The sequence below is a fragment of the Melospiza georgiana genome, chromosome 26 (genome assembly GCF_028018845.1).
Source record: "Melospiza georgiana isolate bMelGeo1 chromosome 26, bMelGeo1.pri, whole genome shotgun sequence".
NCBI lineage: Eukaryota > Metazoa > Chordata > Aves > Passeriformes > Passerellidae > Melospiza > Melospiza georgiana.
Window position 1 is genome coordinate 3,842,105 of NC_080455.1, and position 107,972 is coordinate 3,950,076.

The window sequence follows — 107,972 nt, forward strand, 5'->3', positions numbered from 1 at the left end:
CCCCTGCCCATCTGGGGGCACGGATATAAACCCCTCCAGCCAAAATGTTTCCTGTGGGGAGCCAGCTTTGCCTGGAGGGTGCACATGACTCCCGTCACATCCCAGCTCTTTCCCTAGGGACGGACAGAGGGGATTTTCTGGCGGCTGCTGGTGGTGAGCTCACACCGTGGGCATTCCTCCGGAGCTAGAGAGGCAGGGCAGGTTGCTGCTCCAGCTTTGCTGGAAACCTTGGAGCTCCCGGAGCGTGTGGAAGCAGTGCTGGTCCATCCAGGGATCACAGGTAAGGCAGGCTGGGAGGAGACACCAGCAGCCAGAGCTGGGCACTCCATCACTGCTTCCATCTTTCTGCTGCTTGTTCTTGTTCTTGTTCTTGTTCTTGTTCTTGTTCTTGTTCTTGTTCTTGTTCTTCTTCTTCTTATTATTCTTCTTCTTCTTCTTCTTCTTTCTCCTTCTCCTTCTCCTTCTCCTTCTCCTTCTCCTTCTCCTTCTCCTTCTCCTTCTCCTTCTCCTTCTCCTTCTTCTTTTCTCCTTCTCCTTCTCCTTCTCCTTCTCCTTCTCCATCCCTCCACCATCTCTCCACTGACATCTCCTCATCCATGAGCTGGGATTTCCCATCCTGGCTCTGATTGTTTTTCACCTTACGTCGCTGTAGAAGCAATGAGGGATGAGGAGAGAGTCCCTGGGGTGTGAAGGAGCACATGGAAACCCAGGAGGGTGAAGATTCAGCCCTCAAACCCTCCTGCCTGGCACCTCTTTGCCTGGAGTAAGGAGAGGCCGTGGTTGGAGTGCAGCTCACCCTCGGGTCGGTCGGGCTGGTCGGAGCAGGAGCTGCAGCAGAGCTCGTTTGTGCTGCACTCCCGTGTTCCCTCCCTTTGAACTGCTTGGGAAGGGAGGCAGAGGCAGCTGAGGGAGCCTCACCCTGCTGCACACCCAGGGCACTGCTGGACACAGCGGTGGCTCAGCTCGTGCCACGGCAAACGGGGATTTTCTCCTCAAGAACATCATCAACCGATGAGAGGGTTTGAGACAAACCTCCTTCCCCTGCATTAGAGATTTAAAAGTTTTCAAAGAAAAGCTGTTTGCCAGCAGTGTCTCTCAGGAGCTCAGAGATGGCACTGAGGCAGTGTCACCTGCCTGGTGTCACCCCAAAGCTGCTCACTCTGCAGGGCTGGAGCAGCACAGCTGGCTGGGTTAGTCCCACACAGCATCCAGGGACTGAACTGCTCAGCCCCAGGGAATCCCTGTCTCTGTTTTGTACCAAAAATCCAGATACCATGGGTTTGGTGGTGCTTCCAGATGCCTCTAAGGTTGCCACCTGTCTTCAAAAACAGCTCTAAAGTCACAAGGATCTGAAAATATATATATATATAGCAAATAGGAAACTTCTGATCAAAATAAGATCAGAACTGCTTTTTTAAATTAATGAATTTAATTTAACAATGAGGACAGGAAAGTTTTTAACATGGGGGTGTCACTATAGGACACGAAAAACCACAAGCGCACACTGCTGTTCTTAAGGTGAAGGAAAATGGAAGTTTATTTTTTTACTTTAACATTTATAGTTTTTTTATAAGTGACAGTGGGTTGGAGGGTGACAGTGCCACCTCTCCAATGGCACTGGTCAAACTAACAGTTCATTAATTTCTCTTCTTCTATAAAGGAGTGCAAAACAATGCGCTATTTACAGAAAGTGTGTGAGAGAGTTCGCTACAAGAATGTTAACATCAGAAGGCTTAGAAAATCTTAAAAAACCGGGGTGACATGGGGGAATAAAACAGGCAGAAGGTTAGATTTTGTTTGTTTGGAATCCCATTTTGAAGCTGCAGTGCTGCCAGAGGCTGGGTCTGGCGGTTGAGAACCTGCTGGAGGTGTCAAACTCCAACCCCTCTCACGTTAAACCAGTGGTGGACTTTGCCTGGGAGTGCACCCCAATTGAGAGCAAAGAGGCACCTCCCAGTGCTCCCAGTGCTCCCAGTGCCCCAGCACTGCAGCGATGCCCGGGCTCTGCGCTGCTGCTCCAGGCCTGAGCTCCCTCGAGCAGAGTTCCAGCCCTTGGGAAGATGCTGAGGAATGAGAGTGGAGAGCAGAGCCAATGAGCACCAGCCTCTGCAGGGCTGTCCACTCCCCAGAGGTAACTCTCAGAGCACAGGGAAGCCTTCCTGGCACGAAGGTCTGAGTCACAAAGAAAGTGAGGAGAAGGGAGAAGATGAGGTGACCAGCGCTGGGCTGAAATGGGGACGAGTCCTGTGGCAGCAGCAGCACCACCTGATGAGAGATGTTAATGCCATGGATTGGTGACCATCCTCAGAGCCCAAGAGCATTTTCTGGGGCAGTTTGCAGCTCCTGCGAATCGAGGGGAGAGAGGAGCAGTTGAGCAGAAGGATGTGTGTTGGGAAGATGATGAGCCCTTGGTGGCTGGGTAGGGCGCTGTGCTGGGGCCACACATGTGAGGAGCAGGATCGGATCCCTTTGTGTGCGCAGCCCTGCGCTCCCCCGTGCCCAGCACTGACCTGCTGCTCTCCTTCCCCCCAGGGTGCTGAGGATGCCGAGCATTTTCTCCTACCAGAGCGCCGAGGTGGATTGGTGTGAGAGCAACTTCGTGCGCTCGGCGGTGATCGCTGAGTACTACAACACCGTGAGTGCCCCGGGGATACTGGGGTTCCAGGCGCCCAGGAGCTGCTTTTGGGACCCCCACAGCATGGCACATCCCTGCTTTCTGTCCTCCTCCTCGCTCCTTTGAGCTTCCTGGTGATGGAGGGTGCTGGTGTGGGGAGCATTTTCTGAGCTTTAGGTAAATCGGGTGATTTTTGCTGTTTGCCATGGTTGTTCCCCAAAACGTGCTGGGTTCAGGGGTATTTCTCTGTGTGTGTGTGTGGGGGGGGGGGGGGGGGGGGGTTGATTCCCAGTGAGAAAGCTCTGGCAGGGCTCCCTGACAGCCCAGATCTGTGAGATCCTGTTATACCAGTCCTGCAGCTCCGCTGCCAGCCGGGCTCAGCCCCACACAGGGCTCGCACATCCCAGCTGAACGCTCAGGAGCGGCCAAACGAGAGGCAGCACTGCCATGAACCGTGTCAGGCGCGCTGGGAACACGGAACTGGGCTCAGAGCATGAGCCAGTTTCACCTCCTGTGATCCTTCATCACCCAGGCTGCCTCCAGTGCCAGTGCTTTGGCTGCAGCATCCGTATCAGCCTGAGATAAGCAGCCTCTCCAAGCATGTCCTGCTCCCTCACAGCAATTAAAGGCTGCCAGGGGTGTGAGGCATGTGGATTTACAGCCTTCCACAGGCCTTGTTTACAGCTTTTGGCAATTGCTGCCTAATACTAGAAGATCTTGTTCTCATGGAAATGGCTCTTCCTCTTTTTTTTTTAAAGCATTTCCTGTTTTTAATAAATTACCTGTAATGACAATAATTGCCCGGACCGAGTCCTGCAGGCTCCAGGGTCTCAGAGGAGGGGGCTGTGTGTGCTCACTGCTCTTTGGGGCACTCAGCAAAGAAAGATTTGCCTGTCCAGAGCAAACCCTGCTTCCCTGTGGCACCCAGACGGGTGTTTTGTGCTGTTTGCTGCTGCATGGGCTCAGAGCTGCAGAGCAGGGAAATGAGCAAGGAGATGCAGAAATCACTCAACACTCCCATCAGCATCTCAGATGTCAGGGCTTGGAGTGACCTGTGTGAGTGGAACATATCCCTGCCCATGGCAAGGGGTGGAAGGGGATGATCTTGAACATCCTTTCCAATTCAAACCATTGTAAATTCAGCTGGAAGTGCCCAAAGTGTCTGGGTTTGAGTGGCTGCTAACACTGCAGAGGGGCTGATTGCCAGCAAGAGCACAAAGCCTGAAAGTGAAGGGTTTGGTTTTGGTGTGAATTCCTTCCTTCCGGGAGGTAAATTTGCCTCATATCCTGGTTTGAGACATAAAGCAGCATTTTTTAAGCAGGAGCTGAGATACCACTGACACCAGGCTTATAAAGTAGCTCAGAGCTCTTATCACACCAACAGCTATCTCAGTGCAGAGCAGGGAAATGAGCAAGGAGATGCAGAAATCACTCAACACTCCCATCAGCATCTCAGATGTCAGGGCTTGGAGTGACCTGTGTGAGTGGAACATATCCCTGCCCATGGCAAGGGGTGGAAGGAGATGATCTTTAAGGTCCCTCCCAAACCAAACCATTCTAAATGCAGCTGGAAGTGCCCAAAGCCTCTGGGTTTGAGTGGCTGCTAACACTGCAGAGGGGCTGATTGCCTGAAAGTGAAGGGTTTGCTTTTGGTGTGAATTCCTTCCTTCCAGGAGGTAAATTTGCCTCATGTCCTGGTTTGATACACAAGGCAGCATTTTTTAAGCAGGAGCTGAGATACCACTGACACCAGGCTTATAAAGTAGCTCAGAGCTCTTATCACACCAGCAGCTATCTCAGGAGCTCTTCAAAAGCACTTCAGTGCCTGACTCCTGTGCTGGGCACCAGCTGGTGTTGCCAGATGCATGACTAATCCTTGTAGGCCCTGTAATTCCCATAAAAACATTAACTCTCAGCAGCCTGGCTCATTCTGTGGCACAGGTTTCTAAATTCTGAACATCTCGCCCAGGTTCCCAGTCCTGGAGGAGCCACAGCCACCTCCCAGGTTTCCATTCCACACCCCTGGGATGAATTCTCACCGTGTGGGGCTCAGGCACAGTGAGGAAAAGCTCTCCAGTGCATAAAAAGGAAAGTGATAACTGAGGGAGAGAGAGAACTTGAAATTTTGCAACTCAGAGATGCAAGAGCATCGGTGAAGGAGCAGGTAAAAAAAAAAAAAAAAGTGAAGATCTAATGAATTTAACTTCCAACCTGATAAAAAAAAAGTTTAGTGATGTTTGTGTGATGAAGTAGCCCAACAGAGCCAACAGAAATAGGTCTGATTTCAATACCAAGGCAAATATTGACATATAATTAAGAAAAAAAATTGGATCTCTCAATGCTGAATTCCCGGGCAGGATCCATATAATTGTATGTTGCAAGAGGGCAATGTCTGTATTTGTATAACGTAGGGAGGGATATGGACAAGCAAACCCTGCAGGATTTTTCCCCAGCAGTTGGATTTGCCCTTTTCTCCTCTGTGTGACACTGGACACCTCTTCCACAGCACAGAAAGAGCTTTCTATGGTCCCTGCACTGCTGAACTTTGTGCCAGGCTCAGGAGATCAGCAGAGTGCCAGTGCAGGAAGGGAGGGAGACAATTTTGTGTTAGGATGTGATTCCTGAGGAATCCAACCCTGCCATGGCAGCCTCGGGCTGGCTGGTGACCCCTGCCCACACAAGGGGTGGCAGAGCAGCAAACCCTCCTGAAACCTGCCCTTATCTGAGCATTGACAACAGCCCTAAAGCTGTGCTGTGCTCAGGGCGAGGCCTTGCCACCAAAATTGGGCAGGAACATCACTGAGGTGGGCATCAGCCCTTCCTGAGCAGCACAGCCTGGCTGGCACTGAATGGGTCTCTCCTCTGCCCAGAACAACCTGTTTGGCACTGCCTGGGACCCATCCTTGCCTGGCACTGCCTGGCTCCCTTCTTCAGCCTGGCTGGCACTGCCTGGGTCCCTCTTTCACCCAGCACAACCTGTTTGGCACTGCCTACATGCCATCCTTGGCTGGCACTGCCTGGGTCCCTCCTTCACCCAGCACAGCCTGGCTGGCACTGCCTGGGTCACTCTTTCAACCAGCACAGCCTGTTTGGCACTGCCCACATCCCATCCTTGCCTGGCACTGCCTGGCTCCCTTCTTCAGCCTGTTTGGCACTGAATGGGTCCCTCTTTCACCCAGCACAGCCTGTTTGGCACTGCTTGAGTCCCATCCTTGGCTGGCACTGCTTGGGTCCCTCCTTCAGCCTGTTTGGCACTGCCTGGGACCCTCCTTCAGCCAGAACAGCCTGGCTGGCCCTGCCTGGGACCATTCCTGAGCAGCATGGCCTGTTTGCCACTGCCTGGCTCCCTCCTTCAGCCTGTTTGGCACTGCCTGGGACACTTCTTCACCCAGCACAGCCTGTTTGGCACTGCCTACATCCCATCCTTGGCTGGCACTGAATGGGTCCCCCTTTAAGCCAGCACAGCCTGGTTGGCACTGCCTCCATCCCATCCTTGGTTGGTACTGCCTGGGACCCTCCTTCAGCCTGTTTGGCATTGCCCGGGTCCCATCCTTGCCTGGCACTGCCTGGGTTTCAACCCTGCAGCAGCAGCAGCAGCAGCACAGGGATCCCCATTCCTGCTCTGGGATCTCCCCCAGGATCAGGCTCCTTGTGATGTGCCCTAAAGAATCATAGAAATCTAGATTATAGAAAGGATTATAGAAATCTGGGGCTCAGGGCACTGTGACTGTGTTCACAGGGGTCTGGGGATGAGGGAAGAGATGAGGATCTGACTCCATGTTTCAGAAGGCTTGATTTATTATTTTATGGTATATATTTCATTAAAACTATACTAAAAGAATAGAAGAAAGGATTTCATCAGAAGGCTGGCTAAGAATAGAAAAAAAATGAATGATAACAAAGGTTTGTGGCTTGGACTCTCTCTCTGAGCCAGCTGACTGTGATTGGCCATTAATTAGAAACAACCCCATGAGACCAATCCCAGATGCACCTGTTGCATTCCACAGCAGCAGATAATCAATGTTTACATTTTGTTCCTGAGGCCTCTCAGATTCTCAGGAGGAAAAAAACCCCAAATAAAGGATTTTCCATAAAAGATGTCTGTGACAGGACACCATCCTCTGATCCTCCCAGCCTGCATCTTCCCTTCTTCTCCCCCTTCATTTGTTCCCCACATTCAGGTTGCTGCAATTGTTACTGCCCTGAATTAATTACACCAATATTTACCCCATTTTTTCTGGAGTTTTAGGCCAGCTGGGAACCCAGCCAAGCCTCACTAAATCAGCAGGGTTTGCTCACAGAGCTTCCTCTCCAATGTCTTCCTCCCAGCCCTGCCTGGGGCTGGAGCAGAGCTGCTCTGTGCCAAATGTGCTGCTGGGGATTGCTCTGTGCCAGCCACACTCTCTCAGGCCTGCTTGCCTCGGATGCTTTTTATTGGAAACAAGCACCAGGGGTATGAGAAAAGAATGTAAACAGCACCTTGAGGTAGCCAATAACACATGGTGGCTCATGGCTGGATGCAGTTCAGCAGCAGAGCTCCATTTACAGTGACTCAGTGACCCAGACATTTATTGTCTTCTGGCTCAAACCAGCAGCTCCTGCCTCAATCCCCACCAGAGGCTGATCTCACCTGTCACAGGTGCAGGTTCTGTCCCACTGTCTCAGGCTGGAGTCCTTCCCTGAATGAACCCTTGAATCCTTCCCTGCCAGGAAATCTCCTTCCACTGCAGAAAGTGCCTGGCTGGAGCATCCATTCTGTGAATTCTGTAATTTCTGTGCATTCTGTGGATTCTGTCCATTCTGTGCATTCTGTGAATTCTGTGAATTCTGTAAAGTCTGTAAATTCTGTGATTCTATGGATTCTGTGCATTCTGTGAGTGAGGAGCAGCCCCTCCTGCCTCAATCCCCATCAGAGGCCGATCTCACCTGTCACAGGTGAAGGTTCTGTCCCTCTGTCTCAGGCTGGAGCTGCAGAATTTGGGCTCTTCCCAATGATCCTGTTCATGCTCCAGGATTTCAGCTGTGTTGCTGATCCCAGCTTCTCTTCTCTCCTCTCCTGAGCTTAGTTGTTAATTGCTGCCCTGAGATGTGCAGGATGTCTCTGTTTCAGCCCACGTGGCTGAAGAACGAGTCAGAGCTCTTCAGTTTTCGGTCTTGAGGTTGTTTATTAATTCTTATCTGTAAAATTTTCTTTTTGCTCAGCAGGGCAGCCACAGGCACTCTCTGTATTGTCCTTTTATACTACAAACTACATATAACATATTTACACTTAATTCCCAATACCCATCACCTGTGTTAGACAGTGCACTTCTACTCTAAACCAACCCCAAAGTGCCAACATCACTGCTGAAAATGGAGATAGAGAAGAAGAAGAAGAAAGGCTGGACATGCCCAAGTTCCTCCATCCTGTCCCCATAACCCCCATACCAAAAATCCTAAAATCTACATTTTCACCCTGTGATAGTTTTATTATTATACTATTTAAACTTCTGTGACTTTCAGGTGCTCATACAAAGCTGGTAACTTGCTCCAGGGGTCAAAATCAAATCCCCAGGTGTTCTGGGCTGTGTGCCGGGGTCTCTGAGCCCCCTGATGGGGTCCCAGCAACTCTGGACACCCAGAGGGATGCACTGAGTTCTGACACTCTCCTAGGAGAAGAAGCAAATAGTTGGGCTCAGCTGAGGCAGCTGGAGCAATAATTCACATTTATTGGGGAGTGGGAGCTCAGCCAGGGGGGCTCTCACATGTCCTATCACACCAAACCACTCCCTTATCTCCCTTATCTCCTCGGGCAGAGGGAGCAGAGGCTGAAATAGAAGCTGTGTTAGGGGGTCCCAGCCTGAGCAGAAACTCCACAAAAACTTCCAGTGTCTGTCCTGGGAGCAAAACCCTCCCAACCACATCTGAGACAGAGCTTGCCACATCCCAGAGGGAAGACAGAAAGTCAGCATTTACAAACCAGAGTGATGAAAACCTCCTCGTGTTCCCCACGGGGGTGGGAGCTGTTCGCCAAACTCGGAATCCCGTTTATCTCCCTGGCCCTATTGGCACGGTTCCCCCGGTTCTCCCTCCCTCCCTTCTGCTATCTGATCTTGCACATCTCGTCCCGAGTTAATGAAGTGATAACGCAGCTATCATGTAATTAATGGCGCTGTTGCAATGCCCGGTGCTCGGGGATGCGGGGCTCTCCTCTCTCTTCAGTTTCCTCACTGAAATTCGTGCTGGCACTTGCACTCTCCTGCCTTTCCCCCAAAGCGTTTTCCCTCTCCTTGCCTTCCCAAAAGCCTCCTTAATCAATTCAAGGGAAAAGAAGTGTTTGAAGCGCGGCTGTTGTTTGATTTCTCGGTCGTTTCTGAACAATTTGACCTCGGGGGTGCAAGTGGGAGCAGCGCTTCTCATTTCATGGCTGGAATGGGAATTGGCCGGGATTTGGCTCTAAGCACCTGTGGAAAACAAATCCAAAAACAAATCCATTCAGCCCCGAGAGCTGCCGCTAATGGGAGCATCAACTTGTCTCGTGGAAGCCTTAGTGAAAATCAAGATGAATCTGCGGTGTTTAAGGGAATAGAGACCTCGCATTAGGCATGAATTGTGTTTCCCTCTGGAATAGGAGAGGGCGTGTTCCAGAGAAATGACAACATCCCGGTGATTTGCAGCCCTGTTAGCATAAACTGGGGTCCCAGGGGATCCCTGGGATGATTTTGCAGTTTACCTGGTGCTGCTGAGGGGGGAGAATCCAGCTGTGGATGCCAAATTCCAGGGGTGGGGTCTGGGTCAGCACGGAGCTGGAAGATGAAAGGGGAAGGATTGTGAGGCTGAGATAGAAGTCACGCTGGTGCTTTGCCAAATGGCATCTCAGCAGATGGCTCCAGAGCCCCTGAGAGCTGTCTGGCAGGTAAATGCAGCACCACAATCCCAACCTTTCATAAGCAACAACCATTTTCACTGGGGAGGCCGTGCTTCCCACTGGTATCCCTTCCCCGAGCTTGCAAAGTCGGGTGGAAAAGGCAAGGAAGGAACCCACAGAGATAAATTAAATTAGCTCAGATTTCCCTGCCCTGTGCTGCAGGGTGGAGCAGGCCTGGCCCAGCGGACAGGTCCGGGCTTTGGGCCCTCACTGCTCCTCCCCAGCTCCCACATTTTGGCCATTCAATGTGGCATGTCCTCTCCGCAAAGCACTGGCACCTTCAGGCAGTCCAGCAAGAGAATGAGCCCCGGAACCACCCTATCCTCCCCAGCACCATCCTCTTTTCCTCAGGGCCATTCCCTCTATCCCAGCACCATCTCCTGTTCCTCAGCTCCATCTCCTCCTCTCCAGCACCATTCCCTCCTGCCCAGCACCATCTCCTCCTCTACAACACCATCTCCTCTCCAGCACCATCTCTTCCTCCTCAGCACCATCCTCTCCTCCCCAGCACATCCCCTATTCCCCAGCACCATCCCTCCTCCTCGTCACCATCTCCTCCTCCCCAGCACCATTTCCTCTTCCCCAGCACCATCCTCTCCTCCCCAGCACCCTCTCCTCTTCCTCAGCACCATCCTCTTCCTCAGCACCATCCCCTCTTCCCCAGCACCCTCTCCTCTTCCTCAGCACCATCCCTTCCTCCTCAGCACCATCTTCTCCTCTCCAGCACCATTCTTTCCTCCTCAGCACCATCTCCTTTTCCTCAGCACCATTCCCTCTTTCTCAGCACCCACCCCTGCTCCCCAGCACCATCCCATCTTGCTCAGCACTCTCTTCTTCAGCACCATCTCCTCCTCCCCAGCACCATCCCCTCCTCCTCAGCACCATCCCCTCCTCCCCAGACTAATCAAAGTCAGTCAAAGCAGGAATTTTGCAGAGTCGGAAGCCAGAGCAGAACAATTCCTCTGTGTTCATTTGCTAGGTGTGTTTAGAGGAGGTTGATGACCTCATGTAATTAGCAGCATCCAGAACACCTCTCCTCCCCAGGCCAGGTGGCTTCACACCTGACACCACAGGATGTCACCTCAGTGCTGCCTGTCCCCACCTCCTGCTGTCCTGCTCATCCTGCTGCTCCCCACCACACCCACCCCCAGGTCAGGATGTTTTGCTGACCGTGCCTTGCTGTGCTGGCTGAGCTCCTCACACCCTCCCAACCCCTCACAGGGTGTCTGGAATGGTCAGGAGCCATCCAGGCAGCTCCTGGAGGGTCTGGGTTGGCATGAGAGGGAGATGGATGCAAACTGAGGAGCTGTTGGAGATACCAGGCAGCTGAAGATAAACCAGCATCACCCAAAAGGGACACAGAAGCTCAGAGGGAGGGCAGAGGTGTCTGCAGCCACTGCTGGCTGCCACAGCAGGAGCTGCCCTTCCAGTTCCAGCCTGGCTTCTGGAGAAACACCTCTGCCCTCTCCCTGTGCCAAGAACAACCCCTGCTTCCTGCTGGAGATCAGGAGATGCTGAGCCACGGGGTGGGACGGGGCTTGCCCACGAGGTCACAGACATCTTCTATAAAAAATCCTTTCCTTAGGATTTTACCTCCTGAGAAGCTGAGAGGCCTCAGGAACAAAAGATAAACATTGATTATCTGCTGCTGTGGAATGCAACAGGTGCATCTGTGATTGGGCCATCTTGGATGCTTATAATTAATGGCCAATCACAATGAGCTGCCTCAGACAGAGAGTCTGAGACACAAACCTTTGTTATCATTCTTTTCCATTCTATTCTTAGCTAGCTTTCTGGTGAAACCTTTTCTTCTATTCTTTTCGTATACTTTCAATGTAATATATATCATAAAATAACAAATCAGCCCTTCTGAGATATGGAGTCAGATCCTCATCTCTTCCTTCAACATAAACCCCCTGTGAACACGGTCACAGAGGAGCTGAGTGTGTCTCTTGTTTTTCAGATCAGCAATGTGAGCTTCTTTCTGCTGTCCCCTGCGCTGCTGTACCTGAACAGGCAGTACTGCCAGAAGAAGGCTGTGCCCCTCTACTTTGTCTCAGGGCTCCTCATCCTCGTAGGTGGGTGCCAGCACTGTGGGAAAACCAGACAAGTCACCAAACTACCCAACATGAGGTCTGTGCAAGGTCTCAGTGGCCAAAGCACAGGGAAAACTCAGACAGGTTGCCAGAAAACCCAACATGAGACTTTTGGAGGGTCCCAATGGCCAAATCACAGGGAAAACTCAGACAGGTTGCCAGACTATCCAACATGAGACTTTTGGAGGCTCTCAGTGGCCAAAGCACAGATAAAACTCGGACAGGTTGCCAAAAAACCCAACATGAGACTTTTGGAGGGTCCCAATGGCCAAAGCACAGGGAAAACTCAGACAGGTTGCCAGAATACCCAACATGAGACATTTGGAAGGTCTCAGTGGCCAAAGCACAAAGAAAACTCAGACAGGGTGCCAAACTACCCAACATGAGACCTTTGGAGGCTCTCAGTGGCCAAAGCACAGATAAAACTCGGACAGGTTGCCAAAAAACCCAACATGAGACTTTTGGAGGGTCCCAATGGCCAAAGCACAGGGAAAACTCAGACAGGTTGCCAGAATACCCAACATGAGACATTTGGAAGGTCTCAGTGGCCAAAGCACAAAGAAAACTCAGACAGGGTGCCAAACTACCCAACATGAGACCTTTGGAGGCTCTCAGTGGCCAAATCACAGGGAAAACTCAGGTTGCCAGACTACCCAACATGAGACCTTTGGAGGCTCTCAGTGGCCAAAGCACAGATAAAACTCGGACAGGTTGCCAGACTACCCAACATGAGATCTTTGGAAGGTCTCAGTGGCCAAAGCACAGGGAAAACTCAGACAGGTTGCCAGAAAACCCAACATGAGACATTTGGAGGGTCTCAGTGGCCAAAGCACAGGGAAAACTCGGGTGGGCAACCAAACAGGCAGGTGTGTTTGAAGCCTGCAGCCCATGGTTGCTGCCAGCTGGGGATGTGCAGCTTCCAGCCCTGTGATCCACATGGTGTGACTGGGCTGACTCAGTCTGGCCCCCCTTGAACAGCAAAATCCACACCCTGCTCTTCAGGAATGGTGGGTCTTGAGGAATGGTGGATCTTTGGCAATGGTGGATCCTTGGCAATGGTGGGTCTTTGGCAATGGTGGGTCTTCAGGAATGGATCTTGAGGAACGGTGGGTCTTAAAGATTTTGAGGAATCTTGAGGAATGATGGGTCTTGAGGAATGGTGGGTCTTCAGGAATGGTGGATATTCAGGAATGGTGGGCCCTCAGGAATGGTGGATATTCAGGAATGGTGGGTCTTGAGGAATGGTGGGTCTTCAGGAATGGTGGATATTCAGGAATGGTGGGCCCTCAGGAATGGTGGATATTCAGGAATGGTGGGTCTTCAGGAATGGATTTTGAGGAATGGTGGGTCTTGAGGAATGGTGGATCTTCAGGAATGGTGGGTCTTCAGGAATGGTGGGTCTTCAGGAATGGTGGGTCTTCAGGAACAGCCCCCAAGAACCTCCCAGGGCTGGTGGGAGGATGGAGCTTTGTCATCTCAAGGTGCCCTTGCTCCTTGCAGGTCTCTTCTCCATGTACTTCCACATGACCCTGAGCTACGTGGGACAGCTGCTGGATGAGCTCTCCATCCTCTGGACGCTGGCTGTGGCTTATTCCTTCTGGTACCCTCAGGCTTACTTCCCCAAGTGCATCAAGACCAGGTATGACCAGAGGGACACGGTCAGGCTCTGAGGGAGGGATGGGACACTGACACTGGGGTGTAGTGACCCACAGATCCCCCAGTTCCCCTGCAAAGGGTCAGCCCTGAGGTCACTGAAGGGCTTTAGGATCAGATCCTGACAGAGGAGAAGTAAAATTCTCCTCTCAGCTGGAGCTGTTTGTGTTTGTGTCGCTGCAGAGAAAAACTTTGCATGGAGAATTTCAAAATTAATTAGGAAACGAAACGTTCCTGAACATTAACATTCAATTACTCGTGCTGTCAATCTGTTCCAGCATCCTCTGTCATCCACAGAGAGATTTCCCTCAAGGCTGAGGAGGTTTCCCATAGGACAAGGTGGTCACAGCCCTCATTTCAAGGAGGAGCCCAGCAGAAAGGATGGGGCCACTGGGAGGGCATGGACCAGCATGTGACGGTGTTCACAGGGGTCTGAGGATGAGGGAAGAGATGAGGACCTGACTCCATGTTTCAGAAAGCAGATTTATTATTTTATGATTATATATTACATTTATATATATATATATATATATATATATATATATACACATATATATATACATATATATATACATATATATGTAATAAAATAATAAATTTATTATTTTATTATATATTACATTTATTATTTCATTATATATTACATTTTATGATATATATTACATTATCATATATTATTATATATATTACATGTATGTAATATATACGTATTATATATGTATGTATATACATAAAATACATACATATATAATACATATATATTACATACATTATGTAAACTATACTAAAAGAATAGAAGAAAGGATTTCATCAGAAGGCTAGCTAAGAATAGAATAGGAAGGAATGATAACGAAGGTTTGTAGCTTGGACAGAGAGTCTGAGCCAGCTGACTTTGATTGGCCATTAATTAAAAACAACCACATGAGGCCAATCACAGATGCACCTGTTGCATTCCACAGCAGCAGATAATCAATGTTTACATTTTATTCTTGAAACCTCTCAGCTTCTCAGGAGGAAAAATCCTAAGGAAAGGATTTTCCATAAAGGATGTGTGTGACACCAGCAGGAACGGGAACCCAGCAGGGCTTTGCTCAGAGGATGCTCCCTCCTGGCTGGAGCCCCCTGAGCCAGCCCAGCTCCTTGCACAGACCTGCTCCAATCTTCCCATGGCCAACAGGAGGTCACCAGGAGTTCACCGAGGAGACACAGCTGGGGGAGAGAGAGGGACTTGGGAAGGGATTTGCATGTGAAAGGCCCCTCTGAGCCCTATTGTTGCTCGGGGAGCCCAGATCGGTGTTTGCACAGCCCTTCCCTGTGCAGAGCTCCCTGCCTGTGCCTCATCCCTGTGCCTCACCCCTGGCACCCCAGGAAAGTGCAGGAGCAGCCCCTGGGTCTGTCAAACACTCACCGGGGGCTGCTACCTCACCCTCCCTGCAGGACCCCAAAAACACTGAGATCAGCCACATGCAGACAGAAGGGAGGTGCTGGGGAAGCTTTGCCCCTCTCAGGACCTTTCCCATCCTCACTCTCCCCTACACTGACACTCTGTCCCCTTTCCCCTCAGGAGACATTTCTTCTGGCTGACTGGTATCACCACCGTGATCAGCACCCTGATGTCCTTTGTCAAGCCCACCCTCAACGCCTACGCCCTCAACTGCATCGCCTTCCACCTGCTCTACCTGACCTGGAAGGAGCTCAAGAAGTAAGGAGTGGGCTCAGGGGGTACCTGCAGCTCCAGCTGTGCTCCTGCTGGGCAGTGACTCTGTCCTCAACAGGGAATTGAGACCAAGTCTTCACCAGCCACGTGTGCTTGGGAGGGAGCAGGCAGGCAGTGGGGTACAGGAAGGGCACCTGGCACAGGTGGCAGAATGGGGACAACCCATGGGACAGTGGTGCAATCATCATCTCTGGAAAGCTTCAAAAACCCATGGGACAGTGGTGCAATCATTATCTCTGGAAGGTTCCAAAAACCCATGGGACAGTGGTGGAATCATCACCCCTGGAAAGTTTCAAAAACCCATGGGACAGTGGTGCAATCATCATCTCTGGAAGGTTCCAAAAACCCATGGGACAGTGGTGGAATCATCATCTCTGGAAGGTTCCAAAAACCCATGGGACAGTGGTGGAATCATCACCCCTGGAAGGTTTCAAACACAGGGCATTTTGGAAAACATCCCTGGAAGTTTCCAAAAGTGCCCTGTGGATGTGGCATTTGAGAACAGGGTTTGTGCTGAATGTGGTGGTGGTGCTGGTTTAAGAGCTGGCCATGATGATCTTAGAGGTATTTTTTAATATTTATAGTTCTATGAGTCCATGATTTCTCCCCCTTGGGAGTTTTCAAAAACCCATGGGACAGTGGTGGAATCATCATCCCTGGAAAGCTTCAAAAACCCATGGGACAGTGGTGGAATCATCACCCCTGGAAAGTTTCAAAAACCCATGGGACAGTGGTGCAATCATCACCCCTGGAAAGCTTCAAAAACCCATGGGACAGTGGTGGAGTCGTCAACCCTGGAAATTTTCGAACACAGGGCATTTTGGAAAACATCCCTGGAAGTTTTCAAAAATGCCCTGTGAAGTTTTCAGAAATGCCCTGTGGAAGTGGCATTTGAGAACAGGGTTTTGTGCTGAACATGCTGGTGGTGCTGGGTTAAGAGCGGGACATGATGATCTTAGAGGTATTTTCTAATATTTACAGTTGTATGAGTCTGTGATTCTCCCTGTTGGCTGCCATCTCTGCAGCTCCTTCCCTTTTGTGGGGCATTTAGTGTGAGGCTGGGAGAACCCACCAGGGTCTGGAGAGAAAGACAGGAGTGCTTTGACATCTCCCAGCATCATCCTCACCCGCAGAAAGTCAGAAATCCTCTCCCCAGAGCCACACTTCCCCAGCTCCTGTGGGTTACTCTCCAGAAGGAGCTTGCTGGGGTTTGCCCTGCTGCGTGTGCAGGCAGGAACCAGCCCTGTTTACAGCTCCCTTTCCTCCCAACGTGATTTCAGTGCTCCCTGTCCCTCTCTGTGTCCTGCAGGTGCAATGACAAGCGTGTTCACCGCATGGCCGCGGTCATGGTGATGTGGTGGGCCCTGGCCATCACCAGCTGGATCAGTGACCGCTGGCTCTGCTGGCTCTGGCAGGCCATCAACTTCCCCTACTTCCACAGCTTCTGGTAAGGAATCCAGGAACCCCAGCCCTGAAAGGCCCACAGCAGAGGAATAGAAAAATTATTTCCCTACCCTGTCCCCCTTTCCTGTCATTATTGCTGTTTCTCCTCAGTCAGCCCAAGGATTCACTGTTTAATGTCCCTCTCCTCCTTCATACCACCCAAGCACAGTTTTGCAAGTGAAATGGTTCCAGAAGTCCCTCCAGGTGGGCTCTCAAAGGGCTGTGGCTGCTCCCAGGCTGCTGTGTGAAGTACAACGTTCTAGAGGTTCTTTCAGCAGCCAAACTGAAAAGCAGAGCTTTGTTCGGACCTGACATTTCAGTGCCTGCCCAGGTGGGGCTGCAAGTGCTGCACACTCAGATCCATCCCCACAAAGCAGCACTGGGATGGCTGGGACAGACCAGGCAGGAAATGGGGAATGGTTGGAATGAGTCCCTTATGCCACAACAGCCCCACTGCACCAAGAAATGAGGAATGGTTGGGATGAGCCCCCGCTGCACCAGGAATTGATCCCAGCTCACAGAGCTCTGCCAGGGTCTCCCTTTAGGCACAAACCCTGCAGGACACACACTCCCTGCAGACAATGCAGCCAGGAAATGGGGAATGGTTGGGATGAGTCCCCTCTGCCACCCCAGCCCCGCTGTACCAGGAATTGTCCCCATCCCAGCTCTCACAGAGCTCTGCCAGGATCTCCCTCTAGGCAAGTGCTGCACACTCAGAACCATCCCCACAAAGCACAGGGATGGTTGGGACAGACAAGTCAGGAAATAGGGAATTTTTGGAATGAGTCCCCTCTGCCACCGCAGCCCAGCTCTCAGAGTCTGCCAGGATCTCCCTTTAGGCACAAACCCTGCAGGACACACACTCCCTGCAGCCCTCCTGGGACCTTTGGGGGCTGCAGCCTCAGGGTGACCATGCCACGACCCTCTGTCCAACCCACAGTTTTGGTTTCCTTGGCAGGCACGTGCTGATAGCCCTGTCCCTGCTGTACTGCTGCCCCCTGGTCATCTACTTCGACGTCAGCTACGAGATGCCCTCGTTCAAGCCCAAGCTGGAATACTGGCCCAGCGACTCGTGGCCTGTTGTGGTGCCCTATGTCACCCTGGAGGAGCCCCACAAGCAGTGCTAGAGCTCTGGGGTGCCCTCAGGCCTCCCTGGGCACGGGTTGTGTGTGATGCTCACACTCGGTTGTGCTCCTCCTGCCCCTCAGGCAGTGCAAGGGGCAGGGAGCAGCTGAGGCCTCGTGATGCTGGGCATGAAGCAAGGTGGGAGCCCACGGGTGCCTCAGGAGGCTCTGCCCAGACTGGTGTTCAGGGAGCTGGAGGTTTCCTCCAGCAGATCCCCATGAGTGGGGAGGGACACGGTGCTGCTTCTGTGTCCTCTGTGTTAGTGCAGCACCAGCACCCCTCGCTGACAAGGGCACAGCACACATGACTGAAGCCAAACTGGTGACAGCTGGGTTTGTTGGGGCTGCTCTAATTATTATTATTACCTCTATTTATTGATGTATGTGGTTTTACTCAGGACAGCTGTGCATTAAAGCTGTGGACATTGACTTATACTGATGCCTTTTTTTTCCCCTCTGACTGCACCACATCCTCTTGTCTGCCAGTCACAACCACAGATAGGGCGGCCAAAGCTCTCTCTGACCCAGGGACAGCTGTTCATAAAGAGAAATCCTGGGTGAGAGCCCAAAAGAGGCTCTGCTAGCCCAGGCCCTGGAGTGCCCTGCCCCAGGTTCTTCCCTTTCCTCAAACCCCCATGTTCCTCCCCAGCTCTGAGTCTCCAAAGGCCTCAAAGGTAACTTGGAGACTCCTCTGCTTTCTGGAAGAGCTCTCTGGGGGCAGGATGAGGCAAGGAGCCAGGATGGTCAAAGCTGGCTGAAGGAAGGGATTGGGATCGTCCCACTCTGCTCTGCCCTGGGGCAGCCTCACCTCCAGTGCTGGGGGCACTCTGGGCACCACGAGATCAGAAGGACCCAGAGCTGTTGGAGAGTGCCCAGAGGAGGGACACGGAGCTGGGGAAGGGCTGAGGAGCAGCTGAGGGCACTTGGCTCGTTCAGCTGCAGCCCAGGAGACCGAGGGGAGGCTCCTCGGGGGCTGCAGCTCCTCCCCAGGGCAGGCACAGGGGCAGGGGCTGAGCTCTGCTCTGGCCCAGGGACAGGAGCCCAGCAAGGGCTGCAGCTGTGCCAGGCCTTGGTGCTGCCCAGGGACAGTCCCTGCAGGCTGGGCCAGCACCCAGAGCCAGCACAAGGCTCAGCTTGGCACTGTGAGCAGCCAGGTTTGGGGAACAGGAGAGTGCCCCATGGCTGAGGGTGGCTCCCTGAAACGCAGCTGCACCAAGGGAATGTCACCCCTGGGACCATTTCTGGGCCCCGGCCAGTAAAGCAGCAGCAGAATCACTCTGGATTTTATCTCTGGGGAGAAAGTGACGGGCAGTGCCTTCTGCAATGTCCCTCTGCAATGGTCCCCAGGGCCACTAGATGGCAAATTTGGCTCATGAACCCCGAGCGATATTTCTTCCTGCGAGAGAAATGCCTTGCCATGGACTGGACTCCCAGGCCTGGTCCCTCTGTTCTCTGGGGTTAGATGTGGGAATCCACAAAATCAGAGGGTTTTGGGAAAGCTGCTAAAGGCATCTGCTGCCTGAGATGTGAGCTGGTGGCATCTTCTCGTTGTTATAACCACGTAATGAGGCGGATGCTGAAAAATAAAACAGCTCAAGGCACATTCCACAGCAGCCCCGTCCTATGGTCACAGGGGTCTGAGGATGAGGGAAGAGATGAGGATCTGACAGAAGGCTTGATTTATTGTTTTATGATATATATTACATTAAAACTATACTAAAAGAATAGAAGAAAAGGTTTCATCTCAGAAGGCTAGCTAAGCTAAGAATAGAAAAGAAAGAATGATAACAAAGGTTTGTGGCTCAGCTCTCTGTCGGAGTCAGCTGTGCTGTGATTGACCATTAATTACAAACAAGCAGATGAGACCAATCACAGATGCACCTGTTGCATTCCACAGCAGCAGATAACCATTGTTTACATTTTGTTCCTGAAGCCTCTCAGCTTCTCAGGAGGAAAAATCCTAAGGAAAGATTTTTAACGCAAAGATGTCTGGGACACCATCCCGTTTGTGATTTGTACACAGCCCCTGGCCAGCGATAGCCAGACACCTCTCCTGCAGCACAGCCACCCCTCAGACACCTGCACAAGGAGCAGGGCACTGGGAGCTGCCATCTCCAGACTGTGCATGCCCCTGTGTGCCCATCCTGCGCCCATCCCATCCCTTTGCCTCTTTGTCTCCCCTGCATGCCATCACTCCCTTCTCTCCCCTCATCACCCCGTCTCCCTTTCGCTGACCCTCCCTGCCTCTCTCTCCCGCCCCTCCTCACCCTCACCCTTTCCCCGGCCCATCCTCACATTCTTCCCCAGCCTATTAATAACTTCTGGGCAATTGCACCGGGTCCCCGCTGGGCCCGGCCCCGCCGCCGCTGGCCCCGAACGCGCCGGCAGCAAGTTCAAAAGTGCAGCGGGGCTTTCACAGCCCCCGGCCCAGCCAGGGGGTGGAGGAGCCGCTGCCAAAGAAAAGGCGGCGTTGCCAGGGAGCCCCTGGCACAGGAAAAGGGGGTCACCCTCACCTCCGGCAGGAGCCGCGGGGATGGACGGGAAGCAGCAGCCCCGCGGATGGGGGATGAAGGGGATGGAGGGCTGGGGGATGAAGGGATGGAGGGCTGGGGGATGAAGGGGATGAAGGGGATGAAGGGCTGGGGGATGAAGGGCTGGGGGATGAAGAGATGGGGGATGAAGGGGATGGAGGGCTGGGGGATGAAGGGGATGAAGGGGATGGAGGGCTGGGGGATGAAGGGCTGGGGGATGAAGAGATGGGGGATGAAGGGGATGAAGGGCTGGGGGGATGAAGGGCTGGGGGATGAAGGGCTGGGCTGGGGGGGATAAAGGGCTGGGGGGATGAAGGGGATGAAGAGCTGGAGGATGAAGGCTTGGGGAATGAAGGGGGTGAAGGGCCAGGGGGATGAAAGGTTGGGGGAATGAAGGGCTGGGGAATGAAGGGGATGAAGGGCTGGAGGATGAAGAGGATGAAGGGCTGGAGGATGAAGAGGATGAAGGGCTAGGGGATGAAGGGCTGGGGGATGAAGGGGATGAAGGGGTTGAGGGGATGAAGGGCTGGGCTATGAAGGGCTGGGGGGATGAAGGGCTGGAGGATGAAGGGCTGGGGGACACGAAGGGCTGGGCTGGGGGGGATAAATGGCTGGGGATGAAGGGGGTGAAGGGCTGGGGGATGAAGGGCTGGGCTGGGGGGATGAAGCGCTGGGGGGATGAAGGGCTGGGGAATGAAAGACTGGGGGATGAAGGGCTGGGAAATGAAGGGCTGGGGGGATGAAGGGCTGGACAGGGGAGATGCAGGGCTGGGGTGATGAAGAGCGGGGGGATGAAGGGCTGGGCTGGGGGGATGAAGGGCTGGGGCATGAAGGGCTGGGGATGAAGGATTTGGGGATAAAGGGCTGGGGATACAGGGCTGGGAGATGAAGGGCTGGGGGATGAAGAGCAGGGGGATGCAGAGCTGGGCTGTGAAGGGCTGGAGGATGAAGGGCAGGGGGATGAAGAGCAGGGGGATGCAGGGCTGGGCTGGGGGCAAGCAGGGCTAATTGGCCACCTCCAGCCAGCCAGCCCCGGTGGGATGCTCGGCCCCAGCGGCCAAATCCCCCATGCAGTATGGAAATAAGGGAGGTGTCTGCCGGGAGAACAATGTCGCTGCAGTTGAGTGACTGTAACAGGCCCCGATGACAGCCGGGGCCGCGTTAAAAATGCCTATTCAAGCAGATCAAGACATTGAGAGGCCTCGTGGGGATCTGAAACCCTCGGGAATTTCTGGATGAGGCCAGAAGCTGAATCCCCCGCCCTGGGAACCTGCGGGAAGGGAAGAAAAAAAAAAAAGAGAGAGAGAAAAGAAAAGAAACCCACAAAGCAGCTTTAAAAGGGCGGCAGTGCCCGAGGCTGGGCCTCCTGCTCCGAGCAGGGCTGCAGCCTGAGAAAGCAAAGCAGCCCCAAGAGCAGCCTGTGACGGTGGTCTGGGCATCTGCACAGGGTTATCTGAGGCTGGGTTTGCCCCTCCGAAATGCCCCAAAGCTGCTGGGGATGCTCTCGATGCTGCCAGGGAGCCACGGCTGCATCTGTGGGGCAGAGCTGACAAACAGCCCTAAAGCTGGCAGGGGATGAAGGGATGGCCAAACAGGGAGTGGGGAACTCCTCGAGGCTGCAGTGGGCCCTTCTTGGCACCCTGGGGAGCTGTGAGGGCTCCCTGGGCCGTGTGGGTGTGACAGGGGTGACACCAGCTGAGCTCAGGACAGGAGGACCTGCAAAGCCCCATGTGTTGTAGTGTGTTTTTATACTTTGTAATACTTTGTGGTAGTTTTGTTTTGTATCCCCGTATTTTTCCCAAACGGTTTATCCCAGATTGTACCCCCCTCCCTCTACCTGTGTAATCCCTTTCCTTTGCTGAGATCACCCCCAAATCCCCACCCTGGCTCTCTGTCCATCACTCAGCATCCCATCCCCTCCATCCAGAACTTTTGGTCAGGACATCGAGTGATTACCCAGAGGCCAGGGGTCAGCCCCTCAAGTGTTTCTCCATAGGCTGTCCTAAATGTCCATTTCCCAGTATCCATACCTTAATTTATCTTATTGGTCAGTAAATGTTATCTAATTTATGTTTCCACCTCCCTTTAAGTGTAACCTTGGCACATCTTCGGGGCTCTCTCTCAGCAGGAACCCCCTGAGGTGTAGGGGCTCCTTTGGGACTCCTAGAATAAAACCTTGGATTAACTCCTGCTGAGAGTCGGCCCTTTATCTCCTACCCATGTCTCTGGTGTCTGTTCTGCTTAAAACCTCATTTTTGGGTCAGCTGGTTTATTTTCCCAGGTAATGGCTGTGCTTCTCCTTGCCCACATCTCTGTGATCCCTGGTCAGACCCAGCCCTGGCTGGGGGTGCAGATCAGACAGAAGAAGAAAAAAAGAAAAAGAAGAAAATGCAAAAAGAAAAGAATGACAGAGCACCTGCTCGGAGCAGGAGGCACCAGCCCAGGTGCCCTCAGCACCCTCGGGGCACGGGACAGTGTCTCCCAATTTTCTGCAGAGCTGGGGCTGGCTGGGGTTCCTGAGAGGCTCCCAGAGGGACAGAGACACCCATGCACAGGGACACAGGCTGGGACTGGCCTGAAAGAAACCTCTCTTTAATTCTGCCACGTCCCTGCTTTGGTTCTCCACTGAAAAAAAAAGAGAGGCAAGAGAAGGAGTGGGAGTGAGGAAGAGGATGGAGGCTGCTCCTGTCAGCTGATGCCAGATTAAAGAGGTTGGGAAACAACAGCATCAGTTGAGTCTGTTTGGTGCAATCGCGAAACGATTGAAAGAAAAGCGTTGATAAGGCACCAGTCCTGCAGCATCAAGGATTAACATTTACCTGTTCTGCTGCACCAGTTGCCTGCTGCTGTTTCAGATTCCCAGGATTTGGCTGGCAGACTGGAAACTTTTCAAGGCAGGGTGATTTATCTGTAAAAGATATTGCACATTCAAGGACCTGCATAAATAATGCAAAAGTAATTAATAATAACTCAGTCCCTGCTCTTAGCAGTGCCAGGAAAAGAAATTGCTTCACTAGAGTGTCGCTTATGCCTTTTGGAAAAGATCTTTATTTGTAAAGTGTCTCAGAGAGAAAGGACAGGGTAGTTTTGAAACAGGGAGTGGATGTCACAAAGTCCTGGGATTTTAGTGCCAGCCTGGCAATCTTCAGGACTGACTTAGAGTCAGGTGAAACCAACACTGGGTTTATGCTCAGTTTTAATCTCCCACGGCTGCAGCCAAAAGTTTGAAACCGTGAACACAAAGGGCTGAGAAACCCAGGAAGGAAAGAGATAAGCTCCAAGAATTATTACTTTTAAAAGTCTTGTCCTTTCAACTCAGTGTAACTTTGGAGGCTTGACACAGGATTTCCAGCTTGGGGTCTGGCAGTCCTGTCCCTCCCACTTCACACACTCCTTTTTTTTTGTTCCTCATTGTTTTCCCTACGTCCTTGCTGTCCACTTTTCTTAGGAGACAAAATGAACCATAAATGCCAGGATTTCATAGATATTGGTGGCTGTTCTGGGCAGGTGGAAGCTATCAGGGAATATGTCACTATATCAGGGAATATTGTCACTATATTCCAGGGAATGCTCTGTCATTTTTTTCTTTTTGCATTTTCTTTTTTTTCTTTTTTCTTCTTCTGTCTGATCTGCACCCCCAGCCAGGGCTGGGTCTGACCAGGGATCACAGAGATGTGGGCAAGGAGAAGCACAGCCATTACCTGGGAAAATAAACCAGCTGACCCAAAAATGAGGTTTTAATCAAAAGATCAAATAATCTCTTCAGCTGTTTCTATAAACCCCTGTGGTTTGGTTCCACTTGGGAAGACATTCTCACTGCTGCTGGCAGAAGAAAAACAAGCAGCTCCCTTCTGTCTGGCAAAGTGGTTTGAATAACTCCAACTCTCCACTAATGGCTGCTATCAAAATACCTAAAATGGCAGGATTAATTTTTCTGTGCCTTCCCATTACAGCTCAAAACGTGGTTTCAATTAGGGTCAGCCTCCACTTTTTTATTTTTTTTTGGTTCACTTTCTATGAACATTCAGCTGTTTCTCTCCCTATTCCTGCAGAGGTTCTTCACAGATGTGTTCAAACATAAAAAACTGGACTGTCCTGAAATGTCCCACTTTGCTTCTTTGGCACAAATATTTAACAAAAGGTAAAGATTTACCTGAAATGCTGAGAAATTCAACATTAAGTTGTGCATGGGGTTATAAATTTCACAATCTGCTGTAGATGCTGCATTTATTTAGATAGGCCTTCAACAAGAGACCAGCTGTCTCAGCTTCCTGAAATGTTTAAGCATATGTTTAATTTTAAGAATATGAATAATTCCATTGATATCAATGGCACTTACACTTAAGAATATATTTTGCTGAGCTGGAGCAAGGAATAGTGCCATGTAATGCCAATAAAGTGCAAATTTCAATATCTCACTAAGTGCTTTCTGGGACCAATTTAAAAATTAATCAATGAAGATCTGTCGTGTGAAAACACAAGAATTAATATATGTGAGATTTTGCTGTTTGCTATCCTAATATTGCCAAGTATTACCATCCACCAGAGCACTGACAAGTGAAATCAACCCCAAATCTGTGAAACAGAGCAAAAATGGCAACAAGTTGCATGTGTTGTTCATCATGAATCATCCTATCAGGCTTTACGATTTCCCCATTAACATTAAATAACATTTACCATCCTCACAAGTAGACAAAGATATAAATTAATTCCAATTAAGATTTGGAATCAGATGATCATTAATGTCCCTTCCAAGCCAAACCCTCTCAGGGATGAACAGGGTGGGATGTGCAGAATCAGAAGTTGGACTCATGATCATTGTGGGTCTTTTCCAATTTGGGACATTCTGTGATTCTATGAATCTTAATGTTTAAAATATCACAGAGCAAAGGGTGAAAAATACCATTATTTTCCTCTTTCTGCCTCTTACCCACCACAAAACATTTTTACGAGGATCAAATAAAAATTTCCAGGCACAAACCCTTCAGCCATTTGGATTTGCCCTCATAATTTTGCTCCTCACAAGTTCAACGCCCCTGACATTGCCTGTGACCTGCAGAGGGCTGGGCCGTGCCCCTCTTCCCCTGGGGTGGTGTCACCAAATAAATAACTTTATATCCATATGCAAATGATTGCTGTTTTCAAGCTGCTCCCCAGCGACCTCACACCCTGCTCAGACTGTGCAGGAATATGTTTCCCACATATGTCAGATGTTTTGTGACACATTTCACAGGGATTTAAAATAGATCTCCTGGCCTATAAAAATGCCCAGGCACCCAAACCAAGCAGCCTGCACCTGCACTGGTTGCCCTTCCAAAACTGTGTGAAATGTCCCCAAATGGATTGTATCCTTTATCCAGCTTAAATATTGATGGTTTATAACTTTATAAGTGAAGAGGATTCACTCATGGGAGGGAATTACCTGGTTTATTTGATGGCTGAGTAACAAAGGGAAAGAATTTGTTACAGCTTTGCTTCCACAGTGACAGCTCTGAATCCTCCCTGTGTTGGTCAAAACAGTGTTTGTCACATGTGTTTGTCACTTTACATTCCAGCCTGACTCCCTTGAAACTGCCCTGGCCGTGCTTTTGTGCAACAAAATCCAGCTCCAGGGTGTTTGAGATGTGCCATGCTGCTAAAAAATGGCTTTGCTGCAATCAGGGGCACTCCTGTCTCTCACAGGTAGCGATGGCACTGATAAAGCTGCAGTTTCAGTGGGCTGAATTTCAGCATGGCAGTGCCAGCCAAATGCCCTGAGTCACAGCACGTTGGCATAGCCCCCACTGCAGCGTGGGGCACTATCTGAGCTGGCACAGCACCTGAGCCAGGTGGAGCAGGGGACATTTGCATGCATTTGCATATGTGGCAACCCCTCCTGCAGTTACTGTGCAGACAGGTGAAAGCTCTTTTTACACCATTCCAGAAAAAAAAACAGTTTAGTGGAATCTACTATGGGAGCAGCTGACCCAGAGTCCACCAAAAAAAAAAAAAAAATTTCTTAATAATTTTGTTCAATCCCAGAATCAATCCCAATGGCTCAGATCATTGAGTCCAGTCACTAACCCAGCACCACCACCTCCTAAACCATGTCCTGCAGTTGCTGTGCAGACAGGTGAAAGCTCTTTTTGCACCATTCCAGAAAAAAAAAAAAACAGTTTAGTGGAATCTATTATGGGAGCAGCTGACCCAGAATCCACTAAAAAAAAAAAAAAAAAAAGCAGAAATTCTTAATAATTTTATTCAATCCCAGTGGTTCAGATCATTGAGTCCAGCCACTAAGTGCCACCACCACTCAAACCATGTCCCCAGGGGCCACATCCAAAGTTTTTTGAGCACTTCCAGCAATGGTGATTCCACCACTGCCCTGGTGGAATGTAAAGCATTCCAATGCTTTACAACCCTTTCTGTGAGGAAATTTTCACAACATCCAACCTAAATCTCCCCTGGACCAACCTGAGGCTGGATTTTGTCCTGTTCCTTGCTCCCTACATGGCTGCACTCTGCTGTCAGGGAGCTGTGGAGAACCAAAAGGTCCCTCCTGAGCCTCATTTTCTCCAGGCTGAGGTTTGGAATTTTAAAGGTTCTGGAAAAGCAGCTCCAGGAGCTCTGGTTTTGTCTCACAATGTGCTCTGAATGCAGAGAGCATCACACAGCACCAGGCTGGGGATCCACTGCCCTTGGAAAACAGCAGTGGCTCTCAAAGCCCCCCAGGCTGAATTCCTGGGGTTGGAAATGGCAGAAACAGCAGTGCCAAGAGGAGAAGGCTCCACACAAGGTGAGAAGAGCTCAGGATGCTCAGAAGCAGGGCAAGCATGAGGATGCAGCCACTGGGCTGCCACCTTAGAGCCCTAGGAAGCTCCCAGCACTGGGAGGGCCTTGGAGAGCTCCTGTCTCAGTGTATTTGTAGAATCATGGAATGGTTTGGGTTGGAAGGGACTTTAAAGCCCATCCAGGCCACCCCTCCATGGGCAGGGACACTATTCCAGGTATCTCCAAACCCCACCCAACCTGGATTTGGACACTTCCAGGGATGGGGCAGCCACAGCCAATCCCTACTCACTATTGGGCTCTTCAACCCAGAGCACAGCTCAGAACAGGGCTAGACTTTGGTCTGGTTAGACTTTGGTGCTGGTCACACTTCTCCACTGATCTCCTAGTAGTCATGTACTACTTTTCAAGCTATTTTTCACCCCTCATCTGGTATTTTTCAGTAGGCTGAAGTTTACCCTGCTGAAGGTGACAGTCCCCAGTCACAAGGTGGCCTCTCTCTCTCTCAGCACATGGGCACCTCTCAAAGCCTTTGGCAGCCCTGTGCAGAGCAGACATGGATTTCAGCAGTGAATCTCCCTCTCTGCCTTTGTCCCAAATTGTGTTTGCTCCAGTGGCCACATGAGGTGCCTGGGCCCATCCTCGTGCCAGCAGTTTGTGTTCAGCCTGGGGCAAATCCAGCTGGTGAAATTCTCCCCGTGGCAGGTCTGGCCAGGCTCTTACATCACTTGGCCAAAGCTGACCCCTGTGTGCAGAGCACCAGAGGAAATCCCTGTCAGGATCTCTAGCTGCTCACAGTGACCCCAAGAAAAGTTGGAAAGTCTCTTTTCCCAGCCCAGCGCCTGAAGAAGGAGTCAGAGCTCTTCATTTCTTGGTCTCAAGGTTGTTTATTGTATCTTATCTATAAAATTCTTTCTCCTGTCCTGCTCAGCGAGACAGTCCAGGCACTCTGCCTGCCCCCAGGGCAGCGTTATGTCTTCATACTAAAAACTACCTGTACAATGTTTACAATTACTTCCCAATACCTCTCACCTGTGTTAGACAGTGAGCTTCTACTCTAAACCAATCTAAAAGTGCCAACATCACAGCAGAAGATGGAGGCCAACAAGAAGAAGAAGGAGAAAGGCTGGACACATCCAGATCCCTCCATCTTGCCCCCTGAATCCCCATTCTAAAAACCCAAAAAATCTCTTTTTTCACCCCTTTTTCATTCTACTTAAATTGTTGTGGCTTGCTTATCTTCATATAAGGTTGGTCATTTTCTCCACAGGTTATAATCAAACCCACAGGTGTTTTGGGCTCTGTGCCAGGGTCTCTGAGCCCCCTGGCAGGGATCTTGGCCATCCAGGACAGCCAGAGAGATGTCCTGAATTCTGACACCACTGGAGCTTGTTGCTCTGGCCACTGTTGATATTTGCCATTCCCAACTTGTGCCAACATCACAGCAGAAGACGGAGGCCAAGAAGAAGAAGAAGGAGAAAGGCTGGACATGCCCAGTTCCCTCCATCTTGCCCCCTGAATCCCCATTCTAAAAACCCCAAAAATCTATCTTTTTACCCAGTGATAACTTCACTATTATTCTACCTAAACTGTCGTGGCTTGCTGATCTTCATATAAGGTTGGTAATTTGCTCCAGGGGTCATAATCAAACCCACAGGTGTCTTGGGCTCTGTGCCAGGGTCTCTGAGCCCCCTGGCAGGGGTCTGGGCAGTCCAGGACAGCCACAGGGATGTCCTGAATTCCCTTCCTGAATTCTGACACCACTGGGGCTTGTTGCTCTGGCCATTATTGATATCTGCCATTCCCAACTTGTGCCACCATCACAGCAGAAGATGGAGGCCAAGAAGAAGAAGAGGAGAGGCTGGACACGCCCAGATTCCTCCATCTTGCCTCGTGAACCCCCATAGCAAAAACCCCAAAATCTACTTTTCCACCCCATGATAACTTCACTATTATTCTACCTAAACTGTTGTGGCTTGCTGATCTTCATATAAGGTTGGTAATTTGCTCCACGGGTCATAATCAAACCCACAGGTGTCTTGGGCTCTGTGCCAGGGTCTCTGAGCCCCCTGGCAGGGATCTTGGCCATCCAGGACAGCCACAGGGATGTCCTGAATTCTGACACCACTGGAGCTCGTTGCTCTGGCCATTATTGATATCTGCCATTCCCAACTTGTGCCACCATCACAGCAGAAGATGGAGGCCAAGAAGAAGAAGAAGAGAGGCTGGACACGCCCAGATTCCTCCATCTTGCCTCCTGAACCCCCATAGCAAAAACCCTAAAATCTACTTTTCCACCCCATGATAACTTCACTGTTATTACACCTAAACTGTTGTGGCTTGCTGATCTTCACACAAGGTTGGTAACAATCAAACCCACAGGTGTTTTGGGCTCTGTGCCAGGGTCTCTGAGCCCCCTGGCAAGGTCTTTGTCCTCCTGGATGTTCTGGGTTCCCACAGAAGGCGGCCTCACCTCAATAGCCAGCGGGACAGGATTGATGGGTGTCACTTCAGCAGCCCATTATAATGCCAAGCTCACCTTTGGTGTTAATGAGGCCCCTTCATTAGGAGCCTGGAGCAGAGGGGTCAGGGGCTGAATGGTGACAGGCTCCTTTCTCCCCCAGCAATCTGGTGCTGCTCATTCAGAACTGGGTCACGTTAGTGGAGCAGTTCCAGTTTGTGCTGCCCATGTTGCATCTGCAAGGGACGTGATGTGTTTGGGACTATTCATCTGGCTCTTTTCACCAGCACTAAATACCCAGAAAGAATAAAATAAATTCTCATTGTGTTCCCACTTACTAAGAAAATTTTCCCTCTTCCTTCTGGTTCAGGGGGTTATTGTACATTTAAATCCTTCTGCATTTTTCAGTAGCTATAGCATGCTATAATTTAGATTTTCCTCAGGCACAAAAGAACTTAGTTAAGCTAAACTGTATTACAGTGTGGGTTGGGTTTTTTTACAAAGTCCTTCATTAATAAGGAGCTAAAGAATTTCCAAGCTGTCTGTAATTTTTCCCAGATGCAGCTAGTAGTTGCTAGGAGTATCTTTTTGGCAATCAGAGTTTTTGGTTATTAACAATCTGGGCTTTTGCTACACTCCACCAGTGTTAAATATGTTCTGTGAACGCTGCAGTGTGGAGTGTGAACTGCAGAAGGGGAAAGCAGACACCAGGCACAAGAAAATCATTTCTTAGAAGAATAAACACTGCTGGGGTTCACAGCTGATTGAAACAGGATTCCCTGCAGGGATCCCAGTGTTGATTAACAAACCAGGAGCCAGCGTGGCTGCAGCCCTCACTCACAGCTTCTCCTATCACCCTGAGGTGAGCCTGTGCCAGACACAGACCAGAGCAGCACCCAGGTCCCCCAGAGGAACCAAATCCTCCCTCAGCTTCAGGGTCAGGACATTTTCACAGGCAGCACACAAGGAGGTGATGCTGAGGTTGGCAAAGCTTTGGTCCACACCAGGAGAAAGATCTCTGCCCCTTCTTACTGAAATATCACCAATTCTGGGTTTCAGCTGCAGCTTTGTTCATCCTGGGAGCACCACAGAGCACTTGGCTTTGCAGAAGTGGGTGAAGGCCACCAGAATCATTTTGCAGCTGTCAGAGAAGTCACTGACACCCAGAACCTGAGGATCTTTCCACTCAAGCACGTTGCACAAAGTGGGAGAGTGAATTTTCTCACAGAAACCCTGCTCAAACGCGAGGTTTGTGTCCTAATCTTTAAATCCTTTCGAGATATTACAAGATGATCATTTTCCTGCACTGCCTGGTTCTTTCCGTGCTGGAATCAGCCTTGCTTGTTCCCTGGCTGGTGTCCAAGCCACTCAGAGCCCAGTCTGACCACAGAAGTCGTGGTTTTAGTGCAAGAGTGGAAGCAGGGAAGGCTGCAACTAAATTAGTAATGAGAAAATAATAATGAATTATGAAAAACACTGAAACAAACTTGTTCCTCCAGAGACAGGAAGGGCAAGCCACAAGCACAGACACATGAAACCATGACAGGGACTTGCAGTCGACGTATGGCTGATGTACAGCCCACCTCACAGTGATGAATTTTTTTCCCTAAACTCACAGGAATGAATTTTTGCTGGAAAATGAGCAATTCAGGCATTTTGGGCTGCATGAGGATGGTCTGGAGGGGCTGCTGGGGAGGGTGGGGGCTGTGTGTGAGGGGTCAGTGTGTTCCTGCAGAGAAAGGGAGCCCGGGGAGGAAGGGAGGAGCTGCCTTGAGGGACAGTTTTGTTTCATCCCAAGAGCAGGGTGGGCTCTGCCAGTCTGGTGGCTGTGGGGACATCTGAATGTGGGCTGCTCTGCCAGGACTTTACCCACCAGGACTCACCTGATCTCAGTGCCCCAGTTGCTGCCTCCTTTGCTCACATTCCCTAGGAAAAACCACGTTCAAGCATCCCAGTGTGCACAGGCAGGAGGGAGAAAGATCATCTGCTGCTCAGATCATCCCAAGAACTGGGGTGGGATCTGTCAGTCTGGTGGCTGTGGGGACACTTGGGCTGCTCTGTCAGGACTTCGCCCACCAGGACTCACCTGATCTCAGCACTTCAGTTGCTGCCTCCTTTGCTCACACTCCAGGAACAGCCACGTTCAAATATCTGAGAGTGCACAAGCAGGAGAGAGAAAGAACGTGTTGTCCTTTCCCAGGGCTGGAACCTGGGAAAACACCCCTGAAATCTTTCCCATCCCTGGCCGAGGCAGGGATAAGTGCAGTGCAAAGTCTTTTTTCCACTTTATTTTTCATCATCCCCAACTCTCACAGGACAGAACCAGCCCTTGGCATGGTCCCCCTACCATGGGCCAAGCCAGATTAAACACACACCTTTCAGTCTGAGACAAGGATCTTTGAGGCAAGACTCTGGAAAGAAAAATAAAATAGAAAAAAAAAAAAACACCCCCAAACAAAAATGAAGGAGAGCTGTCGTGTCTCATTTGCATATTTGAATATGCAAATAAGGAGTGTTTCTTATCCATTGGCACTGGCCCTACTGTAGATGGCAGCAGCACAGCGGATCTCTGCCAGCATCCAGTGCCACAAAGAAAAACGCTAATTGGATTTGCAGACGCTGATTGCAAAGCCCAGAAGTTGCTGGAATAGGTATAAAGAAGCAGGAGCTCAGCCCACGGCTGCCTCGGGTGCGAAGGCACTCGGCTGACAGCTCGTTAGCTCGAGATCTCCCTGCAAAATGAGGAGTTTGGAGAAGCCTGGATGGCTGCTGGCTCTGGCATCCCCAAAACTCCCAAAGAGCCTGGCAAATTTTCTACCCTTGGCTGTGATTTTTTTGTTTTTTTTTTTTTTTTCTTTTTGAGGGGAGCTTGAAAAGAAAATCGGGGTGGGTTTGATCAGCGGTTGTGCTGGAAACAGTTCAGGCTGGGAACTGCTAGCAGAGCAAAGGCTGGTTCTAGGAATTTCTCTCCTTGAGTGTTTTTGCAGTTGAATGTAAAGAGCCACCCCAGCACATTTTAAATTAATCCATTCATGCCACTTCATCAAATATCCTGAGCTGGAAGGGATCCACAGGATCAGCAAAGCCCAGCTCCAACTGCTTGTCCCAGCAGAGAGTGCTTGGAGCACCAGGTGGTACTTACCCCAAATGGGACACCCCAAATTGTAAACTAAAAATGTGGTTTAATGCCCAATTATTGAGTGGCCAGAGAAGCTGAGACACCTGGGTGTGGGTTTCCCATCTTGGAAGTGTCCGAGTTCTTGCTCAGATCCTGAAAGCTGGAGGAGTGACCCATTCCAAACACAGAATCACAGAATTTTCAAGACTGGAAGAGACCTATAAGATCATCTAGTCCAGCCGATGTTCTAACTGTTCAACTAGATCATGGCAGCAAGCAAACCAGAAGTGGGATGAGCTGGAAGGGATCCACAGGGATCAGCAAAGCCCAGCTCCAACTGCTTGTCCCAGAAGAGAGTGCTTGGAGCACCAGGTAGTGCTAACCCCAAATGGGACACCCCAAATTGTTCACTAAAAATGTGGTTTAATGCCCAATTATTGGCTGCCAGAGAAGCTGAGACACCTGGCTATGTGTTTTCCCCATCTTGGAAGTGTTCAAGTTCTTGCTCAGATCCTGAAAGCTGAAACAGTGTCCCATTCCAAACCAGAAGTGGGATGAGCTGGAAGGGAACAGCAAAGCCCAGCTCCAACTGCTTGTCCCAGCAGAGAGTGCTTGGAGCAAAAGAGAGTGCTTACCCCAAATGGGACACCCCAAATTGTTCACTAAAAATGTTGTTTAATGCCCAATTATTGGCTGCCAGAGAAGCTGAGGCACCTGGCTGTGGGTTTCCCACCTTGGAAGTGTCCAAGTTCTTGCTCAGATCCTGAAAGCTGAAACAGTGACCCATTCCAAACCAGAAGTGGGATGAGCTGGAAGGGATCAGCAAAGCCCAGCTCCAACTGCTTGTCCCAGCAGAGAGTGCTTGGAGCACCAGGTGGTGCTTACCCCAAACAGGACACTCCAAATTGTTCACTAAAAATGTGGTTTAATGCCCAATTATTGAGTGGCCAGAGAAGCTGAGACACCTGGGTGTGGGTTTCCCACCTTGGAAGTGTCCAAGTTCTTGCTCAGATCCTGCCCCTGAAAGCTGGAGGAGTGACCTGTGTCCAAACCAGTGCTTGGAGCAGGTAGTGCTAACCCCAAGTGGGACACCCCAAATTGTAAACTAAAAATGTTGTTTAATGCCCAATTATTGAGTGGTCAGAGAAGCTGAGACACCTGGGTGTGGGTTTCTCACCTTGGAAGTGTTCAAGTTCTTGCTCAGATCCTGAAAGCTGAAACAGTGACCTGTGTCCAAACCAGAAGTGGGATCTGCTTGTCCCAACTGCAGAGAGTGCTTGGAGCACCAGGTGGTGCTTACCCCAAATGGGACACCCCAAATTTTTCAGGGAAAATGTGGTTTAATGCCCAATTATTGGGCTGCCAGAGAAGGTGAGACACCTGGCTATGTGTTTTCCCCATCTTGGAAGTGTCCAAGTTCTTGCTCAGATCCTGGCCCTAAAGCTGGAGGAGTGACCCATGTCCAAACCAGAAGCTGTGTCCTGCACTGGGAAAGCACAAAAACAACCATTAACATCAGGCTGGGCAAAAATGAAAGCATGGGAAAATTGCCATTGAAGGAAATGAAAACAAAAAGCAAATCCTAACAACATTTCAGAGGAAGAAATGGGGAATTTTTCAAAAAAAAAAGCTTAGGGTCTGGTATGTCTGAACATCTTCTCTTGCACAAGGTGGAAATTCATTACACAAGGTGGAAATTCAGCAGAACAAGAGCAAACTTGGGAAAGATGAAGACATTCCCAGGAAATATTCAGCCCTGGGAGCACATAACCACCAAGGACTGTGATGAGGCTGGGAGTGAATAGCCAAGACGGGGAGGTAGAAAATAAAAAGATTTAGACCCGAGAGTCACGTGCATGGGAATAATGTCCACAATTAAAGATATCAATGAGAACTCCCAGAGAATGAGGCCCTTTCTCAGTGGAGAAGAAAAGGGACTGTCCAAGGAGATGTCTCTTGGGACTGCATCAGACAGAAACATGGAAAATTAAAACCAGAGCACTTAAAGGAACCCAAATCAGGCTCTTTTTTGTTGTTGTTGTTGTTAACTGAAGCGGTGAAGCGTTTTGCTTGGCTAATATCCCTCTATCAGGTTGATGAGGTAAAGTGGCTCTTTAGAACGATTTGGGAACCGATTAATCCTTGCCTGTGGCGATGAGGCAGCGGCACACAGAGTTATTGGCTTAACACGGGGGGTTTGCTGCTGCTGCCTCGCAGAGATCAACAAACTATTTCAAACAGGAAAGCTGCACGGGGAAAAATTCTGAGGGAGTTCGCTCGGAAACAGTCGCCAATCGCGTTTGTAAAGATTTCGCGGAGTTGTTTTAGGGCTGGTAAAACTGAGAGGTGTAAGTTGTCACTTAAAATTCTTAAAAAAGGAAATAAAAATAAAAGGATGAAACTCGCCCCGGGAGGGAGGAAGAGGGGGGAGAGGGGGAAGGAAGGCGGGAAGGGGAAGGGAACGGCAGGGGAATGAGGGACAAAGGGGAGAAGTGAGGGAAGTGAAGGGGAAATGGGAGCTGAGAGGAAATGTGGGAGAATGAGGGGAATAATGAGGGGAAAATGGTGGGGGGGAAAGGAGAGAAAGTGAGGGGAAAATGAGGGAGAGTGAGGGGAAAAAAGAAAGAAACTGCGGGGAAACCGAGGGGGGAAAAGAGAGAAAGTGAGGGGAAAATGAGAGGAAAAAGGAGAGAAACCAAGGGGAAAATGAGGGAGAGTGAGGGGGGAAAAAGGAGAGAAACTGAGGGGAAAATGAGGGGGAAAAAGAGAGAAATTGAGGGGAAAATGAAGGAGAGTGAGGGGAAAAAAGAAAGAAACTGAGGGGAAAATGAGGGGGGAAAAGAGAAACTGAGGGGAAAATGAGCAAGAGTGTGGGTAAAAGGAGAGAAACTGAGGGGAACATGAGGGAGAGTGAGGGGAAAACGGAAAGAAACAGAGAGGGAAAAAAGAGAAAAATTGAGGGAGAGTCAGGGGAGAAAATGAGAGAAATTGAGGGGAAAATGAGGGGGAAAAAGAGAGAAACTGAGGGGGAAATGAGCAAGAGTGAGGGGAAAAAGGAGAGAAACTGAGGGGAAAATGAGGGGGGGAAAGAGAGAAACTGACGGGGAAAAGGAGAGAAACTGAGGGGGAAATGAGAAAATAAACTCAGGGGAAAATGAGGGGGAGTGAGGGGAAAATGGAGAGAAATTGAGGGGAAAATCAGGGAGAGTGAGGGGGGAAAAAAGAGAGAAACTGAGGGGGGAAAAGAGAGAAACTGAGGGGGAAAGGAGTGAGAGTGAGGGGAAAAGAGGAAACTGAGGGGCAAAATGAAGGGGACTGAGAGGAAAGGATGAGGGCAATGAGGGTGAGAGGAAAATGGAAACTGAGAGGAAATGTGTGAGATAGAGGGGAGAAATGAGGAAGATTAAGGAGGAAAATCTGGGAGACTGAGGGGAAAAAAATGAGGAAGACCAATGGGAAAAGGAGATAAATGGAGGGAAACTTGAGGGGAAGATGTGTGAGACAAGGGGAAAATGGAAACTTAAGAGGAAATGTGGGAGATTGAAAGAAAATGAGGGGGAAAATGAGAAAAAGTGAGGGAAAAATGAGAGAGGGTGGGGGAAAGGAGAGAAGCTGAAAGAAAATGAGATTGAGGGAGGAAATGAGAGAAAACATGGGATACTGCAGGGAAAATAGAAACTGAGGGAGACATGAGGGAGACTGAGGAGAAAAGGGGAGATAAAGAGGGGGGAATGAGAGAAACTGAAAGAAAATGAGGGAGACCAAGGAAAAAAGAGGGAAAGGTGCAAAACAGAAAGAAAAAGGAGGAACACCAAGGGTAAAATGGAAACTGAAAGAAAATGTGGGAGATTGATGGGAGAAATGAGGGAGACTGAGAGGAAAAGGAAATAAATGTAAAAATGAGAATGTGGGCAATTGAAGCAAGAGAGAGCAAAGGAAAAATGAAGGAGAACAAGGGAGAATAAAGGAGTGAGGGGAAAGGGGGGAGAACAAGAGCAAATGAGAGAAACTGAGGGGAAACGAGAGACAGGCAGGAGGAAAAGGGGAGCACTAAGGGAAAATGAAAGACAACGAGAGGAAAAATGAGACGGGGGAACGTGAGGGAGACAAGGAGAGAAAAAAGGCGCAGGAAGGAGCGAGGCTGCGGAGAACAAGGCGAGCCCTGCCCGGCCATCCTGAGCTATCGGGACCTGCGGCTTCCCTCGTTCCCCCTTGTTCCCACCTCATTCGTGTCGGGAATTCACACACCGCCGGGGGAAACGTGGACCGAGGGCGGGATGGGCGGAGAAGGGGCGGGATGGCGCGGCCGGGAGCGCACGGCGAGGCCCACACGCTTGCTCCCTGTGTTGGCTGTGCACTAAGGGGAACACCGAGGGGAACAGAAGCGGGGACAGCACACCGGGACGGCGGCCAGAGCGGAGCCGCCGCCACATCGCCCCACACGGGGCTGGGGGGGCCAGACCCCGCTCCCGCCCCCCGCCTGACCCACAGCGCTGACCCCGCCCACGGGCCCGCCTTCTCCGCAGCCCGCCCGCCGCTCATTGGTGGATACACCTGTCCATCATGGGAAGGAGGGCGGGGCCGCGCCCCGCGGCGTGCGGCGCGCGGGCATTGGCGGCGCGCGGGGGCCGCTGTGGCGCTGAGGCGGTTTCCGGTTCCGCGGGGCGGGCGCGGGGCTGGCGCTGCCTGTGAGTGACACACAATGAGGCGGGCGGCGGGGCCGTGAGGGGCCGCGACCGAGCAGGCGGCGGCCGAGGAGGTGGGGAGGGGGGTGGGGGGGACGGACAGAGCGGCTTCGCTCGTGGACTGAGCGGGGGAAGAGATTCTCTCTCCCCCCCCGCCCCGCCGACCGGGCAGCGAAACCGCCGCGGCGGCGGGAGCGAGCGAGCGGGGCCCGCGGCGCTGCTGTGCCCAGCCATGGACAATCAGGTGAGGGGAGCGGCCGCGGCGCGCTGCCGGAGGGGTGGGGCGGTGCCGCCCCCCCTCAGAGAGGGGGGCACGTAGGGGAGGGACCCCCGGGAATGGGCCCTGAATGGGGGGGGGCGCCCCTGTCCTCGGGAAGGGGGGGGGCTGGGTGGCATCGCCCCCCTTTGGGGGGGTGTATCTGCTCCTCACACCATCTTTGGGGGGCCCATCTCCTCCCAGCCCCTCAAATTTGGGGGGGTACATGTCCTACCCACACCCTTTAAAGGGGACACCTTCTCCCCATTCTCTTTGGGGGGGCACACCTCCTCCCTCGTCGCTTTTGGGGGGTACATCTCCTCGTCAGTCACATTTGGGAGGCTCACCTCCTCCTACCCACACCCTGCTGCGGGGGCACATCTCCTCTCCAATCCCCTGTGGGCAGCACACGTCCTCCTCGCACCCCTTTGTGGGGGCACACCTCCTCCTTACAACCCCCATTTAGGGGGCACGTCTCCTTTCCACACCCTTTTGGGGGATGCAGATCCCCTCAATCCATTTTGGGGAGGGTCACATCTCCTTCCCACCCCCTATTTGGGAAGCGTGCACGCCTTCTCCCCTTTTGGGGGGGACACGTCTCCTTAATCCCATTTGGGGGGCACAGCTCTTCCTTCCCGCACCTTTTGCATAGGCACGCCTCCTTCCCAATCCCATTTTTGGGGGGGCACACCTCCTCTCCACGCCCCATTTGGGGGGGGGGGTGTACATTATCTCCCCAATCCCATTTAGGGGGGCACATCATTTGATGGGGACTCCTCCTTCCCACCCCGCATTTGGGGGTCACACCCCCTCCCCAGTCCCATTTTTGGGGAACACACCTCCTACCCACGCCCCATTTGGGGGACACACCTCCTCCACACTCCCCATTTCGGGGGGTACATCATTTCCCCAATCCCATTTGGTGGGGGGTACATCCTCTCCCCAATCCCATTTGAGGGGTGCATCATTTGATGGGGACTCCTCCTTCCCACCCAGCATTTGGGTGGCACACCCCCTCCCTAGTCCCATTTGGAGGACACACCTCCTCCACACTCTCCATTTTGGGGGGGGTACATCATCTCCCCAATCCCATTTGGGGGGGGGCACACCTCCTCTCCACGCCCCATTTGGGGGACACACCTCCTCCTCACTTCTCATTTGGGGTGGGGTACATCATCTCCTCAATCCCATTTGGGGGACACACCTTCTCCCCAATCCCATTTAGGGGGGCACATCACACCCTTCATTTGATGGGGACTCCTCCTTCTCACCCCATAATTTGGGGGTCCTAATCCCATTGATGGGGGTACACTCCCCACACCATTCTGGGGGGGTTTCAGCCTCTCCCCTCCGTGTGCGGCCGCTGCAGCCTCGCCCTCGGCGGGGGGGGATGCGAGCAGCATTTCCCGCAAATTCCTGCCTGGGATTATTGCCGGGAAGGGTTAATGCCACCGGGAAGGGTTAATGCCACCCGGAGAGTCCCTGCGGGCCTGGGGGGTTCCAGGATGCGTGCGGGAAGTTTACCTGAGGTGATGGGGATGTGGGCACGGGGAACCTTTTGTGTGCGGGGTGAGGGTAACAGGTACCGGGCTGAGGTTCGGAACCGGCCCCGCTATCCCGGATTACACCCGCAGGAGTGGAATGGGAGCTGCTGATGGCTTTCAGGCAATTAGCACATCAAACAAAAACCAGAGCAGCCTTCAGAATGTTTATTGAGAAGTTGAAAGCCGGCTCCTTTGTATTATTACAAATTGTTTGAATAGGATCCTGATTTCCCTTTGTTGAGAGACACGCTTGGAAAAAAAAAAGGGAAAAAAACCCTCCATTTTCAGCGGAGCAACTTTGGATGCTGGTTATGTTGGGAGATCTTATTTTCAAATGTGTTTCAACTTCTGGCTTAATTCACAGCGATTGTTAATTGGAGCAGGGTGTGAGGAGTGCAGCAAGTACAACTTTCACTCTCAGTTAAACAGTTCTCTTTTATGTTTAATTTCGGTCTCTTCCACACAGCCCCATCTGGTTCTCAGCTCCAATTTCTCAGCCGTTTCAACTCGGAAAGGCAGATTTTGTAGCCTGACAGTCATTTGCACTTCTCAGGAGAGGGGTAGTAACTGGCAACAGTAGCAGGATTTAAAGGGTAATTACGGAATCGATAACGTGAGGCTGCGGCACGGGCTGGCTCAGGGGATGTGAGCGCTGTGGGAAGCATCCCAGATAAAGCCGGCCTGCAGGCACGCTCCGATGTGAGCTGAGGATTTCGGCAGCCTGGCTCCACAATGCTTTTGCAGCGTTGGAGGGAAGCACACCTTGCCTTTCTTCTCAGCCCTTAATGCGACATGAAAGAGCAGCCGGCCCTAGGCTCGGTTCTTAGCGCAGGAACGAGGTGGAGCTGCTGTAGATAAGCCTTAAGAACAGGAAAAAATGGCCTGCCAAGAGAACTTGCAGAGGAAGGTATCCCAAAGAAATGCTGCAGCAATAATGGTGAAGGAATTAACGAGATGAGTTTGTCCCCGAGCCTTAGGATTGATGTGTTGGGTGGCTGGAGGTATTTTGCTGTGAAGATTTAAGCTGCCTGAAAGAGTGTGTTAAGGCTTATGGTTGAAATTGGAACTGGACTGCAATTTGGGAGGTCAGGCTTTGATGCCTGGTGCTCTGCAGACCTCCTGTGAGAGCTTTTTACAAAGACAAGAAGGCTGAGATGGAGTCACTTGTGCTTTTCCAGCAAGTATTCACCATGCTCTGGGAAAAAAATCTCGGCTTGGAGATACAAAGTGAGCATTAATTGTGCTCACACTCCTTGCTGCAGTTTGTCAGGGGGAAAATAAGGATGGTACTTTCCCTAAACATTGTCTGGAGCTCAGGAAGCTTTCTCTTTCCCTGCTCATTGTCTATCATGCCCTTGGTTTGGCTCCAGGTCAACATGTAATATAGGTAATGACAAATAATGCTGCCTCTCCCAATGGTAATTGGGACTTGCTAGGAAGAGCAAGACACTTATTTTCAAGCCTGAAGTGAAGAATGGGGTAGGGACTAAAACCAGCCTCTTTTTCTATGAGCCTCCCTGTGCTGTAGCTGGATTTTAGTAGATTTAGTTGGAGTCACTGCTGCTGCTCTGGTTTGTGTAACAAATCTGCACAAAAGTTGGGTACCTTGAGTGTTTTTCTCTGTCTACAAACGTGGCTCTAAGATTGCCTTGATTTATTTTGTGTCTGAATCCCATTTGCCTTTTCTCTGTTACATCTGTTTAATTCATTTCCTTTCTGCTGGCTGTGAAATCTGCAATACTATGTGGATTTTCACCATTAATTTCATTTGGTTTTTAAGGCACTTAATGGGATTTTTGTGCTTTGAGCCTGATGTGGAATACACCTTCTCTGTTACTCAGTGGTCAGAGTAGGATTCAGGAGTGCAAATCAGAATTAGGTCAGTTTAGTGTTGGACATTGTACAGGCAGATATGTTAACTTGGTCTTTGAAAGTGAGATAATAAAATATATTTAGAACCATACAGGAAACATAATTTTCTTCTGGTGAGTGATATATTCTAGAGAATATCATAAACCACCGATTCACGATCTGATTTTTCCTGTTTCAAGATGAGTTTTCTGTCAGTGCTGTGAATTCTGTAAGCTGTGAACATCAAGTTCTGTCTCTGACACTTTCTAGAAATAAAGATTCCTCAATTAGGACTTCGCTGACAATTTCACTGATAAGCGAGGCAGAGAAACCAATCCTTCTTTTAGAGCTGCTTTCTCTGCAATGTTAATATTAGGAAGAAAATAGGTATGAAATGGTGCTGGGAGTTATTTCTGTGGCAGCTTTGCCTTCCATAGCAGCCTGAGGTTGATCCCACATGGGGGGTGTTGTGTTCCTTGGGGGGTGTGGTGCCTTTAGGATGGTTTTGGGTTGTCTCTGCTGATGGTTTGGGGTTGTTGTCTGCTGATGGTTTTGTGTTGGTCTCTGCTGATGGTTTTGGGTTGTTGTCTGCTGATGGTTTTGGGTTGTTGTCTGCTGATGGTTTGGGGTTGTTGTCTGCTGATGGTTTGGGGTTGTTGTCTGCTGATGGTTTTGTGTTGGTCTCTGCTGATGGTTTTGTGTTGGTCTCTGCTGATGGTTTTGTGTTGTTGTCTGCTGATGGTTTTGTGTTCTCTGTCCCCCCGCAGTGCACGGTGCAGGTGAAGCTGGAGCTGATGGTTTTGGGTTCTGTGCTGATGGTTTTGTTTCTCTGTCCCCTCACAGTGCACGGTGCAGGTGAAGCTGGAGCTGATGGTTTTGTGTTCTCTGCTGATGGTTTTGTTTCTCTGTCCCCACAGTGCACGGTGCAGGTGAAGCTGGAGCTGATGGTTTTGGGTTCTCTGCTGATGGTTTTGTGTTCTCTGTCCCCACAGTGCATGGTGCAGGTGAAGCTGGAGCTGATGGTTTTGGGTTCTCTGCTGATGGTTTTGTGTTCTCTGTCCCCTCAGTGCAAGGTGCAGGTGAAGTGCTGGAGCTGATGGTTTTGTGTTCTGTGCTGATGGTTTTGTTTCTCTGGCCCCTCACAGTGCACGGTGCAGGTGAAGCTGGAGCTGATGGTTTTGGGTTCTGTGCTGATGGTTTTGTTTCTCTGGCCCCTCACAGTGCACGGTGCAGGTGAAGCTGGAGCTGATGGTTTTGGGTTCTCTGCTGATGGTTTTGTTTCTCTGTCCCCTCACAGTGCACGGTGCAGGTGAAGCTGGAGCTGGGGCACCGGGCCCAGCTGCGCAAGAAGCCGACCACAGAAGGTTTCACCCATGACTGGATGGTGTTCGTGCGGGGCCCGGAGCAGTGCGACATCCAGCACTTCGTGGAGCGCGTCGTCTTCCGGCTGCACGAGAGCTTCCCAAAACCCAAGCGAGGTCAGAGGGGCTGTAAATGAGCCTTAATTGGTCTTATCTTAGGGCAAGCTATTGCAGCTCCAGAGCTCAGCCCCCACGGGGACTGAGTGCCAGAGGCCAGCTCGCTCAGACCAAGGCTGTGGGTCGGCCCCTAGCAAGCAGGGAATATTCAGCTCTTAGTGATTGGGCAGCTCTTATGATTTCAGCTTTGCTTGCTAGGTAGCTTCCCTTGGCTTGAGGCCCCAGCAGACGGTAGAGAGAGGAGAAGGAGAGGATGCTGGCTGTTCCACGAGTATGGCTTTATTGGAGGGGTCCATGAAGGGTCTCAGCTCTTCTTCTTCTGAGTTAGTAGGGGTACAGTATGCTACTTTTATACCCTTGGCCCAGATCCAATCCTGACCAATGGCAAAAGGTTAGAAGGACCATAAGTGACCAATAGTAGGGTTAACAAGATATTGCCTTACCTGGCTATAGGGATAGGTTGTAGGGTGGATGTCCCTGGAGTCAGGAAGCTTCTCTGCTGCTGTGTCAGCATTCAGATTCTCCACAGGGTTGTGGCTAAACCTGAGGGTTTCACTACAGGGCCGGGCTTGCTTTATTTCTGTGAAAGAGCATTCTGCCAAGCCGAGGTTGTGTTCAACTGGCACTTTTCTGTGAAATATCTCCTTAAAAAGGAGAGAAATATCCATTGCGTGCAGTCCAGCTTGAACCTTTCCCCACTGTGCTTGAGAAAGGTCCCATTCTCCCTGACCTTTCTTCTGCTGAAAGGGCAGGAGGTGAGCTGCTTTCTCCTCTTATTTAAGCATTAGTATGTGCAGGTTCTCAAGACACAAGTGACAGCAGAAGATAATTCATGTTACACAATGGGAAAGATGGGTTTGATTTGTTAAAATTCACCAGCAAAAGCTGGAAGCACATGAGAGATGCTCTGGGCTCAGATGTGTACTGGGTATTGAGAGTTTTGTTGCAAATTCTTGCAATTTCTAGTCTCAGATGCCAGCTCAGGTGGCCTTAACCCAGCAGAAATCAATGCTGCCATGGGGTGATGGTGTCTTTGCTGTATGTTCCCCCTGCAAGCCCAGTGCAGTCATTGTGGTTGGGTTGGAGTGTTATTTTCTGACTTTGTTTTCTGTCTCTGTAGCAAAATGAACCTTATTCTTGGCATGGGGCAGCAAGAGCTCCTGAGGTTGAGGTGGAGGAGCAGGAATTGCCCTTCTCAGGGGCAGTGCAGTTCCTCCTGTGTAGGGTTGTGTAACTGGAGCTGCAGCATTAGTGCTTTAAGAAAGACAAGCTACCCCTGAGAATTGTTGTAATGTGCATTTCTGACAGTAGTGCTTCAGGAGCAGGACACTCAGGGTGCCTTGGGACAGGCTGTGACATTGGGGATTTGTGGGACTCCACAAAGAAAGGAGCTGAGAGGTGCTCAGCATTCCCAGAGTGTGGATAAAATCTCCTTCAAACTGCTCTGTTCAAACTGATGTGTGACAAGCAGGTGCAGGACTGAGCTGAAAGCTGATTTATAGAATGAAAAATACAACCTGTGGGTTACACTTCTTGTCCTGTAGTGTAATTCATTCATTACAAATAACTGTGTTGGGATAGCACATAGAATAAATAAATATTTATATCAAATAGATATAATAAATAAATATAAATAAAGCACATAGAATAATGGAGTGGTTTGGATTGGATTGGATTGGATTGGATTGGATTGGATTGGATTGGAAGAGACTTACGAAGATCATCCAGTGCCAGCCCTGCCATGGCAGGGGCACCTTCCGTTGTCCCAGCCTGGCCTTGGGCACTGCCAGGGATCCAGGGGCAGCCCCAGCTGCTCTGGGCACCCTGTGCCAGGGCCTGCCCACCCTCCCAGGGAACAATTCCTGCCCAATATCCCATCCAGCCCTGCCCTCTGGCAGTATAACCCATGGCCTTTGCTCAGTCATTTGCTGTATCATCTCCCTTTCCAGGGGTATTTTCTCCCAGTCCCTGGGATTTCTACACTTCCTTTAGCTTGCTCCTAATTCCAGTGTGCATTTGAGCAAGGCATGTCTGGGTTGTACCTCAAGTTCCTCTCCTAGTCCTGAGTGTTTCTGAAGGGTTTTTTCAGATGGTGCCCTCTTGGAGCAGCTCCTGGTGCTGAAGGTGGGCTCGTGCTGCTGGCAGATTGCTCTTGGAGCCCTTGGAATTTGTCAGAACAGAGTGGCAGAGGAACAAAGGCTGCTTGGCACACAGGCTTAGGATTCCTGCTGCCATATTGGCACTGCTCTTTGCTTTGGGATTTTTCCCTCTAAATCACAGGGTTCTTGTATGAAATTCAAGTTAAAGCAAGTCTAGAGGTTTTTGTTATTTTTAGGGATGCCCTTTTTTCTCAGTTGTGTTTGGCGTGCTGCTTTCCAGCACCTTAATGATGGTAGAAGTGCTTAGAGCTGGGAGGGGATAATACAGCTACATTAAAGGCAAATAATTTGTGTGCTTTTAGGTTTGATGTACTGTTTCCTAATCATATTAATTACTTGGAATTCTTAAGAGAAACTCAAAAGATTTGCACTGAATTCCTCTAATTACCTAATTGACTTTATTTACATATATTGTAGTGCATAAATTATATGCAAGTGCATCCAGTTCCTGAGAAGGGAGAATATCTGTGTGGGTCTCATGTTTCTCCTGGCAGCTGCTGTGTGCTGCTACTTCATGGCCAAAAAATGATCCTGAAATCCTCCAAATTGGATATCCTGGAATGGATAACAGGAAAATTCAGGAGCATGAACCCACAGCAGATAGCGGGACAGGGGGAACTGAGGCAGGGACATGCAGATTAATTTCTGAAAAGCAATTAACTCAATTAACTTTTCTAATTGCTGTTTCTGCACTAAGCAGCTCTGACCTTAACAGCAAACTGGTTCACCTTCCTCCTCGTGTTTCCTTGTGTGTGAAATAAATAGCAGTGCTCACCTGCCCTTCAGGTTTGTTCACCTGGAGCGTGGCTCTTACCCAACTGTGAGCACTGGGGAGTGTTTCAAGGAAAAAATAATCCCCTGCTTGTGTGTGGCAGTGTTTTGATTCTGAAATATGGGCATCAAAAGTAAAGTTTACCTTTCTGTGCTGTTCCACTTTTTGGGTCTTGGCCTTTCCTTGCCAGGCACTTGGAGCTGGCAGTTTGCATTGTTGTGGGCCTGCCCAGAGCTGTAATTGTATCTGGGTGCACAGGAGGGGAAGGAGCTCCCTGGGACGCAGGCCTGCAGTGTTTTATGTTTCCGTTCCATGGGAGGAGCCAAGAACAGATTTCATGTTCTTAACTAAGCCTGTGGCCACCATCTTATTCTGTGTGGGTTTTTCCACAAAGGTCAAGGTTTTAACTGTGCCCTGAGCTGTCAGAGGCCCAGCTCTCCTCTTGCAGCTCCTTTTTGCCTCAAATAAAGTTGTGCTGAATTCCAAGCTCACATTTATTTGTTCTCTTTCAGTGTGCAAGGAGCCCCCCTACAAGGTGGAGGAGTCTGGCTACGCTGGCTTCATTATGCCCATTGAAGTGCACTTCAAAAACAAGGTAGAATCTGATTTCTGGTCTTCTAATTGTTTTGAGCTGTGCCAGAGCCTGAAACTGCCTGACAGAAAGACTCTAAATTATGTGACTGTTTTATGTGTGTGTTTTTTATTAGTCTAATAAATAGAATTTAACTGGGAGTTGGAAGCTCCTGCCAGACTTCAAAAGAAAGCTTTTGGCAGAAATGGAATTGGATAAAAAGGTGATACCAGGACAGAGGATGGTCCTGGAGATTCTGAGCAGAGATTGTGCCATTTGTAGCTTCTTTAGCATGGAGGATATTAAAGCAATTTAAAATATTTTATGTACATATGGAAGTAAATAAACATAAGACACTGATGCTATAAATATTTGTAAACACTGTGTTGATTCTCAATATATTAAAAAATCTGCTTTTGAATTTGCAAGCTTGTTAAATTTAACTGTATAGGTATGAAATCTGCAGAGGCCCAAGACAAACATTTGCATGTGTAGCACAAGTATTTAGAGCTGTCTTAAAGATATCCTTGTTCTTACTCAGTGCTCTTCCAGAAAGAAAACACTAAATATTTTAAGTCTTAAGATGCATTGCCAGCAAGTATATGAAAGTTAAAATTTGGATTTATTGCTTGCTTTAAGTCTACCACAGAGGTCACATGCTGTAGGTTATGAAAACAGGGAATTGGGCCCTTGTGTTCATATTACCTCAGTTGCAGTTAAATTGTTTTGTTAAACATGAATAATGGATGTTTCTGGGTTTGATTACTGCTTAAATCATAAAATAAAAACTAATGTTTTGCTTATGATCCCTAAGAGGGAACTGAGGTAAACTAAACCAAGAATGTTGAGCCACATCCCTGGAATCTGTGCTCTCCCACCCCCTCAGAGCCCTTAGCCCAGGTGTGTTGACAGCAGAGCACATGGAACAGCCTCAATCTATTTATTTCCCATCCTCCTTTCCTTGTCCCTCCCACAAACATCTGTCTGCTCTTCCCTCCTGTCCCACTCCAGCCCAGGCTGCTCTCCTGGCAGTGTCACTGTGAATAATCAGCATTTTGGGATGGGTTCTTGGCCTGCCACATTGCTCTGACCCCACTTTATGGCTTGGAGGAATAACCAGATAATTGGATTGGGCCACAAAAGACACAGTGTCCTCCTAAACCTGGGAGTGTTTTGCCCACAAGTTGTTTTTTGGGTGGGCAGGGTAAACCAAAAGAAGAAGAAGAAGAAGAATGGCAGGCAGGGGCTGGGGGGTGAATGTTGTTGATAAAAGCAGCTTTTTTGGCAAACACTGGAGTGCAACAAAAACACCTCAAAAGCTTGAAGTAATTCTACTTCTGGTGGCTTTTCTGAGGTTTTAGATGGGAAGCAGAAAATTCTTCATCTGCACTAAATGTTGGCTTAAGTCAGGTTCAAGATCTTTTACAATCCTGACCAAAAATGTGAACTTCCCCAGGCTGATTCCTTAAAAGTGGAACCTCTAATGCCTGAGAGGGTGAACTGTGTTTTAGTTCTACACTTCCCTTTTATTTTCACCCAGCCATTCCCCACTCTTCCCTTTTCCCTGCAGCTCTCCAATGGTTTCTTTCACAAATCTCAGCTCTCCCTCATTTCTGTGGCTTTTCAGAGGTGTGACTGCCATCTGCATTCCTGTGTTTTCTTTTTCCCTCTGTCCCTCAGATTCCTGTGTTCCTCATGGAGTGTGGAGCTGGCAGCTTTTCTGCCTAGAACTTGCTTTCACACCCACTGGGGTCATCACTCCTCATTGTTTCTCCACACACGTGACTGCAGACTTGTTCCCCAGCACTGAGCAGAGAGGTGGCTTTTATAAATAAGGGAAATAGGTGGGCTCTGTTCTCCCTGGAAACAATGGAAGGAGCTGTTAATTTAGGAGAAGGCTCTTTGTTTCTGACATTTTGGTCTTCAGAAACATGACAAATAAATAGGAGAACAGGTTGAGTTGCAGACTTGTTTTTCAAATCTACAGATCTTCAAAACACTCATTTTTTGCCCTGTTTTTTTAGCTGCATGTTGTTCTGGAGAAGTTCTTTTCCATTTTTAAGCTGATTAACAAATTGCTAATTAAGGAGTTTCAGGCAGCACCTCTCATTATTTAATTGGGCCAAGGGGTGATTGAGGGAGAAGGTGGAAAAATGTTCCAGTGATGTTCTGGAAGATGGAACAAAGATGTGTTTTCAGATTCAGCCACGAACTAAGGATTGCAGGGAGTTCAGCTGAGGGGGTGAGCAGGGATAGGACCTCAGGAGCAGCTGCAGCTGTGCCAGGGCTTGGCATGGAGCTCAGGGCAAGGTTCTGCCCCCTGAGGCTGCTGGGCACTGCCCAGGCTGCCCAGGGAATGGTGCCAAGGAGCTCCCAGGGCTGCTCAGGGTGGCTCTGCAGGGATGGGGCTGCACTGATCATCCCTGAGGGATCCAGCTCAGGATATTCAGTTGGTCTCCTCTGCCCAGTGATGATGCCATCTGGGAATTTTAAGAGCTCTGATCATTTTTTGTAAGTGGAGTTGAAGGAAATGTAAGAGGTAAATATTTCTGCAAAGACTGGGATATAGTAAAAATTAAAAAGATAGGGAAAGGGGAGGAGGAGGAATGGCAAAGGTTTAGGATCCAGCCTGTGTTCTCCTGAATTAAAGAAGGTGTTAAAACACCAAATAAAGTCTTCATCACTTCAAGACCTTGTTCTCACTTTGATCTCTGTAACCTGTTGCCACTGGTGGGGATCAGCTGGTGTGAGTGCAGCAGATATTGTGAATTGATTACAGCATTTGGGACTCATCCTTGAGTAATTCTCTGCAAGTAGCTGGTATGGATTGGTCTGGGATTGGGGTGAAAAGGCTCTTTGGAGGTGACTGGGTGGGGCTTGAGGCCATATGTTCCTCACAATCGGACACATTTTTGTTGATGTGTGTCCTCAGCTGAAACCAGACTTGCAGAGGCTTTGGGATTTGTTTATTGATGCATGTTTAGCTTTGTGAAGGTGAGAAGAGAAAGGATTTAAAGAGGGAGTGAGCCAGGCTGTGGAGATTGATCTTTGCCATGGTTGGCTGAAATGGGTTTTTTTCCACAATTTAAGCTCCTTTCTTATCCCTTTCCTTTCCTTGTTCTGATTTGTTGCTGGGATGACAAATGCTGGCTGTCAGAGCCCCTGTGCTCTTTGCTTTGGCTAAAGAAATACCAACCTGTGCTCTGGGAAGGAGCAGCTTTCCTAAGAACTGTTTTAATTAACTTCATCAGGGATTTTTTAACCAGCTTGGCATAAAATTGCCCATTGACTCTTTGTGTTGGAGGACTCTCTTTTTGTTATCATTGTGTGTGTTTGGAGCAGCAGACTCGGTGCCTTTTTGTGGGGTTGGGAAGTGTCAGGAGAGTGTGAAAAAGGTGTAAGAGGCTGTTCTTATCCTCTGTGAACATTGCTGGCCTGTGTTTGTCCTTGTGCTGCAATCCAGCTCCTCCATGAGCAGTCCTTTCTCAGCTCTGCTATTTGAATTGCAGAATATAAATTGTGAATATTGCAGCGAGCCTGGGCAGCCGGGGGCTCTGAGCAGCCACAGCACTCGTGCTCTCCTTTAACACTGGCACAGCCTTTGCTGCTGTAACTGATCCTGAAAAACAAATGGCAGGGGCTCAGCAGGTTGATTGATAAAGCTTTTGGAAGTCGACTTGGCTAATGACAGCAGATGATTTGGACTGGAAATGTTGGTGTGCTATTTTTGTTTTGAAATCCTTTGTGTTCCTGGAACGAGGGCTGCTGTGAGTGGCTTCTGCTGCTCGAATCGATACAAACCCGCTACAACAAATGCCTTGCTGTTTTTCTCCTGCTCTTCCCCTTCCCTCTCCCCCTCAATTTCAACAGTCTGGAGGCTTTTTTTTTTTTCATTGTTGTCTCCAAATAAATCTCTTCTAGTGGTACACGTTGTAATACAGGTCTGGCTTTGGTATTCATTCCCTGTGACATTTTTTGCATCCTAATCAAATTAGATCAATCCTCCTCACAAAGCTAAAGGTCTAGTAGATTTTCATGTTATTCTGATATAAGGCAGATGATATTAATGCAACATGGATAAGATGGTGTATTAAAGTCTCTTTAAAGATGCTACCTCCTAATTTTAGTGCTAGAGATAAAAGCCTTGCAGGATTTACATAATGGATACATGGAACTTGGGCTTTTCCTATTAGTGAGAAGGAGATAAGCAAAGAAAGCAGAAAAATTAGTTTGATTTTTTCCACTGAGGTTCAAAAGAAAAATAAGCATATTTTATCCCTTCTGCAACCTTTGTAGAGGTGATGTAGAAAACAAACAGAGAGAAATATTGGAAAAGGGGAGAATTATTTGTGTATCAGAGTAGGAACTCAGTGGAGACGTTGTAGGTGGGCTGCACATATGGCAGGGGAGGTGAAACAGGAGCAGCTACAACTGGTGTCAGGATTGTGCCATCAGGAGGGGATTGGCCTGGGAACTACTCCTGAGGAAGGTGAAGAGCCTGTGTTTGCAGGAGACATTTGATTTTACTGAAATGGCCATTTTGGGCAGGATGTGCCCAGGTTTGAGGAGAGGATGAGTAGCTGTAGCCTGTTGGAGTTTACTCAGCGTTGCTGAAAGTTGGGGGAAGAATGAAACTTATCCTTTTGTCTTCCCTTTGAGGGAAACATTTTAGGTCTGTCCTGTACCATCTTCCTTCCCAAACCTGCAGCAATTCCCTTTGTCCTGCTGCTGTTGTCCAGGGAATCTTTCTTTTATCTTTTTCTATCAGAAATTAGGATGGATTATCACTTTACCCATTCTTTTATCTGAGCAGGGTCAAACCCTGGGCTGTGTGTGTTTGAGTAACCATTCACATCCATAGGTACCTCCAGATGCTGAAAAAAATTAATTTTCATATATATATATATATATATATATATGTGTGTGTGTGTATATATGTATATATATGTGTATATATGTATATATACATATATATGTGTATATATACACATATATGTGTATGTATATATATTTTATGTGTATGTATATTTATATATTTTATATTTATATATTTTATATTTATATGTATATTTCTATATCATACATATATTTTATATATATATTTTTATATATATATATATATAAGCAGGGTCAAACCCTGGGCTGTGTGTGTTTGAGTAACCATTCAGGGTGGCACATCCATAGGTACCTCCAGATGCTGAAAAAAATTAATTTTCATATATATATATATATATATGTATGTGTGTGTATATATATGTGTATATATGTATATATACGTATATATGTGTGTATATATACATATATTTGTATATATGTATGTATATTTGTGTATATTTTTATGTGTATGTATATTTATATATTTTATATTTATTTATATATTTTATATTTATATGTATATTTCTATATCATACATATATATATATATATATATATATATTTGCAGTGTGTGGCAAGGCTGTGTTTGCAAAGACAGCAGCTTTATCAGCCATGCCAGCTTCATATCATGTATTTGTAAGAGTTAGCAGATTATTAAGTGCTTGTGTTGGAGTAGTGACCAGATAAAGAGATGTATTTATACTAATCTATACTAAAATAATGATTGTACTTATTACATACATATATATAATAAAATATAGATTAGGAAAATCTGATTTTCGAGCAAAGTAATGAAAGGCTAATGGAGGAAAGTCCTAAATGCTTAACCCTGGAGAATTTTCCAAAAGATAACATTGATTCATGGGTTCCTGAGTGGAACATATGGCTGATTATTTCAAAATCTGAATATTGGGCTATTCCCTTTCCAATGCCCTGTGTGGAAGCTGCTCCAGGACCAGTCAGACAGGTTGGACCAGCCTGTGAGGGTTTTCATTTCTGCAGCTCTGGATAAATGCCTCTGTCAGGCTGGATCCATGGCAAAAGGGAAGTGGTGTTAGATGTTATAGTTATTGAATAACCATGAGCCTGCTTCCTTGGTGTGCTAGATTTTTGTAGATAATTTTGTTTTATGGCTTTCTAAAAGTGATTTATGAGCTTTATGCGCACGCTACCAGTGAAATTCTTTTGATTTGTGTGAAGTGGCAAAAGGGCACACCCTGCCTTAAAAACAAGACAAGGAAATTTTAACAAAAGACTTTCAAAAATTCCTTCTCTTAAGAAAAAGTGCCAAAAGAACTTTAACCCATTACTTCAGAACTCAAAGGAAAAATAAAGCAGCTTCAGAGCTCATAACAGCTCAGTGGCAGGCAGTGCAGACAGGAAGCAGTAAAAATAAAACCTAATGTACCCAGCTCAGGAGATTGGAGGTGGAATTGGGGGATTCACTGGATGAAGGGAAGTTTACAGCAGCTGCAAATAAAAGCTCTGGCTTTGTGCTGCTCACTTGGAGTTTACTTCTCTGGCATCCTGGGATTTAAGGGGCAGATGCAAAGTGAGGTTCTGCGGTGCCTTGCTGAGACATCCCTGCACCAGCTTAACTATTTCATGGCCAAATGAGCCACTGGATTTAAATCTAGAAATGTGAATTGTTAGAAATAGCTGTGAGCCACCCTTTTAAAAGCTTTTCTTGGATGTCAGGCCCTTTAGAAAAGCTTATGGTCTTGGGAGCAGCAAAGTCTCTTCCCTTGTCAGTTTTTCTGTTTGTTTGACATCTGAAAATCAGAAGATTAAATTCTCTAAGAGCAAAGCTTGGCTTGTTTGTGTAGTTGCTGCTGAAGCAGGAGCACATGAAGGGTGTGTAGGATTGTTTGTAGGGTGAGAAAGAACCTCCTGTGAGTTGCAGCAGGATGTGTGGATCCCAACATGTTATTGAGAAAGGCTTTGAAGTGTGGCACTGTGGACTCAGCCTTTTTATTTCAAGTTAGAGGATGGCTAGGTCTGGGTCAATTGAGAGAGATTTTCCTTGGGTTTCTCCCCCCCTTCTTCCCCTTGATGGTTGTTTGGGGGAAGAACCTTTTAGGGAGGACCGGATGGATTAAGCTTTGGAGTGGCCTGAGCTGTAATCATTAGCTGGGCAGTGAGGGCAGTAAAGGAAAGAATGTTTATTTGCAGCTTTTTGCTTTGAGAGTTTTGTGGTGGTTCTTTTAGGAGTGCTGTAATCTCAGCTATTCACTGAGGGAGGGGTGGGGGGCTCCTTATGGCCTGGGGGATACAAAGGAGATTTTAATGATCAGGGCACTCTGCTGGGGCTCATTCCCAGGGCAGTTGTGATCTCTGAGCTGGAGGATATCACATTAAAAAAATGTCTCAATTCTACAAAAAATTCAATTCATTTTTTAGTGAAAAAAGCACCAAAAAATGGGATACCAAGGTGAGAGGAAAAGGGATCTGCTGCCTCCCTCCTGCTTGGAAAGCAAATGGGCAAATGACAAAGCAGAGCTGGTAATGGCATGGCAAAACATCTCCTGACCAAAGCCTGCGATTGCTGATGGAGCCAAGATTATTTACTCTGTTGTAAAGCAGGGAAAGCATTTTAGAAGCCATTATTAGGCCACATTTGGATTTCTATTCATCCTTCATTTCAGTTTATTAGGCTTTGAGGGACCCTGTGCAGCTGCTGTTTGAACTGCAGCGAGCGCACACGCAGAGCTCGCTAATGATTCAGTTAATGAGAACAGGCATGGAAAACAGGCAAATGACAGGGCAGGGTGTTTTGCAAGGATTTTTATTCTTCCTCACATGTCTCTGCTTTAGTAAACTCCTTTCAGGAGTGTGTGGATTCCTCAGGACTTTCCCAAAAGAAGGTCTGAATACCTGGTGTTGGCAGCATGTTAATATGAGACTGTCCTCTGTGACCAAACCCTGCTCCTGTTTGAGGGTGAGGATCCAAAACCTCACCTCCTAGATAAGCTCAGGGTACTGATTTTGATGTAAACCAAGTGTAGCTATCACCCTTTGCATTGTTAGAGGTGTAGTTTGTCCAAGCAATGGCTTTTGCACCAACAAGAGGAACTGGGGTGGTCTGAAGCTGTTTCAACCTATTTTCAGCAAACCTAAGGGCTGAGGCTGGGAGCCTGCAGTGCCTGTTCCCATCCAACAATGCCACTGCACCAGGAAATGGAGCTGCTGGGAGGGAATTCTGGAAAACACTGCTGTGCAGCTGCTCGGTGCTGCACAGGGAATGAGGCACGTGGGGTGCATGGATGGAAATGTGCAGGGCACTGCTGGCCTCACTGGGCTTCCCAGCACAGCCTCTCCTGCACATTGAATTTCTGCTCTTGTTTGAGGGTGAGGATCCAAAACCTCGCCTCCTAGATAAGCTCAGGGTACTGATTTTGATGTAAACCAGGTGTAGCTACCACCCTTTGCATTGTTAGAGGTGTAGTTTGTCCAAGCAATGGCCCCTGCAGCAAACAGCAGGAACTGGGGTGGTCTGAAGCTGTTTCAACCTATTTTCAGCAAACCTAATGCAGTGCCTGTTCCCATCCAACAATGCCACTGCACCAGGAAATGGAGCTGCTGGAAGGGGATTCTGGAAAACACTGCTGTGCAGCTGCTTGGTGCTGCACAGGGAATGAGGCACGTGGGGTGCATGGATGGAAATGTGCAGGGCACTGCTGGCCTCACTGGGCTTCCTCTCCTGCACATTGAATTTCCAGCTTGGAAATCAAACTGCAAGAAACACCCAGGCAGTGCCCTGTCCATATTTTTGTAATACACAAGAAGAGTATTTGCAATTTTAGGGCAAAAAGAGAGGGATTTCTTCCATTCTGTGCTGCAAAGGCAGCGGGTGGAACAGAGGCAGTGAGGCGCAGATGATCCCCCCAGCACTCACACAAACTCTGGATTGCTTGGGTGAAAGTGCCCTTGGAAAGTTCAAAAGCCTGCCCTATCTTCCCATTCAGCCCCTGCAATATGCATATTGAAAAGGATTTTCCAAACCAAGCCATCCTTTTCCCATTGCCTTTAATCTTTTCTCGGTGCCTGCAGAGATGCTGGGAGTTCAGAAGTTGTTCCTTCTCTCAAAAAGGATTATGCTTTTCTTAATATTGATACTTAGAGTTGCTTCCCAAAGGAGATAGGATCTGAATTTTGGTGAAAACAGTAGTGCATAAAGCTTGTGAATCTGCTTTTCTGGGCAGACTTGAACAGCTTTAAGCAGACAATTTTCAGTCAAAAATCTGTGTCCATGCATTGCTTTTGCAGTCAGAAGCCTCATGCCTGACTTCCTGATGAACAATGTTAACCTCAAGCACAAATAGTTTAATTTCCAGCTCTCTGATCTCATGGTGAAAAACTCCATGAATGCAACACTCGGTGGTTTATTTGGGATTTTCAGGAGTGACTGTTTGCATCCCCAGGCTTAGTGTGCTTGCCAAGCTTCTTCCAGTTTCCCAAAGCCTTTCTTGTTTTTAGGAGGAGCCCAAAAAGGTTTGTTTCACATATGACCTGTTCCTAAATCTGGAGGGGAACCCACCTGTGAACCACCTTCGTTGTGAGAAACTGACTTTCAACAACCCCACCAAGGAATTCAGGCGCAAACTCATCAAGGCTGGAGGGGTAAGTGCCCACTTTGGGATCCTAAAAGGAGTGGGCTTGTTTTGTTCTGAGGTTTCTTTAAGGCCAGCAGGCTTCAAGCAGTTTTCTACATTCATTTAAAAATGACCCAGCCAGTTTTGACTGGTGGTTATAGAACTGCAACACTTGCAGCAGAACAAATCCTTTGTTGGTGTGTGGTTGGTGACACTTCTTTTGTCAATTTAAATGTGAGCATTAATATCAAAGCAGAAACCCCCTCTGGAAAGTGGGATCTGCTGTGGATGTTGCCTGGTGCCAAGAGCTGGGTCAGTACAGAAAAGCTCAAGGAAAGAGAGGGGCTTTCAAACCATTCTTTATTATTATTTTTTTAACTTAATAGTTAGTGCTTCCTGGTCAATAAATGACCTCTAAACCTGGCACCAGCTACTTGTGGCTTAGATAATAAAAAAATTATTGAAAAATTAGATAATATAGAGTGAAAACAGCTTGGGGACAGAAGTAGATATTCTCTAAAAGGTCTAGTTGAGTATGGGTTGCTACAGGAACTGAACCTTTCCATCTGGGAAGATATTGAGCAGGGATAGACTAAAGGATAATCCTCAAATAAATGCAAGATCTGGGCAAATCAGTCCAAACCACAAAGTGCAAAAAGTTTTTAATAAGCCAGAGGATGTCAAGGCCAGGTTGGACAGAGCTTGGAGCAGCCTGGGATAGTGGGAGGTGTCCCTGCCCATGGCAGGGGTAGAATAGGATGAGCTTTAAGGCCCTTTCCAATCCTGAGCACTCCATAATTCATGTTCACTGTGTGCCAGTGCTTTCCTGTACTGGGCAGAGAGAGGAAGGTGCTCATTTCAGCCCTAGGATGGCTGGAACATCACCTGCTCTCTAGGATTTTCACAGTATGGTATTTTAGTCCTTGTGTACTGAGGTGTTTCAGCTGTTAATCGCTTTTGATGCCTTTTCTCTGGTGACAATTTTTCACAGAATTCTCCTGATAATGCAGGGAAGGTAAGAAAGGAATTGTTCCATGGAGCTCAGTGCTTGGTGTTAAGATTTTGTGAAGGGAGAGACCCAAGCCCTGTTTTTTTCCTATTCCCCCTGAAACAGCAAATTCAGCTTTTCCTAAACCAAGGAAATCTTGCTCATTCCTTCCAGATTTATCTCCCTTGCCTTTTTCAGGGGAAGAGCATTTGCAGCAGAACACAGAGTTCTTGTCCAGAGCTTTATTGCCTGCCTGTGCTCAGAATATTGGCATTCCCTTTGGGAAAGACACTCGATATTGCATTGCTGCCTTTCAATTTTGTGAGTTTAATATTCTGTATTTGAGGAGTTGCCTTGAAACTGAGCATTCCATAGACAATATCTTTTTTATGGCCTTTAAGCAGGCGAGGAAAAAAACATTGAAAAGATGAATAATAGTGTGTTAATTGAGCAAGTGGCTCAACATAATCATGTGTTAATAGTTAATAGTCCGTGAGACTTTGTGCAGACATAATTTCCCTCCTCTTTATTCCCAGGTAATGGTGATGCCAGAAGGAGCAGAGACTGTTTCAAGGCCAAGTCCTGATTATCCAATGCTGCCCACGATACCTCTCTCTGCCTTCTCTGATCCCAAGAAGACCAAACCCTCCCATGGGTCAAAGGTCAGTGCAGCACATGTTTGGGTCAGCCTGAGGTGAGGGAGTCTTTCAGGCCAGGCTGCTGAGGGCTTGTTCAGCAGCTGTTCCTGGCTGCTGCTAATTCTGAACCTCCTTGTACTCTGCAGTTCAGTACTTAATGGTCTGGAACTTCCCAGCCTCTAGGAGGGTTTTTTTTATGATCTGATAGACTTCTCTCCAGGGAAGTTTTGAAAAGAAAATTAAATGTGCCAGACTGGGATTTTTTGGTGGATTGTGTCGTGCTTAAAGGCAGATGAAATCCTCTCTGATGGTTCTGGTTTTGTCCCTGATGCTGAGGATGGGTTCTGGGGCTCTCTCACTGCCTGCCATGCCCTGCACCCCTTGGGAAGTCAGCCCTTCCTCTTCCTCAGGGCAGTGCTGAGAGCACATCAAACCTGCTTCACTTGCTCCAAGGGATGCTTTCCATGCTGGATGTTTGTGTCCAGCAGCAGCTAGGGCCTGACACTTCCACAGAACCTCAAGTTTTTTCTTTTTTTCCCTTATATACTGAAGTTATTTTTGTATAATCCTACATGGGGAAACAATCCCCAAGCAATGTGTTTTAGAGCAGATTACATGCACTGTGTCAGCCTGAACAGTCACAGGTATTAACAACAATTCATTTCCCAGTGTAATTCAATTCTGATAGCCATGTTCTTCAGGGCTCTAAACACTCTGGCACTTCAGTTATGCCTTCTGATGTTATGAAACAGAGTGAAGATGACTTACCTGTTAGTGGCTGATTTAATTTTGGTCAGGAATTAAGCACTGAAAGCACAGCAGAGAAATAAAGGGCTCTGAGATGAGCTCTGGTGAAAATTGCCAGTTGCTAAAGAGACAACATTCTCCTGCTTCCCTTCCTCCAGGGTGCTCTGAGAGCTGCATCTGTGTTTGCATTCAGGTTAAACCTGAATTAAACACCTGTAGATGTTCCTAGAAAGAGCCTGGAAAGGAGCAGAACATGTTTTATTCTTACTAAATGTTGAAATGCTCACTGCCAGTGTGTGTGCAGCAGCTTGAGGGAAGTATGAGTGTTTACCTGGGCTAAACCTGAATTAAACACCTGTAGATGTTTCTAGACATAGCCTGGAAGGGAGCAGAACACGCTGCATCCTTTCCTAAATGTTGAAATGCCCACTGCCAATTTGTGTGCAGCAGCTTGAGAGAAATCTGGACATTTACCTGGGCTAAACCTGAATTAAACACTTGTGAATGTTTCTAGACCTTTGACAGAGCCTGGAGAGGAGCAGAACATGTTTTATTCTTACTAAATGTTGAAATGCTCACTGCCAGTGTGTGTACAGCAGCTTGAGGGAAATCTGGACATTTACCTGGGCTAAACCTGAATTAAACATCTGTAGATGTTTCTAGACCTTTGACAGAGCCTGGAAAGGAGCAGAACATGCTGCATCCTTTCCTAAATGTTGAAATGCTCACTGCCAATTTGTGTGCAGCAGCTTGAGAGAAATCTGGACATTTACCTGGGCTAAACCTGAATTAAACACCTGTGGATGTTTCTAGACCTTGACAGAGCCTGGAAAGGAGCAGAACATGTTTCATCCTTTCCTAAATGTTGAAATGCTCACTGCCAGTGTGTGTGCAGCAGCTTGAGGGAAATCTGGACATTTACCTGGGCTAAACCTGAATTAAACACCTGTAGATGTTTCTAGACATAGCCTGGAAGGGAGCAGAACATGCTTCATCCTTTCCTAAATGTTGAAATGCTCACTGCCAATTTGTGTGCAGCAGCTTGAGAGAAATCTGGATATTTACCTGGGCTAAACCTGAATTAAACACCTGTGGATGTTTCTAGACCTTGACAGAGCCTGGAAAGGAGCAGAACATGTTTCATCCTTTCCTAAATGTTGAAATGCTCACTGCCAGTGTGTGTGTGCAGCAGCTTGAGGGAAATGTGGATGTTTACCTGGGCATGTGGGGGTGGATTTCTGCACAGAACAAACATTGCCATGTGGTTTATGAGGATGTGTTTTATCATTCTGTGCAGAGCTGCAGTTTCATACCCAGCTTGCATGTTTCTGTTGCTGAATTTTAGGATGCAAACAAGGAAAGTAGCAAAGCATCCAAGCCACATAAAGTAACCAAGGAGCACAGGGAGAGGCCCAGGAAAGACTCTGAGAGCAAAAACTCCTCCAAAGACCTTGAGAGAGAACAGAACAAGCCTTTGAAGGACTCCTCCAGAAAACCAACTGAGAACAAACTGCCTAAGGAGGAGAAGGCACCTCCAAAAGCTGCTTTCAAGGAACCAAAACTGGCCGTGAAGGAGACCAAACTGGAGAACACCTCTCCAAAGGGGGGGCCACAGCCGGAGTTAAAGTCTTCCAGCAAGAGGCCCTCCAACGTGGAGTCACCAAAGCCTAGTGCCAAAAAACAAAAAAAGAGTAGCTCCAAAGGGGTGAAGAATATCCTGGGGACATCTCCCAGAACCTCGTCTTCCTCATATCCAGAGAAGAAACAAACCAAGGAGAAGATGAATGCCAAAGTGGAAAAGGTAAAATCGGAGAGCGAGGCCAAGGAGATCAAAAAGCCTGTGGAGATGGAGGAGTCAAACTCAGAGGATGAAACTTCTTTCAAGTCAGAGGTGAGTAGGGATTTATTCTTTACCACAGTGTGGAAGGATGATGTTAAATCCCTGCCTGGAAAAGATGTTAAAAATAATCTCTCAGAGAAGATAGAGCAGCAGATTGGGAAATGCTTTATTATCTCAAATAAAATTCTCCTTTGAAACTCCAGTCAGTATTAAATGTTCCTCCTGTACAAACTTTTTGAGATTTATCTGCAGGCAGTTACCTAAAAGTCAGAGTTGAAGGTTATGGTCCCTCATTGATCCCTTGCAGTGACATCTACAGAGCTACAAGAGATACAGAGACACTTTCTGCCTGCTCATAAAGGCAGTGTTTTAGATTCTGATCATATTTCAGAAAAGAAGGAAATAATCTGAGTTTTGGTAATGAAAAAAACCCAGTATTAAAATGTAAATAAACCCCCTCTTCCTATCATGGCCTGTAAGAAATGTGCCATTGGCTGAAGCTCAAAATGCAACCACATGCCACTAAATCTAAGTAAGTTGTGTTGTGAAACATAAAACAAATTATGTTCTTGTACTACTATTTTTAAAAGCTGTCTAAATATTTTTTTCCTTTTTACAACTGAGAACATTCCTCATCCTCTGTTTTCTAAAAAGTGTTTTCCAAAAGAAGGCAAAAAAATGCAAGAAGGAACAGACAAATCCAAACTCTTGCTACTTTTCACTTGTATATTTGTTAAAAAGGAGCCATATATCTTGTAATAGGGTTCACAGGATAATGTCATGGGAATTCTGGGACTGGTTCCTCCTGACCACTTTAAGAAAGGTTTATTTTATTAAGATTAATTTTCTAGGGACAGTTTGTATTATGATTTAATCAGCACTGTGATACAACAATGCTGATGTGTTTGTCAGGAAGGGTTTTTCCTGCAGGACTCCCAGTAGAAGAGTTTATTGGGCAGTGCTAATTCCACTCTGCAGAGAATTCCCATCCCTGGCAGTGCCCAAGGCCAGGCTGGACAGGGCTGGGAGCCCCCTGGGACAGTGGGAGGTGTCCCTGCCATGGCAGGGGTGGCACTGGGTGGGCTTTGAGGTCCCTTCCCACCCAAACCACTCTGGGATTTTATCACTTCACTTCCCAGATGGATAAATTTCCACATGAGGCATTAGGAAGAGGCAGCTCCTCTCTCCTTTGAGCCTTTTACCAATGTGCAGCAGTGCTCAGCAAGCCCCACATTTCATTCCCAGCCCTCCCTGCAAACCTGTGACTGTGCACATCCCTCAGTGTCCTTTGCTGTCCCTGAGGTGTCCCCATCCCCTCTGGTGCCAGCAGTGTGAGCTGACAGTGCTGCCAGGCTGTCCCTGGAACCACAGCCTGTGACAGTGGGGCTGAGCATCTGCTGCAGCCTGTCCTGCCCCAGTGTGTCCCCTGCCCCAGTGTCCCCTGTCCAATGTCCTGCCCCACGTGTGTGTCCCCTGTCCAATGTCCTGCCCCAGTGTGTCCTCACTGCCCCACGTGTGTGTCCCTGCCCTGCCCCAGTGTGTGTCCCCTGCCCCAGTGTCTGCCCAGTGTGTCCTGCTCAAGTGTCCCCTGCCCCAGGTGTGTGTCCCTGCCCCACGTGTGTGTCCCCTGGCCCAGTGTGTGTCCCTGCCCCAATATGTGTCCTCACTGCCCCACGTGTGTGTCCCCTGTCCAATGTCCTGCCCCAGTGTGTCCTCACTGCCCCACATGTGTGTCCCTGCCCTGCCCCAGTGTGTGCACTGCCCCACGTGTGTGTCCCCTGTCCCAGTGTCCCCTGCCCCAAGTGTTTCCCCCTGCCCCAGTGTCTGCCCAGTGTGTCCTGCTCAAGTGTCCCCTGCCCCGGTGTGTGTCCCCTGCCCTGCCCCAGTGTGTGTCCCCCTGCCCCCAGTGTGTCCCCTGCCCCAGTGTCCCCTGCCCCACGTGTGTGTCCCCTGCCCTGCCCCAGTGTCCTCTGCCCCAGTGTGTGTCCAGCCCCAGTGTTCCCTGCCCCAAGTGTGTCCCCTGCCCTGCCCCAGTGTGTGTCCCCTGGCCCAGTGTGTCCTTGCTGCCCCAGTGTCCTGTCCCAGTTCCTGCCCGGTGTCCTCGCTGGCCCAGCTCCTGTTTGGGGTGCTGGGGACACTCGGTGTGGCAGACAGGGAGTGGTGGCAGAGTTCCTGTGGCACCTGAGCCCCAGCCCAGCTGCAGAGTGCCCTGGCAGCAGCACCCAGGCTCTGGGGAGCACCCTGGGGGATGTCCCTGTCCCCAGCACGGGTTCTGCCCCAGGGTTTGTGCTGGCCCTGCTGTGTGGGGCCGGTGGGAGCCACATCACTGAAGTGGGGGTGGAGCAGGGCCTGGAAACTCTTAAATCAGCTCTGCTGCTGCAGCCAGGGGATTGTGCAACACTCAGGGCTGCGGCTCCACGCTGCCTCCCAGCTGCCATCTTTGCAGGCTGCTCAGAGGGGACACTGCAGAGCTTCTCCTGCTGTTTCAGCTCCTTGGCCTTTATTCTTTTGAGGTTTTTTAAATTTTTTTTTTCCTTCCCCCATCAAGTCCAGTTCCCTGAGCTGGCCTCATGCTTGGCTGCCTCGGTGCTGACAAAGGGGAGGCAGGGATGGGAGGCAGGGTTGCTTTTTGCTTTGGTCACATCTCAGTGACAGTCACTGAGTGTGTCCATCTGCATCCTGCTGTCAAAGAGCTGATGGCCTAAATGGCAAAAGGAGAGATTGGTTATCTCCAACAGCTGCTGCTTAGATCCTGTTAAGTTAATTTTAAGGGATTTTTTAAGGGAAGACTTGCTGATTATCAGGAATGAGGGATGTAGGATTGGAGCTGTGGGTCAGATGCAAGAGCTGTGCTCTGTTAGCTTGAAAATATTCATAAAATCCCACCCTGGTTTGGGTGGGAAGGGACCTTAACTATAATTCAGTGCCACCCCTGCCATGGCAGGGACACCTTCCACTGTCCCAGGCTGCTCCCAGCCCTGTCCAGCCTGGCCTTGGGCACTGCCAGAGCTGTTCTGGACACTCTGTTCTCTCTGCTCTCCCCTTCCATCTTGGAATTTCCCTAAACAGCCAGATCTGCTTCAATGTGCCAACAGACCTGATACTGGAACTGTTCAATTATTCTCCTTTGCTCCTGAACCCTTCCCAAGGGCTGTAATACCATTTTTGACACATTTTCCCCCTTCTTACAGTGAAATAATAAAAATCTTGCCAATATTTTGTTCACAGTGTCAACAGGGCAGGGATTGTGCCTCTTTGTGCCTGTCTCAAGGTTTTTAGGGTATTAACCTTTCCTGTGTCAAATAATTTATCAGTGGCTGTGTGTGATTCTTCAGCATCAGGAGTAGTAAATGGATCCCTAGGAATGAAACAGTGAAACTCAAATGCTGATTTCCAGGGAATTAATTTTAAAAAGGCAAGATATTACAATACATTGAGAATCTTTAAACTAGAACTAGAATCTTTAAACTGAGTACCAAAAAAAACCCCATTTTAGGGGATTTTAGGAGCTACTTGGGGGCAGAGGGAGTTGCTGTGGCCTCTTCTGCCCTCTGGTGGTTCTCAAGGATATTGCAGGTGATTGCTGCCAGTATCGGATTTGTGATCAAAATTTCCCAATCTTGCCTAAATTTCCTTCCTGGATGCTGCTGTTAGCAGTAATTAATTTAATTAATTTACTCTTCACTCAGTGTTACTGCACAGTAACAACTCCTGTTGTTGCTGCCAGGTGCTGACACACAAATTGGGGGTCACAAGGGTTGAGTTGGTCTCTGTTATGTTGGAGCCAGTGGATCACTCAAACTGGTGTAGAGACTGGGTTTAGGATATAATAATAATAATAATAATAATAATAATAATTTAGAATTAATTTTGGAGTCATGTGAGCTAGCTGGGATAGACATCTCCATGTCTGTGAGGAAACAGGTGGGGAACTGGGATTGATTGGAGAAGTGTTGGGGTCACCTCTTTGTGGCCTTCCAGTGCCTGAAGGAGCCTGCAGGAAAAATAAACTGATTATAAGGGATGGAGGGACAGGACACAGGGAATGGCTCCCACTGCCACAGGGCAGGGCTGGATGGGAGATTGGGCAGGAATTGTGGAATCCATCACTGGAATGGATTTCCCAGAGCAGCTGGGGCTGCCCCTGGATCCCTGGCAGTGCCCAAGGCCAGGCTGGGCAGGGTTTGGACCACCCTGGGATGATGATTTGGATTAAATCATCTTTAAGGTCCTTTCCAACCCAAACCACTCCTTGACTCTGCTCCATGGTCAGTGATCAGTCTGAGGTTCAAGGGAACCTTGGTGGGTACAATAAATACACTTTTTAAGAGGGTTTGGGTAGGTTTGGGTTCTGTACTGCTAATCTGTCACACTTCAAAGCAAGGGCTTTAATTTAAATGTTTATCATCATTTGGGGGGTTTGAACCTCATGGTGTGAAGGGGTTTGATGTTGCTCCCAGGAGTGCTGAGCTATATCCTGCAAGATTCCATAAATGTTTTTATTCACCTCACATTTTGTTTTTTTCTGTAACCCCAAGAACCGTATTCAGTGATGAGTGATGCTCCTGCCTCACAGTGCTTTGTGCTCTGGTTTTCTGGATTAGAAAGATTAAGATTCTTTTTCTTTTGTTTCCCTTTTATGGGGGGTTAAGTCTGTCCAGTCCAGCCCTTCCAACTCCAGCTCCAGCTCCGACTCCAGCTCTGACTCTGATTTCGAGCCATCTCAGAACCACAGTCAAGGTGTGTTGCAAGAAGAGTTTGTTCAAACCTTCCTTGTGTAACCATAAAATGCTCAGGAGAATTAAATGTGCTTTTCCAGCACTATAATAATACAGTTTCTTGCATGCAGCCATGTGTTGGAGTTGTGATGCTTCAGCAAGAAAAGGCAATAATGTTATAACATCACGAACAAGTATTTTTCTTTTCTTGGCAGCTAATTTATGAGTAGGGAATCCCTCTGGATTTGGTTCTTTCCCTTTTGGCTTTGGTTTCTGCCTCAGTTTATAAATGTCTAGCTGCTGCCTGATCTGTAGAATCACCAGAACAGTTCTCCTCCAATCTCATCTATGTTTTATTAAAAATTATAAATGTGCCATTCATCACTCTGCCAGTGTGTAACAGCTTCTTTCTCAGATCCCTCCACTGATAACCCAGGGAGGGAAACTGGCAACACAGTAAACGTTCCAAATGCAGCAAATGCTGCGCTGCTCCTGTCTCCAGTGACATTTAAATCAACCCCACAGGCATGAAAAATGTGCTTTTGTTCTCCTTTGGGAGGGGAGGGAGCTGTAAAGTTTGTCAGCTCTGCTTTAGCTGCCTGCACAGGGTGTCCTTTGCCAGTCCCATCTCACGGGGAGTCAGGATTGGGTTTGGCTGGGCTGGGTTTAGGTTTGGCTGGGTGGGGCTGTGAAGGGTTTGGCTGGGTGGGGCTGTGAAGGGTTTGGCTGTGCTGGGGCTGGGTTTAGGTTTGGCTGGGCGGGACTGTGAAGGTTTTTGCTGTGCTGAAGCTGTGCTGGCTCTGCCCTGGTGCTGAATTGCTGTCCCTGTGCCCAGGCCCCCTGCGCTCCATGGTGGAGGATCTGCAGTCTGAGGAGTCGGATGATGACGACAGCTCCTCGGGAGAGGAGGCAGCAGTCAAAACAAACCCTGTCAGCAGGGATTCCAGGTGGTAACAAATCCACAGCGGGGCTCTTGGGTTGCTTTTTACCCTCTGCATTTTAGGCTGCTCTGCATGTGGAGGGAGGAATCAAAGGGCTCTGTGTGGGAGGGGAGGAAGGGCAGATGTGTGGGGTCACTCAGCACAGAGCTGGTGTGTGATGGTGTTCACAGGAGTTTTGGATGAGGGAAGAGATGAGGATCTGACTCCATGTTTCAGAAGGTTTGATTTATTATTTTATGATATATATTACATTAAAACTATACTAAAATAATAGAAGAAAGGATTTCATCAGAAGGCTAGCTAAGAATAGAATAGGAAAGAATGATAACAAAAGGTTCTGTCTCAGAGAGTCCCAGCCAGCTGACTGTGTTTGGCCATTAATTAGAAACAACCACATGAGCCAATCACAGATGCACCTGTTGCATTCCACAGCAGCAGATAATCAATGTTTACATTTTGTTCCTGAGGCCTCTCAGCTTCTCAGGAGGAAAAATCCTAAGGAAAGAATTTTCCATGAAAGATGTCTGTGACTGTGGTGACAGCAGGGTTGGCTCCAGAGCACAGAGAGGAGAAGGCACTGGGAGGTGCTGAGCTGGGCTGGCAGGTGTCAGTGACTGAGCCCCTTCAAACCTCACCTCATTGTGACCCTCAGATCTCTGCTGGAGTGTGGCACCTTTGATCTGTGGGGCCAGGCAGTGCTGCTCTGGGCTCACAGGGCTCTCTCTGCCCTCTCTGTGCTGGCTGCTCCACTCTCTGCACTCAGTGACAGCTCTTTCCTGCCCCACACCCTGGAAAGAGTTGAACTTCACCTTCTTCCCTCAGGAAATGCTGTTACTGCCCAAACCTGGAGTCCCAGTGAATATTTGAACCCAAATGCTTGGCCCAGAGAGCAGCTGCACATTGGAAATGCTGGTGGTAGTTACCAAACACCAAATATCCATTATTGCACATGTCATCATCAAGGAAACAATAACAGAGGGACTTTGAAGGGTGTTTTTGTAGACCTTTAGGGGATAACCAGTTCACCACAGGATACCTGCCATATCTGTAGGGCCAAAGGAGAATGAGAATAAATAGGAAATCTCAGAGATTACACCAGCAGCAACACTAAATGCATTTTTTGCCTGTAGAAGTATCAGTGAGCCTCTCATGCAGGTACTTTGTAACACTGGGAGGAATTCCTGAACAGCTGCTGTTTGAAATGAAGTGGTGCTGAGTTGTTCTAGGGGACTTCTGAATGCCAGAGTGGAACTGGTGCTGTAATGTGGCACCCAAAGCTCCCTGGGGAAAATGGGTCACTGGACATTGCAAGAATCCCTTTCTCTCAGCCTGAGCAGTAATCTGTGACAAAGAAGAGAATTTCACTGAGCTCTGTGTGGCTCAGCTGGTGCTGAGTTTGCTGCTCAATCTGTGCTGTTGCTTTTCAGACTGAGCCTCAGTGACAGTGACAGTGACAACAGCGCCGACTCGTGCCCGCCCAGCCGGGAGCCTCCTCCTGGGCAGAAGCTGCCCCCAGCAAACAACAAGGTGGGAAACCCCTGCCTCCCTCCTCCCAATGCTGAAATTGTTGTATTTGTTTGCCCTGCCTTGGAAATTCTTCCTTGCACCACATTTTCCCTGTCCTGTCCTCAGCTGACAGGTGATCCTCCCTTTCCAGCTCTCTGCTGTGACACCCCCATGTTTCCTGAGCTCATTCTGTTTCCTGAGCTCATTTTGTTGGTTTCTTTTCCCCTCAGGCATCTGGAAGGAAAAGCCCAGAGTCTTGTAACAAGCCAGAGAAGATCCTGAAGAAGGGAACCTATGACAAGGTGTGTCCTGTGGAGAGGGATCTTCCATGAGGGCCTGGAGGGACGGGACACAGGGAATGGCTTCCACTGAAAAAATGAAATTTAGATGGGATTTGGACAGGAATTGTTCCCTGGGAGGGTGGGCAGGGCAGTGGGGCTGCCCCTGCATCCCTGGCAGTGCCCAAGGCCAGGCTGGGCAGGGCTTGGAGCACTCAGGGACAGTGGGAGGTGTCCCTGCCGTGGCAGGGGTGGCACTGGATGGGATTTGAGGTCCCTCCAACCCAAACCATCCCAGGATTCTGTGATTAAGGAGCTGAGCTTAATCAGGGGATGGTTGGGCCTCACTGTGCACAAAACCACCTGAATCAGCCCAGCCTGTTCATTGTTCTGTCTCAGCAGGGTAAAAGCTTGAGTTTAACAAAAAGCAGATGTTGAAAGGACAGGTTTTGGAGAGTGACACTGCAGAAATTGTGTGCATTAAATAGCTGGAGCCCCAGGGGGTGTTCATAGGCAAAATGCTGAAATTGTTGTGTTTGTTTGCCCTTTGTCTGAACCAATGGCCTGGTCACTGCTGCAGTGCTGGGGCACTTCATTAAAAGGCAGTTTCATCTGGCTTTGATCTTCTAAATTAAAGATTATTTGATGCTCTGCTTTGCAGGTTTACTTGGAACCTTTGTTTGTTCAATGAAATTCCCTCTTTCCTTGCCTCCAGGGAGGGCAGAGCAGTGTCCATTCTGTGATTCACTGATTCTGTAAATCAGTTTTGCTGATACAGACCTGTTGCCTAAAAAAACCTAAAAATAAGAAAAAAACAAACCACTCTTACCTAAGAACAATCAACATATTGAGCCTGTGAGCAATCCTTCATTTCCTGCTGTGGTTTAGGTAAAACCACCTGGGAATACAGTGCACTCCAAAGATTTTTCCTCACCTAAATGCAGATGATTGCTCAGTAGGTTGCTGGGTTTTGGTCACTGATGTTTTCAGGTAATTTGGAGTTAATTAGGAGAACCCCCTGATGAGGAGCTCACACTGAGGGTCACCAAGGTGAACTTCACCTCACTGAGGTTCTTAAAGGTTCTGCCCAGTTTATGGAGCTGGTTATAGGTGTGAGTGTCATTAAATAAAAAATAAAACGCTTCAGAGCACTTGCATTTAAGGGAAGTACTTAAGGAGGAGGAGGCAGTAAAAAAGTTGGGAATGTCTCAAAGGGCCTCAGGTTCTTGTGATCCTCTCTGGGGAGGTCCCTTTGGCAGCTCCACGTGTCCCTGTTTGTGTTTCAGGCCTACACGGATGAGCTGGTGGAGCTCCACAGGCGGCTCATGGCACTACGGGAGCGCAACGTGCTCCAGCAGGTACAGACCCTGGCCCTGTGTCCCTGTGTCCCTGTGTCCCTGGGATCTGGGGTCCAGGAGCTCAGCCAGACCCTTCCACACAGCTTCTGCTTTGCTTTGAAAGCAAAAGTACCGAGTAAAAAATAAAATCAGCTGTGCATGCAATGGTTTTGTTTGGAGTGGTACAGGAGTGTGGTGTGGGCATCTTCCCTCTGCCATGCTGGTAGCAATCCCAAAGGTGGGATCTCGTGGTCTGACTGACAGCTTGGTCTGACTGACAGCTTGGTCTGACTGACAGCTTCCTCCTGGGAGGGGATGGAGGAGCAGGGACAGGAGCCCAGCAAGGGCTGCAGCTGTGCCAGGCCTTGGCATGGAGCTCAGGGCAAGGTTCTGCCCCCCGAGGCTGCTGGGCACTGCCCAGGCTGCCCAGGGAATGGTGCCAAGGCTGCCAGAGCTGCAGGAGCTCCCGGGGCTGCTCAGGGTGGGGTGTTGGGGTGCCTGTGCAGGGACAGGGGCTGGGCACTGGGGATCCCTCCCAGCTCAGGATATTCTGTTATTTTATGATTAAAAGGAAACCTGCCCACATCATTGTCCAGACTGAGCTGGTCAGGCAGGGGGAGCTGCTTTGCTTTTTTGGGAAGAGGATTCCCTTCCTGTTTTGAACCCCTGCAAGGGGTGGGAAAGCCTGGCTGGGCTCTGTACCCTCTGTGCTGTACTCACATCCATCCCCCTTGTCCAGATTGTGAATCTCATTGAGGAAACCGGGCATTTCAACGTCACCAACACAACCTTTGACTTTGACCTCTTCTCCCTGGATGAGACGACCGTCCGCAAGCTGCAGAGCTACCTGGAGGCCGTGGCCACATGACGCTGGGCCTGGCAAGCTGGCTCTGCTCTTCACCCAGACATCCCCTCCACTGGTACCAGGAAACCACCCCATGGAACTAGGCCTTCTTATCCTCCTGCCTCACCCGAAGAAGCACTGCCTTAGAGAACAGCCATGCTCTAGGAATGCTCAGCCAGCTGCACTTTTCTTGTAGGCTTCAAACCAGCGCCCGCCTTGCTGAGCCTGTGCCCGGCCCTGCCTTTGTGGGCCAGGCCCCCAGCAGAGCGGGCGTGCTGCACTTAGGCTGCACAGCGCGACCTTTTTGGTTTCCCTTGGAGCAACTGTGTTTCAAGAGCACATTTTGCAGGCATCTCTGAGCTCTGAAGAAGCGTGGATGCTGTTCCCTTCCCCCTGGAGCTCGGGACCGGAGCCCTCCCGCTCTGCCCCGCGCCCTGTGGGTGACATCGGCTTTGACAGAGCTGGCCGGGACACTGGGGACAACAGGAGGCTCCTGCTGGTCTGCTGCAGGGGAGAGGGGCTGCATTCCAGCTCCATCCCAGCTGGGATCGCCCTCTGGGGTGGGGACAGGACCCTCTGTGCTCAGTGAGGAGGCCTCTGGAACCTGCTGTCTCCTGCTGGGCTTTGGAGATGTCTTCTTTGTTGATCTGAGCTCCTAAACAAAGTCCCACTCCTTTCAGTCTGCTTTAACTGTAATAGGACTCCAAAACTGTAAGCTGTATATTTTATATATATATATTATATATATGTATGTACTGTATGTATAAGAAGGGCCTAGTTGGGTCTCATGATCTTAAGGGTGTGTTTTTCTGTTGTTTTTTTATGGCTCTGGCAGGGGAAGGCGCTTAATAAGATTTGACTCTTGTGGACAATTTGTAGTGTAAGGAAGCTGGACAGCAACCTCCAGGCATCCCATGCTCCAGAAGGGGCTCACCCATCGTCTTTCCATTTGTCAGTGTTTGATAACTTTGCCAAAACATGTGATTGGTTTTGTTCTGTGTTCTCAAAGAGGAATCTCCTTACAGTGGCCCCTATAGTAGTGGCTGTACTTTGGGAAAACCAAAACAAGGGAGAGCTGAAATCTTTGGATTTTGGAGATGCTGATGTAAAACACAAAGTGGAGCTGGGTTTGTTCCCTGCTCCCTCTCCCACCCCGCTGCCTGTGCAGGAAAAGGCGGAAACAGAAACACTAATGCAGCCCCTCCCTGGATTTCTAGTTAAACTAGTATTGACCTCCAAGTGTTGTCCAGGTGGGCATGGGCAACCCCAGCCCTCCCCCCAAGCTGTGTTACACTCCTGCTCCCAAAATTCAGTATTTGCCCAGGAATTGCTGGTTTTTCCAAGGGCTGTGGAAGCTTTTGCCAAGTGGGGCACAGGCAGTGTGGGAGCCCCTCTGCTCTGCTCTGCTCAGGGAGGGCTGCACCCCTCCAGGTTTGCTGTCCCTTGTTTTGGGTTCCCCCTTTCTTTATCATGGAAATGTTGCAACTAATCAACTGAAGTGGCAATATGATGATAAGCTTGTTTGAGTTGGGTCATGTTGACCCGATTCCCATTAATTTTGTCCTTGTACCACCTTTCATGTGTTGTGTGTGTGTATATATATATATATATATGTGTGTGTATATATATATATATATGGAATTCAAGCTCATGCTGGGTGCAAACCCTGTCACGCCAGTGATCTCAGCTCTTTTCTTTCTTGCTGGACGATGCCAGGGCTGGATGGAAAGGCCAGGGAGCAGAGGGAGAGGTGGCAGCAGGACACCCACACTGGTCACAGCCCGTGTCTCTGTGGGGCTGTGCCAGGGGATGGCAGCTCTGTGCCCACACTGGCACCTGGGGCTGGTGGCACTGAGGGTGGCCAGGCTGAGCCCCAGCTCCACTGAGTGCTGCCCACTCCTCCCACAGCTCCAGTGCCAGCACTTGCAGACTGTCCCAGCTCCACTGGAGGTGCCACCCTGCCCCTGGCACACCTGCAGGAGGCTCTTCTGAGCCTGCCATGGCATCGTCCTGTCCTGGAAGTGACTTTGTTGGTCAGTCTGCTGAGCATTGATAGGGATTTCGTTTGGTTTTTATAAGAAGTATTTTACACATGGATTTTTTTAGACTGTTTATAATCCCCCCCCCCCATAAAACCCGAGGTAGGATTGTTCCCCAGCAATAGTTCCTCTCCATTGTGTGCACATGCTGATTTGTTACTAAAAGGTTTTTGCAAGTACTTAGTTGTTCTACAGAGTTGATGTTTTTTGGGGTATGTGGTAGCGTGGGGAGCACAGGAGGGGTGGCTGCAAGGCAAGGTTGGTCACTTTGGGCCTCACCTTGTGTCCCCTTGCAGTTCCCTGTGTAGATCCCCTCTAGGCTGGCTGAACGCTGTTCTGAACATGCCGTGTACAGGTTTTTGTGGATAAAGTGTTTGTTCTTGTGTCACTCTTGAGAGCATGGATGGATTATTGTACTCTAGCAAGGAGGGGGCAGTGCTGCTGTGGGCATTGCTTCAGGTCCTCGAGGATGTGTAGTAGCTTGCGTTGTTAAAAAAAAAGGAAGAAAACAAAAAAAAGAATCCCAAATTGACTTGTAGCCATAATGGTTTTTCCAAGGAAAGTGGGCAGGACTCTGTTCCTTTTGCCTCTGTTCCTTTTCCCTGTTCCTTGTGGTGCTGCTGCTGGCACAGCCAGTGCTGGCAGCCCGAGCTGGAATCGTGTTGGAGGCAGGGTCAGGATTCGGCTCCTCCATCCTCCAGGAGGGTCAGGAGCCTTTCCCTGGCTCTGCCGTGTGTTGAGCCTCGAGGCTTTGATTACTGACATGACCATTAGAAAAGTTTAATAAAAAGGAGAGGAGAGGAAGGCTGGCTTGGCAGCAAACCCAGTCTGGTGTTTGTGCCACGAGGGGAGGCTGGCTGAGCTCAGGCTGCAGCCATGGAAGTGCAATCTCTGCCACCTGTGGGAGCGTGGGGTGCCCTGGGAGCATCAGAACGAGCCAAGCATTGATGCAACAATCCAGAAACAGTTTCATTGTCACATCTTGGACCGTGTTTGATGGTGAGAGAGTTAAAACGTCCCTCCAGGAGGGGCCTCTCCACGAGCAGAGCCCAGAGTGGCTCCAGCTGCAGTTTTCCATTGGGGATGTGCTGGAGCCAGCTCTGCTCACAGGAGGCTCCTCCCTGCTGAGACTCCCCTGGTGCACCTGGGACAGGTGAATCAGTGCTCAAAGGACCCAAATGGGTGTTGCTTTCCTTTGATAGCCATCAAAAACTGACAAGATGAGTTTGCACTCCTAAAGAAAAATGTAAGTACTTCAACTTCTAGAGAATTTTTAATTGTATTTCTGCCTAGAGCCGAGGTATTAAATACCTCAGCACCTGAGGATTTTAAAAGTTGTGTTGGGAGAAAAGTTCTTCACTCAGCTGGAAGAAATGCAGCTGAGCCAAGACTAACTGCAAGATTAAAAAGAAAAAAAAAAACCACAAAAAAACTCATGTTTGTAATACGTTACAGGATTGTTTGTCCTGAATTTTAAACTTTTTGTTAAATTTGTGGAACTATGGAGGAATTTTCTAGAAAAAGTGAAATAAAGTAAGATGGAAAAGTAAAACTTGGAAGTGTTTTTCAGTTGTGTTGTTTCTCCAGGGATGGCAGCGTGGCTTTCCCAAAACCCCTCATGGCACAGGAAAAGCCAAGGAAAAGGGAATTATTTTAAACATGGGGTGACTCCAGTGTCCCTTAATCCATCAGGTGAGGGGTCCCTGCCCTTGGAGCAGGGTCTGCCTGGGGCAGCTCCTGTGGGATTTGAGGGTCCCCACTGCAGGACAGAGCCTGGCATGGGCACTGCCCTGGCACAGGCAAAGGGTGGCACCATCCCTCCCCTGCCCCTGAGGGCCTGGCCCTGTCCTTGGTGCCCTGGGCACAGCTCAGCTCTCCCTGCCTGAGGCAAAGCCAGCCCTGCTCCATGCCAGGAACCAGACAGAGTTCAGAGACACAAACAGAGGAGTTTATTTCACTTGGACACAGCAATTGCAGCCAGCCCAGCCCAGCACACAGGGGGAGCTGCAGTTCCAGCAGTGCATTCAGGCACTGGAATTCCTCTGACCCAAAGCAGAGTTCTGGGTTTAATTCTGTCACTCTGCTGTGACCCCAGCACTGCCCCAGCTCCTCCTGTCCAGGGAAATGGAACTGGAGCCAGAGCTGGGCTGCTCTCCCTGCCCAGAGAGGGTTCCTGTGTGCCCTGAGCCATTCCCAGCCATCCTTCCCCTGCTGGATTGGGCACCAGCAGCTCTGGCTGCAGCTGGGCCAGGCTGTGCCCTCCATGGAGCAGCTCCACAGCTCTGGGCTGGTTGATCACAGAGCCCCAGGAGAACCTGGCTGAGCTCCCAGCACCATCCCCTGTCCCCAGGCACAGCTGCAGCCCTCAGCCTCCACTCTGCAGCTCCCCACAACATTCCTGAATTGTAAAATACAGACAGATTTCACACATTGTACACAGCCTTATAAATAATCCCTGGAGTAAATCACTTCTTAGAATACCAGCCATGGATACAACTTCAACAATACAATTTATGGCTTCATTGTAACTCAAAAAGGTAAAACAAACTCAAAATATTGCACAGACAAGCCCAGTTCATGTGAGGTTCCACCTCCACTGCTGTGTGTAGTCACACACAGCATTTGTCATCTCAGACAGGAATAGTTTGTGGGGAAGGAGATTTAAAATTATGAGGATGCCATCAGCATGCAGGGAAACGTGCAGCAGGGAGTGAGGACACTGCTGGAAAATGAAATCTGCCTTTCTCCCTCAGCAGAAAAAGGGCAGCTCCTGATTTGCAGCTCCTGTTTTACATTCATCTCAGGAAAAGAAAACTTTGGTTAGAACGTAACAGATCACGTGGATTTCAGGTAAACATCATATCGCCCTTATAAAAATGGAAATAAAAAATACAAAGCTGAGATATTTGGGATATCTCAGCAAGGAACACGAGACACAGGAGAACATGGGCAGGACCACGCTCACCACACTGCAGGACATGGACAGCAAAGGGGCTGCCTGAAGGCTGAGCTGCTTTATTTCGGCAGGATCCATCCAGGGAATCCCTCCTGGGCAGCTGGGAGTGTCCTGGGGGCGGTTCCGGGGCGGGCTCTATGGCCGGGCCGAGGGCTCCCCCGAGGGTTTTTCGGTGTCCGTGTAAAACCGAGCGATCTGCTCCTGGTATTTCTGAGCCACCACCGGCCTCTTCAGCTTCATGGTGGGGCCTGTGGGGAGCCAGCAAAGGGTTAAAGGGGAGGGCGGCACTGGGAGCACCCAGCAGGGCTGGAGGGAGAGGCAGAACAGGGGAACAGGGACCTGAGAGAAGTTCTGAACTTCTCCTTGGGTTTAATGGAATGTCCCTCCCTTCCTCTGTGAGCCAAAGCAGCACCCAGAGGGAATGGTCCCTGTCACAGACATCTTTTCATGAAAAATCCTTTCCTTAGGAATTTTTCCTCCTGAGAAGCTGAGAGGCCTCAGGAACAAAATGTAAACATTGATTATCTGCTGCTGTGGAATGCAACAGGTGGAACTGGGATTGGTCTCATGGGGTTGTTTCTAATTAATGGCCAATCACAGTCAGCTGGCTTGGACACAGGGCCCGAGCCACAAGCCTTTGTCATCATTCTTTGCTATTCTATTCTTAGCTAGCCTTCTGATGAAACCTTTCTTCTATTCATTTAGTATAGTTTTAATGTAATATATATCATAAAATAATAAATCAAGCCTTCTGAAACACGGAGTCAGATCCTCATCTCTTCCCTCACCCAAGAACCCCTGTGAACACCGTCACAGGTCCCAGCCCCAAGCCCAGGGATTCCCCCAGGGAATGGTGCCAAGGCTGCCAGAGCTGCAGGAGCTCCCAGGGCTGCTCAGGGTGGGGGTGTTGGGGTGTCTGTGCAGGGACAGGGGCTGGGCTGATCATCCCTGAGGGTCCCTTCCAGCTCAGGATGCTCCATAACCCTGTGAGAGGCACCACAGCACAAGGTAAGTGCTGCTGCACTCGGTGCTGTGGGCTGAAAGTGGAAATTCACCCCAGTTCATCCCACCCCAAACTGCTACATGGAAAAGCCACAGTGAGGAAAGGCCAGGGCAGCTCTGTGCTTTGGGGCTGTGGTTGTGTTGATGTTCAGTACCAGGGAAGTAGCACAGGGCACACCCCAGACACTCACCAAGCTCTCCACCAAACAGGGAGAAGTCCTTCTCCAGCAGGACCCACTTCTGGACTTTCTGAGCATTGGACACAGCTTTCTCATTGACAGCAGAGATCCCTTTCTGGATGGCAGTGTAGATGGCCTTGTCTTTGCTGCTGATGATTTCTGAGACCTTGGTGGCCTTGCTGCCCACCCTCTGACAGAATGCCAGAGCTTCTGGGCTGAGGTCATCTCCAGGCTCACCCGTTTCTGCATCCACCACGCACTGCAGGCCAAGCACAGCAGGAACTGAGCAGTGCTGAGCACCTGAGGCTCTGCACCAGGAGCCTCCAGCCCTGGGACAGCTCCTGGGGTCCCTTTTGGGGTCCTTTCCCTGCCCCACTCCAGCCCCTCAGCTCCCATCCAACCCCTGGCTGCCAATGGAAGCTTGGCACAAACACAGATAAACCCCTCAGGTCTGTGCCTGCTCAGGAGCACATCTGCCCAATTCCTCCTGTGCTGCCCAAAGTTAATCTCTGTCCAAAGTTAATCTCTGTCCAAAGTTAATCTCTGCTTTCCAGACCTTTTCTGGAGCACAATTCACTTCCCTGCACTGTGCAGGAGCAGTCTTGGAGTCACACACAGCCCTCAGCCATGACAAGAGCAGCAGGGCCACTCCCAGGGCCACCTCAGATCTCCTGCCCCAGGCCAAGGCTGCTGGCCCTGGTCTCAATTCCTACTCTGACAGTCAGCACAGGCCACCACAGATGTGTCCTGGTGCAGTTTAAATCCAGAGTGTGACAAAGAAATCCCTGACAGGTTTTTACCTCCCACACTGCTCTGAGAGAGACTGAAAGAGGTGAGGAGAGCAGAAGGGTTTCCTTTTCCAGCCTCACTTTTGGGTCTTTTCCTTCTGTTTCTCCCTGCCCTCTGTGGCACAAAAGCAGCAAAAGCTGCCCTGAACAGCAGCAGGGCCTGATGGTCTGAGCAAGTGACAGTTCTGTGCTTTCAGCTGCTCTTGGCAGCTCAGCTGCAGCAAATTCTGCTCCACAAGACACTAAAAATGTGTAACAACCCTTCCTCCCTGGAATTACTCAGATGCAGCAGCACAGGTGGTGGATCCCCATCCCCTCTGCCATTACCTTTAGTGTCAGGAGCATGGAAAGGAATTTGGCTTTGTCTCCAACCAGCATGGCATTGCTGATGATGGGAACAGCATTCTTGACAGCATCCTCGATTGGAACAGGAGGAACGTTCTCACCTCCTGCTGTGATGATGAGCTCTGGAAAACAATCAGATCCTGATTAATGCTTGGAGCACCTCCCCTTGCCACAATCTGCAACAACTCCACTGCTCCTTTGGCTCAAACAGGGAGTCTGTGTCAGCACACCAGGACTGGGACAGTCACAGGGTGACCATCTCCAAAAATGTTCAGAAATGTGGGGATGTGGGACATTTTAAAGGGCTTTTCCAGCCCCAGTGCTGATCCCTGACTGCAGCAGAGAGGAGCAGCAGCTGCTCACACTCAGCCCAGCCAAAGCTGCCCTGGGGCTCCAGGGGTGTTTGCAGCCTGGCAATGCAGGTGAGCTCCTTGGCACAGACACCTGAGCCTCTAAGGCTCCTAAGTTGGCACCCAAATTATCAGAAATTGAAGTGAGAGGAGGTTCCTGTGTGCTGCAGAGCAGAGGGGAGCCCCTGCTCCATCTCCTGCTCCTCAGAGCTGCACCTCTCTCTCTTGGGGGCTGAAGGTTTGAGTGACCTTGGCTTTGTCTGGAGTTGCCCAAACTCTGTCCCAAGAGCCACACTGCTCCAAGGCACTTGCACAACAGTGTTAAGCTGCTGCTTTCCTTGGAGGTCACCCTGCAAAGCTCCTGAAACTTTGAGCTGCTGATAAAACAAACCCACAAAGCACCAATTGCACTGGTGCTGAAATCAGAGAACTGAAATCAGAGAATTGAAATCAGAAGATTGTCCCTCACTCTGCAAACACACCCTGGCTCCAGAGGCTGCCCCTCTCCTCCCACCCTGCAGCCACATCCCAGTGGAAACTCCAGGATGAGAAGGATTTCAATATTCTTCTGTGCAAGTCACAGCCACACAACCAGCAGAGCGTCCCCTGTACCAGAAGAGGTTTAGATTTTTCTCAATATCCAGGTTAAGCTGGATATTGGGAAAAATTTCTTCCCAGCATTGGAACAGGCTGTCCAGGGCAGTGGTGGAGCCACCATCCCTGGAGGGATTTAAAAGATGGGACAGCTGGGGACATGGGGACACAGTGGTGGCCTTGGCAGTGCTGAGGGAACAGTTGGGCTCATCAACATCTCATTGATCCCACAGTGCTGCACAACACCAAGACAAAGTCAGGGGATGTGTCACCTTTAATTCTGCCTGTGATGAAGAGGAATCCATCCTTGTCATGCTTGCCCAGGTCCCCTGAGTGCAGCCAGCCATCCTCATCAATGGCTTCCCTGGTTTTGTCCTCCATGTTCAGGTAGCCCATGAAGACATGCCTGCCTGAGAAGCAGATCTCCCCAATGCCATCCATGTCTGGTTTATGGATCAGGGTGTGGCACCCTGACAGCACCTTCCCACAGCTGAAACACAGCACAGAGCAAGGATTAATTCATTTTAAACCAAATTCAAGCAGAAGTTACAGCAGCACCTCTTAAGCTGGAGGGTTTGAACAAAGCCCAGCAGCTTTTTAGCACAAGAGCTTTACAGGCATCTGCTCATGTGAGGGCAGCTGCAGAAAGAGTTGTTACTGCAGAGATCAGTGCTCACACACCTGCTGGTTTGCACTCATTGTTCTCAACACCAGATTTATGTCCTTGGCAGCAAACTTTCACTGTGCAGACTGAACGAGCTGCTCAAAGACACCCTGAACCCTTCAGTCATTTCCCATTGAAGAGTAGGTTGGAGTTACCAACTTTTCCTTCTTCCCCAGCTCCCACAGAAGCCAGCCAAGGTAAATTCACACGTCCCCAGTGGCAGCAGGGCTGTGGGGATGAGCTGCAGCAGGACAGATGGAGGTGCCAGAGGCAGAACCCCCTCCCTGCTCCCAGGCGGGCGCTCACCTGCCGAGCTTGAAGGCGTGAGGCAGGGAGATGGTGTGGGGCCCAGAGCTCTCACTCATGCCATAGAGCTCCATCACAGGGATGTTGAGGCTCAGGAAGAACTCCAGGGTCTCTCTGGTGATGGGAGCAGCCCCAGTGTAGCACCTGGTGCAGCGGTCCAGCCCGATGGCCTTGCGCACCTTCCTGTACACCAGCTGCCGGGCCAGGCGGAAATTCACCGGCTCGTCCAAGCGCCTGCAGCAGGAAAGTGACACATTTCCAGCTCCTCCCCTTCCTCCTTTCATCTTCATCCTTCTTCAGTTCATAGAAAATACAGAACTCCTCCCCCTCATCCTTTTATCTTCATCCCACTTCAGTTCATTCCATAAAATAATGGATTATTTCCCCCTCCAGCCCTTGCTGCTCCCCCTCGAGTCCAAGTTGCACTGGTCTAATGTCATGGACATATTTTATGAAAAATTCTTTCATTAGGATCTTTTCTCCTGAGAAGCTGAGAAGTTTCAGCTTCTCCCTGTTTTGCTGCTTTGGAATGTGATTTGGAGAATTGTTTACCCAGCATGTGAATTGTTTTTACTTGATGACCAATGACAGCCACCTGTGTCGAGGTTGTGAGCAGTCACAGGATTTTATTACCATTCCTTTCTATTCCTTGCTAGCCTTCTGATGAAATCCTTTTCTTCTATTATTTTAGTATAGCTTTAATACATCATTTTCTTTTAATATAATATATATCATCAAATAATAAATCAGCCTTCTGAAACATGGAGTCAAGATTCCCATCTCTTCCCTCATCCTGGGACCCCTGCGAACGCCACTACAGTCTGTCACATGAGATAAAATCCTGGAATATATGGAATATAACCCCTGGATGGAATAAAATCCCTGATCTGACAGGGAAGTTCTCCTAAAAACTCATCAGCATCCCTGACATGTAGCTCATAATTACCCATCCATCTTCTTGAGGTTGGTCTGCAGCCCCACTCCCTTGGCCCACGCTGCCACTTTCCGTCGGATCGCTGAGGCTTTCATGCCCACAGATTTCATTTTCTCTTCCATTTTCTCCCAGACACGAGGAACTCCCAGAAAAGCAGTTGGCCTCACTTCTCGCAGGGTCTCCACCAAGCTGCCCTGAGAGAAGCAGGATTTAATGCAGTTTTTAGAAATGATTCACTGCAGACTTCAGGTCAGTATTGATCACCAGCAAAAACTTGGGAGTCTGCAATGAATTTTGAGGAACTGTTTGTTTTTTGCGGCACCACCAAGAGAAGGGAACCCCTGAGGCATTCCAGTGGGAATTGTGAAGGGAGCAAGGGTCAATGCTTTCAGTGACACAAGAATCCTTTACTCAGGACTCAGGTTTAGCTGGGGCCATGGTGCAATGTGGGCAGAGCAAACATGAGGCTGTTGCTCAACCAGTTCTTGATGTGGCATCAGGAGTTAGGTAAGAACTCAGCAGATCTCAGTTGTGAAGTGCTGGGTCAGCTTCTCCCAGTTTGTCACTGGGTCAAAAGGTGAAGGCCAAGCTCCAGTCAAACCAACAGGGGCAGCTGGTCAGTGGGCAAAGTAAACCCAGTTAGGAAAGCTGAGAGAACCATAAGATAACACAGCCTTATTTCAAGCACCTGTGGGAATCCACAAAATCAGAGGGTTTTGGGAAAGCTGCAAAAGGCAGACCTCAGAGGCAGGAGAACTGTGATTAGAGCTAAGCAGCAGCCATGAGATAGATCAGCAGAAAAAATATTTAAAAAGTAGAAAAGTAAGGACAAATAGAACAATGGTCTGTGTATTAACACTTGTCTAGAATAACTCTCTAAGCTACAGAAAAGTTTATCTAGCAAGATATTAGGAAGTTTGAAGCTTAATAATGGAGCTCTGTGCATTGTGTTTGAAGGCTTACAAGGAGGTATTGTAATTGAAATAAGCAAGCACTGTTTAACCAAAGGCACGTGGGCTTATAGTGGTTGGACAGAACTAGTGTCGATATAGAATATATACTATACAGATATAAATACTGTCAATGTGCTTTTGATTTGTGTGATTGGTCAAAAAACTTATAAAGTGAGTTGTAACATTAAGTTCTTGGTCTGCTGCTGGCATCTCCCCATTGTCACAACCATGTAATGAGACTGATGCTGAAAAATAAAACAGCTCAAGGCACGTTCTACAGCAGCCCCACCCCATCTGTGATTTGCACACAGACCCCGGCCCACAGCACCCACCCCACCTCAAGCAGGTGGATGAGTGTAAGTTTATTATCTCATTTTTTTTTACCTTCAATGCATCTGGTTGGGCAAAGTAAACTTGCACTCCGAGGGTCATGGCTGCCCAAATGTCACACATTTGTGCAGCAATGTGGCTCAGGGGCAGGTAGCTGACCACCTCCTCCTGCTTCTCCCGGGCGTCTCTCAGCATGATGAAGCGCGCGGCCACCGTCCCCGTCCACGTCAGCTGCAACAGGAACCCAGAGGGGCTTCAGAGAGGGACAGCACAGACACACACACAGCACAGCTCAGCTACAGCGTCCTGGGATCTCAGCAGCAGCACTTGGCTTGCTCAGGCGCAGCAGAGACTGAGGGGAGGCTCCTCGGGGGCTGCAGCTCCTCCCCAGGGCAGGCACAGGGGCAGGGGCTGAGCTCTGCTCTGGCACAGGGACAGGAGCCCAGCAAGGGCTGCAGCTGTGCCAGGCCTTGGCATGGAGCTCAGGGCCAGGTTCTGCCCCCCGAGGCTGCTGGGCACTGCCCAGGCTGCCCAGGGAATGGTGCCAAGGCTGCCAGAGCTGCAGGAGCTCCCAGGATGGGCTTGTTGGGGTGGCTGTGCAGGGACACGGGCTGCACTGATCATCCCTGTGTGTCACTGTTACATTTTCTGAAAAATCTCTTTACCCAGGATTTTCTCCTGGGAAGCTAAGAAGCCTCAGAGAAAAATGAAAACAATAATTATCTGATTTGCTTCTCCTGTGTTTTGCTGCTTTGGAATGTGTTTGGACATTGCTTACCAACAGGTGATTGTTTCATTGGCTTCACGTGAATTGCTTAAGTTTTGACCTAATGGCCAATCAGTGCCAAGCTAAGAGTAATGAGTTTTTCTTTAGTATCTTTTTAGGCTTCTGTCTGTATCCTTTCTGTATTCTTTAGTATAGCATTCTTTAATACAATATACTATCATAAGATAATAAATTAAATCAATATAATAATATTATTATTAATAGTATTATTAATAAAAATACCATAAATATTTATATAAATAACACGACCATTTATGAATAATAACTATATAAAATTATTCATAAATAAATTATTTATAAGTAGATGTATGAATGTAAAAATTATCTATAAATTATATAAATAATATTACTAATTTTTTATTATTATTTATATGGATGTATACGGTAATTAATTAAATAACGTAATAAATTAAAATTCTTCTAAGAACATGGAGTCAGATGCATCATTCCCTCCATTTGGGAACCCCACAAACACAACACCAGGGGGGGTCCCTCCCAGCTCAGGATGCTCTCCCTGAGCAGCCCTGGGGTGGCACTGGGCACTCACGTTGTCGTGGCTGAGCATGACCCCCTTGGGCTGCCCCGTGGTGCCCGAGGTGTAGATGAGGGTGCAGCACTGGTTGGGTTTCTGGGCGGCGATGACCTCGCGGAGCTGCTCGTCCGGCACGTCCCTGCCCAGCTCCATGAACTGCTTCCACTGCAGGGAACACAACAGCTCAGCCCCTTTGTGAGGCATCACCCACAGGAACAATGGATCTCTTTGTTAGAGCCTAAATAAGGGATGTGGGACTACAGGCAGCTCTTCGAAATGCAGTTTATTGTATCTAAGACATTACAGCAGTCCAGGGTGGTGGGTGACAGAGCCTGTGCCCACACCTATCAGCCCAAGCTGCAGGCAGGCCTGGAGACCCACAGCCCTCATTCAGGCTCTTGCTGATGGTGCCCCACGTTGGGCGCCACCATAACAGCCTTAATCAGAGATCTGGGACTCCAGGCCACTCTCCAAAATGCAGTTTATTGTATCAGACATTACAGCAGTCCAGGGTGGTGGGTGACAGAGCTGTGCCTACAGCTGTCAGCTCCAGCTGCAAGCAGGCCCGGAGACCCTTAGTTTAGGTCACAATGCATTAGATATTTTTTCTTTTGGTTGCAATGCATTATATACTTTCCCTTACTGAGCATCTTCATACAGTAGAACCAATCTATACCTTAACTATTACCTATAGCCTATCATAACTACTGTAATTACCATATTCATGTTACTATTCTCCAATCACTAAAAGTTAGTGCATTACAGTTTAAGCTAGAAGTTGTTTTTCAGTTTTCTCGCAGTGGAAAATTCTGAGACCTTTTTTCTACTTGCAGCTTTGCTGCCTTGTTTGCCTGTGCTATCTTTCTGCTTGGTAAAAATATCATCTTATTTAAAGTAGGTTTATTCTTTGCTCTAAGTCATAAAAACCCCTTCTAACTAACACACCCTTTGCCTCCTTGGTTAGCCAGTGAGACTGGCTCAGCAATTCTTTTCTTCTATATCAAAACTTGCTTTCATTTCTATTCCTTCTTCAGATTCTACATCCAAAAATCTTTCTGCTAAGCACACATATCTGTGAGGTTTTCTTGTCAAACTTTCATCCTTCCCAACAACTCTTTGCTACACACCAAGAGAAGGATGCTCTCCCTGTCCACACCCCTGGAAGAGGCTGTACACCCACACTGCCACCCCTGTGTTTCCTGGCTGACACAGGGAGAAGCAGAAAGGAGCCAGACCCACCCCCAGCAGCTTTACAGCTCTGAAGCAACTCCTTGGAGTAACTGTGGGGCTCAAGGTGTCTGGCAAAGTCCCTTACAACATGGATTATCCAGGTTGCACAACAGCAGACACCTCCTGTCCACCAAAGCCAACACAGCTCAAGGGATCACAGCCACAGAACCCCAGGCTGGTTTGGCTTAGAAGGGACATTAAAATTTCATTCCAAGGCCCTGCCATGGAATGACATGACAGGGATGTCACCAGATGCTCAAGGCCCTGGGGCAGGTGACAGGTGCTTGCAGCCACCAGCTGAACACAACCAGCACTTAGCAGCTGTGAAGAAACCCAGGACTCACCGAGTACAGTTTTGGTCTCTGCTCTTTGATCTCCTCCCCATACTGGACAATGGCCTTCAGATGAGGTAGTCTGTGTTCAATCTGTGTTAAGAAGGGAGATTTGTGAGAAGGAGCAAACGCTGCTTGTGCCTTTCAGACCTCTGTAACCCCACTTAGCACACTCCTCAGATTTGCCACTTTATGCAAAGCCAAGAGAATCCCATCTGTGCTCCTAAAGAATGGGTTTGCCTCGCTAGAAACAGTCATCATTTGAGCTGGGATGGTGCCAGACAACCTAGAGGATGCTCAGTTGTTCATTTTGGCTTCTTCAGTTTTAAGCCCAAGGTTTTTAAGAAGTGAAAGCACCACTTAACCCCTTGTGAGACACAGTGCCAGTGACAGCTCACCTGGCTGGAGCAGGGAGCACAGCAAGTAATTCACCTCTGTTCTCAGACCCAGCACTCCCCTCCCACAGCATTTCATCCTCCCACATCTGTCAACAGGTTGCTGTAATCCCCAGCCATTTAAAAAACATAATTACTTCTAAGATTTTCTGCAGCTGTTTATGGTTTTCCACCACTATGACGTTGGCACTGCAGTTCTCTGCTACATAGTGACAGGCCTCAGGAGAGTTTGTAGTGTAGATCCCAACAGCAAATCCCCTGGGAAAGGGAAAAATCAGAACAGAAAAGCAAAACAGAGTTAGAGGACAAGCAGAGTTGCTGGCAAATTTCAGAGAAAAAAAAATTTTAAGGACAATATCTCATAAAATGACAACAAAAAGGGGAGAGCTGAATTCCAAGAGGAAAGATTCTGTTCTGGGGCATGGGAAATGTCAAGAGTGGAGCAAGGGAGCAAAATATCTCATGTGGAAGGCAGATATCACAGTCCAGACATGAGATTCTCTGGAATTTCCTTAATCACTGTGTACATAAAAATGCTTCTGGATTAACCTACTGGTCATCTTATTTTGAGAGAAGCAGCTGGCTAAAAAAAAGTATTTCATTTTTGTCTCATTAATTCATTATTAAAAAGTTCAGCTTCTATCTACCTTCATTAAATCCAAATATAAGCAATTGAATTGGGGTGTTGTTTGTTTGTTTTACTGGGGCTTAATCAAAACCTGCTTCTCATGTGAATGCTGCAGTCACTCCCTGCCTGCCAAAGCAAAATGCATGGCAAGAAACAAGAGCCTTACCCTGCAAGGATAGCTCCAATGTCAGCAATGAACCACTCAGCAGAATTGAATCCCAGGATGCCCACTCCATGGAAACGCTCCAGCCCCAGCTGCAAACAAGAGATGGCATTACAGCATCCTGCTTCTCCTCTGGCCAAAGCTCAGGGAGCATCTGAGACCTCTGCTGTGAGCACAGCACTGAGGGAACAGCTCATGTTCTTACACTGAATCACCCCCAGGAGCCAGGATGGAACCAGTGAAAGTTTCACAGCTCTGTCCCACTGTAAGTGGGCAGGAAAATGGGGATTTGCTGAGCTCTGCCCTTGGAAAGACAGACTCACCAACAGGAATTCACTCACAGGAATATCAACCTGCACTCCAGGGAGTTCCCTCCTTGGGCTGGGAATGAGGAGGTGAGAGGTGAAGTCAGACAGCACCTCCTGGGACATTTGGCACAAGTTGGGAATGGCAAATATCAATAATGGCCAGAGCAACAAGCTCCAGTGGTGTCAGAACTCAGGACATCCCTGTGGCTGTCCTGGACTGCCAAGACCCTGCCAGGGGGCTCAGAGACCCTGGCACAGAACCCAAGACACCTGTGGGTTTGATTATGGCCCATGGAGCAAATTACCAACCTTAGATGAAGATCAGCAAACCACGACAGTTTAAGTAGAATGATAGTGAATTTATCACAGGGTGAAGAAACAGATTTTAGGGGTTTTTAGAATGGGGGTTCAGGGGGGCAAGATGGAGGGATCTGGGTGTGTCCAGCCTTTCTCCTTCTTCTTGGCCTCCATCTTCTGCTGTGATGGTGGCACTTTCAGACTGGTTTAGAGTAGCTCACTGTCTAGCATAGGTGATAGATATTGGGAAGTTATGGTAAATATTGTACACATAGTTTTTAGTATAAAAAGATAACACTGCCCCAGGGGTGGCCAGAGTGCCTCTGTCTTGCTGAACGGACCTCAGCTGGACAGGAAAAAAAATTTTATAGATAAGATACAATAAATAACCTTCAGACTGAGAACTGAAGAGCTCTGACTCCTTCTTTGACTGCCAGGCTGGGAAAAGAGATTTTCTAACACATCTTAGGGTCACTGTGAGCAGCAGAAGTCCCAAGACAGTGGCAGTCACACTTGGCTATGAAATTCCAGCTCTTGGAGTCCCAGTTTTTAACTCCCTCAGCCAGACTCTGGTTTTGTCCCAGAGTGGGAGATCCCACCACAGCAGTAAAACCAGGCTGGCCTTAACTTGAGGAGGCAAGACTTGATCCCAACAGTACAAACAGGTATTGTTGGTTTCTGTCTCCAAGTCTCCTAATCCCAGCAGCACCAGCAAAAGGCTGGGCCACGTGGGACATTTAAGTCTGGTTTTTAAGATCCCTTTTTTTCTTAGAAAGATGAACTTTCCAAGCCTCTGCAGGGGCAGTGTCCAGGTTTAACATAAACCTCAAACACCTCGCTTGAAATGTTTCCTTACATGTTTTTTTTACTTGGTTAAATGTGGAAGCAACTGTCAAAAAAAATTAAATAGGTGTCCATAGCATGTTCAGGTACTTCCCTGTCACTGTGAGATTCATCTGCACTCAGGGAATTTGCAGATTTAAAACAGACTTGAATGCAGCCATTCCAGCACTATTTAAGTGAGTGAACATTAAACTTGACTTTGTTTTGTTTTGACACAGTGGTAGGAAGAGGGTAGGAAGTGGTAGGAAGACAGTTTTAAATTAAAAGAAGAAAGATTTATATCAGATATTGGGCAGGAATTGTTCCCTGGGAGGGTGGGCAGGCCCTGGCACAGCTGGGGCTGCCCCTGGATCCCTGGCAGTGCCCAAGGCCAGGCTGGGCAGGGCTGGGAGCACCTGGGACAATGGGACGTGTCCCTGCCACGGCAGGGGTGGCACTGGATGGGCTTTAAGATCCCTCCAACCCAAACCATGCTGTTTTTAGGACTCTGTGAATATACCAAAGAGAACTCAACAAACTCTTACCTTCAGAAAGCTTTTGGCTGCTTTCCAGCACTCATCATAGTACATCTTATACGTCAGCTTTACCCACTTGCCATTTTTTTTGGATGAAAGGGCATAAAGGTTGCTGTATTTGTTGACACTTTCCTGGAAGAGCTGGTGCACAGTCTTTGGGGCCTCGCTGCCAGGGCCCTGCTCTTCCATCCTCAGCTTGACTTCTCCATCACGACGTGTTGTCCACATGCTGGAGCCAGGAGAGGAGGGGGCTGCATTGAAAGGAAAGTGTTCAGCATTTTAGATTTACAAATTTCCTGCTGCCATAACAGCAATACCAAAAACAAGTCTCAAGCATATGAAAGCAAATGTTGTTACACCCCCTCCCACACCCCTTTTTTGACCATTTCTTTGTGGCAATTTTGCCATGTGAGCCCCAGTATTTTAGACAGAAGCCTCTAGAGCACTTTTAAATTATGTTAAAATTTCCCACTTATATCCCCTCTAACCTGCTCTGCTGCCCTAAGGCTCTTGTACTGGTAAGGTGATAGTTTCCTGCATGTTATACTCTGCTATTTATAAGTTTTTTCTTTTAAGGAGGACTGAAAGCTGGACACTGGTACCTGGCAGATGAGCACCAGGCACTGGCACTGCCTATTTAACCCTTGTGCTTTAAAATCTGAGCTCCAGACACTCCTGCACAACCCATCCTGCAACCTGAGCTGCTTCTTCCATTGTCATGGTTTGACAAATCCCTCTCTCATTGCAACAATAATGTCAGGCACCCCACAGCCCCCAAATTTCCATGCACTCACCTTTGGGACCAAGTGAGTTCACCTGATAGTCCTCAATCTTGGAATCTTCCCCTGGCTGGCTGTTGTGTGGCTCAGCAGTTCTGCAAGGCAAAAGGAATTATCCCTGGATGAGAGCACTGAGGGCTGCCTGCCACAGCCAGGCTGGCTCCATCCCTTAATGTCACTCAGATGTCAGAGTGATCCCTGATGCTCTGCAGGTGATTTTATTAATTCACTGCCCTGCATGGCCCCAGCAATGGAACAGCTCCCTCTGAGTGTGCAAGCTCTGCCTGTGCTGAACACAGGAGTATTGTCCTAATTGCAGCTTTCATTGCAGACAAGCTGCAGAAGAATGCATAAACATCATCCTAAAAACAGCCATAATTCAATTCCTAAAGGCTGCTCCAGGTGCCTGGAATAAAGAGTCTGCAGCTGGGAGGAGGAGGAGGAGGAGGAGGAGGGGGGCAGGAAGGGACACTTGGGTCTGGAACTCATCTCCTGTTTGCAAGATGTGAGTCAGCCCCAGGGGAGGCCCTGGGGACACTCTGCAGTCACCCCATGGAGAAACCCACAGAGATTTCCTGTAAAAGAGCAGGAAATTGATTCAACAGCAAATCTTGTTCTTAGGTATTCCTATTAAAACCAGGGCTCCCACCAGATGCCTGGGAAGAAACAGAAACAGGCTCATGCCCATGTGCTCCAGCCACTCCTCCCAGCTGAGCTGTCCTTTCACTTTCAGCCCTGCAGCAGCTGGTGAAGCACCACTTGCCTGCTTGCAAAACTGTTCCTACTCCATCCCTTTCCAGGCTGGACTGCCACAGCCCTCATGAGGAGGGTCAGGGACAATCAAGGCTCATGTCCCACTTGAGAGCAGGAGCTGAAGCCAGAGCCAGTGAGATTTGGGAATCCCACCCTCCAAGCAGGCAGCTGCTGCTTTGTTCCCTGTCCTGGGCCATTGATGTCTGAGCTTTAGCTGAGTAAAATTTCACTGCAGAAACCCAAAGTTTCCATCCTGCCTGGCCCTACCAGGCCCTTTGCCTCAGCCCATCACTCATTGCTGTTCCTCCAGGCCGGTGTTTTCCCTTCTCAACAGCAGCACCTGCAGCACCAGGCTCTTCCAGGAGGGCCCTGACATCACAATAACCCCAAACACTGCAGGGGCAGCTCTGGGGCACAGAGGAGCCCTGACTCTGCCCATCACAGTCACACTGCTCACAGCTGAGAGCTCCTCTGGGCACACACACAACCCTCAGCCCCAGCCAGGCAGAGCTCCCATCAAATCCCATCTTTATTTTCTTTCTACCAGGCCAGAGACAAGGCAACCAGCACAGGCACTGTGTGAATGTCAGGGTAAGGGGAAATCTCTTCCCTCTAATCTACATTTATTCTGAATTTCTGACTGCTTTGGGGGTATGAGGAGGTTCAAGGCCCAGGGAAGATGTGACATGGCTGATCACATGTCCTGCTGTAAAGCAGAACTGCTCCTCTGAACTAATCTGCAGGCCAGCAACCAGGGCTGAGTAAATAATTTCTTTATTTCCCCCTAGGGGATTATGAGATACTCCCATCTCCGTGTTCCCTCCTCATTACTGAGAACATTTTTCAGCACAAATTAATCCTCAGTTGCAATAGTTCTGCACCATTTCTCCACCAGCTTTTATGATCAAAGCATGCAAATGACCCAGGAATATGAGCAGAAAAGCCCCAGCTATTTCCCTTACAGTCAATCAAGTCATCTTTTTCTCCTCCTTACATGTAGCTCAATGCAACCCCAAAAAATTTAGGTAAAGAGGTTCTGATCAGCTAGATCTCATTATGCTGTGGTGAGATACAGACCCTAATCTGCTCTTTAGTCTGTAAATCCAAGCAGCCTCTTACCAGCAGGAGTTTGAGATGTGTAGATACTGCACATGATGTTCCCTGCAGAGGCAGGGCTCTTCCAAAATCATTTTAATTAATCAAAGTAAGCATGGTAGGATACAATTCTATATAAACAGGGTAAATAAAATACTAAATAGGCAAATAAATCCCAAATAAAATCCCAAATTAGACCAACCTGGGTGAAGAGTTGAGCAGCACATCTTCCCCTGCCACCTCACAGCTGCTTTGAAGAGCTGAACTGCAATAAGCCACGGAGGAGACTGGTTCTGCAAGTGCCATCCTGGCGTCTGACTCACACAGCACTGTCCCTGCGAGAGAAAACACGTTGGGAAAATTAAAAATAAAAACACAGCCCCACGTCACAGCAAAGCAGCTCCGCTGACGTGAGCCAGGCAACCCCAAAGAGGCTGCATTTGCACCAAACAACAGGAAATTCAGCGGGCATTGCAAAACCCCACGGCAGAACCAGACACCCACAGCACCCCTAGAGCACCACGAGTCAAACCATTTAAAATTCCACACTCTTTTGCCCTAAATGCTGTCCCAAAACCCCGATCCCTGCAGCCTCACCGCGCATCGCCGGTCCCGCAGCCTCCTCTCACCGACGTGTAATATCCTTTATTTTTAAACTAGCGCCCAGGAGGCAGATCTGGAGCATCTTATGTCATGTGCTGCTGCCTCGCAATTGGAAGCGGCTCGTCACCCCACACCGCCGCCTCTTAAGGAGGCTCTGGCCCCACACCCGCCCGGCACACCGGGGATTTCGGTTCCTCTAGGGTGACAACTCACATTTCACCTGTTCCCATCAAAATAACCTTTTTCAACTGTATTTTTCTTTTTTCTTTCCTTTTTTTTTTTTCCCAGCACTTTGTCTTGGGGGATTTCAACGCTGATTTTATTTAAGGTTCACACTCATCAAAAGCCTTCGGTGCTTAGAAGTCGCCAAGGCTGAGCTTTAATTGTTTCAAGGGATTTCAAGCTGATTGGAGGCGAATCTCATTATCCTTGATCTCGCTAAGAAGTGGATTTTAGGCTGCTATTTTGTACCTGCTTTAGACAGACGCGTTTAAATCGTGTGATGCGAGGGGCATGTTCGCCTCCACGAGGAACAGGAAAGTCTTTTTATTAAAAAAAAGTCTTTTTATGTCATAAATGCGAGCGAGCACGCTGCAGCCTCCTGCCTTTAGCGGGAGGGGGCAGGCTTAGGGACGTCCCCCTTTCCGCTTACTCATCTGCACAAGGACATGTTGCCGCTCACGCCACGCTCTGCTACAGCCTGCGAGTCACCACGCCAGAAATAGTTTAATTCACGAGCAGAGAGGGGGGGATGTCTGTAAAAAGCCAGCTCTGGAGCGCACGGATCACCGGCAGGCGCTGCCGTGCACCCACCGTGGGCTGGAGCACCACTGGGGTTCACGGGCAGCGGGGGAAGAGCTGCAGCCCCGTGCTCGGAGCAGCCGCTCAGACCTGCCCGGAGCTGTTCCCTGCCCGGAGCTGTTGCCTCTGTCCCGTCCGGAGCTGGTTCCCATGCCTGGAGCTGTTCTCTCCCCAGCCCGGAGCTCGTTCTCCGGTTCGGAGCTGGTTCCCCTCCCCGACCTGGAGCTGCTCCCCCTGCCCGGCCCGGAGCTGGTTCCCCAGCCTGGAGCTGCTCCCCTTGCCTGGAGCTCGTTCCCCTGCCCGGGTCAGAGTTGTTTCCTGCCCAGCCCGGAGCTCCTTTCCCTGCCTGGAGCTGGTTCCTCTGCCCGACCTGGAGCTCGTTCCGCAGCCCGGAGCTGCTCTCCCTGCCCGGCCCGGAGCTCTTTCCCCAGCCTGGAGCTGCTCCCCTGCCCTACCCGGAGCTGGTTCCCTTGTCCGGACCTGGTGCCCCATGCCCTGCCCAGGTCAGAGTTGTTTCCTGCCCAGCCCAGAGCTGCTCCCCTGCCCAACTCGGAGCTCATTCCACAGCCCAGAGCTGCTCTCCCTCCCTGGCCCAAAGCTGTTCCCCCTGCCCAGCCCAGAGGTGCTCCCCTACCTGGAGCTGGTTCCCCTCCCCTACCTGGAGCTGCTCCCCTGACCAGCCCAGAATTGGTTCCCCTGCCCAGCACAGAGCTGCTCCCCATGTCCGGCCTGCAGCTGCTTCCCCTGCCTGGAGCTGGTTCCACTCCCCGACTTGGAGCTGCTCCCCTGCCCAGCCCGGAGCAGCCCAAACCCACCTGCAGTGCCCCCCACGGCCTCTCTCACTCCCCCGAGCTGTCCCCACGGCCTATCTTGCCCAAGGACAACCCAAGAGGAGCCCAGGAGGGACAGAAGGCAGCAGCTGCCATCACTCCTGGCCCCTTTCACAATGCTGCTCCCACTTTCCTTCCCAGCACCCCACAAGGAGGGGTTCAGAGCACCCCTGAGGGAATCTCTGCCCTCTGCACTAATTACAGTTTCCCTTGCCAACTGTGCCTTAGTGCAGCAGTGAAGTTTCAAGGGAAAGGGTGAGGTGTCCTCACTCCTGCTGTCAGGGAATTGTGGCATCCCAGAGTGGTTTGGGTGGGAAGGGACCTCAAAGCCCATCCAGCACCACCCCTGCCATGGCAGGGACACCTCCCACTGTCCCAGGCTGCTCCCAGCCCTGCCCAGCCTGGCCTTGGGCACTGCCAGGGATCCAGGGGCAGCCCCAGCTGCTCTGGGCACCTGTGCCAGGGCCTAACTGCCCTCACAGGGAAGTACTCCCTATTAATACCTGATCTATCCTTGTCCTCTGGCAGTGAAAGCCATTCCCTGTGCCCTGGCACTCCAGCCCTTTCAGTCTCTCTCCCTCTCATTTTCTTTCAGGCTCCCTTCAGGTCCTGCCACCATAAGTTCACCCAAAGCTTGAACGACCCCAGTTCTCTCATCCTTCCCTCACAGCAGAGGTGAGAGGTGCTCCATCCCTCTCTGTTCCATTTCCATGGAAGGCTTTCTGCCTCACCTTCAGGCACCCAAAAGGGAAAAAGCTCTTCCAGTGGAGCCCACTCTGAGCTCTGCTCTCACTGTGCCCAACCCGGGGTACACTCACACTGAGCTGAAATCTGTGCAGCTTCCCAAACCAGACATGCATTTCATCCAAAAAATTCAGGTTAGAAGAAATATTTCCCAATATATTCAGACTCTGCCTAGCTTTGCTCAGCCCTTCCCTCCCTGATGCTGGGTTACAAACACAGCCATGCTAAACACACAAGTTCCAGGGTTAGGAGGGAATGATCTTTAAGGTCCTTTCCGAGCCAAAACCATTCCACGGTTCAGCAGAGCCCGGTGTAATTCCTGGATACCAAACGTTCCCACCCCACATTGTTTCCTGAGGAATTAGCACACCGTGATGTACCACAGCGCTCAGGAGCACGGAGGACACACTCCCAAACAAAAAACCTGCGGGAAGAAACCTCCCTTTTAATTACGCCTGTCTGAAACCTTAAACCATTTCAATAAAAACGCCTTCTGCTTTGAGGGAGCACCTGACCCAGAAGAACTGGGAACGGGGTGTTTCTTTGGAACCACTTCACTGACAAATCAAAATAAAGGTTTGAGTAAAGTGCAAACTTGTGGCAGTGAAGAGGGCAGGAGTGGAGCTTCCATTTCCAACTTTGGACACACCTTTACCTAAAACACACACAGAGCTCCAACAACACCGATTCAAATTCAAATTACCGAGCGCGTTATCAGCCACTTGACATTTTCCAGCGCGGCCCCACTCGGTTTCCTGCGTCGGATCTCTTTTAACCGGTTCAGGCACCACATCCGCTCTGCTCCTGTCCAGAGCAGCTCCAGGCTGCCACATCGCCAACCAAAACCGAAACCTGGGACTTTCTGTTCCTTTCAAGAGTCACTAAGTGAGGGAACAAAAGCTGAGCGACTCACACTTCTTCCTCTTAGATAAACTCAGTGTTTAGGAGAGGCGGTGATAAAAACTTCCTGAGCACTGAAGGTTTTGTCACTGACCACAGGTGCTGGGCAGTGCCCCATGCCCTCCTGATGTGGGAGAGCAGAAAACAGGAGGAAAAGTAATTTCAGCCTCTGTCAGGATGATGAGTGACTGTCACCAGTGCAGACAGGCACCCCACTCTTCTTCTGCTTGCAACTTTGCTGACTTGTTTGCCTGTGCTGTCTTTCTGCTTGGTAAAAACATCTTCTTGTTTGAGGCAGCTCTTCAAAATGCAGTTTAATAAATCCAAGACATTACAGCAGCCCAGGGTGGTGGGTGACAGAGCTTGTGCCCACAGCTGTCAGCTCCAGCTGCAGGCAGGCCTGGAGACCCTTAGTTCAGGTTACCAATGCATTATAGACTTTTCTTTGCTGAGCATCTTAATACAGCAGAACCAATCTATACCTTAACTATTACCTATAGCCTATCATAACTGCTATAATTACCATATTCATGTTACTATTCTCCTATCACTAAAAGTTACAGTTTAAGCTAGAAGTTGTTTTTCAGTTTTCTTGCAGTGGAAAATTCTGAGACCTTTTTTCTACATGCAACTTTGCTGACTTGTTTGCCTGTGCTCTCTTTCTGCTTGGTAAAAACATCTTCTTATTTAAAGTAGGTTTATTCTTTGCTCTAAGTCATAAAACCCCTTCTAACTAACACACCCTTTGCCTCCTTGGTTATCCAGTAAGACTGGCTCAGCAATTCTTTTCTTCCATATCAAAACTTGCTTCCATCTCTATTCCTTCATCAGACTCTACATTTAAAAATCTTTCTGCTAAGCACATGTATCTGTGAGACTTTCTTGTCAAGCTTTCATCCAATCTGCCCACTGACCATGGCAGACACAGAATTCTCCCTGCAGGCTCCTTGCTCCTCCAGGGATATTTCTTTCAGGTGAATTCACCCAGTCGAGCTCCTCTTGCCTGAATTTCTGCACAGCAGGGAAAGGCCCAGCAGGAAAGCTCAGGGCTGTGTTTTTTGTGTTCCTGTACTGCTATAAAATCTCTGGGTTTTCTGTGTTCCTGTTTTCCTGCTGGCTGCCACACGTGGCATTGTGTCCCTTGGGAGCACAGCAGGGCTGGGAGCCGGCACAGGAGTGTCCCGAGCACTGGGGTCACCCAGAGCACCCCAAACTCTCAGGTCACCTCGTGGAGCATCCCAAAGACACCTCTTGGAGCATTCCCACTTCTCAGGACATCTCAGAGCATCCCAAACTCTCAGGACCTCTCAAAGCATCCCAAACTTTCAGATCACCTCATAGAGCAATTCCCAAACTCTCAGGACACCTCAGAGTACCCTGAATCACTCATGTCACCTCATGGAGCATCCCAAAATCTAAGATCACCTCACGGAGCATCCCAAAGTCACCTCTTGCAGCATTCCCACCTCTCAGGTCACCTCATGGTGCATCCCAAACTCTCAGACCACCTCTTGGAGCATCTCTGATCTCTCATGTCACTTCATAGGGCATGCCCACATCTCAGGACATCTCAGAGCACCCCAGACTCTCAGGTCACCTCAGAGAACCCCAAGTTCTCAGGACCCCTCAGGGTCCCTCACTATGGGTTCCCGCACAGCACAGGGGAAGGGACACCACTTCTCCTCACACCACCTCCCGGGGGAAACTCCAACGCACCACACGTTCATTTAACCAAAACCACCAACAATTTCCCCCCTCGCTCTCCGCCCACACACCCACGCACAAACGGGACACCCCCAGAAGCACCTGCCGGGCTGTGATCCCCACAGTGCAGGATCCCGCGGGCATTTCCCACACAGCAGGAGCCGCTGGGGACACCCAGAGGGGCTGTGCGGAGCCGGGACCCCCGTCCCCCCCTCAGCCCCGGCCGGGTCGGGCTTTAGGACCGCGCGTTACCTGCGGGCCCGGCGGGAGCGCACGCGGCCCCTCAGCGGCTCCCGCGCGCCGCCGGGCGGCGCCTTAAACAGCCCTCGCGCTGGGGGCGTGGCCAAAGAGCGATTGCTCCGCCCACTCAGTCCGTTTGAAACACCCCATTGGGCAATATGGTGTGGGCAGAGAGGAAGCCACGCCCCCCCGGCGCTAGGGAGAGACGCATCGCCGCGCGATTGGAGGAGGAGGCTGTCAATAACAGGTAGGCCACGCCCCCTCCCTGGCGCGGGTTACCCGCGGTCAATGCCCGGAGCAGTGCCGGGACACCGGGGATGGGCTGGGCCCGACACCGGGACTGGGCTGGGCCCGACACCGGGACTGGGCTGGACACCGGGGATAGGCTGTTCCCAACAACGGGACTGGGCTGGGCCCGACACCGGGACTGGGCTGGACACCAGGGATGGGCTGTGCCCGACACCGGGGATGGGCTGTGCCCGACAACGGGATTGGGCTGGACACCGGGGATGGGCTGTTCCCAACAACGGGACTGGGCTGGACACCGGGGATGGGCTGATCCCAACAACGGGACTGGGCTGTGCCCGACACCGGGACTGGGCTGGACACCAGGGATGGGCTGGACACCGGGGATGGGCTGTGCCCGACACCGGGACTGGGCTGGACACCAGGGATGGGCTGTGCCCGACACCGGGGATGGGCTGTGCCCGACACCGGGACTGGGCTGGACACCGGGGATGGGCTGATCCCAACAACGGGACTGGGCTGGACACCGGGGATGGGCTGATCCCAACAGCGGGACTGGGCTGTGTCCGACACCGGGACTGGGCTGGACACTGGGGGTGGGCTGTTCCCAACAACGGGAATGAGCTGTTCCACCGGGAATGGGCTGTGCGGGACACCGGGACTGAGCTGTTCCCAACACCGGGAATGGGCGGTTCCCAACACCAGGATTGGGCTGTGCCCGACACCGGGATTGGGATGTGCAGGACAACAGGGATGGGCTGTTCCACCGGGATTGAGCTGTTCCCGACACCGGGATTGAGCTGTTCCCGACACCGGGATTGGGCTGTTCCCAACACCGGGAATGGGCTGTTCCACCGGGATTTGGACACCAGTAATCGGCTGTGCTAGACACCAGCATTGGGCTGTGCCCTACACCAAGATCTGGCTGTGCCCAACACCAGCAATGGGCTGTGCCCAACACCAGGATTGGGCTGTGCCCAACACCAGGATTGGGCTGTGCCAGGAATGGGCTGTTCCCAACACCAGGACTGGGCTGTTCCCAACACCAGCAATGGGCTGTTCCCAACACCAGGATTGGGCTGTTCCCAACACCAGGACTGGGCTGTTCCCAACACCAGGATTGGGCTGTTCCCAACACCAGCAATGGGCTGTTCCCAACACCAGGACTGGGCTGTTCCCAACACCAGGATTGGGCTGTTCCCAACACCAGGATTGGGCTGTGCTGGACACCTGGAGCACCTGTGGTGGTGTGGGACGAGCCAGCAGAAGTTTTTAGGGAAAGGATGAAAATAGTCTGAAAATGCTCTGACAAAATAGTCTGAATCCTTCTGAAAGCTGTTTTCCCCCTAAAATAAAGTAAGGTTAAGGTTAAGGAAGGTTAAAATAAAATAAGGTGAGGTTAAGGGCAAGATTCAATAGGACAAGAGGAAACGGCCTCAAGTTGCACCAGGGGAGGTTTTTGTTGGACAACAGGAAAAAATTCTTCCTGGAAAAGGTTGTAAATCATTGGAACTTTATCACCCTTTCCATGAAAAACTGAAAGAATGATGAATTTTCCCTAATATTCAACATATATTTTTTCCTAATATCTTAATTAGGTTTTTCCTAATATCCTACTTGTAGAATAGGATCTCACCAAGTTCCTAATATCCAACCTATATTTTTTCCTGATATCCAACCTGAATTTCCCTTGGCACAGCTTGAGGCTGTGTGCTCTGGTTCTGTCAGTGCTGCTGCAGACAGAGCCCAGTCCCAGCTGAGCACAGGCACCTTTCAGGAGCTGCAGAGAGCGATGGGGGCACCCCTGAGTCTCCTTTTCTCCAGGCTGAGCACCCCCAGCTCCCTCAGCTGTTCCTCACAGGGTTTGTGTTCCAAAAAGATTTTTTTTTTCATCCAGCACAAGTTCTGGCCATGATCTCCAGGCCCCCCTTCCTTATCAGAACCTGTGATCTGGTGGCAGCACCACCATCTCCTGCCATCTCTGGCTCTTCCTTGTTTTAGCTGGTCTCCAACACTATATATTGATTTATTTACTACTGTATTTTTCAGAGTTATGATCAGGTGGATCCATGCGACTCTTCTCAGTCATCCCTGGCTGATAAAGCTGCAGAAAAGCCAAGATTTTGTTTATCCTGTTAGGAAAACAGCTGTAGCTGTGAAATGAATTATTCCTGCTATTTTCCTGCTGCAGACCAAGAATTCCAAGCCATTGTTTGTTTTGTTTTGTTTTGTTTTGTTTTTTTTCCTGTAAATTCTTCTCTTCCTCCTCCCACTCACCCAGGGAGGGGAGGGTTTGGTTCACAGCTGATGAGCAAACCTAAGGAATATGGAATAGGGGCAGCTCCTGCCAGAAGGTCAGGCTGCAGCTGGAGGATATTGCAGCTGTAAAACAGCTCCAGCAGAGCAGGACAGCAGGGCCAGGGCAGCCTCAGGAGCCCTGAGCTGTCCTCCAGCCCAGGTATCTCCAGTTCCTGCTGTCCCCTGCACTCTGAGCCTTCCCCTGCAGCCCCTCAGCCTCCTCACCTCTCTGCAGCCCCTCCAAGGTGGCTCCATCCTCACTCAGATGGTGAATTTATTTTGAAAAGCAAGACAGAACAGAGCTGGAAGCTGGTGTGATCTGTAAAATTCAGATTCCTGACCCTCATTCTCCAGCCTGCCTTGGTCCTCAACCAGACCCTGACTCAATTCCCACTCAGATGGTGAATTTATTTTGAATAGAGCAGCCTGGAAGATGGTGAGATCTGTAAAATTGAGATTCCTGACCCTCATACTCCAGCCTGCCCTGATCCCCAGCCAGGTCCTGGCTCCATCCTCACTCAGATGGTGAATTTATTCTAGAGAGCAAAACAAAACAGCAGCTGGAAGTTGGTGAGATCTGTAAAATTCAGATTCCTGACCCTCACAGTCCAGCCTGCCCTGGTCCTCAGTCGTGTCCTGGCTCCATCCTCACTCAGATGGTGAATTTATTTTGAAAAGCAAGACAGAACAGAGCTGGAAGCTGGTGTGATCTGTAAAATTCAGATTCCTGACCCTCACAGTCCAGCCTGCCCTGGTCCTCAGCCAGGCCCTGCTGTGCTGACAAGGGGAATGTCATTCCCAGTGAAGCATGGAGAGCTCCAGGGGCACAGCCCAAAGGTTAACTCAAGAGGCAGGAGTCACCAGATCTATTTTTGGCCATTCCCTGAGCCAACAGATTACCTGGGGTGAGCTGGGGTTTATGTCCTTGTCCATCAAACCGAGGTTGCATCACCCCCAAGGTAAATCCTGTGCTGTTTGCTGAGCCCCTGCTGGTTCAAAGGGTTCCAGGCTGGTGGTGAAGAGCAGAGATGGGCACAGGTGATCCCCAGACACCCCTGGCCCAGGCAGGAGAGGGGCTGATAGCTCAGAGTTGTTATTGATTGCTGATAACACAGCACAACCCTTTATAAACAAGCAGGGAGCTGCTGAGCTTGGAATAGCAAATGCACCAGGGTGGCCTCTGCTCAAAACAGCTCCTGTGCTGGCTCTGTGCTTGCCAGGATTAACCCCTGTGGAGCCACAGGGCTCTTGGTTCCTGAGGAACAGGAGCTGGGTGGCCCCAGCAGCTCCAGGAAAGGGAAGGAACCAGGAGCAGGAGAGGCTGGGGAGAGAAACTCTGCAGAGAAACCCCAGGGAGGGAATTGCAGCCCTGGAGGGACAATGGGACCCTGGGGGCATTGGGAAGAGTGTGGCCAGCAGGGCAGGAGTGATCCTGCCCTTGGTCCTGGTGAGGAACATCTGGAGCAGTGTCCAGTCCTGGCTCCATGGTTCAAGAAAGACAAAGAGCAACTGGAGAGGATCCAGTGAAACCACAGAGAGGATGAGGAGTCTGGAGCATCTCTGTGACGAGGAGAGAATGTGGGAGCTGGGCCTGGTTAGCCCAGAGAAGAGAGGGCCGGGAGAGAATTTACAGAATTTACAGAATTCACAGAATTCCAGAATCACTGGGTTGGAAGAGACCTCCAAGTTCATCGAGTCCAACCCAGCCCCAACACCTCAACTGAACCCTGGCACCCAGTGCCACATCCAGGCTTTGTTAAACACACCCAGGGATGGGGACTGCACCACCTCCCTGGGCAGATAATTCCAGAACTTTATCACCCTTTCTGTAAAAAAACTTTCTTCTTAATATCCAACCTATATTTCCCTTGATGCAGCTTGAAAGGATCCCATAAATTCCATACAAATATATAAATAATAATTTAGTTTGTGATGGGCACAAACTAAAACACAAGACAAACCCCTCAACGTGAAGAAAAACTTTACATTGAGGGTGACCAAGCTGCCCATCGAGGTTGGGGAATGGAGTCTCCCTGTCTGGAGACATCCCAAACCCACCTGGATGTGTCCCTGTGTCACCTCCAGGTCATTTGGGGTATTGTGGTATTTATATGACATGGTTTTGTCTCCAGAAAGTAATGTTAACTGGAATAAAAATGTGTAGAAAAAGTAGATTGAAATGTAAGGAGTGCAACAGGGCAGAGATAAAATAGGAGACAGTTTATTGTCTAGACCTAGAGTTGCAGTTATCTCTGTCTCTTGCCTATCTGTATTATTTTCTTCTCCTGCTTCGGTGAAAAAATGCTGCAAAATAATAATAATAATAATAATAATAATAATAATAATAATAATAATAATAATAATAATAATGCTGCAAAATAATAAAATAATACTATCTCATTAAATCCTATGTCATGTATCCCTCATGCAATGCAAAACTTAAACTATGGCAATAGACTGGAATATTTCATTATCTCCACGTACCTAAATAAGACATTACAGAAATGAACTTCTTTCATTATTACTTTATATGAGTTTGAATCTGAATTTATTACATAAAATCACTTAATTAGAAGTCCAATGTCACACTTTCCCAGGTGAGCTGCCTTGGCTGGGCTGTCACTCCTTGTGCCACAAGATCAGGGGACAGGAGGTGGCTGCAGGTTCAGCAGCCTCGAGCTCTGCTGGTAACACAGCCTGGACCTCGAGGCGAGCACCAAAACCTCCAGCATTTTGTTCCTGCTGGGAAATCTGCAGTGAGAACACACAAAGAGCCTCCAGCTGATGGTCCTGGGTGAGTTACAGCAGTGGCTGGGCTGAGATGTTACAGATTTTTATCTCTGTGATTAAAGTCAATTTTTCTGAAGTGTATTCACGCTCCTGGAGGGGTTTAAAAGATGTGGAGATGTGACACTTATGGACAAGGTTTAGTGGGGGCTGGCAGTGTTAGGTTATTGGTTTTGGTGATTTTAAGGGTCTTTTCTAACTTAAATAATTTCCATTATGTTTTCATGTTTCTGCCTCATCTTGACATTTCCAGGTATTTCACATGACTAAGGCAGGGGGAGATGCCAGCAGGGACAGAGCTATCCCTACAAGTGTTGCATTTTGCCCTTTTCTGACTTAGAGATGGGGTAACTGAGAGGTGTTTTAAAAAATTTTATTCCATTTTCATTCTTATGTGAAGGGTGAGACAATATAGATATTATAAGTCACCCTATATATATATATATATATATGTGTGTGTGTGTGTGTATGTATTGTATATGTATCATCCTATATCATATATATATTCATGTCTATATTTTAATTCAGATTTTCTAATTCTATTTCTCTCTCCACAATGCCTGTCTTATTCTATAACATCTCTAAGTTAACATTTCTTATCTCAAAATTTACATACAAACACACACTATGTAAACCTTCTATTAAGCTTTAAAAATTCTCTACAAATTCATTTCCCACAAAGAAGAACATCAGGATCAGAGGCCCAGGATAAATTCAGATTTATCTGGGGCTGTGATATTCCAGATTTGTGCATGTCAAACCACATCACTGAGGGTAGGAACTCTGGTGCACAGGTTTGGTGAGACATGGGCTGGCTGCTGCTTCTTCTTCACCTCAGCCACAGATTATTTCCTGTGCCCTACAGAACATCACCCAGTGAAATTTCCATTTGTTCTTTCCTTTCCTACCATCATCTCTTTGTGCAGCTGTGGACACAGAGAGTGGAAATTTCTTCTTGAGCTGAACAGAGCCAGCCCTGTCTGCCCATCTGAATTACCCAACACAGGTTACATAATTCTCACTTTTATCACTGGCACTGGGTCTGGGAGCTATTCTGGGCTAGGACTGCTCTGATAACACTCCCAAATTCCAGCTCTAGAGTGGCAAAGTGACTCAACCCAAGCTGTTGCCCCTCAGGACGTTGACTTGGAAGATAACAGGGCATGGAGGGCAATAAAATATTTCAGCAATTTCCACTTGAGGCTGGACAGGAGAAGATGGATGTGATGAGGAAACAGGCTGGAAACCACAGACAGAAGAGTCTCTTTGTACCTGAGTCATTTCCACGCTTAAACTGCTCGTGGTGTCTTTCCCATCAAGGACTTGCAACATCTTTTCTGGTCATGTGAAATGGTCTACAGCAAATAGGGGTGGGAAATACTGGAAAAACCCCCAAAAAACCACAGCCCAAAAGCACCCAAACACAACAAAAAGACACACACAGGAACATCCCCACCAAATTATGCTTTAGATTAATATCCAACTCCCAACTGTCATAAATCAGCAAAGCCAAGGGCTCATCACCAGGACACAGCAGCTGATAAGTGACCTTTATCTGCCTCTATGATTAAATGACTCTTCTGCAATTCTCATCAATAAAACAGGACAAAAGCTGTTTACCCTGGCCTGTCATGGGCATAAATTCCTTTTTATTTTTTTTTTTAACTCATTAAAAACTGCACACTCATGGATTTTGAGACAACACAGAGCAGGCAAAGGCTGTTTATGCAATATGCAAAGTGTAGTGTGTGAAACACATATTTATAAAGCCTGAAAAGCAGAGAATTAGAGAATTTCTTGGCTGTATAATTACTTAGTTTGATGTTAGATATCACCTCACTTCAGAGGCCATGCCTATATCCTCTGAATATTAAACTTAAACCCAAAAATGCAACACTCTCTATGCCTGCCGGTAATCCCAGTTTTGGAAAAGAATTTGCTGGAAAGCCATTTGCTCTAAAATGGGATGGATACAGAAGTTCATGGAGAAAAAAAATCCCATTGCACCTCCAGATCTTCAGTAAAAATGGAATTCTGTCTTTCCCCTTGCTGCTGGAGCAATGGGCTGCTCCCCCCAAGCCCATTCTAAAACCTTCAACTCTAAGTTTCCCACCCTGTGATATCACACACTTCTATTCAAACTCCACACCCACAACCCCAGTTCTGTCTTTCCCTTTTGGAAGCTTCTCCACGGCCTCAGGTCAATGCAGTTTTCTCCTGGGGGTCAGCACAGAAAGTCTGAAATTCTCAGCAGCCAAGGTTCCAACAGTTAACTGAGCTGGGGTGACATGCAGGACCTCTGCACCTCAATTCAGCCTGAAATGTTAATAATCCACAGGGCCACTTAATCACCACTTGCTGTGGTTTTCAAACATAAACTCACCAGAGTGAAACAGTTACAGAGCTTCAGGAAGCTCACAGCCACCAGGAGATTGAGCTTCCCCATGTCAACAAACCAACCCTTTTTTGCTCGATATTCACATTCCAAGCTTCCAGCAGTGTGCCCAGGGGGCCAAGAAGCAGACGTGGCTTGTGCCAGTCCCCAGTGCTGGGGTCACACCTCAGATCCTGGGGTCACACCTCAAATCCAGGGATGTTTTGAGCCCCTCATGATTCGAGGGGCTGGAGCACGTGCAGGGAAGGGAATGGAGCTGGGAAAGGCTCTGGAGCACCAGTGTGGTGAGGAAGGCTCTCTCCAGGTGCCCCAGGGGCTCTTCCTCGCTGCCATGCAGGTGCTGAAGGTGCCATCACTGTGAGTTTGGTTGATTTTGTGCCCCCTTTCCCACCACATCTCCCAGGCCTTCGCTCTGATCCTGCCCAGCACTCCCTCAGGGCTCCTGGGCACTCTGCTCCAGCACCTGGGGAAATGAGAGCTGTGGAAATGAGAGGTTTTACAGCTCCTTCTGGGAGCCAGAGAGAATTTTGATCAGAGGATCCATGTTTGCCCCTGAAGGATTTTCCTACCAAGGTCATTGACAGAGAAACCAAGAAAGAAAGAAGGATAAATAAGAGAAACCTACAACTATTCCAATAAACACTTTGTTTGTCTCTTGTAATCAATGAGTAAAGTGTAAACTTATGACCTTTGTAAGAATGTATAAAAAGCACGCATGCTATAATAAAAACAAGAAACAAGTTTGAAGCTGTGGTATTCACATTCTCTGAACAGAGAGAGAGATAATTCTCTCTCAGGTTTTTTCCTGGAGAAGCACAGAGAGAAGAAGAGAAAACAATTCCCATCTCCATTTGCTGCTCCTGTTGTTTTTACATGTGTGGAATGTCTTAGGAAGATTGTTTACCTAAAATAATTTGCCAATTACATTCTATTGAAGATTGTTTTGATTCCTTGACCAATTGAGTCAAAGCTGAGAACTGACTGGAGACAGTGATGAGTTTTCTTTAGTATTCTTTGTACAGTATATTAGAGTATCTTGTGGTATTTTCAGGGTCCCCAGCACAAAGGAGGAATTGAGACTCTGACTCCATGTTCTTAGAAGGATAATTTATTTTTTTATGTATTATATTATGTTATGTTATATTAATTATATTATATTAATTATATTGTATACTAAACTATACTAAAGAATAGAGAGAGGATATTTACAGAAGACTTATCAAGATACGAATCATTTTAGTATTATATATTACTTATATATTATAAGATACTATATATATACTTATAATATATACTTATATATTATAAGATACTAACTCGTGACTGACTCCTCAGAGCCCCAACACAGCTGATGGTGATTGCTCATTAAGTAAAAACAATTCACATGAAACCAATCAAACAATCACCTGTTGGATAAACAATGTCCAAACCACATTCCAAAGCAGCAAAACACAGCAGAAGCAAATGAGATAATTATTGTTTTTATTTTTCCCTGAGGCTTCTCAGCTTCCCAGGAGAATAAATCCTGGTGAGGGGATTTTTCAGAAAACATGACAGTGACAGTATCTCTATAGTATAGTTATAATATAGTATTAAAGTAATGTAGTATAGTTTAATAAAGCAATTGTTCAGCATTCTGAATCAATGGAATCAGATGCCAAGAATTTCTTCCTGATTTTACTATAGAAGCCTTCTGAAAATGGAATGTGTTGTTTTGTATTGTCTCTGTCTTACTCCCCAGCCAACCTGTGCTTTGTGCAGAAATTCCATTTAAACCCTGCTCAGGGTTTAATTCCACAGAATTACACATGGATTCAGTAATATCAGTCTGACTGCTCTTGATTTCATCCCAGTTGTGGACACATCCTCCTCCTGTGGGCTCAGGAGCTGCAGCTCCCTGCAGGGAGTGGCACACAAAAATCCCACAGGCACTGTGGTTTCTTTTTTCCATGACTTTATCCAATGTTTTTTGGTGGAATTTCCAGGCAGCTAAAGCCAAACCAAACAGATAAAACTGCAGATAAATGCTTGGTCCTTTAAATCTCACAAAAGGAAATTTCCAGGGTGGGGGGAAGAGAGCATTTGGGGTTTTAGGTGGGCTAAAAAACTTGTTAGGGGGGAGATGTGAGGTTGGGAAGAGTGATTTTCCCAAATCCCACATTGTGCAGGGAAGCTTTGCCAGGGATTGTTGGGATGAAACCCAAAGGGAGAAAGGAAAAAAGAGCACAGGAAGGGCTGAACATCCTCTCTTCTTTCTGCCACCTTCAACACTCACCTGTTTGCTTCCAGGCTGAGGGAAAAAATGCTCTGGGCCTCTGCCAGGACAGGAGAGAACATCCCAAAACAGCCTGGGATTCATTATCCTGCTGGAAAAAGATCCCAGAGCAGCCTGGGATTCTCTTTCCTACTGGAAAAAGATCCCATAACAGCCTGGAATTCATTGTCCTGCTGCAGAGAGATCCCATAACAGCCTGAAATTCCCTGTCCTGCTGGAAAAAGATCCCATAACAGCCTGGGATTCCCTGTCCTGCTGAAGAGATATCCCATAACAGCCTGGGATTTGTTGTCCTGTTGCAGAGAGATCCCATAACAACCTGGAATTCCCTGTCCTGCTGGAAAAAGATCCCCTAACAGCCTGGGATTGATTGTCCTGCTGGAAAAAGATCCCATAACAGCCTGGGATTCACTGTCCTGCTGAAGGGACATCCCAAAACAGCCTGAAATTCCCTTTCCTGATGGAAAAAGATCCTATAACAGCCTGGGATTCCCTGTCCTGCTGAAGGGACATCCTATAACAGCCTGGAATTCCTTGTCCTGCTGGAAAAAGATCCCATAACAGCCTGGGATTCACTGTCCTGCTGAAGGGACATCCCATAACAGCCTGGAATTCCTTGTCCTGCTGGAAAAAGATCCCATAACAGCCTGGAATTTCCTGTCCTGCTGAAGGGACATCCCAAAACAGCCTGAAATTCCCTTTCCTGATGGAAAAAGATCCTATAACAGCCTGGGATTCACTGTCCTGCTGAAGGGACATCCCATAACAGCCTGGGATTCACTGTCCTGCTGAAGGGACATCCCACAACAGCCTGAAATTCCCTTTCCTGCTGGAAAAGGATCCCATAACAGCCTGGGATTCCCTGTCCTTCTGGAGAGAGGCTGGGCAGAACTGGACAGGGAAATTCCAGCCTGGAATTTCCTTGGCACAGCCACACTCCACAGCTTTCTCCTCCCAAGGCCAGCCCAAAGCACTGCAGGATGTTGCTGTGGTGGAGTTTGTGGTGCAGAAAACAAAACCCTGGGGCTGTGCTTGGAGCAGGAGCTCAGCCAGGGCTGTGCCCAAGGAGTGTGGCAGGAAAAAGCTGCAGTTGCCATTGGAATTTCTTTGGAAATAGGTGGGATGGAGATTAAATGGAGATTTAATCCCTAAGTGCAGCTCTGGAGTGACTCCCTGCCTGCAAAAGCGGGGCCTGTTTATGTGCCGGACAAATTGGGAATGAAATTATATTGAAATTTCATTTTATGGCCGATATTTTAAAGGGGAAATCCACGATGACACATGAGATGATGCTCACAGCCTGCAGGGGAAACTGCTGTGGGACAGGGGACACAGAGAGGCACCAGCTCAGCCCCCAAATGCTCTGCACTGAGCTCACTCTGCAGCAAAACACAGCACAGAGAGAATAATAATTATTAGGGTTATTATTAGGGTTGGAATATAGAATCATTAGGGTTGGAAAACACCTCCAAGCATGGGAGGAAGCTCACACAGAAATCTCCCACGTGCTGTTTGGTCCCTGTTTGGAATGGGGATTCTCTCCCATTTAAAACTTTTTCTTTAAGCAAAAATCCCAAAAGCATTTTTTAAATTTCTTTTATTTTTAACCCTCTGGGATTTTTTTTTTTTCACACAGCAAAATAATTTAAAGGAATAATTTCATTTCAGGTTTCATTTCCAGCACCCAAAACAACATTTTTCATGGATAAACACAATATTTCAAAGGATGCTGCTGCCTTTACAATGAATTTGCTTTCACAGAAAACTGTTTTTCTGTTAAAATCTCCCTTTAGTGAAATCAAGTGAATCAATGAGATCCTTTGGGTTTGAGCTGAATTCCAGTTTTGCTTTGAGGAACATGCCCTCCTGTGGGTAGCAGAGACAGCTGCAGCAAGCTGGGAGAAAAGAGAAGGAACAGAAAAATCAAACTTCTCTTTCTTTACAACTTTTTGAAATTAATCTCCTTCCCCAACCCCTGGTATTGTGTGAGAGGAGTGAGATCTGGCTAATGAACAGGCTGGAAAAAAACAAAGAAAAATTCATCCCAGTGATCAGCTTGGCACAAGAAAATTGAAAAGAAATGAAAAATAATTAAAAATAAAAGTGCTGTGGTGATTCTGCCTGACCCCCGTGGGCTGCAGGGTGTCCCAAAGGTGCTGTGCTGAGCATTATCAAAAATTTCAGGCATTATCAAAAATTTCAGGCATCAAGTGTTCAAAATTGTCTGTGGCACCTGGGGACAGGGTTGGGGCAATGCTGAGGCGGGTTTGAAGATCTCAGAGGGTTTTTCCAGCCCCAATGTGATTCTGTGAATTTCAGGATGTTTTTGGCACCTGTGCTTTGGGTTTCACTCAGGAGGAAGAACAGGAGCACACCTAAATGTGTTTTATGTTTATTTTTGTTGTTCAGCGGGGAATTGTGCCCTAAAAAAATAAAAGTAACAGAGCTGCAACAACACGTGGGGCTGAGGAATTTCATTCAGCTCCTGGGAAATTTGAGTGATAATTCAAAATCAGCGTGGTGCAACTCAGTGTGGCCAAACCAAATGCATTTATTCCTTCTCAAGCAGGAAAAGGTGACCACAGGATTAAAAAATAGCTGTTTATTGAGTGGTTTTTAGGGAAAAAACCCCCAAAACCAGAGGATTTCTTCATTTCTTCATTTGTAAAACAAGAGATTGAGGGAAGGAATGAGAACAACCTTCAAACATATCAGGAATGTTTAAGGCAAATATATTAATCTGGTCTCAGTTTCCAGGAGTACAGGTGGATGTTTATTTGTTCTAGGTGATTTTTAAAAACTATTCCATATCAATTTTATCTTTTACTGGATGTGTCACTCACCTAAAAGTTGTTCTTTTAAACTATCCATGGCTTAAGCATTTACAACCGATTAAGAATAAAATTATGTATAAAATAGAATAAAAATAAAATATTTTAAAAATATTTTTAAAATAAAATAGAAATAAAAAAAATAAAATAGGATAAAAATAATAAAATA

General features: G+C 48.8%; 3 protein-coding genes across 5 annotated transcripts; 2 read left to right on the top strand and 1 right to left on the bottom strand.

Moving 5' to 3' along the window:
• The first annotated feature begins 234 nt into the window (after positions 1-234).
• Positions 235-17,557, top strand: ACER1 (alkaline ceramidase 1). Its single transcript, XM_058040708.1, has 8 exons — positions 235-280; positions 2,533-2,635; positions 11,485-11,599; positions 13,118-13,241; positions 14,274-14,288; positions 14,832-14,972; positions 16,297-16,434; positions 17,389-17,557. Exons 2-8 carry the CDS (start codon positions 2,543-2,545, stop codon positions 17,555-17,557), a joined length of 795 nt encoding a protein of 264 aa, XP_057896691.1. The 5' UTR covers positions 235-280; positions 2,533-2,542.
• A 19,662-nt stretch (positions 17,558-37,219) lies between these two features.
• MLLT1 (MLLT1 super elongation complex subunit) lies at positions 37,220-72,643 on the top strand. 2 transcript variants are annotated; one of them, XM_058040699.1, is made up of 12 exons: positions 37,220-37,361; positions 42,066-42,246; positions 45,690-45,772; positions 55,100-55,243; positions 56,740-56,865; positions 58,934-59,479; positions 64,081-64,168; positions 64,982-65,093; positions 66,515-66,614; positions 66,824-66,895; positions 68,158-68,229; positions 68,948-72,643. In XM_058040699.1, the coding sequence occupies exons 1-12, from the start codon at positions 37,350-37,352 to the stop codon at positions 69,074-69,076; spliced, it is 1,665 nt and encodes a 554-aa protein (XP_057896682.1). In that variant the 5' UTR covers positions 37,220-37,349; the 3' UTR covers positions 69,077-72,643. The 2 variants fall into 2 exon arrangements, with proteins under 2 accessions (XP_057896682.1, XP_057896681.1); XM_058040698.1 differs by having other exon boundaries at positions 58,934-59,478; positions 64,071-64,168.
• Positions 72,644-73,020: 377 nt separating this feature from the next.
• On the bottom strand, positions 73,021-95,027 carry ACSBG2 (acyl-CoA synthetase bubblegum family member 2). 2 transcript variants are annotated; one of them, XM_058040688.1, is made up of 15 exons: positions 94,984-95,027; positions 89,352-89,484; positions 87,317-87,396; positions 86,532-86,773; positions 84,563-84,651; positions 83,906-84,026; positions 83,386-83,466; positions 81,827-81,976; positions 80,547-80,723; positions 79,222-79,403; positions 78,276-78,509; positions 77,578-77,795; positions 76,344-76,483; positions 75,241-75,487; positions 73,021-74,295 (listed from the first exon to the last, which is right to left on the bottom strand). In XM_058040688.1, exons 2-15 carry the CDS (start codon positions 89,453-89,455, stop codon positions 74,183-74,185), a joined length of 2,178 nt encoding a protein of 725 aa, XP_057896671.1. In that variant the 5' UTR covers positions 89,456-89,484; positions 94,984-95,027; the 3' UTR covers positions 73,021-74,182. The 2 variants fall into 2 exon arrangements, with proteins under 2 accessions (XP_057896671.1, XP_057896670.1); XM_058040687.1 differs by lacking the exon at positions 94,984-95,027 and adding an exon at positions 89,747-89,844.
• Positions 95,028-107,972: the final 12,945 nt, after the last annotated feature.

Bases quoted from the DNA above. Each gene is read 5' to 3' on its own strand.
- ACSBG2 (XM_058040687.1), bottom strand. The intron at 79,404-80,546 runs GTAAAAAAAAAT...TGCTTCTCTCAG, and splicing joins CCCAACCAGATGCATTGAAG to GGCAGCTTGGTGGAGACCCT. The intron at 77,796-78,275 runs GTGAGCGCCCGC...GCTGTGTTTCAG, and splicing joins CACGCCTTCAAGCTCGGCAG to CTGTGGGAAGGTGCTGTCAG.
- MLLT1 (XM_058040698.1), top strand. The intron at 56,866-58,933 runs GTCAGTGCAGCA...GCTGAATTTTAG, and splicing joins AACCCTCCCATGGGTCAAAG to GATGCAAACAAGGAAAGTAG. The intron at 66,615-66,823 runs GTGGGAAACCCC...TTTTCCCCTCAG, and splicing joins TGCCCCCAGCAAACAACAAG to GCATCTGGAAGGAAAAGCCC.
- ACER1 (XM_058040708.1), top strand. From the start codon at position 2,543: ATGCCGAGCATTTTCTCCTACCAGAGCGCCGAGGTGGATTGGTGTGAG. The intron at 11,600-13,117 runs GTGGGTGCCAGC...TGCTCCTTGCAG, and splicing joins AGGGCTCCTCATCCTCGTAG to GTCTCTTCTCCATGTACTTC. The intron at 14,973-16,296 runs GTAAGGAGTGGG...TGTGTCCTGCAG, and splicing joins ACCTGGAAGGAGCTCAAGAA to GTGCAATGACAAGCGTGTTC.